Source organism: Labrus mixtus, chromosome 21 (genome assembly GCF_963584025.1).
Source record: "Labrus mixtus chromosome 21, fLabMix1.1, whole genome shotgun sequence".
Classification (NCBI taxonomy): domain Eukaryota; kingdom Metazoa; phylum Chordata; class Actinopteri; order Labriformes; family Labridae; genus Labrus; species Labrus mixtus.
Window position 1 is genome coordinate 22,100,755 of NC_083632.1, and position 144,179 is coordinate 22,244,933.

The following is a 144,179-nucleotide window of genomic DNA, read 5'->3' on the forward strand; positions in this document are numbered from 1 at the left end:
GTCATAAAACATAATATTGTATGGAGAGGTATCATATTACATCATGCCAGTTTTTCTATATGAGATACAGTATATGGTACAAACATATGCGGTCTGATGGGAGCTGCTATAGTGGAATATCAGTCCTGTATGTCTTCAATCTGGATCTCAAGATGTGTTTCAAAGAGTTTTAAAAGAGTTTTCATATTCCTCCTAGACTGTATATAACATGCACGTAGTGTCATTGATGTCACCCATTGGCTTCTGATAAGGCGTTATGAAGCCCAACATTAACGGTTGCTACATTGAAATTGCTGACTCCAACTAATCAAGAGTCAGACAAAAAGGTGGAGTTGAGGCAAGCTAAATTAATATATTAGTTGCTTACACACTCTTGTCATCTAGCTTGCATTTTTTTTGCTCTTCAGCATTGGCTTCATTGTTGAAGACAGAAGTCTACTGCTTGTAATAATAATAATAATAATAATAATAATAATAAACTTTATTTGTATAGCACCTTTCATACAAGTATTGCAGCTCAAAGTGCTTTACAGCAGAACAAGACATAAAAAGAGCATCACATAATATAATAACACGAAATGAAATTAATCAAAAAAATGGCATTAAATATTTGAAATTTGCATTAAAAAGGCATAAAATAGTATAAAATAGCAGTGAAACATAACCCTATAGATGCCTGTTCAAAATGCTAAGGTGAAGAAGAACGTTTTAAGCTTACTTTTAAAAATATTTAGTGAGCTAGCCTCCCTGATATCTAAAGGTAATGTGTTCCATATCTTTGGTGTGTAATTAGCAAAAGCTGCATCTCTGATTTTCTTTTGGCTGCTGCTGGTAACCTTCAGTCGGCCAGTAGAGGATGATGAAGGAGTGTCCTTGAGGGCACATAGTGGACAAGAGAGTTGGTCATGTAGCTCGGTCCTGTTCCATTTAGGGCTTTGTATACAAGGAGGAGGACCTTCAAATCTATTCTGAAAACTACTGGAAGCCAGTGCAGAGTGGCTAACACTTGACTAATGTGCTCTCTCCTTTTGGTTCCCGTTCATATCCTAGCTGCAGAGTTTTGAATGAGCTGAAGTTTATCTATGGTTCTTTTGGGGAGGCCAGTAAGGAGTGCATTACAATTGTATAACACATTAACTTTTAAAGTGTATAATCTCCCCTTCATAACAAAACAGATCGGTAGAGAAGCTAGTGTCAGTTGTTCCTCTGCTGTTGTGGACACTTGTTAGAAAATATATTCCTTTCACTGTAGACTGTTCTGTATCAATGCAACACATTCTTCAGTCTCTTTCTGGGACAGCTGATGCTGCATGTTGTCCGTCTTTTTCCAGTAAAAATGTGGTTTATGAACCAAAACCACAAATGTTAGAATTTTCTCATGTATTATTTATATTTTGATCTAAATTTAAACTTCTTCATCCGACCCCAGCCAGCAAAAGTTCCAGCGGGACAACATGGAGTTCATTGTCTTTGTCTCCCTGGGGTGTTCAAAAGTTCCCTTCATATTCTGCCAAAGTGCCAAGAAATAACCAAAGCATGAGTTCTCCTCACAGCGGGGCGAATGTAACAAATCTACATATTATTTGTATCAATTGTGCAGCATGTGTCTACATATATGTGCATATATTTCTGTGTTTACCAGTAGCCATGTTGATCATGTTTTATACTTGTAAAAGGTCATCAGAGCCCGGCATGAGTCCTGGCTGGATTTTACACACTGTCCTCCACAAGTGCTCAGAACATACTGGCTTCATAGCAACTCCCAGCTCCATGGCAACGGACGGCTGTGTCCTCGACATGCAGCGTGGCATTGGTGTGAGAGCGTGCTGTGTTTCATATTCATCCAATGTCCTGCTCTGTATGTTATGTTTACTAGCCTGGCTAATGCAGATTCATGTTCATCTGGTTTGCTTCCATGCAGACGGGTCTGCAGAGTGCAGCTGTTAGACTGGATTCTTTTTTCTTCCCCATCTCAATCGCCTTAAAACTGTTTCATCCACCTTATTGACCGAATTTACACAAAGGCAATTTTTCCTCTCACATCGCGCTCAGGGTTGGAAGCTCAAATGTTATTCTTATATAAAACTGCTGTGTTAGTTTCTACAAGTCATATCATTTTAGGGAATTTTATTGAAAGATTAGAGACACAAATGGCAATAAACAGAGACAATCCAGATGGAAATCTGTCTAGTTAAACAACAACACACATAATAACTAATTAGCTCCAGAAGAAGGCTATGATTAGCATGCAGCTGCTGATCTCTGATAACAGCAAGGAAGTGGCTGAAAGCTGGGGATGTTAGCAAGCAAGCGTAGCCTAATGTTAGCAAAGATATGGTGTAATGCAAACTTTACTGTTGGTAGTAATACTAAAGGAAATGTGAAATTCCAGACTGATGCAATCAAATCTATGAATTTCTTTCCATTAGCTGATGTAATGTTAGCTTAAAAACTTATAGGAAGTGGTTAAATGCTAATTTTACCTTAGGTCAAGCTGAAACAATGGTTGAAACCGCTTACTTTCATACTATTCTTACTAAATATGACCTCACATTGAATATGTTGTGCAATCCAGAATCATATCATGCAAATTTGTTTACCTGATTATGCCTGGATGTATACTAGATTGGCCAGGATTTTGAATTATGATACGGGATCACACTCATACTAAACTGCCCCCGAAAGTGTTGTGGCTCCCCAGACGGGGTCAGCCCTATGTTCCCACATTTCTATCCATGAGGTATTGATGCACTGCAAACTCTGGTTTGTGTCCAGTTGCTGTGCTTCATTCGACTGATCTGACCGGAAGCTAGTCAATGTGAGGCCTCTGTGCTACTTAGTTTAGTTTGTTTAAAAGGACAATGTGCACTTACATTAAATGTTTGTAATAAACAAAGAGATGGGAGCACCAGATTTAGCTAAAAGCTACATTCCATCTGTAGTCCATTGCTACTGGATAATAGGTTGGTGTAATTGGCTACACAATTGGGAGCAAGGGGGATAAAATCTGATACAAATTTATGAAAAAGGAAATGTGGGAACACAGGGCCTAATTTTGTAAGAAGATCTTAGAAATGTGGGAACATAGGCACGCTCCCAAGCTGCATAAGTACTGAACAGAGGTATTTTGTTATTGAATTGAATCTATGGACCAACAGCTGTGCTAGCTTATCCAAAGTAGCTCCAACCGGAAATATGTCATGTGACCCGTAGTTTAGTATTTTGCTTACAGCATACTAATGGTGTATTTAGAAAGCAGTATGCAGTGTTATTTGAGTATGTAGTAAGCAGTATGAGAGAAAATGGTTTTGGACACAGCCAATTAAAGGTTAAAGGTTTACATTTCTAGCTAATGCAATTTAAGCTAGGAACTTTCTTCCCATAGCTGATGCGGGAGCGTGCCTATGTTCCCACATTTCTAAGATTTCTTTTTTAAATTAGGCCCTGTGTTCCCACATTTCCTTTTTCATAAATTTGTATCAGATTTTATCCCCCTTTCTCCCAATTGTGTAGCCAATTACAACAACCTATTATCCAGTAGCAATGGACTACAGATGGAATGTAGCTTTTAGCTAAATCTGGTGCTCCCATCTCTTTGTTTATTACAAACATTTAATGTAAGTGCACATTGTCCTTTTAAACAAACTAAACTAAGTAGCACAGAGGCCTCACATTGACTAGCTTCCTGTCAGATCAGTTGAATGAAGCACAGCTACTGGACACAAACCAGAGTTTGCAGTGCATCAATACCTCTGGAAAGTCAGGTTGGCATAGAGAGAGGGTGCTCCTGGGATGCTTGGAGTCACTTTCCAGAAAAATCTTAGAAATGTGGGACCATAGGGCTGACCCCGCTGATGCAATGTTGGCTAGAAAACGTAATGCCAGCTAGGAAGTACATTTAATTATTACTGTTTTAAGTGTTGAAATAGAATTAAATACAAACAAATACAATACAAGGAAAAGTGAACATTCATAACCTAAATAATTAACTGATGTAGAGTCTGTTAGTAGGTGTAAAGTGAGAGGTTCAAAACTAATAACTGTTGTCCAACTGTAGCATATTATCAATTTTGTTATACCCTGTCCCACCAAATGTCTTTTTAGTTGCTCAATAACACATTACACAGAACTGGCAAAATAATAACAAGAGTCAGATTCCCTACATTTAAAGGACCACAACACAACAGTTTGATATGAACAGCATGAGCTTCACACGCTGGGCTGATTTCAGATAGAAATGGCCACCATGGGATAATGGTGAATTGAGCCCGTACAGAGGCAAGACAGAGAGATATGAGTACTGGGACTATTATGGAGCACTACAATAGCCAGTCCATTTATATTATCACACATTCAAATCAGGAACTCCATGCATCATTATTTTTGGAGGGGGGGGGGGCGGTAATGGAAGTGGACTGTATGTGAAATCTTTGTATTTCTAAGTCTGAAAAGGAGCTTCCAGTGACGCAAAATGGCGATTTTTGCGTCACTGCAAGCTGTTGCGGTTAGTGGTGTGAAACTACAATGCTAGTTCCTCTTATTTTCAACCACTGAAGCTACAGACCAATCACAGATCAGATGTTTGGTGAAGAAAACAACAGGAAACTTGGAGACAAATTGCAAATTACATTCCATGTGTGTTGTGTGGGCTTAGACTGGAGGGTTTTAGAGAAAAGGACTCTGTGGACAGCAGCAACTTCATTCAATTCTTTGTCCCCATGGTTCACACAGAGGCTGGTGTTGGCTTACAGTCTTGTGAGGGGTATTCACATTGAAACGCTAGGAACTTTAAAATAGTTAAAAGAAAAAATAAAATACTGAACTACTGAGTGAACTTACTGCCCTTTTGACTCAAGTTATCAGATACTGATTTGACTTCTTAAATCATCATTTAAAGCATCTTTAGTAGACAGCTGTACAGTGATTTACAGCTGGCTGTCAGTGCAATTATTCCCCTCATACAAGTGTGTCTTTTTTCTGAAAGTAAAGAGGGATAAAGAATGTCAGTATCAGCTGTCACTTTTCAAGAGTGACACTTTTCAGATGTGAAAAGGGCGGGACTAAGACCCGGGGGGGTTAAGGATCAGTTGCTCCCTAGATCTTTTTTGCAGAACACATTGGTACTTGGAGTCAAATAATAGAGGAGGTCAGATTGCTACTCTACTGCAGTTTGGTCGCTTTTAATTACTCCCTGTAAAATGTCTCTCTCAGGACGTTTTTCTTGAATCAAGTCAGGGCGGTTGAGTGGGTCTTTATTTCCATGATCACCATGATCTGTTTAGCGTAGGTGCCATACCTGATGCATGCTTTGATAAGGCAACCAGATGTTGACACTGTATACATTGGCATGTTGTACGCTCACCCTTTGAGCAGTGAGGCATTCACTTGCTAGATTATGTGACACAAAACAGAGGTTAATCCTGGATTAACTTTAGAAACAAAGTTCCAAATGTGCATACCAGGGTTGATAAATTTAGCCAAACAGTGGAAATGATCAGTTTTAATGTGAGCAATAACTAGCTTAGTTCATTTTAAGATTGATTTGAGTCTAGTAGCTTTAGGTCGTTTTAAGAAGGCTGCTTAGTTAAAGTCTTCATATGTGATTTTTCACACATAAATGTAATATAAATCAAGTATATCCTCTGAAAATAACTCTGTGAGTCATGACTGTCTACAATGGGTGTAACACCCGAGTCCCACTGTCTGTGATGTTTTCAGAGTTTTCAGAGTCCTATCTTCAGTTTGTTTACATCGTCAGGACAGCCGGCTGACTCCTCCCCTCATGTATAAAAGTTGTTTAATTGAGGGACTAGAGAAAAGAAGAATAACATACTGTACTCACTGCTTAACTGTGTTTCTAGATCACGCTCATTTCAGGTAAATTTACATGCAGTGTGAAGATACGAGCATAATAAAGATCGCTAGCATTAGCATGCTAACACAACAATGCAGCGCAAGATGTTTTGGTTTCATGCTGGTGCTCAAGGGCGACATCTGCTGGATCAAAAAATTGCATATAAAGCCTTTAACTGTTGCTATGGAAACGGCCCTTACGGCAGATACCAACAGACTATTTGTTTAGCAGAAAAAATATAGACATTTTAAATCAATGAAATCATCTCCAAATCAATATTTTGTGTGAAACTGTTGACTTTTAACTTGTCCATGTTCTAGCTTTCCCAGTTGGCCTGTGCAACATGAACAGTTTACTCCCCATGAGGAATGATGTCACTCTGATTGGAGGAGGCATTACCTCTCTTGGGGACAGAAACTCCAGGAAAGTGAGGAGATACACAGTGGGAGCTCAGTTCATCAATTAGAAGAGTTCAGCGGTGCCAGATTTGAGCAGGGAGTTGGCTAATAAAGTAGATCTGATGAAAGGTCGCACTTTGATGCAGAGATTTAAAAAAAAGAGAGACAGAGAGGAGATCCAGACGAAGTTGGTCTCTTGACACGGGTGTTGTTGAGAAAAAGGGGAGATATGTTGGAGGAGGGGGGTTCAAGGAAAGGAATCTTTTTTAAAAAGTCTGACCTGTTTCATGAACTCTCTAAAGGGATTATGGATTAAGAACGGCTTGTTGGACGCCAGAAGTTTGAACGATAAAGGCAGTGGAGCAAGGCATGAGAGTGGCTGTCACAAGAGTGCTCATGTGAGGGTGGGCCATGTGTCTGTAAGTGGGCTGTGAATCTCAAAATATTGTCCCTTCTGCATAAAAACAAATACTCTGCATTGAGCTAACCTAATTACAACACAGATATTTCATCCATTTATTCATCTGGTTCGCCTGGAAAAGCAATCTTGTAGGTTTGGAGTGCAACATTTTTCAAATCATTTTTTATAATACAAACGTTAGTTCAAACCAAGTTATTTGATTAGACAAGAGACACGACATGAGTATGGGGATACAGTGCAACAGCTTTTGGACCATGTGTATTACTTGTCTTCAGGTCTTCTTCTATATGCTAAACAAAGAAAGAGTGCAGAGCGTGTGTTGCAGTGTGTCCAGTTACAGAGAAGTTGTGGATCTGCAACCTCTATTTCTGATTACTGTGCTGATATTTATACAGCACACCTCTTGTGCAATATTTATTTAATAACAGACTTAAAGGGATACTTTACCCGTTGAAACATGAATCTGTATTGAAATTGGGTCATATATGTAGAAATGTGAAATAAATTGGCCGAGAAAAGACAGAAAGTGTCTTTTTGGCTCATGTTGATGAAAGACACCAAATCCCAGAATGCACAGCACCACAGGCCACCCCCACTAAGGTCCTCTAGTTCAGAATCAGAAATAATTTATTAATCCCAGAGGGAAATTCGATCGTTACAGATTCTCCATAATATACAGTATAGCAGTAGAAATATAGTAATAAAAACATTTACAGACATATTTACTTCAACACATAAGACTATTTCCTCAACTGATTCAGAGAATTGATCTTGGAAGTTCCTGGCAGAAAACAGACTCTATGTCTGTGTCCATAGGCAAACAGTGAGAGCACCAACACTACCAGTCCGCCCCAGCTCGAGCCAGCCCGGGCTCCTTGTCCTCACCGCCGCCGACAGGCAGGCCTTATGTCTCCGCTGCTGAGCTGGCAGCGGCTGGTGGTGGCAATATAGCCGTGAGACGGTTGCTGCAGACAGGCTGGTCTGGCGTCGCGGTGGCGTCGCGGTGGCCCCGGCGGCAAGCGGCCCCGTTGGCTAGCGGCCCCGGTGGCTAGCGGCTAGCAGCCAGCAGCGGCCCTGGTGACCACCGGCTGCAGCAGCCAAAACACAAGACCGGCCTGTCAGCAGCAGCCGTCCCGCGGCTATATTTATATTTTTTCGCCATTATCAGCTTTCTCCATAGAGCCTGTTAGCATAGCTTCCAAGCAATATGGGGGACGTTAAGTTTTGATTCTGGGAGTGAGGTCCCACCCACTGATCTGTGATTGGTCTGTAGCTTCAGTGGTCTAAAATAGTGTTGTAATTTCACACCGCTAACCGCAACAGCTTCCAGTGACACAAAAATCGTCATTTTGTGTCACTGGAAGCTCCTTTTCAGACTCAGAAATACAAAGATTTTACATCTCAGGGGAAAATGAGGGCGGGATGCACGACCATTCAAAAATACTACCAGGTTTCTAATGATACAAAGATTAATGCAAATGGGTGAAGTATCCCTTTAACAGAAACATTAATACCATGGAACAATTCAACTTTGTCTTGATATTTGTTAATGGAGCATTTTACTGAATTACATATAAATTACAAGAAATCGCATTGTATCATATCATGTATAGTATTTTGAACTACACTCTTTATTCTCTAAAAGAAAAGACAAGTAGTGAAGAGAATCTCTGTTTCTAATTTTATTGAACTGTTCATAAGAATTTGATTTAAATAACAAGGAACTAGGGAAGAATCATTGTTATAACTTAAATCAGGGAGATTTTAAAAAGGCATGACTAAAACTTTTCCAAAAACATAAAGACATTTAGTCTACCTACATGTTGCATACAACAGGAGCCACAGCATTTACGTTATTCTCGAAATGTTGTTTTCAGATTTTAACAATTGCAGTCTCTTTTCGTGGAGGACTTGACACGTGTAAACAGAACTTTGCATGCAAAATAGCGAAACAGACACGGGGAGGAGGTACAGGGTGAGAGATGGAGGTGCAGTGTGCAGTGTGTGAATGCACTTGTTTCAAATGGGTGTGGAGGGCAGAGAGGAAGGAAGGGAGCTCAGGGGAGGGCGGCAGAGAGAGAGTCAGAGGGAGGCAGACACCGACACCTTGCTCCAGTATAGCTCTGACGGCTCTCAATGGGGAGGTCTCTGTGAAGCGCAAAGCCTACCTGTCGGAGCTCATCGCTGCAGATTTATAGTGCCGGACCCACGCCGATCGTGGATCTGCTGGATAACCAAAAACATGTCTCCAAAACTTTTCCTCTGCGCTGTTTTGGCTTTGTGCCACTGGACTCAAACCTGCAGTGGATTTAATATCGATGAACGGTTTCCTGTGATCAAAGAAGGGCAAACCAAAGGGAGCTTATTCGGATTCTCAGTTGCTCTACATCATCAGACAGAGGGGACAGCACAGTATCTGTAAGTTACCAGCTTTGCATTTACGAGAAAATTTTCTAGTTCTTTTTTAATTTAGGGGTTAAAAAACAAGGTCTGCATTCAAACCGGCTGTAGCACCTGCCTTGGACCAGGAGGCGTTACGAAAAACAACACCATTTGATCCGCCTCAGAGACGCTCACTGCGTAAAACCCACGGTAAAGCTTTGGTTAGTACTGCGTGTTAACACCTGCAGATACTTTATGAACTTCCCCGAGTTGTTAAACGCATCCATTCGTATCACAAACTTCTATTTCGCTGCGTGTAGTTCCTCTCAAGGAAACCACCTGTTAAAAGTAACCGGAGAGGTTTGAACGTTTAATGCAGGCTTGTGTCTAAACGTGTGAAAAGCTGTTATAAACGAACGTTTATATGAACATTTCTTTTTTTAAATAAACTATGTCATCTATAAGCTACTTATGTCGTTCTGTAATTTGACTCTGCTCTAATTGATCAAAATGCATCATTTTGACAATTCCTAAAACATGTATCTATGTAGAGCTTGAAGCTTTCCAGGTGTGCCAGGTGAACACGAGTTCAATGCACATGAAGTGTTTAAAGGGTCATTACAGGTCATGGAAGAGTCAATAATATATATTTTTTAAATGTCACTTCAGATCAGTTTTTGTGTTCACAATTGTGACTTTGTAAATATCCAGAAACAATAATGCCTGCTTTGTCTTCTAATGCACAGAAAGCTGTAACATACTGTATCTCTATACTAACTATATCCTGAGGCTATGACTTCCAGCTAGCACGCAAGTATAGTGTTTCCCAATAAAAGAGTTTAGCAGCCTGTAACACCTGTGTATGTTTGTTATTACTGAGACATGAATGTTCATGTGGAGAAAATATGAACATTTAGGTTGGGCTAAATGCTTGTCAAGAATAGTTTTATTTTAAAGGAAAAGAAAGTGTGTGATGCATATTTCTTTTCCTGTCGGCTATAGCTTCCTTAATGAAGATCCTCAAACTGCATCATTGTTTAGTGTAGGATTTCCCTCGGCCAATTACAGCTGCCCCCCTCATCCTTCCACATCCTTGATCACACAGCGTGATCTTAACTCGCTGTTATCTGTGTCTTCGTTCTGCTTTGAAGCCCGATGCAGGAAGAACATTGTAAACCAGGGCCCACTTCCTCAGTGATGTCACCGCTGAAGTGTTTGAATGTTAAGTTTATCATCACGGCCTCAATGTAAAGTGCTGGATTTGTGTGCATCACAGAGATTTCTGCAGATGCACAGTAGATCTCAGTGTCCAGATGACACTTGATCAATGTGCCATCTTGGCCCCCGTCTCCAGAGAGATAGAGTCACCGTCCACAGACTGCAACCCTAGAAGGGGTCCACATGTCTGTGTTAATGATGTGGCCTGTATAGGGACAAGGAGGCTGTAAAAATGTTTATCAGTCTGAAGCTAGCTAAGAGGTTCTAGCTCACTTATTACACATCGCTATACGATTACATTGGAATATATCTTCAGCACTTAAATGAGATCCCATTTTGTCTTAAAGATGCACTTATACCAAAATACACATAGGCTACATACCATGGTCTGCAGAAATTTGGATGTGTACTTTACTATGTTGCTACAGCTAGCAGCTACATAGCTTATTTTAGCGTCACCAGGCATAGCTGAAATAAAAAACTATAAAAGGTAGTCCAATTTTCCGTTGCTTGACCTCGTCCAAGAAAAACAACTGTAAATGTCATGACGTTTTATGCTAGGTTTAACCCAAACAGCTGCTGGCGGTATCTTCATTGTTAAAAGTCAGACATAATAGTTGGACAAGAAAGAAAATAAGGGTTTTTGCATAGTATTCTTTTAACTTAAGTGAGAAATTCTATAACACACAAAGTTTTGTTTGTGTGTCTGTGGTTTTCTTCCTCAGTGTTGTATTGTGTTGTCCTCTTTGCTAGCTTAACATCAGGCTACAAACAAAGAAATCAAGAAATGATGTCAATGAGCAAGCGATTAAATAGGCTAGCAGATGAATCCTCATGGTGTACTTCGGACTATTTTTTTATATCAGTGAGAAACACTTCTTAATTTGTGGAAGTGAGACTCTTTCACCCTGAATGTGACCTGTGAATTCAAAGTAGAGTGAGCTCTCACACCTGAAACCAACATTTTACTTTCACAATGTATCACTGAAACAAAATATCACGGCTCATGAGAAAGATTGACACCTTTCTAACCCGTTTGTTTTGCTGTATCACAGCTGTCAAGTGGCCTATATCTGTGTAGCCTCGGCTGTGGAGTGAAGCCAGCCCTCCAGTGCTCAGTCCTAGCTGTGTGTACATACTCTCTAAAGACACATCACAATGTGCTGATGGTGTTTCCCCAATGTTTGACTTCAGTCCTGTCTGTTTCCTCTTGTGTTTGTCTAGCTTCTTTTGTGGCCCCTGGTCTGACTCCACCACACCACAGAGCTGTTTCTCGCCCTTGTTCCTCATTATTGGAGCAAAGCTAGAGCATGTACGTTTGAAAAAAGTTCAAGAATGAGGCATATGAACCCGTCGTGACTTGCACAAGTGGCCGTTCTTTGTGGATGAATGAGTCAAACAGAGTCCAGGATGAAAGTTGAATCGGAAGCTTTCCACTCCCTGTTCTGCAAATAAACGAGGGCAATAAAGTTTTTCCTTAGCGCGTTTGGTTGGACATCTAATAAGACTAAGACTAACATTTGGCACGTTTTAACTGAAGCCATTTTTAAAATGTCTTTCCAAATTAAGGTGGGGGGGATACATCTAATAAGGAGACCAGTAATGCCTTTTTAGGGAAGGGGCTCACCTGAATTATCTCACAGCTATACCTGAGGCCAATTTGTTCGGGGGTATTCACCTTCCTGCTCCCCTCCCTTGTCTCTGTGAATAACCCATTTAAAGACTCCCAGAGGTTTTTTTTTTCCCCCAAAGAGGGCTTTTTTTTTGTTCTCATTGGTAGCAGGGAGGAGGGAATGGGCAGTCAGCTGGCCACCTATTGGCTCTTCCAGTCCCCTGACTCCATGGTATGTGAGGAATGTATTCCCCTTCTCTGCACAGTCACAACCTGCCAGGTTTCAGGTTGAGACAAGACAGGAGGGGTGTGAATGATGTATGTGGAGGGACTATTATTGGGGAACACACACAAACCCTACAACACGTAAACATCATCCTTTAGCGGACTGAAGCTGCCTTAATTAAACAGATGGGAACCTCTGCGCCCTTAGAAGAAGTATTTAATTTCTGTGACTGATGAATATTTAATTAGAGTTTAAGTGCCTCTGTTTTTCCAGATCGACTCTGTCTGCCTGCAGCGGCCCGAGGCCATGAAAGTCAGCCATTTAATTTGACGGGGCCTTCCCCTCTGTGCTATGAGGTACACATTAAACAAGTCAACCTGCTGTAAGGTTTACAGACACAAACATGTTGAGTTTGAACATGCACAGACTCATTCTCACTTTTAAACTGTCTTGAGTTTGATATCATTTTCTTTTTGCAAAGTTAATGTAACTCTGCAGACATTAAGATCTTTGAATACCCGTCTTTTATTATTTAACGACCTCTAAAGTCTGTCTAATAAAGAAAATAATAAAGGAGTGTAAGACAAACATAATGTGTTAACCAAGTTCTGTTTACACATTTTGTTTGGGATGATCTGATTAAGCATTGTGCTCAATGGAATCATTTCAGTTACATTGAGAAATGTGTTATATTAGGATAAGCCCCTTGAGGTGTATCACCTCGTTTTCAAGGGGAGTCCCAAACAGATATTTACAAAGACACAGGTACAACACAACAATACAAACCCAAAACATAACACAGTACAGACGAAACAAACAAAGTAATACATACAACAAAAAACAACTGCAGCAACAACAACAAAACAAAACACAAAAAACAAAGGGACAACACAGAGAACAGATACAACAATAAGCTACAACCATTACACCTCTAGACTAGACACCTTAGAGGAGAGAGATTCAGTCTATACACAGAGAGAAATAAACAAACAGTGTTGACGTTACTGAAAACATACACAATCAGTTTGAAGATGAGAAAACAAAACATGTTTAAATAAGTGGAACGATGACGAGGAACAGAGATTTAAAGGTAACTTATTTCAATCAGAAGGAGCACAAAACATAAAAGCTTTGTTACCAACTTCCTTTGAAACAAAGGGAACTGTGAAGAGAGTCTGATCAGAACTTCTGAGAGAATAACTTGGTGTGTGAGGAACAAAAATGTTTTTTAACACAGTAAGGATAATTAAAGTTAAAACATTTGAAAACAAATTCAAAACCAATGATATTGACGTCTTGCATTGAGAGTGTGTCTAACATTGTGCAGTGATGTGTTAAAAAAAAGAACAACCTGCAGAGTCTATATTATAAACAACATTAAGGGGATGGAGATCAGTTTTAGATGCATTTTGGTAAACAATGTCAGCATAGTCAATAATTGGTAGTATGAGTTGTGAGACAAGTTTCTTTTTAACACTTAATGTGAAGCAATGTTTAGAGCGGTATAAAACACCAGCACTAAAATCTACTTTTTTTATGATATGGTCAATGTGTGTCTTAAAGGTAAGAGAAGAGTCGACATTGGAAGCAATTTGGAGCAGTTCTTTTTACAGCTGAAAAAAATACAACTAAGCCTGATATCTATATACTCCTCCTTTTTTTTACACTTTCTGTACACTTTCTGCAAAGCCATTTTTCTTTTCTTTTCATTAGCAGGACAGTATTATGTATTGGGTTTTTAGCTCTAAGTGTACACAAGTGCCATATATAAGAGGTCTCGTATGTAACACTTAAAACTGAAATTCTTGGTGTCATATAACTTAAGCTGGATGATTTAATGTGTAACACAGCCGACTGCAGTGCAGGCTGATGTAAATGATGCAGGTGGATCAGTCTGACTTGGCAGTGATCCAACATCCACCCCCCCCCCTCACAGAAATCTGCGTGGTCTTTGTCTCTGGAGATATCAGAGCACTAGTCACGCTCGAGTGAACCTCTTTCAGATAACAATGCTGCGTTGTCCGTTAGACCTTCATATATACATTACATGAGAGGAAGTTGTTTCTCATGTGTCCCAGTTAAAAGGAAGCATGGCAAATGTAATGTTGAGACATTTAATCTACATATTTGAAGTCAAGACGCTGAATTGCCATATGTGTATGAATGGATGAGTTAATACTGATGGACCCTTTACTCAGCAGCCTCTACCATCAGTGTGTGAATGTGTAGGTGTGACCTGTGGTGTAAAAAGCACTTTGAGCTGTCACAAGACTAGAAAAGCGCTACAAGCTCAGGTCCATTAACCATTTACTATTCTCTTACATAATTCTACTGTGCTTTCTTTTATTCAGTCACTACTCTGTGAAACCTGGCTGGAGGAAATGTTAATACATTCACTTTCGATCTGAAGGCTGTAAATGCCTTCCTCAGAATCCAGGTAGCTGCTGTGACACTGACAGTAACCATGAAGACGTATGGTAGTCAATCTTCTACCCGATGGGCTGCTTTACCTTAGTACTTTTTAGTTTATAGAGAAGCATCAATATTTAATACCAACTGTTTCATCACCAATTAAAAGCTCCCACAGTATAGGTTCAATGCAAAGTGAGCTACATGACATGAATTATTTTTATCAAATAAAAAAGATTAAAGAGAAAACATCATATTAGAACTCTTTGTGAAATACTTTTCTTTCGACAAACATGATAAGAGGAAGCAATGAAGAATACACAGCTCTTGATCCATGGAGCTCAAGTAAATTATTTATCAACCCATGTTGAAGTCATTAGTTGCAGCTCCATAACCCTTAGAAAGGGGCGTCTTAATTAAACTTGTACTCAAAAATAACCAAAAATCAACACGCTGGAAAAGTTTTCCAAATAGCAAACAGTGAAAAAATCAGCAAGTTATGGGTCAGTGTTAGGTTGTTTTTCATTCATTGGAGTCCAAGCCGAGCTGCTTCAACTGTACAACACCTCTCTGAAGTGCAAGTTTGTCCTCAGTGACAGGCCCTGATCTTTTATTGCCTGTGTCCAATCAGCTGCTAATGGCTTGAGTAGCATGTTGTGTAGCAGGAGGATGAATGATGGCTTCTAATAACACATTGAAATGGATCCCAGCGGGACCTCGTACCTCCTGCTGATCTGCATAAGGGACTTTCTCTATGGTGGGGCTTTCATTAGAAATACCTGCAGTGAGGTCTGTGTCTATGTTAACAAAAGTGTAAGAGATCCCTCTTTTCTCCCCCATCTTGCACAAATGCCCTTAAACAGCATGGAAAGGGAGCCTGTGTAGCCCGGCCTCCGGCTAATGAGGGCTACCTGGAGCTAGAAAAACTATATGCTTCAATAGCTTTCCCTCAAATTCCATTTTTCATCTTTGAAGCGGAGATGATCCTGAAGTATTGGTTTACACTTGGAATGTGGAAGTCAGTGTGTGCTGTTACATGTCCTCGACCATAACAAAATGTGCTGAAAGGAAGCTACAAAATGCATCTTTTAATGGAAGTTTTTTTTTTACATATTGGACAAATGTCTGTTGCAGGAGTGTTTTTTAAAAATGTTTTCCAGGCCTTTACAGGTAAAAACAGATGTTTCATACAAACACCTGTGCTGCTTTTATCAAAGCTGAGTAATATGTGAGAGAAAACTTGGCAACACAAAGGCATGCGAACAGTGTGTGACAGTGTATGCTCCGTTGTGGCTGTGAGGTAGTCCACCTGTAAACCACCATCAGCAGGCTCAACTCAAAAAGTCCTCATAGACGATCAGTGCTGACTTAAAAAGGCAACTGCAGTCACGATAAAGTTTTAAACTTTTATTAATAATACGGTAAAAGAGAAACTCTGATGAAAGCGTATGGCTGAAACACACACTTTTTTTTACTATAACTACTGAAGCACACACTCACACAACCCCTCTCCCCCTTTTACATGCAGCTGGGGTCAAAATGTTAATGGAAACAATGTTTGTGAAACTTTAGTCTCTTGTGAATTGTGCTGCAGCTGCAGGATTGGAGTTGGATGTATGGGATAGATGTGTGTATGCGGGTCACTGGGTGACATGTGTCCAAGCTCGATCCAGCTGTGTGAGTCTGTGCGTCTGTCTGGGGTTGGGGAGTTAGCAGACAAACCTGTAGCCAAAACAATGTTGTCCTTGTGAGACAAGGGTTTCACTGGTTGCTGTTAAAAAAGTGAGTTAGTTTATTATCAGGGGATGAGCCACCATGTTTAATTTGTCACACTGAGTCCAGATGAGTTTGCTCTCCTGTTACTGTTTCACTAAGAGCAGATGGTGGTCTTTAAACAGGATGTTTGTCCAGCTGAGGAACCCTGTTCGACCCGTGTCAGAGCACAGGTGCACACTGATGTTTTTCATTTTCTCTTAATTGTTCTATGCCGTTTCCTCTTTTGATCGACTTATAAGAAAGTATTTAAAGGCTCTAAGAAGCGATAGAAGAGATGCAAATAAGCACTTTTCTGACTGTGTCCGACCAGGTGTTATTGTGGGATTACAGTTTAAGCTCGAGGGACTTCTACTTGGTTTGCTTGGTGCACATGGTTCTCCACTAACTTCCTTTTAGTCATGCACGTCTTCTTGGTTAATAATTGACTCCCTTGACAGTTATACTGAATGATCCGTCTTAATATTTGTCATGTATTGAGGTCTTTTTTCTCTTGTAGGACTGTAGATGTAGACTGTAGGTCAGCTGTGTTCTGATGGGTTTTTGGGTTTAATGTTTTGGCTCAGGCTGTGTGATAGTCCCATCATATAGTCATCCTCTTATTATTGTACTCTTTCATAGAAATCCTCATACACATTATTATGAGAAAGCTTAAAGGGACAATATATAACTCTGACCCCTAGTGGTTAAAATGGGTGCAGTCCAAATCCACAACATTGGAGAGAGCTGTCTCCCCCCCTGCCCCCTCCTCCCTAGAGCTCAAGCAGGTTGCCATGTTGCGGACTCGGACGCTTCCATGTTTAACCCGCTCTGCATCAGTCTTAAAAAACCTTTCTGCGTTCTAACCTCTCTCCAACATTTATCCTAGTTTTACCACGTTTCTGATCGTGCATGAAGAGGCTTTTTAGGTCGGGTACAATCAGTTATTTCTGAACCAGTTGCTACCTGTCGGTTTGATAACTGGTCTCATATCTGGCAAACAGAGGGGCGTCCTAAACGGCTGTGTGGGGTCGCCCTAAAACCGTCAACCTTCTCTGGTCAAAACAAAAACAGATCATCCCGGACTGGAATCAAAACTTAGGAGATACTGGCTGCTGCATTGTTGTCCGAGAAACATGCACTTCAGCATAGCATGTTTCCTTAATGTCTCTCATGATAACGAGTACATTTCAGTTGTTTTTTCAAGATTTTAATTTATTTATCTCGGAATCTCGGGATAACAACACCGGTTCTCCAATGATAATTTCTCGCGATTTCAAGAAAACGACTGAAATGAATAACTCAGGATCTCAAGATCCAAAATATACTTGGGAAAACTGAGGTAAATAAAATGTATGGATACATGTCCTCTTTGGGCTTCCGTACATGACAACAAGCTCGCTTATTATAATTAGATTTTCATTGCCATTATTTGTGAGATCATTCATTGATGCCTAAGTTATCCTGAGATAACATGATAGTTAACCTGTAATGGCGATATATGAGTTTGAATCCTCCCAAATATTTAGAAAACATCAAGACTTTCATGTTAGCACATACAGGCAGCCTCTTGACAACTGTTGTATCTTTGGCTACAGTAAAATAAGATTGTCTGCTCTGATTACATATCTGGAGGAAACAAAAGCACACATTTACTGTATGTCTTAACTTAATATCCATGTATGAATCGTCTCTGGGCGATCCTTTAGAGTGTCGTGGAAGGGAGAAGTGTCCAAAGCGCACAGCTTATCCACAGGGGTACCTCAAGGGTCAGTGCTTGGTCCCCTTCTCTTCTCCATATACACAAGCTCACTTGGTTCAATAATCCCAGCTCTTTCATGAATACCTACTAACTTAATGATGCTGGTCTCCATATTATTGATGATGATGATGGTAATGACGATGGTTTTTGTTTGATAACGACGACTTATAAGATGGTTTCTATACTGATTAGAGCTCTCAAGAACTGCCGTCAATGTTGTGCTTTGCCTCTGGTCACACACGTTTGCTCTTACTGACATTGTTCCCTTTTTTCTAGATCCTTGCTTGTGTTGTATTTACTCTCTGATGTACGTCGCTTTGGATAAAAGCGTCTGCTAAGTGAATTGTAGAATTGTAGAATCCTACTATACAGTCCTGACTGTGAACTTGTTGGCTAAAATGTCACCATTTACAACGTCGGCAACAATTCAAGCAGACACTTTTCTTGTATGTTTGTCGAGGAAACGTCCTTGTTTTCTAAAGAGATTAATTAACCCTCGTCATGAGAAAACAAGCTTTTGTTATCTTGATAAAAAAGAAAAACATTTATTGTGATAAAGACAGGAAAGCATGGCCATTATCAGCGCCCTGTTGGCCTCCTGCTGTGAGGGCATGTGTGACTGACCGACACTTTGTTACTTTCAGTAGGTGGATCTATGAATGTTTGTCCAGTGAGGACTCATCTGTTAGTTATGTCCTGTACGTCAGAACGTTAATAACGAGGCGTGCTTACGGTGAATAGTCTGATAGCAATGTGTTTGCTCACCCAGACGTGCTGCTTGGAGAGATATTTCCTGAAAGTAGAAATACCTGGATTTATCTGAGAGCTAATACAAGTGAAACACACACACACACACTTATGATGGACCTGGACTAACACAACATTTCTATCAGATAACCCATCTTCTGAGTTCATTACATCATTACAGGAGCATAAAAAGATTTCAGCCCTGTGCTGCTCCTGTCCTGATCCTCAAATTGAGTCACTACTTTCAATATTATCTCCATTTATTGCTAAGTGGCTCTAAGTGGTGATATTTCCCTGGAATCAATTTGAGTTTTCTGTAGTGCAATAGCTCTATACCATCCTGCAGGAAAGGTTAATGAACATGTTTTGTAATCAGATTTAGGATTGGGGGGGTGGGGGGATTATTAGCACTCCCTTTTCTTGCCTCTACTTGATCGGCAATGTGTTGTCCTGCTATGTTCCACAGTTTAGATTTGGGAGTGTCAGTGAGATTCAGGTGTGTGTGCTGCGGTGTTGGATGTGACCGTGTTGTAAGCCTTCTTGAACCAGGTCAACTCTATTTAGCATGTTTTACTTTCTTTCCTCAGCGTGCAGACATATTGTACGACACAGAATGTAATTGAGTAGCTCTTCTCAGTCAGCCACATGCTCGATGTTTCCCAATCTACCCATCAGACAAATATCTGGGATCAACATCAGATTGGTGCATCACTGAACTAGCTCGGTTTATTTCCACAAATCCTCTCTCTCTGTAACCTTACCCAACAGCACCTTGTTACCAGGGGCAACGCTTACATGTGTCTACTTGCTTTCCAGTGGGTCTTATAACAGCAGACTGACGCGTCACAATTATAATTGCAGAAGAAGTCGACGTGTACTAGCTCATGATTTGGAGAAGTGAAACAGCTGGTGTATATCAATGTGTTGCATGCTGTTCAAAAGTTCTCTAAATAATCATTAAAATGATTGGTGTTATTTACATACTAAGTTGTTTTATGAGTGTCATTTTAAGAGAGATAGAAAAATGGACGCTCTAAAGTAGAGCACCGCCACAGTCCTGGATTTGTGTGTCATGTATAGTTTTCATATCGTCAGTTAATCTTGAAAGAGAAACACGGCTTACGGTGAAAAACAGGCCCTGAGGTTCTCTAACATGAAGCCGCAATGTTTTTTTTTTTCTTTGCCCTGAGGGCCACCCAGCTGCACCCTGTGACAAACAGGTTGTCTTAAAGTCTTATCTTGAGGGGTGGCCGACGTTTTCAAACACACAACGGCAGATATAATGGGGAAAGCACTGCGATACAGACAACTCCACCACAGAAAGAAGAAATAGAAAGTTCCCTTTTTTTTGCTTTATTTTTTTCACCTTTGTTACCCGCTCTCTATCGCTCACACAGTTTTAAATCGTTATCTGCAGCAGTGTAAAGATGTTAGTTATAGAACTATATTATGAACATCTCATGGCACCCCTGTTCAGACTGGGTTAGAAGTTAAAGATTAATAAAATTCTTTCAACCTTTTTTTTTGATCCCCCACTCATGCAACACTCTTAATGCTATGCACCAACTTGTCCAGATCGCAAACATTTATTCATTGCTTACCATGAAACCGTCCAAACATGTGCAGTCACATAATCCCACACATGTACTTTAGTTGAATACTTGAATTGTATTTGTATATATTTTCATTTCTTATGTATATATTTTCATTTCTATAAATTAATAAATGTATGGGTTATTAACTATGTAGGTATTTATAAATTGGTCAACATATTTGCAGAATTGTGTTAGTACTTGAAAATGTTTTTATTATGCATTTGTGAATCTCTGTAGAGATTTATAACTTGTATTGCACCAATACTATCTCCATCATTTTTCTCCCAGAAATGACATATATATTTCTGAACTCTTCTTATTTATTGTAACTCAAACTTTTATATTTTCTCTCCATTGACTTTATGTCAGTTTATCTCACTTATAAAGTACATATATGAGACACCTTTTCTTCTCTCCTGTAGATTTGTCTTGTCTTGTTGGTCTTGAGAAAGGCCTCTAAAAGGGTTTAGTCATATGTAATAAAGTGTGCTTTCAGCACAGGTGATGTTATTCTGAGTCAGAATCAGGTGGGAGGGTGTGTTAACTTATTAGTAACTACAAAGTGTGTTGCTGAATGAACTCAAATGGACCAGTACTAATTTAAATCTTCTTTCTGTCATGTGAGAAAAGAAGTGACCTCAGCACTCCTCTCTCCTCTGCGACCTTCACTCCCTCACTTTTCATTACCTCCTCCCTCTCCTCCTCTGTGCTGCTGTCAGTCTGGTGGGCAGTGATGATTAAATTGACCAGATAAGTTGACCTCTGTTTGTTTAACCAAACACCAACTGATAAAAATGTACAGTAGTCAGTCCAGCTCCCTTCTTAAAAAAAAAAAAGGGTTTTCTCTCTCTCCGGGAGTAGATAAAGCATCCACGCTCACTTTGTTGAGATGAGTTAGCTGCAGTAAATGTTTTGGTTTAGCCAGCCGTTCGGATCACTTGTTAGGCCGAGGGGGCGAATTTCAACATGTCCTCAGAGGAGGAATGCAGCTGCCAGTGGCCCCCTCCCTCCCTCCCTCCATCCCTCCCTCCCTCCCTCTCTCCCTCTGACAGACTGTTTATGAGGAGGTGATGAGCGGGGAGCGAGATAGAGGGAGAGCACACATTGTTGCAGTGGAAACAGGACGGGATATGAGGCGTGTTGTCAGGCCCGAGTCATTTCTGAGTGACTCAAGTTTTGGTGAATTTCATGCATTAGTTGAAAAGCCTTTTTTTTAATCCACTCAAACAAACTGGAAAACTAGAGTTAATACATTTGACGAAACAATTTTTTTTTTTACTGCTAATGTTTTGAGAGAGGTACTTTCCAGATAAGTGAGACGAAGGACTGGCTGCTGGTATTGTTTGGTCTACTCCATACTAGTGTTTGCCCAGGCATATTTGAACAGCAAGATTTTTCAATTGTTTTCACTGCAGGAGTCTGAAAAGTTCCATTTGGGAAATATGCTTATTCTCCTGTCTTGACAAGAGTCAGGGACACTTAATACGAAGCCCAAAGAGAAAAAAAATGGGATAACAGCAAGCCTGTCTGGATATAGGCAACAAAAGCTAGCTAGCAAGATACTTAAAAGAGACTTAAATAAATCTTAATTAAACTAATCATAATAATTATTATCTTAACTTAAATAAAAACATAAATGATTTTATATCTGCTTAATCCGTACAAAAACATCACTGAATAATAAGGTGTTATCTCTGCCGGCCTGTTTCCAGTTTATGCGCTTGCTTCATCTACATTAAACAGACAGAAAGTGGCATCAAACTAGATGAACCTCGTTTCCCAAATTTTTCCCAGGTTTTTGCAGTATTTATAACATAACGTATTACTTTTTTTAAGGTGAAAACATCCTCTATGGTCGTATAAAACATGTTGTCTCTGGATGTCAAACCTAGTGGCATCACTTTTCATTTTCCACAACAAACACATGTAGCTCTAAAACACGATGACATCACAGTGGGTGTGCTCACAAAGTTGGATTGGACTTGTACTTTTTCTCTGGTTTTGCTTCAACAGGCCTCCTCCAACAGCCGAGGTTACCCAATGTGTGATTAGCGCTAAACTCTGCGCCCTAATCCCTTTATGATTTTCTGTGTGAGCAAAGTTCACACAAACCAGCCTCGAAGTGTTTTATAACACTGTTGACCCCCTCTCTTTTCCTTTCTTGTTCTCAATGCTTTGATTCTGTGTGGGAATGTCTGACCTTGTGAGTCTGTGTTTTGAGACACTCTGTGCTGTTCACAGCTGAAAAACATTTGGTGTGGCCGTGACTACTGATTAAATGACTCTAGAAGTAGAAAGGCAAGACGCCCATGCAGAAAACAACCCTACGTTTTCATGTCTGGAAACAAACACTGTAGGGCCTCTACAGTCACAGTGGGACTATGTGGCCCTGATTCTTCATATATCTGTCAGTCCATGTAACCACTACAATCCTCTGTGGAATCTTAGATGCTGTTTACATTACTGAATGATTACCTGAACCAAGGCCTCTACATCCAAGTTCACTGGAAACTGCCGGCCCTCGGGGGCCATCTTGGCTCTTGCTTCTTGTCATCACTGGGGCAAGACAATTGATTCCTTGGGGATAATTGTACCTTTCCTTTTCATATAATGCTGACTGGAGGATGTCTGTTTATCATACTATAGATGAAGATATTCAATGTTGACCTAAATGGATTCATTCATTTATTGATTCATTTATTGGTTGATAAGTCAATCAAGGGAAATTATTCACCAAATAATTGATCAATGTTTTTTCATGATTTTTCAAGCAAAGATTGTTGAGAATTTAACCCCTCTGTTACAACTTATGCAGACTGGAGGATATCAGTATTTTCATGCGTGAGTTGAAAATGAAAATATTGTAGTTTGAGCTGCATTATCGAATGAATTAACGGATTTACCGATTAGTAGATGAAGCGGCTGCTTAGGTTGCTATGTTCGTTTCAACACATCTCATGCTCTAAGATTACAACTTTCGCTTCCACCAGCTTCAAATTGTAAATGGGTTAATTTAATCTAGCATCAGCCTCGGAAACAAACTCACATGACTGACTTCCTAGACAAAATCTCTGAGTCTGTTCATGTTCAGGTGATGCATCAAAGAGAGAATATTTTCGCCTGGACTCTTGAGATGCTCTCATGATTAGATTGTAAAAGTATGTATGGGGGCCTTTTGTCTTTGTGAGGGTGTGTATGAAAACAGACGTCTGTGATGGAGTGGTATAGAGCCTGGTACCCAGTTGCACATAACCTGTAAGGAATATACTGAAATACATTTTTCCCTGTTGGTATGGCTCATTCTTTTGTCATGATTTACCTAAAAGAAGAAAATAATCCAGCCTTAAATTAGAGGGTTGACTCGTGAGAGGAGTTTTAATTTGATGGCACAATGACTTTACTGCAAAGGTAAATTTTCTATGTCTGTATCCATTGTCTATGTCTCATATCAGTGCCTGTAAGGGAGGCAGCTGCTCCTTCACTTAAAAAGCCCACAAGCTACGCTAACTGCTTGACTCACCATTTTACACTTTCCACTGCTCTCCGCTGCCAGCAAAATGTCAGTGTTCAACCAGCATCTTGTGAAGACAAGTCTGAATGAACTCAAGTCTGAATGAAAAAAAAAAAAGGTTCAATTCTGCCCTTTGACTTCACTACTACATGCAATTGTGTCCCACCTACAGCGGGTCATGTGTCACACACACTGTAAACAAGACTGTCTGCACCTTCTGCCTACAAAGTGGAGCTAATAAATCTTGTGCTGACAGTAAATAGAGTGTCCAAGCACAGGGCCGTGCAGGGAGTAATCCCTCCACTTCAAAGTTGTGTGGTGGGTTTAAAGGTGCTGATGTAAGGGGTGGACAAAAAGATCAGGTCTGATCACTGCAAGGCTAGTGTGTGTGTGTGTGTGTGTGTGTGTGTGTGTGTGTGTGTGTGTGTGTGTGTGTGTGTGTGTGTGTGTGTGTGTGTGTGTGTGTGCGTGTGCATGTGCGTGTGTGTGTGCGCGTGGAGAGGGGGTTGTTTGGTGTCCAGACTTGTCACAGGTCACGCTCTGACTGCTCTCTGACCCTCTGACAGCATTAGCTGCAGTTTGGTTTGCTAGTAATTAAATCTCTTGACTGCCAAAACACCATTAGACAAATACTAAATTTTAACATAGAACAATTGTATTCAGTTGCCATATGTTGTAATACTCTTTACTATGTATCAAGAAAGAAAAAAGCCTAAAATGTGTGATGGAAAAACACTTTTTGACATTTAGCTAACGTTTTTTTAGCTGCTAGCACTTCACTGTTGCTGTTTCCTTATATAGGTCAGATGTGAATTTAACTCAAATCAGATCTTTGCCACTCTAAAACGGTACAGTAAGTGCTCACAATGAAAACCTGACAGTACATTATAGGCTGTTTCTGAAGCATTTCAGATACTGCCATGGGTATCAGAACAACTCTTAACTTTTCTGTATTTAGCTCGGAAAGATTATTGTAATCCTCTTCCTTTTTATGTTGCTGTTACTGTCTCTCTGTTGTAATGTCTAACGCCATGACTGAGCTGATATAATCTTATCATCCAATCTGTCTGTGCCTTTCTTTTTGTCTGTGTGTGTGTGTGTGTGTGTGTGTGTGTGTGTGTGTGTGTGTGTGTGTGTGTCTGTGTGTGTGTGTGTGTGTGTGTGTGTGTGTGTGTGTGTGTGTGTGTGTGTGTGTCTCAAGGCTTCTCATAGGAGCGCCCAAAGAGAAAGCCAATTCTCTACAAAATGTTGATGAAACTGGGGCCGTCTACTCCTGCCCCATCACAACGGACACCACTGACTGCACCCGAATGGACCTGGTCAGCACGAGTAAGTAACACTCAAGAATGACTATAGTTTTAACATTTAAAAAGGGAATGCAGGGGTTGCAGTATTATTTGTTTCTGTGGTTATTTGTCAGTGTGAACCTGAGATACACAGTAGTAATGGAATCTGCCTCCCAGCTGACTGACTGACTGACATAGTCTACATCTATGCTAGCTGTTCTATGTGGCTTCACATATGCAGTGGTGTATTGCGCTAATGCTAATGGACTCATGCTAACATGATGAGGCAGGAATTTGTTACAATGAAAAAAAAACGTAAAACTGTGTTAAACTGAAAAGTCTTAAGTTTTGTAGATTTGTCCCAAACTAGACTGGACAAAAAACGTTTCTTGCTTTTTGTTTCCCTAAAGTTGAATTTAAAACTTTGAAGAAGAAACATTGAAGTAGCGGAAAATGAGATATCCTTTCTGGAGGTTAAAGTCCAAAAAATATTCTCCATTTCCCATGAGTCATCCATCAGTATTTTCTGTTTGTTACACCTATTAAAGGAGAATTGACCACACTTGCGTAGATAACCTTTTTTCAAACTTGTAATTGAGGAAAAAAAAATCTGCCTCCCAAAAAAAGGAATAGCCAAACCATTTGTGACTGTTTAGGGTTACTTTCTAGGACTTAATAAGGACTTAGTAATACGTTACTCCAAAGCCACAGGCAGTTTCCCTTTAACAGATAGAACTTTTGAGAACTTGTAGCTAAGAGAGCAACTTGATGCTAAGCTAGCTAGCTTCCTCTTTATTCACAAGACAAAGCATGTGTGTGAAGCATTTTCTCACTAATCCCCTGCATGTCCTATAATACACTCCACCCACACATTGAGCTCCAGGATACAAAACTCTGAAAGTGCGTCCTTCCTTAATTCAAGGTTATTAACTGATAGACTTACTGCTTACTTACCTGCAGGTGAATAGGCCCTCCGGAGGCTAAACGTAAGACCTGTAATAAAAGGATTGCTCATTACTTTTGATGTTGAGGTTGGAGTGACTATAGCTTCAGTCACAGCACATATTTGTGGTTAATATTTGTCAGGGCTTGATGCAGCCTGAATGAGGCTTTACTGTTTGGGTTTGTTTCCCTGTGACTATAATAACTACCATTTGAAATGTTTTCTTCAAATTACATTTAAATCAAAAACTTAAAATGTTGAGTATAGCGATCTTTTTCTGTAGTGCACTTCATATAGTAACCTTTTTACCCCTTACATGTAACCTACAGCAAACCCCTCTGAGATGGTGGAGGGCATGTGGCTGGGTGTGACCGTGGCGAGTCAGAGAGACCAGCCGGGGGGACGCATGCTGGTGAGATGACATTCTGTTTTACTTTATTAGTTAGTGTCACAGGTGGCCTATTATTCTTATAGTAAGACAGAGGGGATGCAGGGTGTGATGAAAACATTTTATTTCTAATGTCACAGATGACAGAGTGTGCATGTCGCAATATTTATTACTTCATACTGTAACCGTATGCTTTCATTTCAAGTCATTACACACACACACACACACACACACACACACACACACACACACACACCAGAATGACACGTGCAGGTAGGAGAAGCCATGAAGATACGGTAGATGTGTGATCATAATTGTTTGGTACATTTTATTTTTGTTTTGAGAAATTAATTCATGTATGAGGACATATTCTCTAATATTCTATGACAGGACAAATAAAAATGTCTCTCTCTCTCTCTCTCTCTCTCTCTCTCTCTCTCTCTCTCTCTTTATACATATTTCATCCAATTAATTTTTTTTATTAATTGCACTAACGCAATATGAAGAAGATTTTTTATTTGATCTATATATTTTTCTATATCTTTCCAATTATTTCGGTTATTTTATGCTGAAATTTGCATTGTTGTACCTGGTTGCAGATTTTTTTAAAAGCTTGCAAAAGCAGAAAAAAGCCTCATCTTATGCCTGTGCCCATGCAACTTGCATTCATATAAAAATATTTTAAGGGCACTGATGGCTCAGCGGCCAAGTTGCGCACCCCATGTACAGAGACTTGCAGCTGCCATGAGCTTGAATCTGACATTAGCCATAGCTGCATGTCATCTCCCACTCTTGCTCCCAACCGTTCCTGTCCGTATTCAGCTGTCCTATACAATATAAGTAGAATATACCATTAAAATAACTTTAACTGGGGTGCTGGTGGCACAGTGGTTAGTGCACACGCCCCATGTATGGAGGCTGTAGTCCTCCAAGCAGGCGGCCAGGGTTCAAATCCGACCTGTGGCTCTTTTCCCGCATGTCATTCCACTCTCTCTCTCCCTGATTTCCGACTCTATCCACTGTCCTATCTCTACAATAAAGGCACAAAATGCCCAAAAGTAAATCATAAAAAAAAAAAAATTATTACTTTAATTGTGTTATACAGGAAGTGGCTATACTACTGTATGTCTACTAAGTGTTTTGCTATCTTAGCACTTTAAATGGCCTTGTTGCTGCAGTGTGCCATGTCAAGTGGAAAGAGGCACATATTTTTAATTCATAGTTGCTCTGTTTTAATCTCAGTTTGAATATATGTTTTGAATATATGTTTTTGATGAGCACATATTTTTGACACCTTGTTTTTTAGACCAATCATACTATCCATGACATCTTTGAATAAACTCTCTTCTCTGCTCTCCAGGCATGCGGGCATCGCTATGTAAAGATCGTCCTGAGCGGCAGAGAGGAGCAGCGGCGCATGATTGGAAAGTGCTACGTCAGGAGTAACGACCTGACGTTTGACCCCAACGACGAATGGCAAACTTACAGTTATGAGGTCTGCAACCCTGGCTTCGACCTGGAGCTGGAGGGGATGTGCAATATGGGCATCTCAGGAGGCATGACGGAGAGTGATGTCTACATCGGAGCTACGGGCAGCTACTTATGGCAAGGTGGGCACTGAAGGGTTTATGCTGGCTAAAAATCTATTGATTTTCATTTGAAGCAGAAATGAAACTGCGAGTCTCCTTAATGCTATTCGAACAGTGGGATTTTTTCTGTCTGAGAAACTTGTACGTGAAGGAGATGTGACGTTGTTATCTAATTCATCTTTTTATAAAGGAAATGTTCATGTAGCATGGAGGGATCCAGATCCAGCGAATGCCTGGGACTCTGCAGTCAAAGACTTTGGACAGTTAAATAGACGATACAGTTATATGGGTAAATATAAAGAGGTTTTTTTTGCATTATCATTGAAAAATCACTGAGGAACCAGAACAATTTAAATGATGTTTAGAAAAAGTGTCAAATTAAATTCCATCTGTGGTATCTCAAAGTTTTTTGTGTTAAATTTAAGAATGTACCATGACAATTTAACAACAACTCTGAATATTATCTCCTACAGGTTATTCAGTTGTAGAGGAGAAAAAGCTACTGAGTCATGACGATTACACAGTGGTTACAGGGTCTCCCAGGGATGAATCCAAGGGCTCTGTAGTGTTCGGGGAAAAAACTGACAATAGCATCAAGCCGGTGCTCATCATCCCGGGGGAACAAGTGGGCTCATACTTTGGGAGCAGCCTGGCTGTCACAGACCTCAACAATGACGAGTACGTTTGTGCACATCACAGTGAAAACTCATTATTTAACTTTTTCTTTTCTTATACTATGAGACCCTAGAAGATGCACTTGATTAGACTAATAGTAGGTTTCACAGAGACAAGGATTACATTTAGGAAGTATAACAAAGAAACGGGAGAGTAGAAGTGTTTTGTTCACATGTGTCAGTGGATTGTCTGTATCTGTTTCTTGTGCTTTGAGCTGCCTCACGCTTCAATGCTCTGTAATGCTATGTAGAGAATGCATGACATTGATGTATACACGAGCTCGGATGAAAACCTGTCCTTTCAGCAGCAGAGATAAGGTGTTCGCGATGACATCATGGTGAAATCATGTGTCTCCTTTAAAGCACCAGTGAACCCTTGTAGGATCTTAAAGACTTGTGTGTGCATGCATGTGTTTTTCCCTTTGCAGCTGGAATGACCTGATCGTTGGTGCCCCATTTTACTTTGACCGGATGAAGCATCAAGGAGGAGCTGTGTACATCTTCATGAATGAAAATGGATCTTTCCAGAAGACTGCCTCAGTGGTGCTGAAGGGTCAAACAGGTTCTGCATTTGGTTTTTCAGTGGCTGCCATTGGTGACGTCAACCAAGACGGATTCCAAGGTAAGTCTCTGAACACAAAGGCAAATCAAGTGCAAACCTTGTGTAAAAGTATAACCTTGTGTGCCAACACTACATTTGTTAAACCAACAAAAAAAAATATTTCTAAGAAATAATATTTATATTTATTTTAGATTTTTGATGTTTTCACTTCCGTGTTTGTGAAACACGTTGTAACTGGGTGTTTTAAAAGTGCTATACATTCAAAGTTGTATGGGAAATGGTTATGTGGGAACTTATGGTTATTAGTTATTGTATAAACTATGTACATGCCTTTATATTATCAAGTTGTTTTCTGTAGTCTAGCTGTTGTAGAAAGGAAGCGGTGGGTTCCTCTTTTTAAACTCTATGTGATTGTTTTGAATGCACTGTTGAAGGACACAAAATATGCTATGTTGTATTGTGAATTATTAGGGTTGAAGGTTGAATAAAATATGCTAATATTGGATATGTAGAGGGTCAAAAAGCTCCAGCAACACTTGTCGTTTACAGAACAACTAAATTAGACCATGGAGAAGTCTAATGAAGTTGTTCTTTAAACAACAAGAGTTGCATGAGCTTTTTTGACCTCTTCAAACTTTTTTCATTCTCCATGCACCTTGGAAGTTGGTGAAGTTGTTGCCAGAAACTTTACTCTGCCTCTACAATGTTGGACATGTACAAATCATTAACTAGTGCTATGCTGCCATCTAGAGGTAGACGTTTTTTGCAGCATGCCCTCTCATGTTGCCTTTATTTTTTTCACTCTACTGTTCACGTGTGCAGACCTTGCTATTGGAGCTCCGTTCCACGACACAGGAAAGGTCTACATATGGATGGGAAGCAAAAAGGGAATCTCAGAAGAGCCAAGCCAGGTAACATCTTTATTTTTTATCTTAACAAAATAAAAATTGAAAATTTGGCTTTGTTGAGATTTTTTTTTGACCATATTAAGTCAAAATAATGAGATAATAAGGTCATAATAATGAGATAAAAAGTCGAAATAAAGAGATAAAAAGTTGAAATTATGAGGTAAAGATCAAAATTTTCTCTTTGTTTATTGTGTCCCTTGCTCAAGTGGTTTATTCCGTGCTCCAGGGGCCTGTATGTACATTCATGTAGTCTTGAATGTAACCGAGATGCATCCTTGAATGTCATAATTATGACTTTATTATGTCATAATTTCGAATTATCTCATAAAAAATCTCAACAAAGCCAAGTTTTCATTTTTATATTTTTAACTGGCGGAAATAGGCTTCCATACAATCTTCATCTTATAGTGACTGCCCAGGTTTGTTATGTTGATCTCCCGTGTGCCATTGCTGCCCCCTGCAGGTGATTGAGGGTAAATCTGTTGGGAACGGAGGATTTAAGACCTTCGGCTACTCCCTCAATGGAGGGATGGACATGGATGACAATAGTTATCCTGACATCTTAGTCGGCTCACTGGACGACCGCATAGCCCTGCTCAGGTCAGCATAAAACTCTGCATTGTTGGGTGAAGACTTTTCCTCTTTGTTTTTGTTTGTTTTGCTTAAATTAAAAGTTACAACCAGTGCAAGTTGTGAAAATAGTCTTACAATCATTTTTGATGTTTACATTTTACTTCAAATGTTTCATTCATGCTTATGCAGTTTTCTATAACTTAGTTCTTAAGATTACAATGTTGTGTACTGAGACAAGTTTTCATCTTATCCACTGTGTTATAGAAGAAAGGATGGATGATGTTTTTGTACTAATTGCTGATGTCTCGTTGTAAAAAGTAGTTGTGGGACCTGTTTTTATCAGATGTAACCTTTTTAAAACCTGATTTCTCTTTCCATTTCTTTTTAGGGCTCGCCCAGTCATCCACTTAACTAGGGACTTCACTGTCGAGCCAAAGATTGTGGACCCCAATCAGTGTCCAAGAAGCAAACCATGGTGAGATGTCTTCCTCAGAATATCACATTCAGAAACTGCCATTTTCAGTTTTGTTTAGAAAAAAATACTTATTTTTCTTTGTGTTTTACAGCATCACAGTGACTCTGTGTATGTCTTTCACTTTGAGCAATGGAAACAAAGACTTCAAGAAAAACTTAAGTAGGACATATCTCCTTACTTCAAGAATTGATTTTTATTTTCATTTTAAAGGCATACCATGTCGTGTGTTTTTCAGCAAGAGTTTAAAAGCTGCAGAGCGCTGATTTTCTTCTGTGGAATTCTTGCACGGTCTATAACTGTTTTACTTTTAACTAAGTGCATGATCTCCCTGCAGTGCTTATAATAAGCTGTATGTGTTTTACTTTGTTAAGAGGTGAGGTACACAGTGGAGGCCGACGTGGAGAGAAGAAGTCCTCGCGTTAGTTTTGTGAACAACGACGGTGACACATATACAGATACACTGAGTGTGCCATCTTCAAAATCTAAGTGTCAGACGCTGAGCCTGTTCGTAGAGGTAAGGAGTCATATTACTATACCTTCTTGTGTGTGTGTGTGTGTGTGTGTGTGTGTGTGTGTGTGTGTGTGTGTGTGTTTGTGTGTTCTTGACAAACAAAATAATATTCCTTATGCATTCTTAATGGGGGATTTATTTACAGCTATAGATATTTAAAAAAAATTATTGTAAAGACTAATATAAGATTCTTGGATGACTCTACAGGCACCTGTGAGGGACAAACTTGAGCCAGTGGTATTTTCCCTCAACATGTCCTTGCATGAACAAAAACCAAAATCCACATCTTCCCTTGAGAACCTGGACTCCTTCCCAGCCCTAAGCCAGGAGCAGAAATTTTCTCAAAGAACGGAGGTATGTAGCTGTGCATAGTCTATATTCATAGGCTAACTATTGATAGCAAATATATGTATGACAGTTTGTAGTGAAAAGTATCATGTAATATTACGTTTCCAATTTCTCGCAGATTCACTTTCAGAAGGAGTGTGGCTCAGACAACCAGTGCAGCAGTAATCTACAACTGAAGGCCCAGTTTGTTGACAATGATGACAAGCCTTACCCCAGGTGAACTAAGTTCTCTTAATATTGAATTGATCTTTGCCCTGTAAGGTATTTAAACTGGCACTGAAGAACACTTTTAAATGAATGTCAGAAATATCTGATTTAAACAAGAAAAGTTCAACATTTTGGGAAATGTTTGTGTTCCAGCCAAAAGTTTTTTCTGGAAAATGTAGATCACACTCTCATTTCTTTGAATTAAATATTAAACTAGCTTCAGGGTAGCCTAGCTTAGCAGAAAGATTTAAAACCTCTGGAAACAGCTAGCCAGCTCTGTTTACCACACAGCATACTTTTTGACAGAGCTTGGCATCCTGTTTTCTTATTTTAATTTTTTTCAAGCTAACCGGATTGTTTACTGGTTGTAGCTTCATATTACCATTCAGACGTGAATGTTATTAACTGTCATCTGTCTGTCACCATGCAAAACTTTAACTAAGTATATTTGAGTAAACATGTCTCTACATTTCCTATTTCTAAAATGCTAACCTTACCTGTTAGCTTCATATTCAGCATACTGTCTCAAGTATGGTTTAATAACTATAACTAACTGGCTCCATTTGCCTGAGGACTGGCTACATGTCATTTGTTTTACATATTGTGAAATAAGTCCTAACATTTCTGACCTGTCAGGCTACATTTTCCCCTTATCTTAATGCTAAGCTAAGCTACTGTATCCCAGCTGTAGCTTCATACGTAGCGTACAGACATGAGAGGTGTTTGGTTTTGCATCTTAGTCTTTGCTAAGCAGTAAAAAAATGTCAAACTATTCCTTCAATACTGATATATAAAGTGTATTTTTGTAAGTTTTCATATTAATGTGTTACAACTGCAAATGTTTATCTTTTAGCATTAGCACGATGTCAAGCTTATATACTGAAACCAATGCAAATCCTTTTTTTAGTTTTAGCCAAGAAAATAAACGAGAATAAATAAGTTTGATAAAGATAAAGATAAAAAAGAATATATGGATAAATAACACATCTCGTCCATGTTTAGGCAGGGTAAATTACAGGTCCTTCAGTTTGATAGCAGCATAAAGATAATAAGACTGATGGTGGAAGTGTCCAACACTCCTGACGGAGGGAGGCTGGCTGAAGACGCACACCAGGCCATGATCAAAATCACCATCCCTGACGCACTCAGCTACTCAGGCGTCAGGTCTCCGGTACGTCCAGTAGAGGGCAGCAAATTACTGAGAATTGCTTTTTTTCACAAGTTGTCTTGCTTGGTGTTCAATCACAACTGCTTAAGAACTGTTATATTTTTTATTTTTCCCATTTACATATTTAGCTTTACATCCTTTGTTTTTCTTTCCCTCCACTCGTCCTTTTGTCTTTTTGCTGATTATGTGTTTTAGGAAATTGATGTACAATGTACTTTGGAAGGCACAGTTATTTGTGAGCTGGGGAATCCACTTAAAGGCAATGAAAAGGTAATTCAGGACACTTTATTTAAGTGGATTTTACCCCACAGGTCTTGGGCTTTTTTTTCCTCTTCTGAGATGTGTTTGACACTTTCCATCCTTTCAATCAGGTGTCACTCGTCCTCAAGTTTGAGACGTCAGGGATCAATCTGTATACACAGGAGATTGAGTCCCAGCTGCTTCTGTCCACGTAAGAGCTTAATACAGAAACATCAAAGTTATAATTTCACAATTAAAAGCCTGTGTGGCATATATAGCACAAAAGATGTCCCTGTAGGTAATGCTTACATTTGGTTTACAAGTTAAAGTTGCATTTTAATTGAGTTTTCATAAATGCTCTAACATAATTACAAAACAGCATACTGACACACATGTTGTAATATGTGTTGTTTCTACAGCCTCAGTCAACAGAGTGACCTGAAACCTGTGCCTGTAGGCCTGCTGATTGAAAACACCATCATCCCCTCCTTCTCCATGTGAGTCCATTATCTAACATATCCTGACCCACTGTACATACAGTAAAGAGGACAGAAATGTAATTTATGCCACCATTGTTAATGTCACATCCCGTTATCCGTCACCCTGACCAGAGTGAGATCTGTGGTGCAATCAGAGTTCGGCGGCACAGTGATGGGCGAGTCAGCCATGGTCAACACCAGTGACGTGGGCAGTCTGGTGGAGTTCACCTTTGACGTGAGTCACCTTCACCACTCCGACTACATTAGACCTCCAGGATTGTATATGGCATCTATAATATGTGTGGTGCTCACCCACATTTCCTTCACCACACCCTGTGTTTGAAGCCAAACTTTTTTTTCCTTCAGTTAGTTTAATATTGCGGGGGAAGGGACTGTTATGTGTGCCATGGTTTGTGGTGTATGCAAGACCAGGGGTGGATGCTATTTACGAAATACTGAGGCACAGACAAAGTGCTGACTGTTTTTTGTTTTTTTAACCATATTGTTTTTATCACACCATTTATTTAATTTCTTGTTTCTTCTTTTTTTACCACCAGGTGAACATGATGGGCCAGCGCCTGGGAGACATGGGGACCCTGGCAGTGGAGTTTGAGTGGCCCATAGAAGTCACCAACGGGAAGTGGCTGCTGTACCTGACCAAGATTGTTGTCAAAGGGGAATCGGAGGTGGAATGTAACCCTCCAGAAGTCGTAAACCCGCTTAATCTAACTGTAAGGCTCTTGCTCTCTTTTTTTAGACTTTGGTTTCTACAAAAGCCAGTTGAAATATAAGCTTTAAAATGAGCCTCTTTCCCCCAAATGGACAAATGTATGATCAGATACACCCTGAAACAGCAGAACTGTTACCTGTGAGGCCAAAATAGACAAAAAGATGCTGAAAGTGAACTTAGTTATAAAAAAAACAGAAGCAATACCAGTGATTCAGCCAGTGAAGAACCACATGAAAACATCCTGTATTTATATTCAGCCTTTGACCTTTGATACATGTCATGCCTTCTCATCTAATCTTTCCTATCTCTTTGTACTGTCAACAATGCAAAGATTTTTCTGTTCTCTTATTATTTATTCAGCCCACACACATACGCACATCAGAAAATGTCCCATTACTGTCTGAAAAGCCAAAATGAGGTTCCATAAAGAGAGGGTAACAGGCTTTCATGTAAAGACCTCTAGCCAAAAAAACATACACAGTGGTTTTATATCCATGCTAGTGACTCTGCGAGGCTACAGAAGGACAATGAGCTAAACTGCTAATGCCAGAATGCTACAATTCTTGCAATGATGTACACATGGTTTAACCCTCTAGAATCATTATGGACATTTTTGTTCATTTGGTCAAATGTTTCCTCTTCATCTGGCCATCATTTTGTCTGTGTTAGTGCATATGGAACCATTTTTTGTAAGAAAGTCTCCTGACAAATTTTGGAATGCACATTTTAATTTTTTAATAGATCAATAGAACATTGAGAAACATGTTTACTACCCTCTTAAGTCACTAAGGACAAAAATGTCCACTTACAAAAAACTGCTATAAAAATAGAACAGATTCATATTTTTGACTTTAGCCCTGCTCAAAACGATCAAATATTGAATAATTATCAGGAATGTAACTCTTTAAATGGCAGAATCATGTCACCAAACTGGCATTTAAAGGGTTAAATTCCTGATAATTATTCAATATTTTATATTTTTGAGCAGGGCTGGAGTTGTTTAAGACATTTATGCAAAAAAAGTAAAACTTTTTTTGTGTTTTTTTCTTAAATAACAACAGTGACATCAAGTAATCAAACTGGCATTTAAAGGGTTAAATTCCTAAAAAATGAATGGATGTTTGGTAGTTTTGAGCAGGGCTGGAGTTGTTTAAGAGATGTATGCAGAAAAAAGTAGAAAAAAATATCAATCTGTTCGGGTAGTAAATTAAACTGATGCCTGAGGATTAAACATTCCCTTATTTCCCAGAAAGCGTATTTGCTTGCAGTGATAAACATGATGATAACATTAGGGTAACATTTGGGAATAGTTGGACAAATAACACTTTCTAACCTAAACGACAGACCAACTGACAGAGACAACAGGCTATTGCAAACTTGAACTTGAATACTAATGCCTGTATGCTAACATGCCTGCAAATAACTAACCAAAGAAAGAGTCAAATTGAAATGCTAATGCATGAATGCTAACATGCTAACACAAAAGAAATGTGCGGTGGTAACATTTGCCAATTTGCACTTAGAAGGAAAAACCGTTGAGGTTAAAAGGTTAAGAGGATTTGAATGTCAGGTTTCCAGCAAAGTATGAAACAAATACATTATTAACACACTGACAGACCAACTGAACAGAAATGCCATCAATTTAAAAGCCGCAAACAAAATGTTCAAACAAATGTAAACATAACTGACAGACTGACTTACACACTGACGATTGAAACCTCTGAATTAAACGTTAATGCTAGCATGCTAATAGCTTACTAGCACTTCAAATGAAGAAATGCTGAGACATTTTGAGACATTACTATTTCAAATTGCGTTTCTCATGTCAGGACATTGTGACAGTAACTCACAGCTCAATATTCACACTTAAATGTAATATGGTAAATGGACTTGAGCTTATATAGCGCTTTTCTAGTCTTCCAACTACTCAAAGTGCTTTTACACTGCATGTCACACCCACCCATTCACACACTGATGGTAGTGATCACTATGTAGTATCATCCATCAGAAGTAACTAATCACATTCATACACCACCACTGAAGCAGCGGGAGCAATTTGGGGTTAAGTGTCTTGCCCATGGACACATCGGACATTTGGCCAGCTGGGGATCGAACCCTCGACCTTCTGGTTGAGAGGTGACGACTCTACCAATTGAGCCAGAGCTGCCCCTGTGTATAAATCAAGTATATCCTCTGAAAATAACTCTGTGAGTCATGACTGTCTACAATGGGTGTAACAACCGAGTCCCACTGTCTGTGATGCTTTCAGAGTTTTCAGAGTCCTATCTTCACTTTGTTTACATCGCCCGGACGGCCGGCTGACTCCTCCCCTCGTGTATAAAAGTTGTTTAACTGAGGGACTAGAGAAAAGAAGAATAACATACTGTACTCACTGCTTAACTGTGTTTCTAGATCACGCTCATTTCAGGTAAATTTACATGCAGTGTGAAGATATGAGCATAATAAAGATCACTAGCATTAGCATGCTAACACAACAATGCAGCGTGAGTTGTTTTGGTTTCATGCTGGTGCTCAAGGGCGACATCTACTGGATCAAAACATCACATATAAAGCCTTTAACTTTGTGTGTTTTCCCTTGTTAAATGTATTGTAATTCCTCCTGACACGAGAGGGAAGTGAAGCTGTCTGAGAAGTATGAGTAACTGTCAGTGGCAGAAAAAGATGTGTGAAAATCGTCTCAAAGCCAAACCACAGCTGTTCAGAAATACACTTACTTGGAAAAAACATCCATGATGTAGCCACACTCTAACCTCACAGAGCTCGAAATAGAAAAGTCACAATGCGTGCGATCTCGATTTAGACGGTAGAAATGAATGAAACTGCTATTCTGAGAAGAATTTGGTAATGTCTTTATCAAAACCAGTAATTACCACGAGCCCTCTGATGTCATGTCTCTGTCTCCTTCGCTTCCTTCTTTCATCCTCCCTTCTCTCTTTCTTGTCTTCCAGTTGTCAGAAAGGGAACGAAGGCGTATTAAACGGCAGATTGTGGTGGATGATGATTCAACGCAGCCGCATATTACAGAGCCACAGGCAGCCATCACACTACTCAGTCCTCGCAAAGAGACCTACCTGTTGGTAAGAAAAACTGTGTCAGAAGACCATCTGAGTTTGTTTTCAACATATTTTTATTAAAGTAAGTTCAAGACATACAGTGCAATTGGGATGCAGTCAACATTTTTCTTTTTTTCCCCAGAAACATTCAAAAACCCAGTATCACTTCTCCCTATAAACAACCCTCCCAGTCCAACAAATAGACCTCTTAGTTCAAAGACAAGAATAAAAGTGCAAGAGTGGGAAACTCACAAAAAATAAAATACAATAACTAAATAAAAATAAATAGATAAGCGTGAAAAAATAAAAGTACATTTGAGAAGAGTAGTATCAAAAAAATAATAATAATAATAATACAAAATGACTAGACAAACGAGGGGGGCTGGACAGGCACGAGAGGAAAGGATCGGTATCGGCAGGCGATGGTGTACTACTATAACACCTTGTCAGGTGAAAGTTTCTCAAAATATTGAAGCAGAGGTCTCCAGTGAATCAGAGCACCCTCTAAGAGAGAGACCATCTGAGTTTTGATGAGCGTATTCATATATCTGTACTATGTAGCACAGTAATAAATGAAGCAATTGCAGAGACTTTTTACTCCGAATCACAAATGTCAGCCTGCTGTTTGAGCCAATAGAAAAGTAAAAGGATGACAAGGGACAGAAAGATTCATCTTCTGGGGATGGTGTATATCTGTTCCACATGTCAGGGTCTGCTTTTTCAGATCTGCTTAGATATTATAGGCGGTAAGATCATTAATGACCCACACAGTCATCTCTACCAATAGTGTGGCCTGAACCAGTTTGCAACAACCTACTTTAACTCAGAATAAAACATTCTGAATGTGTGAGGCAGTGAATCTTCAGCTTTACTTTAAACTGTCTTTGTTTGGAGCCCTACACTCTCACCATATGCAGGCGGTGATGACACATTTTGCAAACCTTCTTTCTCCCTGTGTGTTGTAGGAATGCTCAATGGGAACAGCCAGATGTCTGACATTCACCTGTCCTCTGCTCAACATGACAGACTCAACGAAGATCTATGTCCGCTCCCGTTTGTGGAACGGCACTATGTTGGAGGTCAGCAAAGCAGCAACGAACACACACATGAACATGTGATTTTTTCACACTTAAATGTAATATAAATCAAGAACATCCTCTGAAAATAACTCTATGAGTCATGACTGTCTACAATGGGTGTAACACCTGAGTCCCACTGTCTGTGATGTTTTCAGAGTTTTCAGAGTCCTATCTTCACTTTGTTTACATCGCCCGGACGGCCGGCTGACTCCTCCCCTCGTGTATAAAAGTTGTTTAATTGAGGGACTAGAGAAAAGAAGAATAACATACTGTACTCACTGCTTAACTGTGTTTCTAGATCACGCTCATTTCAGGTAAATTTACATGCAGTGTGAAGATATGAGCATAATAAAGATCGCTAGCATTAGCATGCTAACACAACAATGCACCACGAGTTGTTTTGGTTTCATGCTGGTGCTCAAGGGCGACATCTACTGGATCAAAAAATCACATATAAAGCCTTTAAAGTAAACATGTCAAATAAAACAAATACACTTGACAGCATACACTCAATGCTTAGTTTTGTCAAGATTTGTACATGATATTCCTAAGTAGTGTCATACTTAACGATAGCATTTTGTCTCACATGTCTGTAGCTTGAATGTGGCCTCAGAGATACAAACGCAGGGCTGACATTTTTTGTCTTGCGAGTAAGCTAATACAGTTTTTTGTTTAATCCTGAAAATGTTTTGCGTGTGTGTATGTACTACAGGACTATCCCAATGCTCTGAGAGTGACGGTCAGAGGTCAAGCCACACTGAAGCTCATCACAGAAAAACCCACCCTAAGGATGGACAGTCAGACCAACGTGGTACATGATCATGACAATAATAAGGACAGAGATAAGTATAATCATGATGAAGAGGCTTTGACTAAACTGTGTGCATCTGTTGTAGTTTTCAGTAGAAATAGAACCTGTGGAGGGGGTGGAGGTGCCGTACGAGCTCCCACTATGGATCATTATCTCGGCAGCTGTGGCGGGAATTCTACTACTGGGAATAATCATTATTATACTGTGGAAGGTGAGACTGTCAATCATCACAGTACTGATTGCACAGACTGAAAACGGAATCTCGCCACATGTTTTTTTTATTTTCTTTATCACCCACACCAACCTCATTATCGCACCATCAGTCTTACCTTTGACTCACCCTCCTTCCTCCATGCACCCTCCTTCCTCCTTCCTCCTCCTCGCAGTGTGGCTTCTTCCAGCGTGCCAGCAGGAGGGAGATGTATGAGGCCAAGGCCCAGAAGGCTGAGATGAAGATCCAGCCCTCTGAGACAGAGAGGCTGACTGACGACTACTGAGGCCCCCCGTGGGTCCCCCCTACAGCACACACCAGTAGGGCTGATGGGTAAAAAACACCCCTTCAAGTGGACTCTCTTTAATTACAGCGCTCAGCTTGGGGGTGTAATTCAACCTGTTGAACACTTCTTCTCTTTTATGTCTGCTCTCATACCTAACACTGCTTCTTTCCCTGTTTCAGGCTAACAGGCTAACATGCATAGCATTTCTGATCTTTCTATAGTGTGGGTTTCTCTTCTACTTTACTTGATTTTCCTCCTCCTAAATCTTCCTCTCCATCAGTCATAAATCTCAGCTCTTCTCCCGTTTGAGAGTGTATCTTCTGTAATGTCGCCTCGTTCTCTGCTCTCTCTCGCTCTCTCTCTCTCTCTCTCTCGCTCTCTCTCTCTCTCTCTCTCTCGCTCTCTCTCTCTCTCCCTCTCTCTCTCTCTCTGTCTCTCTCTCTGTCTCTCTCTCTCTTTCCCTAGCTTGGATTCTTCAAGCGAGCCATCTACTACCGGATAATGCCAAAGCACCGCGGGGTGAGAATTTGCAAGGCTGAGCGCTACCAGCTCAATCTGGGATTCCAGCCTGAGGAGCCGCAGAAAAAGTATTGGATCACCAACTGGACAGAGATGCAGCGTTACTACTACTGAGGCCTTTACTGTGGACCGTTAACTGTCACGCTGGTTTGACGCGGGCCAAACACAGAACATTGAGGTCTGTTGGGGCCACATGGACTGCAGTGCATGAACCAACTCTGGATAGAGAATTTTTTTCTTTTTTTTTTTTACTATTAGTAGATTTCACCAACTTTTTCAGTGCAATACACTAAACATTTGCTTCAGAGATTGTAATTTGTAAAGTATTTTTAATGAACGCAGTCTTGTACAGTGGACCTGGGTTGCCTTAAAGACTAAAAGTTTTCTATCATGTTGCAGGCTTTTTATGTACCAAACTTTGTGTTTGTTTTTCCGAGTCCTCTGAGCAGAGTTGAGGTTTCTTTTTTTCCTCCATTTTCCTCTCTAATCAGAGAAAATGAGTCTTTTGTTACATTCCGTCATTGTGTATGTCTTGCCTTTCCTGTCCCCAGGCATCACTTTGTGGTCAGTGGTTGAAGTCTGTGTGAGGATTTTAGACCTACATCAGTCGCATTCAGGCTGCTTAGAATATGAGCAGCATCCATGGATGAACGAGCATCTTTATGTGAATGTCCATGGTATTGCACGGAGCTAGAAAAGGGACTTTGCATTTTTCACTATTTCCCTGATTTATGGGAATAAACACAAAGAGGTACAAAGAATAAAAAAGGTACTCATTGTTAAATGCTACATTTATTTAAGCCCCCTGCATTAAGATGAAAAGCAATAGCTTCTTTTCCACATGTAGAATTAGCTAACATGTCGATGAGGTACTGGGAGCACACTTCTTATTTATTACACTGTCATGTTTTATTACTGTAAAGAAACCATCTGGATATGTGTAAAAATATCAAATACAGGGAGTCACAACACTGGAGTAGAAAATACATGATACGTTTGTCTACACTATAGAAATGGACTTACAATGTAATTGTAAATATTGATATTTAGATTTGGCTCTTTAAATGACTTCTTATGTGATTTGTTGTTTAACTGTCCTGCAGCTTTTTATTTTTCATATGACACAGTTAGCCGACACTTGGATTGTTTCCAAGCACTCGTGGCCCTGCAGCTCTGAAACTAGACTGGACCAGGAGACAGTCTCTGATGGGACCACTGCACTCTGTGTTACCTAAGAGGCCAAAGGTTGTGACTGCGGCTCCTACAGAGACTCTGTAGACTCAGCGTGAAGAGGGGAAGGGGCTGAAGCTGATGCACACACTGTTTTCTGTGGTGGCTTTGTTCTTTACTGTGCAGTTTTCATTTGTTATTAAATAGTTTTTTAACAATCTTTGCAGTTGAATTGCTACAATCATTTTCTGTCGAACACAAAAGCAGAATACATGTTTAATGTCTTTATTGTAGAAATGCAGAGGATCCAACAAAAGATGCAAAATAAATCAAATATTCAAAGATTCTTGACACAATTAATGACTTTACAAACATTCATTTACAACATTTCCTCCCTAAACATTCAAATATTGCAAATAAATTACAAAAGTGTAATAATCTTTTGCATAGGCAAAAATAATTTGACTCAGAGTGTATACAATAAATATACAAGACTAGATAAGGAGGCAGACCAAAAAAAGAAGGGCAGATTGAATCAGATGTACAGTACACACAAACACTGATGTTCACATTGAAGTTGGCACTGGGTTAGCTACAGTTAGCTACAGTTAGCCGTCACCGTCCACTAGTCCTTATGCCTGAGCTCCGACATGGAAATGGACTTTTCAGGCTTTTTTGATTTCCTGTATTTGTAGGCCAAAAGGATGGTAGCCAACAAGAGGACAATGCCAATGACTAACAGGACCCACTGGCCCGCTACGGCAGCTGGGCTGTTCACACTCATACCCAGGAAGTCCACTTTAGTAGCTGGAGGTTCACCTGTACCTGTAGGGCAAACAAATACAAAACAAGTAAGATTACTGTTTTACACTTTTTCATTTTAAAAACAACTAAAACCTCTCAGAGGAAACGACACAAATGCTGCTTAAAGAAGAAATCACTGTTCCTACATGCTGAAATCTGCCAACTGCTGTTATTAGCTCATTTTCTGTTTTCACTTTTTTGTTTCTCAAGATGGACTTTGACAGGTCTGGAAATGCAGCTGGTGCAGCTTTGTAACTGGATGAAACTCAGGGATTTAATGCTTCTTAAGTGTGACACGCTCTTTGTTGAAACTCAACATTTCTGTGTTGTAAAACACCATGTGGTAGTTATCAAAACAGTGACATGCAGGGTGAACCTTATCCCTGTTTTACACAGCATAATCTACATGAAGTCACTTCCTTTGCATCATTCCATTGTATTCTTATTTCTCTCTTTGTTCTGCGCGGCAACGGCTGTGTTCTGTGTGTCCTACTATCTCTTTCTCTGCGTTGCTGAGAATCTCATCAATCTAATCTGTACGGATCCTTTCAGCAGGATCTCATCAGTAAAACAAGAGGAGCTGCAGATTGATTCCCCCCTCAGCCTCAGCAGAGCAGAAAAACAACATGAATGCCTCTGTGTGGAGACATTGCAACCGCTGTTTCTCTCCCGGGAAGGCGTTCAAAACACATTTGGCTTTGAGATTGGAAAACTAATTTCACACATTTTTCCTACGTACATGTGTGTACTTTTTTTTGTGTATCTACGGGGGTATGAAAGTGCTTGCTCTGTTCTGTTCACATGAGTGTGTTGGACATACCGGCACTTGAAGGTTTCCAGTCGTACTCGGGCCACCCGCGAACGTCGTTGTTCTTCTTGTTCTCCTCTTCAAGCCATTTAATGAGAGGCTGGAAATACTCCATGAGCGGCTTGGCGGTCATTTTGGGTTCGCCAGTGATCATGGCCATCGCCTCGGGCCAAGGTTTACTGAAGCCGAGCTTCATCACATCACTGTGTACAGGAGAGCAGGTCAGAGAGGAGGATCCAAACACACATGGATTTAACTGCACAGTTTTCCAGCTGCCTTCTTGGACAAACACTGAAATATTTTCTCTGACCTCAGTGAACTGACCTAGCCAAATAAAGCTTCAATTAAAAAAATGAGCTGTTGCATGTTTGCGATGTAATCATGTCTATTCTCTAAGGAACAAAAAAGTACAAAACTGAATAACACACTTTGAACTTCAGACTATTAAGAAGTATACTTCTTTTCACTTCCCAACCTCTATTTTTAAATACTTTAGATAAGTACATCACTTTTTTTCTGAATCTAAAACATTATTTACCAAAGCTTGCACATTATTTAAAGTTTTTTTCTTACATACTTGTCTTTGATTTTACCTCTTAATTGCCCTAACTTTGTGTCAGAGTAGTTCTTCTTGGGGATTCTGTGTTTGAGGTTTGTTTATCCTTGACTTAATGTGTACGAATGTCTTGCTTTGTTTTTTCCTCATTCTGTTTTATGCTCCCATTTGGATAATTCCTCTTTGTTCTTCTGTGACTTTGGCTACAAAGGTTTTCACAGGAACAATGCATGTAAAGCTTAGCAGTGCAATGAGAGTGAGTGCTGTCAGATGGGGCCCTCTTAGGGAGGTTTCGTACTGTGAAATGTGCACATTTGGAGCCACTGCTTGGGTTTAAAGTTTGGGGCCCATTATTGGCCTGGGGCCCCCCAAGCAGTTGCCAGCCCTGCCTGCTGACAAGCAGCTCGTCTGAACAGAATCAGTGGTGACATGAAGTTGTGTGTACTTACCCCATCAGCTTCCCTGCCTTCTGGGATTTGTAGATATCGCAGGTATGTAGAGGCCCTTGATGTTCAGCAGCTTTGCACAGAGCTTTGTGGAACTGAAACTGGATGATGAAGCTCACAAAGTACCTAATGGAAATTCATTAAGCTCTTTATTTCAAGGCTGAGCGAGCAGGAACAAGAAAAACAGTCAAAACGGACTCACATCAGTTGCTCATAATGGTGAATGATCATTTTTAAGCCATAAAGCACATTATGGCTGTGATGTGTTTTTATCTCTTCATGGGACATGGGAGTGTGTGAAGGCATTTATCTGTGCTTCTAAAGTATCAGTTCTCCTGTTTGTTCTGATGAATCATGAAGATTTACCTGACATAGGGAACATTAGCAGGGATGTGGAACTTTGCACCTGGGTCAAAGTCATCCTCAGTGCGGGTCACAGGTGGACACAGACCCTGGTACTTCATTCTGCAGTGCAACAACCAATAATAAACTAATGCCATCCTTTATTACACAGTAAATAACTTTATATGAAAAATCATTTTACATTTTCCAAAAAATGAGCGTTTAAAATGCAAGTGAACTTTACCTGAGGTTCCACCATTCTTTGTTGTACTCAGTTGAAGGGATGCGTCCGTCGAACACCTTCCACCTCCACTGATCCATCAGGTATCCGAAAGGCAGGAAGGCGATCTTGTCGAGAGCCATGCTCATCAGGAAGTTGATCTCGCTCTCTAGATGAACGTACAAAAACAGCGAAATCATGAGAAACTAGTTTTCATGTAACTAAACAGTACTGGTGGTCTCGACCCCCTCACCATGATTGTTTTCTACTTTGTCCAGGAGGCCGATGCTCTTCAGGTGTCCGGGCGTGGACACAGACAGGGCGAGCACATCGCCGATAGCCTCGTGGAAGCCGGGGTTTGCTCCATCGCGGAAAGACACGGGCTGGTCTTTGTACTGCAGGAAGTACTGGACGTGACCCATCTCGTGGTGCACCGTGATCAGGTCATCCATCGTCACCACAGTGCACTGTTTGATCCTTGAGGTACAGACATCATAACATATATTATATCATATCTTCCTGGCCTCCATGCACTTCATTTTACTGAAAATGTATTTTTTAAATCTTTTGTTGTTCAGGCAAACCGTCCATCAACGATAAATAAGAACAATACAAATCAAACATCTTGAAACTATTTCCTTTTTGATTTTCTCAACTTTACCCTGCAGGGATGACATTTACTTAGTGCTGTGTATTGAGAGGAAAGATGGTCTTCTCCATCAACAAGAGCACTATCACACCAACACTGTTAATGGTAAAGCATCCACAGGTAATTAGAACTGAATCAGGGAAGGCAAACTTCCAATGTTTTGACCAACAAAAAAATATAAAAGAATACAAAACCTTGATGTCTTTTAAAATTTGGCATTTCTTTACGATAGTTTCTGCATCGCTACTTTACTCATTCTCAAGTTTTGAAGTTCCTTCATAAAGTTTGTGCTAGGCCACATCACATCACGTCACTGCAGTTTGTTTTTTCTACCTGAAGTCCTTCCTGTTGTAGAAGTCCCATGCGGACGCGTGGCACACCACCTGGCGTCCGTCAGACGGCTTCTCCAGCATGGATTTGTCCCAGAACTCCTTTGGCATCGGCAGCAGACCCAGCGAGGTGAAGAAATTGTCGGATTCCTGGAACATTCTGGTGGCATTCCAGCCCTGAACAGAAAAAAACAGAGCAACAGTGAAGATGTGGATATATTTGCAAAGAAATACCGTGCAAATAGTTTTGAGGCGATGAAATACTTCATGTTTGGAAACAGCTACATTTTGAAAATGGATGATTGCACTTTAGTGTAAACACTAAGAAGAAGTTCTAAGAAGGATAAAACTCATTGAAAGTATTTATGAGCACACTTCATGTCAGTAATGAATGGCTGCTTTATTAAGTGCATCTAAAAGCGTCTATATTTATCCTTCAATATACAAACTGACCCTTGACCTCTAAAGCAGCATGGTGAGTGCTGGAAGAGTGCACGTGTATTTCTGTGTGCTGTGGTCTCTCTTATGTAACAGCATTCATGTGTTTATTCACCTGTGCTACCATGGCAGGAGTGGCATCAACCTGCGTAGCATGTGGGTAGGGCATGGCCAGATCCATTATGCCAGACCACGTCTGTGCCCACATGTTTCCTGAGTGGACAGAAGACAGATATCAAACATCCTATTTCTGGCTTCACAGAGCTCTTATCTGCCAGAGTTGGAGCGAGTGGGATTTGTGACTGTATGAAGCTGCCACTCGCCATCTCACGCTTGATGCTTCTGAAAGAAAATTAAATCCCACCTAAAATCCAAATACAACTGCAGTCAACGGCAGAATATTGATGTGGTATGCTTCCACATAAAAGAAGAGTTTGGTCTACTGTGTTTGAAACCTTTACATTCCTCAGTGGAATATTCACCGACTATTTTGACTGAGGAGACTTTAGCCTCAACCTCTCAAAAGGCAGCCATGATCAGAGTTAAAATATTTGCATACACACAGTATAGCTTCATGAAATAGAAAACTAAATGTTCTGCTTGTAACTCACCGAGCAGATGAGCAGGGATGGGTCCCTTCAAGTTGATATACTTGGAGCCGTACTTTTTGTACAGAGCCCTGCGGACATAGGCATGCACATTCAGATAGAGAGGCTCCAGCTCCTTCCACAGAGTCTCCAGGTCCTCCTCGAAGGTTGGAGTCTCATACAGGGAGCGCCAGAAAGCCCCATTATCAGTGTGACCTGCAGGCATTACCAGGGATGAAAATATTTATCGGTAAGGTGTACTTCCATCATTTCCAAATTCTCACTAAACAGATTTTTTTTGAATTTCAAAATATCCCCAATGGTTAGTTTAAGATTAAAAGAGGAAACTTGCAAACTACTTTTTAGTATTTAGATTTGCTATCTGTCAGGTAACATTTTTACCAATGCTAGCAAAAAGAGAAAGAATAGAACAACAACAAAAGATCTTGATTGAGATAAATGTAACCATTGTAATGTAATGTAATGTAATGCAGCTAGATAGTTTATTTGCTTAAACAAAAACACAAGAAACCAGGGGAAAGAGCTAACTTATCGTTGAGGTGACAACATCAATCAACACTGAAGTTTATCTGACAAACTATTTCTTAGCTTGAACCCTAAGCTAGCATCTGTAAATCACATTTTAGACTGCTGCGTCTTTATTCTCCAGGGGTGTTGGTAGGCAAATTGTGTTACTGCTCCTACCTCCTCCAGTCCACCTAACTTTGCAGAAGCAGTCGAGCTAAGAAAGAATCTAAAGATGGATTCAAAATCCAAGTCCTCAAGTTCATACCGTTGAGGGTGGCAGCTTTGTTGGCCAGTTCAACATATCTCTTGTAATCCTGGCGCAGAACTTTGCCGGCAGCATCTCTCCATCCTTTCCAGGCAAACAACAATTCATCGTAATCCCTGGACTCTGCCATGATCTTCTGGAGATCTGAAACCAGTAACAAAACAAGCAATTAATGGACTATTTTTCACAAGTTACAGAAACTGTATTATTAATGTCTTTGAACTAGGAGTGCCATATATTCTTTATCCTAAGCACGCTGCTGTATTCTAACCTGGATCCAGTGGATGGCACGTCCCATTTTCTCTGCAGACCACAGCCACACTGTACTTGGTCTCCATGTTGGATAGAAGATTGTTGTACTAAAAGGTAAAGGCATGCATCAAGTATTAGATCACTCTTAAACCATAAGCATTTCGTATTTGTTTAATGATGATGCCAGCTTTCTATGGGGTGCTCAGGTGGAGGGAAAATCATATGAACATGAACAAGTGACCCTTAAGGTCAAATTGAGTATTGCCCATGGTAACACTAAGTACATGTTTCTGAGCAGACAAGCTTTGAGTTTGCTGAAGTTCTGAGTGTGTCTGGCCCAAAAGGAGTCTTCTGCTTCATAACAACACGTACAGTTCTCAAAAGGCTAAACAAACAAGCACACAAGCAAACATATTCATGGCAGCCGGCACTTGTGAAATTGCTCCTCTCGAGTAGAAAAACAGGTTTAAAAACAAATCAAAAGTTTTTTCACCTCTTGTGTCCACAGAATGTTACAAACATTTTAAAATGTGTAGCTTTTCCAACACATTCATATTTGACTTGTAGGAATCTAAAAAACTAATTTATTTTAATTCTTCTAAAGTGATTAGCAGCTGAAACGACAGTGAAAATCTGGAGGGACATTTGATGACCTATTAGCTATTAGCGTAGCCACTTGTAAACATTGCGCCTAGCTAGGAACCTTACAATTTGAAAGTATTACAAGACCAGATTATTTAAAACCACTTCTTAGCAACTCTCTGGCTGACACTACTGTTAGCTAGGAAGTAGTTGAATGCTAGCATTAGCTGCTGTCTAATGCTATCTATTAAGTTATCAAGTAGGCTATGTTGTTTAACATCAAATTAGCTCATGTCCCTTTGGATTTATTAGTTATCCGTTGCCTTTCGTGTTGAGTAGCTGATCATCCTGGAAGCAGTGACATTTTTAGGGGTTGGCAGAATGTCTTGTGTTAGTATTGGAACACAGTCTGACATAACAGTATTGGAGCTCCCCACCCTGAGCTTAAGAGTTACATCGCAGCTGAGTTGCTCTTGGATATATACTGTTCATTTTTTAGATCTTACTTTGTGTATTCTGGGTGAGAGTCAATCCTGCAACAAACCACCAGTTCTCTCATTAGCAGTTTAATGTTAGCTGACCTAGTGCCAACTGGCGTACTTTAGCACAGTGGTTCTAGCCCCGGGAGTCAGGGCCAAACACCAACTTCCTCATGAACAATCACAAATTTCTGATGTTTTCCAACCAATCAGATTAATTTAGTAAACAGTTTGGACTTGTTTAAAAAGCGCTTCATAGAAATTTTGATCATTTTTTTCCAGGCTCACATTCATGTCCCACTGAAAACAGCTCTGTGTCTTATTGAAAGGGTCCCAACTCCTGACCCACCAGTTGAGAAACCCTGCTTTAACGTTTGCTAGAAAAATTGACTTTAAGAAGAAACAGATTTCCAGAATGTGGCTGAGCTTTCCAAATAACCTCCAAACTACAGTGCAAAAAATGTATAACTTACCAAGTGTATTTGTCTAATTTCTATTGAAAAATATCTCATTACACTATAAGCCACATTGTCCAGCACGCCCGGATAAAGGTCTAATTTCAAGAACTAAAAAGCAAAAAATAAGACTTGAATTGTTTGTAAAGCAAAATAAACTTGGTAGGTTTCTTAAAATGATATCGTTATTCAGTGCTTGCTGCACTCATTACAAACAATTTAGGCCTCTTTTGCTTTTGTGAAATAACGTGTTTATCTGGACTTGTCAGGTGAAAGTTGTTTATATCTAGTGTAATGACATATTTCTGACTAGAAATTAGACAAATACACATTGTGAGTTTAGAGTTTTTGTATTCATCTTTAGAGTATTGGTTTTTGGCATTCTTGCACTCACATTGAAGAACAACTGACAACTGTGATTTAATTCAACCAATGAACTATTTCTGCCTTCAGAGCAGCTCTGTTTTAAATAAACATTTGTCAGACTGAATCTTCTTCTTTCCTCATACCTCTTCCAGTTGTGCAGAGGGCAGTGCGGCCCTCTCGATGTCGCTGAGTTTCTTGACGATGCGTTTGACCGAGTTGTCCTGGAAGTCAGTGGTGTCGTACTGACGGGCCCTCTGTCCGTACTTCAGGGTGTGAGTTGACATCTCTAGGTTCTTCTCGAGCTAAGATGAGTAATGAAAAGGTTTACATTACTGTCTTTTTACATTGTGTGTCAGAGGAAGCCATGTGATTAGACGGATGGTCAAAAATCGGTACATAGGTAATAAGGTAGCCCTGCATAGATGAGTTAAAGAGTCACTTAATCAGTTATTGATTTGTAAACACATTTCGATTAGGCAATCACTTTAATGATTCCCTGACCTAATTCATAATATCAATGTAACATGACAAAATGCTTGACAGCGTTAAATCAAAGTAGATCTGTCCGGGTCTCACCATGGCCTGCTTATTGGCCTCGTTTATGTCCGTGTTGTACTTCCAGGAAGCCTCAGTGTAGGCGTTCCACACAACCTCAGCCGTGCTGTTGAACTCGTTCAGAAATGCCTTTGCATCAAGCTCATCTGTATTCTTGTCTGAGTAATAAAAAAAACACATCAGCTGAAATCAAGGAATGAAGGATATATTCGATAGATTATGAAGTCTGACAAAGACCATCGCACCTGGAATTCAAATGTGCAAACAGGCTGATTTGGATATAAAGAAAACAGTAATATCTGTGTGCATCCAGAGGAAGTCTTTAATCAGACTGCAAGACTGCAAAATAAAACAATTCACCTGATCTAGTTCTTTCTGCACAATTGTATAGATGTATCTCCAGTGTTTAACCTGTCTTCTCTTTTTTTCTCTCTTTTTAAAAAAAAAATTATTTTCTTTTCCTCTCAATTATCTTCAAATTTGTTTCTGTTTATTTTTTCTTGCTACTTCCCACTCAGCCACTCACTTTAATGCATTACACTGCCACACACACATTCACATGTTTCTTATACACTACCTCAACTTACTACTTGACTTTTATTATATCTACTTTAATTGTATTTGTCTTTGCTAATGTTTTGCGGACTTTGATTTTGTTTTGTTTATTTCTGTTTTGCCTGTTTTTGTTTATTTGCCGCTGCTTTAATTGTCATGTCTATGTGCACATTTTTGTTTTGTACTTGTTCACCTTATCACAATAAAATAAAATAAAATAATTAAAAATAATAACCTGTCTTCTCTTTCTAACATGCTTATTTATTCAAATGCAGAGGTGGCTCTAATGTTTTTTATTGTGCTTTTCTTTCATTTTCTGATTATTTTCAGGCTTATTGTATTTTCCCGTAATGTGTATTGATTTCATCCTTGTTATTCTGGTCTTAAGTTTTATTAATTTGAGCAAACAGCTTACCGATATCCTCAGGGTAGCCCTCAGGGATGGGTGGTACCCAGTTAAAGTCAGGCCATCCCAAGGTCTCCTTCACATTTTGCTTCACCAGCCACTGGATGATTGGGTCAAAGTATTTCATCAGTGAGTTGGCGTCCAACTTGTTGGTGCCAATGGTGTCATTGAGCACTTCAGGCCAAGGTTTGGAGGAGCCGGACTGGAGGATTTTCCTAGAGAATAGAAGATGAAGCCAATAGATCACCTTCACTGCTTCATCATATAAACCAGTATTCATGCCCTTTGTAAACAAATCACATACTCCAAAATGGCCCCTGCTTCTGCAGATCGGTAGATGTCACATGTGTGCAGAGGACCGGTGTGATTGGCTGCCTCGCACAGTTTTTCGTGAAGCTGGAATTGCAGGATGAAGCTGACGAAATACCTGCAGGGGGATGAATACATGCTTTGTCATCTCTTTTGTGAATTACATTTACACAACAAATTCAAATGTCAAAATGAAAAATTGTATCGTACTTTTTGGTCAGTTCTCACATCTTTAAGTTATCAAAACATCTGAGGTCAGAGGTTTTTCTTATGGAGCCTCCTGTCTTTGTTTCCTGTTATTATAGGGTTATCTTATTGTTAAAATCACATCCAGACCCTCTAATTCAGTCCAGGTTACAGCATGAAATACTGTAATTCCCAGCTCACCGGCCATTCTTGCATGGTCATACAATTTACATTATTCACTTATTTCCCTGGTGCATTAATACATGAATACAGGCACATGTGATATTGTGCTCTAAAATAGAACATGGGCAAGTTCTATGATAATATAAAACTGTATGTCTTTGTTCTGTAAGTTTTAACCAAGCATTGAAAAAGACATGTTGTGAAATAACTAGAAGTGATGTCTTTATCTCTTCTGTGTGTAGTACATGGTTTATTGGTGCTGGGACAGGATGCTACCTGATGTAAGGTGTGTTTCCAGGGATGTGGTATTTTGCCCCAGCATCAAAGTGCTCCTCTGAACGCCTGGTGGGTGCGCTGATGCCTTGATATTTTGTCCTTTAAAAGGAAATAAGAGACAGATTGAGAACATGGGTTACATAACACAGTCATGAGTTTTTGAGTTAATCAGCCTGGGTATGTGTGCTCTTTTTCCAGGAACTCATCAGATCACAAAAATACACTTCAGTATGAAAACCAGTGAGTATGACCCAACCTCAGTCTTCTGCCGTTACTACAGAGCAGCTGGACTTTATCTGTTGTTGCTCATTCTCACAAGGTTTCAGTGTATTTGTTCAGTTAGAAGAAGCTATAACGGCCTCATAAATATTTAAACAAAGTGACAATATGAAATAGTTAGCTAACAGTGATAAGTCTAAAAGAAGCTTCCACACAAAGCTGCAGGAACCTTAAGGATAACGTAGATTTCATTGTTTATCTGTTTTACTTATCATTAATATATTATTACATTGTTTTTGGCCAGAGCTTGAAAGGGTTTATTCACTGCAATTAGGTGTCACTTTCCGCTCTTCTCACACGCCACCCTTTAACTTCTTAACACTGCTGTCCAGCATTACACCACTGTCAACTTCTTCATAGGCAAATTAACCTCTGTTCACATTAGCCTCGAGGGACAGGGAAATCTATTTAGATTATATAATATATATAACATTTTTTTATTAAGTTATTGATATTTTCACAAGCCATTTGATAATCGTATCACAATGATATATTGCTATATCGATATCAATGTTTGTACCTGCTATAAACTACCTATCAATATCTAACAATGAACTGACAATGTTAGCTAGCTGTAGAACATTGTGGAGCACTGACTAGCTAGTATTAATCAAATGTTGGAAACAAAAATGGAGCCAACAAATCATGTGAATCTTAGACTTATATCCAATAATAATGTTCAAAAATGTATAGTGTGTAAATTAGTAAATGTACGTTGGCGCATCAACTTACATTCTAATATGTGAATTTTTGTTCACTACATGTTCCTTTGTGCACAAGTGCACAAAAAAAAATCCATTATCTCATGCGATTGATTTTCTCAACACGTCAAATAATTGACTATTGTAAGCTGATTAGTTTAGCTTAAAAAAGCTAGAAGCTAGAAAACAACTAGCTTAAACCCTATTTTGATGTCAAATTGCAGAAATCACAGATTGTTTTGCAGCTTGACACAGATAGCAAAAAATGAAGGCATTCAGCATAACGCTTGTGAGACAATGAAACCCTGTAAAAAAAAGTGATCATCAACTGCCGGCCTGTGGGCCACATCAGGCTCCCCAAAGCTAACCATTCGGGCCCCCAGAATATAAATTATTGTGGTTGATTAAACAATAAACATAAAAATAAAACCCAAGGCTGAAATACTTGAATAAGAAAGTACATTTTCCCTCTGATACCAACTTCTGAACATCGGGCTTGACAGCTGTCAGGCTTATGTCTAAGCATATTTTATAGTCCGGCCACCACAGTAGCCAAGTCAAGTAGTTGTAAGACCTCGCCCTGTCATGTTGTTTCACTATGTTATTTTTTTACAGATCAAACAACCAAGACATTAGCTATTTGTTTCCAATTGTGGTGCTTAAGTAAGCTAACCTGCTATTTGATGTTCCTTCATATTTACTTTAGAGACATGAGAGTGGTATCCATTTTTCCGATCTAACTCTCAGTAAGAAGTTTTAACACATTTTTCCTGAAAATTGTAACCTCCTCTTTTAAAATAACCCATAGCCTACCTGAGGTACCACCAGTCTGCGTTGTAGCGCTCTGGAGGTGTTCGTCCACTGAACACACCCCATCTCCACTGATCAATCAGGTAACCAAAGGGAAGGAAGGCTATCTTTTCCAGAGCCATCTTTAACAGGTAGTTGGTGTCAGTTTCTGGAGGAAGACAGGGTGTTCAACTCTTTTTAACATTTGAGGATGAATGATTCATCTTATTGCTTTTGTGTGAGGATATTTAGGTGGCATGTTGTCCATCTCCTTACCGATGTCAGAGGTCACGTTTTTCAGCAGATTAATGGTGTTCAGATGTTTTGGTGTGGAAACAGACAGAGACAAAACATCGCCAATAGCTTCATGGAAACCGGGGTTAGCTCCGCGACGGTAGCCCACGGGCTGGTCTTTATACTGCAGGTAATACTCGACGTGACCCATCTCATGGTGCACGGTGAAGAGCTGCTCCATCGTCACTGTGGTGCACTGCTTGATCCTTGGAGATAAAACAGCAATATCATTCATTAATGATTTTGTATCTTCAAGTTTAAACACCGACATTAGCAACTAGTGAGGTAAAAACACTCTAAATACAGTGCACACTAAAACTAATATGAGTTGAGTCATGCAGAATAACATATTTGTCATTAACCATGAAACTAAAGCTTTCCCTTTAAGGTTCAATTCACATTTTTAAATATAATATGTATTCATTGTATACACATAATAGCCAATAAACTTCCAATAAAACCAATTTAAAAAACCCTAGAAGTCATACACTGTTCATGCGATGCAATCAGCTATATACAGACTTTGTAAATCAGTGAACTTCTTGTGATGAAAGATACAACAGAAAACTCAAAATACTTGGTCTTTTTTGATTCTCTGATTTTTTGAAATGTTCAAAATCCAAAACAAAAACCGCAAACCAGGATTTTACATTTTTAGACACTTCAAATCCATTATTACCCCTTTACCTTTTCTGAAGATTATTTCCTTTCCACCCTCATAACTTTAGGTGTAACACTGTCTCTTTCAAATCTAAAGTAAATAAATGTTCATTCATTTTGCGATGAAGACAGTATAACTACACTTCACTTAATAGCCCACTTGTAATTGAATTAATGCATTTTACCTGAAGTCTTTGCGGTTGTAAAAGTCCCAGGCAGACGCGTGACACACAACCTCTCGACCTTCAGGTTTCACCAACATGGAGTTGTTCCAGAACTCCTCAGGCATCTCCTTCAAACCCAAAGAGGTGAAGAACTCCTCGGCCACACGAAACATGCGGTTGGCATCATAGCCCTGTCGAAGGGGAACAATCCCAGAGATCAGAAGTCAACTTTTTAGATAAAACTATATCACCTAAGAACTGAGTAATTTGATTTCTGAGATTTCTGATGTGTTTGGCTAACAATTTGTGCTAGCATGACCTGAAGTACGATTTTTCTTTCCATAGTCTTTCGCAACATACTCACTTGTTTGACCATTTCATCCGTCACGTCTATGTTAGGTTTGTCGGGAAATGGGATCATCATACCATAAATATTGTTCCAGGTCTGGGCCCACATATTTCCTGAGGGTGAGGAAGAAAACACACTTAAGCAACAATTCTTGTTATGAGATACTCTGCTCGGAGGCAGCGTAGGAAATGCCTCATTCACAGTAATGAGATCAGCCCACAGGAGTGATTAAATCTATGATCGCTTTCCAAGACTTTATGGCAAAGGCAGTTAATGTGAGGGGACGGTAAGAAAATCACTGGCATGGGTTGGGGGTATGTGGCAAGTTACATTCTGTAAGATTGTCGAACAAAATGTTCACCTTATGCATGAAAAAAAAAACACTGTGGTTTTATTTGTTGATATTTTCTTAAATACCATATCATTTATTACCTCCGCTTGTAAGGATGTTATAACTGTGGCACAGCAGCAAACAACAGATTCCATCACAGAAAATGTAAATTAAGCAGATTAAAATAAATCACTGAGCAATGACATAAAAAGTGAAAGCCATATCAGAGATTTAGGCTGGATGTTACTTTATGATGTCAACTAAAAATATCAAATCAATAAAATGCTTCTGTACCCAATTCTTTATTTATATTAAAAGATCAATTTATAATAAACTTTGAAGTAACCAATAGTTCTGTTGCATGTAATAATGCAGATTATAAAGAAGATGATTTTTGTACAGAATATAATAAAGGGATTCATGTTCTGAAAACTGACCTTTGAAAACCGATTTTCCTCTTAAGTAAAGACTTGAGGATCCGAGCCCGGCTTCCTCACTTCTTGTTAAAATGCCTCCACAGTGCGCGTCATCACAGATTTATTTTTTCATGACGTAACTCAACTTTGAGGTAACTTTGCAAGACAATTGGTTAGAAGACAATTGTTTGGCATTGAGAAACTACAGACCCTCTTTGCCTTCACATGTAAATCTCTGCAGCCTCTGTGAGACATAAAAACTAGATAACGTTATCTTCCTCAGAACAAACAGTTTTACCTACAGTCCCATCAGAAACATTTTTTTTTATAAGATTCATTTTTGGGATTTTTGTGCCTTCATTCGAGAGATAGGACAGTGGATAGAGTCATAAATCAGGGAGAGAGAGAGAGAGTAGGGAATGACATGCAGGAAAGGAGCCACAGGTTGGATTTGAACCTGGGCCGCCCGCTTGGAGGACCACAGCCTCCATACATGGGGCGCACGCACTAACCACTGATCCACCAGCGCCCCATCAGCAACAAATATTATCGGTTTAACCAACAGATTGTGTTTGCTCACAGCATAACAAACATTATGTTGTACCTAGCAGGTGAGCTGGAATAGGTCCTTTAAGGTTGATGTATTTTGGGCCGTACTGGTTGTAGAGCTGGCGGCGCACAAAGGCGTGCAGGTTCTGGTAGAGCGGTTCAATGGTTCTGTAGAGTCCCTCTAAATCCTGCTCGAAGGTCTCAGTCTCATACCAAGAGCGCCAGTCAGCTCCCGTGTCTGCAAATCCTAAACAGAAAAAACATGGCATGTTCTTTAGCATTTCTTTTAGCATTATAAACGTGCTGTTAAGGTCATGTGGAGTTTCTTACCATCAGCTTGAGATGCTTTGTTGCTGAGCTGCACAAACTTTGGGTAATACTTCTTCAGAGGAACACCTGACGCATTGTGCCAGCCCTCCCACGCGTACAGCAGCCTCTTGTAGCTCCTGGAGTTAGCCATGATTTCTGTGAGATCTTTTATAAAAAAACACAACACACCCTCAATCACTGTGAAAAGAGTGAAGGCCTCCCACTGTACCTAATCCCTTTCCCTAAAACAATTTTCAATTGGGTACATTTTATTTGTGATAGTAAATATTCTTACTTTGTTATTTTTACTGTATTTTATTTTAACTTTGTTTAATCTCTTAAGGTGAGGTTTAGAGATAAAGCCCTCATGGGTTTCTACCACACCTGCACATGTGTTTTATTTTTCTGTTTGACTCTTCTTTCAAAAAATGTGCAACTAAACTAATCAAGATGTATTGATGTTTTGATGACTTTATGCTCTCTTGACAGGATAAATCCAGAACGGGCACAAACAAGAGATTAGCTTTGAGTTACGGTGACTCCTTGATACTCTAACCCTCTTTTCAAACAACATTTATCTTCAAAATGGGAAATAAAGGTGAAGACAGAGGATGGCTTTAAGGGTGGAAAAGAGACTGTTTGTTGTTATAATGGCACCATGTTTTTGTGAAGAGATGAACCACACACTTTGAATGACCGTACTCCACCTTAGACTCAAAGAAACCAAACATCTACACCCTGACGGCAGTAAAATTAGCTTGCTTATGTTCAAGCATGATCATTTTAAATAGAAATAATAAATTTTTGCTCTCTGGTTGTACTCTGTATTTCTTCACAGGCGTTTCTCACAACTAGTTTTGGCAGTTGTTGCAAACAAAACACAGAGCCATTGTTCACAACAGCGTTGAAACACAAGCATGCTGTTTCTATAGCTTTTAACTCAACACTCATGGGCACATCCATTACACTTCCTTTGGAGAGCCCTCTGAAGTCATTTGCCCATCCTGTTTCTTTCCAAACTGATGATAAGATCTGAAGCACTTTTTTCTAAGCTTCCCGCCTCCACGTCGCTGTTTGTTTCATATTCCTCAGCGTTTCTCCTTTCCTGCTCTTTTTAAGTGACTCCTAAACATTTGTATGTGAGAGTTCATGCATTTTGAGGGCCTTCTGTTTGACTGGATGTACTCACGAGGTTCCAGGCTCCAGCTAACGTTTGGCTGTGGATGCACCTTGGCAGTGGAATAAATGTTGTCCATGGTGCTGAGAATGGTGTTATACTGGAAACAGAAACAGAGAAGTCTGTGATTTGTGCTCAGAAAATCCAAAAACATGAATACAAGTTTCCCAGTAGAAAATATAAGCAGTGACAAACCTCCTCTCTCTCATTCTGGGGAAGATTGGCAGCACCCAGGATCTTAATCTTCTCTATCAGTTTCTTGTCACTAGGAGTGAGAGTGTTCAGAATGGGCTCAGTGAAGACCTTGGCCTTTTCACCCCATGCTGAGGAGAAGGCCTGCTCATCAAGGGATGCTTGAACCTACAGAGCAGAGTAGGGGGAGGTCATTAATAATGATGAATTGATTCATTACTCTTAAATCTGACAGGAATATCTGCATTGGCTTCACTTTTGAAAGTCGGAGACTATGTCGACTTCTTATGTCCAGTCTCAGTCTCAATAAATGTTCTCTGCATTACTATAATATACTATTATATCTTAATATAACAACATTGTAAAGTCAAACTTGTAATGCCACCTGTACGTTGGTTTACTTTTCTTATAGCTGACCCAGGCAGTAGCCACTGAAAATGAAACTATTGCAGAGGTACAAAAAAAACTGCAGTTCCTCGATTGTCCACTTGAAGTTCGCTCCAAAAACCAGGGTATCCCCATTAGAGCCCATTGATAGACTGAAGCATTTTCACTGTTAACCAGCTTTAGCTAATCCCTCTCCTGACAGCTTTGTTACGTGTTTTTGGTCATAATTTGGAATATGCTTGATGAGCAAGACAAGTGAGATGTCTGTGTTTCAGCAACTAATTAAACCTGTCTCAATTCTACCGTTTTATGCCTGCTTCCTGATCGGCCCTGAAGTTAGGTCGAGTCAGCATTTCCCATATGCAATCATTAAGTTTCATAAAGCCTCTTCAGAAATCAATGGGAGACGTCATTGAGTCTACAGATGTTGTTGTTTTTTTTAAATCACAAAATTTAGGATAAGCCGTATGTGTGAATGCAAGTAGATGAAGTTCTACTGAAGTTCTCCCTCCAAAATTTTCTTGCCAGGTGAATTGTCTGCATGAAGTGGGGTTGAGCCATTGTAAGAAAGCTGCAGGAAATATTCAGGAAAACTCAAACAAACAAGTCAGAGGGGGTGATAACTTTTATATCACATATAAAGCACCTTCTCTCCCTCCCCTTCTCTCTTTCTCTCTATCGCTTCTTTCACTTCTTGTATCCTTTCTTAGGTATTTGATATAGTTTTGTAATGTATTTGCTGGTTGTAGTCTGATGTGTGTCTATTGATGTCTTAGTATTTTGCTGTCTTTATTTGTTTTATTTTTTTTACTGTATTTTGAAGTTGTTGTCCTGACCTTTGGCTGTTTGTTTTTTTTGTGCCTCATTTGTTATGTATATGTCACCAGTACTCTATTGCACCTAATAAAAAATAAAAAAAAAATAAAAAAAACTTTTATATCACTCAACCGCTGTGATCTCCATGCATGGAATGAAACTGCTTAATTATGTTTTCTATTTGCCGGTATGTTGTACTCCGCGATCTCATTTCAACGGGAGATTTCAGGAAGGTTTGTCTTCTGTCTGTTTTTAGACATTTTCAGGAGTGCGTGTGTGAAAGCGGCTTTTGTTCATGTTTTACACTGACTATAGGCCGTGAGCAGCAGAGCCTCATGATAGAGCTGCTAGCATGTCTGCACACTCTTGTTTTAAAATTGATATACCTATAACATGATCTGTTACCTGGTCTCTTCACTGACAGCTGAAACACCACATCTTTCCTCTGGGAACAATAAAAAGTAGCGAGGACAGGGCAGGGGATGATATATATAAAAAAATAAAGAAATGTCTTTGTCTCTTATACACATGCTTACATATGGCCTCAATGGGTGTCAGGAGATTTTCTTTATGGCACGCTGGAAGGTCATGGACACACTACACACCTTCAGTGTATAATAACAGCCCTGATAGAATGGATGGGGTCAGGGCTATGCTTGGAAATTGAATGGATAGTAGATGTGCTTCTCGTTGATTTGCTCCTATTTAAAATGACACATAATGTATGCTTACACTACTTTGTATCACCTGTACTGTAACTCAAATATTGTATTTGCCTGGGGAAAAATCTGTTTTATTGTTGCAACACTTTTATTTCTGTCATTTTGAGGTTAAAAATGCATCATCCTGATTGGTCAGACTTAAAAAAAAAAATAGACTGTATCTGGAGACACATTGAGCAACAATCTAGTGCACAGCTCACCAGTTGTTCATAACACATCCTGTAAAGTCTGACAGCACAGTAGCTTCCCTCCAGTTGTGTTTTCATTAAAGCCTTCCCTTATCTGTCTTTCTCACAGCCTTCACTGAAATAACAGGCTTTCTTGAGGGAAAGCAGGTGACAGCGAGTTGAAGTATTAACTCCGACCTTTGTGCTCTTCCTCTCAATCTCTGTCTTTTTCTCAATCGTGTTTTTTTTCCATGCCTGCCAACACTCAGATAATCACATTCTCCACCACAGAGAGACAGTAAAGATAAGACTTATTTTTTTCTGCTCATTATCTTGCCCTCTCTTTGTGTTACACAAGCTGCTATCAGTGTTACAATTTGTAAGGAGGCATGGTGTAGTTCTTCTGTCTTGGTAACAAAACGCTTCCAAAAATTGACTTTTGGTATTTCAAGTTCTCACACTTGTAATTACATGTTTCTCACACAGAAACTGGATTCCTGGATTGTGACACATGGAGGCAGTTGTCAATGTCAAAGGACATGAGTCATTAATATCCATCCACACCCATCCACCAAACAATTCAGGTTTAGAACAGTGTATTATTCTGATAGTTATTCTTCTATACTCTCCATGTTTAGATGTGAACCAATCACCCTCACCTCTGAGGCTGCAAAGGAGAAAGAGTGAGTATCTGTTGCCATGAGCAGAGTGCACGTTTTAATTTAATCCATTGTCTGAATGATTTGAACATCATCATTTAAGCATTTCTCTGTCAGGCTGGATCTCCCCGCTCCCCTCTTAACTGCCACATCAGATGCAGCTCAGAGCCCTGATCCACTTTGATCCCACCCAGGACAAAAAAATCAAACTCATACATGGCAGCTACAATCCTGCTTCATCCTTTCCGGGGAGCATAGCACATTCTGAAGCCTGACCCTGGCTGACACTGGTGTAGGGTGGAGGGGGGGCTACACCTGTTCAATTGTTGAGGATCGCCTGGATAGTGTACTGAAATCCCGTTGTGACAGCTGTCCAAGCACACATGGGGGGAAAAATACGAGCTCTGCACTCATGAATTTGAATATGACTGACGTAGTTTGTATGTTTGCAGAATCTATGAGCATGACTTTGTTGTCTTGCCTGAAGGAAGGTCACACCTCTGCAGTTTCATCAGCTCCTGCAGCATTTCACTTTCTGCCTGACTGTGCTTTTCTCCTGCTTTTATAGCTGGTATACTCTCGACCTTGTCTTTACTGACATGCAAATGCATTTCAAGCATACGTTGATATGAGACTGTCAAACCATGGCAGCCTTTTAAACTATCAAACTAACGTCCCATAGCCTGCAAAGGTGATGTGTAAAAGACTATAAGTGTGTGAAATACTGCATCCTGCAGCACCTCCTGCAGCACATACAGAAACTTCTTAAGCAGAAAATATAATGCAACAGACGGTTAAACCAACAGCCAACATAATAGTGCACAAGACCCCATAGAAATGTATTCAAAACTTGTAGACGTTTGCGCGGCAGGTGTCGGGATCTATTTTGGATTTCCAGTAAAACACAAGCTGAGTTGGCTGCGCTGGGAGGAAACTGAGCATGTCATTCTGGAGAGGGATGAATAGGGGTGATCTCCAAGTCAAGCAGGGCTCAGATCCTCAATTCACGACCCTGACCAGGCAGGAATTTGGACGAGAAGGTTCCAGCAAAGGAGCCAAATTTCATACCAGCGTGAGAGAACGAGATCAAGACTCCTACCTGAAGCTGTGAGTTGTGGTCGGTGATGTTGGTGTTGTAGTTCCAGCTGGCAGACACACTGAGGAATAACACCTGCTCTGCAGTGGTGTTGTAGTCGCTCAGGAACTTTAACGCACTCTCTTTGGTGTTTTCGTAGTTCCCTGGTATCCAGCTTTCCGGCAGAGCCACAGAGAGTCCAAACACTGGCACAAGCAGAACCGCAGTCCACACATACGTGTGCAAGCCGGTGCCCATGGTGAGCTTCCACCACAGACAGAGTGCAAGAAAAACCCTTTAAAAGAGGAATAGTTAGAAGCTAAAAATACACTTGCTCCGATGAAGTGAGAGTGCACCTTTCCCCTGGAGCTGTTGTCTCATGCGCTTCTTCAAGTCTCCCCCTCTCAGCCCTCCAAGCCTGCCTGCTGGTGAAATGCACAGGAGGCAAAGTGACCGTCTTTTAAGTACCAGTGTAACCCAGCCCACACTCCTCTGCTGCCTTCCCTCTCAACACTTTACAGCTCTGGACACATTCCCCCCCCCTCCTCTTCCCTTCTTTACTATCTCCTCTTCCTCTCCTGTATCTCTCTGTGTTTAATAGCCTGCCAGTCTTGCACTATGTATCTCTGATCAAATCCAACTTTCTCTGTCTGCAGCAGATCACAGATGAGAAGTGTCTGCCTGCCTGTGGAGAGGCAGATCCCCAGTAAGCAGCACTGGAGTGTTTGGGAGGGACTCCACATACTTTGCTCTCAGTTCCCTCCTTCAGCTTAGTGACAACGGAGGGAGGGAGGGAGGGGTGAAATAAAGGCAGAGGGAATGAAAGAGAGAGGGGATAAGGGGAATTAAACAGGAGGGGGGCTGACAGGATTGAAGGCTGACGGTTGAATAGGAGAGAGGAGATAAGCAAGGAGGAGTGAGATAGAGGCACAAAAACGATGTAAGGGGGCTCACACTGAATCAGCCTTTCTGCAGTGTGAAGAAAGAAAACTTCAATTAAACTATTACAAATGAAAACAGAAAATGTAATCATTCAGAGAGCTAATAACTTGTGCCTTATAAACGTGCAAATTACCCTTTGAGTCTACAAATATTCTGCCTTTTTTTAAGAATAAGAAGGTTCACATCTGGGAAAGAGTGGAAGGGTTTTCAATCTGTCTCCATTCTTGGCATCTTTATAGAGAAAATCCAAAGTGCATAGCATGTGATGAGCCTTATTTCATTGGCCAAGGTTACATCCTCTAGTGAAGAAGAAACACTTAAGTAAACATTGAGTACACACATTAAGCTTCACTGAATCCACTGAGCAAGCAGTTGGAATGAGTTTATGTAAGGTTAGAAAATAAAGTTCAAATATAATTAAGGTGTATTAAATCAACAAGTTAGACTCTCTATGAAGCAGGCAATACAGCATTTAATGAAAAAACCCAGAGGGGTTTTTTGGAAGATCTTCATTTTAGGAGGTCAGTGAAAAAACAGTCTGGAAAAGCATTATGATTGTTTATTTTGTAAAAGTAGATCATTAAGAAACTCACATTTTGATTTTTTGTAATTGAGCTCTCATTATAATTCAGTAGCAATTTAAGATGTGAACCTTCAGTCACTTTGTGTAGTAGTTTATCTTAGTGGAAGTGGAGTCTGTAATTTCCACGCGGAGGTAGCATTACCTATAAACAAACAATTCTTGAACTCTGCTAACTGCCAATTCTTTTAAATAATTATCCAACTGGAACTATATTTAGTTACTAATTATGAAGTCAATGCAATTTCGTTTGACCAGAAGAACATATTTTGATATATTCTTAAACAGTGGCGGTTCCAGACCACTTTTACTGAGGGGGCTAAACTGGGGCCAGTTGTTTTGTCAGAGGGGAATATTAAACCCAGGTCAAAAATAGACAAAGATGATCACTTTAAAATATATATAAATATTATGCCAAATAATAGCGCACATCATTAAATACCATGATTTATATTTGTTTCAGTAACAATATTTAATACTAGATTGTGAGTCTGGTTGTTGAGTCAAATACTGTGTATGTGTTTTGAGGGGGTCTCTTCCTTTTGGAGGGGTGGCCACAGGGGAGACCAAGCTCAGTGTTACAGGGGTACTGGCCCTTGTTGGCCCATGCCTAGAACCGCCCATGTTCTTAAAAACAAAACAAAGGTCAAAAGTGGCAATTTAATTGTCAACCAATTCTTCTTAAACTTTTTCAAAGGAGTAACCGAACAAGAGGGAACAGCCATATCAGCGATTTGCTATCTATGACTCTGTATCAGAAGATTTAGCATCTTGAACTCAGAGAGAGCGACAGAGTGGTGTGTGTGTGTGAACATTGGACATTGTTAATGCATCAATATGTGTCGTTTATGATAATAAAAACTGTGTTCAGAGAGGGTTAGTGTTGTGTTTCACTAGCCAAGCACATAAAAGACACCTTATATTCAGAATCCAGACAAAGATTCATTAGCTACACTTGTTTCATTTAACATCCCTTTGAAACTTTTGAATGCCATTTTCACATACTGTTTAAATTTACCAGAGAACGTGAATTATTACTGAAGGTGGTTACACTTTGAACAAGAATAAAAAAACAACCATTGTGAGTCCAACACAAAAAACACAAAACAGTACAGTGTGATACAGACACAGTCGCACACAACATACACACATGAAGGCTCTCAGCCACCCCTCCAACAGACCCACAGCACCCACACAAAACCATCAGAGGTAGATACATGTAATGACATATCATTCAATCAAGAAAACAAAAGTAACAAAAATGAATTGGCAACCAACAGCCGTATGACATTAAGGGAACAAGACGACATTATCATTAGAAGCTGAGTTTGGGTAAAGATGCTAATATAGGCATGACACATCTGCACCATCTGAATGTTTTAGACAAAAGCAAACAGGGTCACTGCTGATCTTTAAAGAGGACATATTATACCCTTTTTTCACCTTTTCAAACAGTCCCCTGTGGTCTAAATGAAACATCTGTGCTGTGCTTTGGTCAAAATATAACATGAATCAAGCACCAGAGGAGGTTTGTGACCCTGTATAAACCAGCTCTCTCAGAACGCTCCGTTTTGGTGTGTGTGTCTCTTTAAATGCAACGAGCCCCCCCTGAGTTTTCCCCATAGACATCACTCCTCTGTAGCGAGAATAAAAATGGCAGACGTGCATAAAAGTTTAGGTCTAGGCTGGGGGTGGAGTCCATCGGTGGAGATATTAGGGGAGGGGATTTTTTTTACCAGAATCCCACTGTGACATCACAAAATGAGAAAATTTGAAACAGAGCATTTTTCTCTGTGTTGTAAGACTTCTGCAGACCACAAACAAAGGACTGGATGGGTATATTTCACATTTTGTGGGTCAGTAGACACTCAGGTTACCCAGATAAATGTTAAAAAAAAACCTGTAAAAGTGGATTTTTCATAATATGTCTCCTTTAAGTCCCAAGGTGGAAATCATAAACAGCTTATAGTTTTTTTAGCACTTTAACATAACCAGGTTGTGTGTGTCTAAGCTGCTCAATGAGCTCTTTCAGAATGACTAACGAGGCCATAAAACATGATAATGTTCAAATGATACTGCACTGGAAAAGGATCATGAATCTTAACGGCTTTTAACAGGAGAGTTTGAAATTTGGATGGATTCCTTTTTCTCCAACAGTCAACAGGCTCTAAAATTAGATCATTTTTTAAAAAGTGAAACTCAAGGTTGCAGATCCTAATGGATCTTACATTTGGATTTGTTGGCAGTCTTGAGTCAATCAAGTCAATCGAGATCTTTATTAACCTTGATATTAACATGACTACAGTAATCAATACTAATGTCTTTATAATGTCCAATAAAACTCTTATCAACATGAATTATCTTTTTGAGGATTCATAACTGATACAATGTTTCCATTTGAAGTAGATAAAGTTGTTTCTGAAAACATGTGAGGGAAATGAACTCTTAAGAACTCATCTTGCAAATGACAGAGCATATTTACCAAATGGCAGCCATTTTTTACTCTTATGTGACTCTCTGGAAGGAAAAGACGAAGTCTATCAAATTGTTTTGCTAAAGTGTTGATGGTCTGAAAACCATATACGTAGGAAATCTGAGAATTTGTTATCATTCCATTGCTTCTGGGTTGATCAGCAGCTGAAAAGATGGTTAATAGCAAACACTGGCAGGATGTTGGGCCCTACTTTAACGTAAAAATACATATTTTATTACTTATAAAGTAGGCTATGTTACCACTTTCTAGCTAACCTTACTCAAAGTGAGGTTGAGGGTGTTAGCTAGCTTACCGTACTAAGGTTAAGTTTAGCTAGCGATATGTAAAATACGGTATATGGTGTTTAAAGGTACGGTTAGCTTGCTAACCCTTTAGTAAACTTTGACGTTAAGTAGTCATTCAAAGCTTCTTAACTAGCCTACATTGTGCTATACTTTTAAAGAGGAACATAAGCAAGGAAGTGGATGCTGTTCTGAACCAATTTTATTCTGTATGTTGAAATCCAGCTCAGTTCTCTCTGGGTTTTTCATTCCATTGTATTTTTAGTTGCTGGTCATTTAAAGCAATAACAATATTTGTCTCACATTCTCCCCATTTCAGAAGAAAATGGTCACCAATATAGGAGCCAATTTGTAACAATGTAAATATTGTAAATAATGACTACTTGAAACACAAGGTAGTAAAATAAGCAAATTATCAAAAAAGGTTGACTATGTTGTGGTGTTCAGGCTTATTTAGGCCTTGAGTGGTGTGCGTCAGTTAAAGGGAGTCATTGTCACCATAAAATGAGACAGGGATTGTTAAAACATGAGTGGTTTAACACCTTACTGTATACATGTCAATACAGACAACAGATATGTAACTATACTGGAGGTTTCTAAAAAGAGACATCAGGTTTCTTGAGATTGTCTCTCAACAATCTTGCTGATGTCTTTTGAAACGTGATTTCTGACATGTGAACAGTCTGCAGGTGTCTGGCTGTTCATTGACAGAATATACTCTCTGCACTGATAGAGTGTACTGTGATAAAGTGAGCAGTTGGTGGAGGGTGTGTGTCCTTACTCTCACAGATGATGATGTCAGGTCATGAGTGTGTCAAACCAGAAAAGAACAATGTATGTAAAGGATTAGTAAAAAATATCTGTACTGACAAAATACAATTCTATAAAATTATTTCATTCTGTGTTTCAAATCAAGTGAATGAAAAACTGATAAAAAGGCAGTGAGCGCCTAGTCTTATAATTAAGTTTGAGAACAGTGTGTGTGCGTGCGTGTGTGTGTGTGTGTGTGTGTCTGTGTGTTTTTTTCTTGACAATGTAGTTTCCCTGCCGTCTCCCACACAATAATTGATTTTGGCTTTACCTTTAATGGAAGTCTGTGAGGTGTGGAGAAGGTGTGGAGAAGCTGTGATTGCGAAAAACATCCAATCTTCAGCAGACACATCGTCGGGCCTGCATGCTGTGATACAGTTTGTTGTGTGTTTGTTTACTGTGGGATGTTAAATCTGTTTCAGACGACATGTTTATTCTCTTCATCAGAGGTGACATGCAGTAATTCTCCCCTGCTATTATTACAATTCTGATGATTCTGCTTTTATTGTGCATTTTGCATTTGTCCTCTTTCCCAATATCCAGAAAATATCTTGGCACTGATACAAACAATCAGCCGTTTAAACTCTGTAGTCAATATCAAGTTGTTAAATAGAAGAACTCTAATTGTCTCACCAAGTAAAATGCAAAGGCAGTCGATGCAGGCAGATTTAAATATCTAAATATTTGAAGAATTCTTCCCTTCAAGCTCATAAGAAATTAGATTCCCAAAATATTATCAATGTCTGGTGCACTGCGCATATTAAGTTCCCCTGAGGGGTTTCCTTCTTCCATTGAACACCCTTAAAACCTTTGACTCTTTCTCCTGTTCATTTTATTGACACTGATACAACTCAGCCCATCGTGATTCTTAATCAGACGTCAATTTAACCAATAAACTGTGTAGACTTTGAATTGGTATGTCAAGACAAAAGAAGATGTCTCATTTATATCAGAGCAATGTCAAGAAATGTCTTAATGCCATGGGTCTACCTTTGACTATCGGAGTCTGTGGTGTTTGAAGCCTGAGTTATCTCTGCTGTCCACTTATACATCAAGGGGAATGTTGTGAGTTGTTACTACTTTTAAATAAATAAGAACATCTCTTGATATTTCATATGAAAATATAATAATTTGTATTTGTTCTCCTTATATAACAGGCCAGTGAAGATAGACAGAGTGTTGGGACAACATGCACCAAAGTGCCGGCTGAAAAGTAATCCTGTATTTGTGAGACGAGTGCTCGATCAACTGAGCTAACGGCACCTCAATGATAACTTTTTTTATTGGAGAGGTCAACTTTTACGACTAGCATTCCCAGCTGGATTCACACGTGGAGCTAGGACTGCTGACTGTGTTGCATGTCACATTTTGATTTCAGTTTGGTGAACATTAAGCAGGAATGGGACAAACGACTGAGTCCTTTTTCCAAGGTGTCTATCTAGAAAAGATTTTCACAAAAATGACCTCCCAGTTCTGTCAGGATAAAAATGCATCCTCATGAACAATTCAGTTTACATTTGGAAGAATGATTAGATTACTTTTTGAGGATCAATGTCTTCTTATTTACAGTCTGAAGTCATTGAAAGGGCAGGAAGGTAAGCATGGATCTCACTCTATTTAGCTGCAGAGTAGTGTGGTGCACCACACATAGGCTACAGAACTGTTATCAGTACTTCACTATATGCAAACAATTCATTATTCTCTTACTTTACGTGTTTTAATTTGGTAGCTTTATTATTTCTTGATGTTACTTTGATATAATTGTGCTGATGGCTAAGTAACTAAAAGTCCAAATCAAGAATTCAAGTCATCCAAAATAACCTGTTATCAGTGGACAGAAATCCTGTTATAACAGACAACACACTGATAACAGCACACACTGCTGCAGAACTTTACTGCACCATATAAATCATATAATCAATCATCACATGGGACAAAAGCTTAGATTAACATCAAGGGAGAACTGAGGCATCGTGGGAACAAGTTCTTATAAAAAGATCATTGGTTAATTATTTAAAGCTAGATGGTGGATGGTGGAAAACACACCATAAATCAACGACAGAGGTGGGGTCACTGTGGTTAGAGTTCCAGAGGAACTGCCATGCAAACAGATTATATACTTTTATGAATTTGTTATTTTGAGCTAAATGCTTCCAACAACTGCTAATATCTGACCACTGAAAAGGCTAACATTCTCATGTAAAGCCCGTAATGTAGACTTGGTTATTTATTTGATTATACTTGCCAATATTTGCTAATTGCACAAGATTTTGATTAGTATTTGACATTTTGAATTCCCCCCAGGATCACTAAAGTATTGATTGATCTATTGTTATTAATGAGTTAGGAGTCAATATGTTGCAATGCAGACTAAAGTTAAAATGCCTGCAGAAAGTTTTCTTCACTAAGGTGTTGGGAAATGTCATTGTTTATCACAAATACAAATCGTTGGAGGCCAATAGAAAAAAATCCATTAATATCTGTACAACAAAAGAAAACTGTGGCAAGCCGTTCAGGAAATTAATATATTGAATGGAACTTTGAATATATTGAATGCAACTTTGAATATATGGAATGGAACTTTGAATATATTGAATGCAACTTTGAATATATTGAATGAAACTTTGAATATATGGAATGAAACTTTGAATATATGGAATGAAACTTTGAATATATTGAATGAAACTTTGAATATATGGAATGAAACTTTGAATATATTGAATGAAACTTTGAATATATGGAATGAAACTTTGAATATATGGAATGGAACTTTGAATATATGGAATGGAACTTTGAATATATGGAATGAAACTTTGAATATATGGAATGAAACTTTGAATATATGGAATGGAACTTTGAATATATGGAATGGAACTTTGAATATATGGAATGGAACTTTTAATATATGGAATGGAAGTTTGTAGTGTTAAGCAGTTAAAGTGTTCCCATAATTGAACTATGATCTTCAAGGTGACACATTCTACATTCCAAATTATTCATATCATTTTGAGTACAAACAGCTGCTTCAAAAAAGTTTTGACGTTCAACAAAGTATTGGTATATTTCAGCTGATGTCATTTTGCAAAACCAGCATATTCAGCATGGTGTCTTTTCGATGACAACAATGAAACTGGTGGATTTAGAGAATTGAAATCAGCTTCAATTCCATATATTCAGACTTCATTCAATATATTCAGAGTTTCATTCAATATATATTCAGACTTCATTCAATATATTCAAAGTTTCATTCAATATATTCAAACTTGATTCAATATATTCAAAGTTTCATTCAATATATTCAGACTTCATTATATTCAAAGTTTCATTCAATATATTCAAAGTTTCATTCAATATATTAATTTCCTGAACGGCTTGCCATAGCAAACAAAACAGTCAATGTATATAAAATCTGTTTCTGACTCAACGGGGGCTGTCATTGTAGTTCAAGAGTCACCTTGAGTCTAAGGAGTCAAATTTCATTGCAATCCATCCAATTGTTCCTACTTCTCCTCTTATTTCCTGGCATCTCTATGGTGTTTTCAATTTTAGACATAAGACATAAAAAGCCCAAAAATATATTCATTGTTAAAAACTATGGACACATAAGGACAGTCCCTAAGCTGTTATGATTAGTTAGTTTCATTTTGTCATTTCTATCTTTGTGTTTCTCTGTTTCCTGTATATTTTTCTGTTCATATTCCTGAGATTAGTTTTCAGTGTTTCCTGTTTTATTTTGTAATTTCATGTCTTTGTTTCTTCCTGCCTCTCCATTTCGATTGCCTTGATTGTTTTCACCTGTGTCTGATTACTCCAGTGTCTATTCAGTCCCACTGTGGTTCCCTTCTGAGTCAGTTCATAAATCCACACCCGTTGTTCATTGTGGATTTTATATCTTACCTCCCTGTGTTTCCATTTTTCTATTTCTCCTTTTTGCCCTTGTTTTTTCTTCTGTGGCATTTCTGTTGGGAGTTCAGTTTGCGTTTGATGGACTTTCACGTGGAACTTGAAGACGTAAACGTTTGCTTTTTTTTGTTGTTTAAATTAAATCATAAAAATAACATTGTTCTGTTTAGCTTGCACTCGGATCCTGTTCCTCTTTATTTAAACCTCGTGACAAAAGCATGTAAACAGTCAACTATCTCTTCGTCAGACATATTTTATCATCTGATAGTCATGTATCAAAGCTGCCCTCTATCAAAATGTGATGGCTTTATTGTTGGTCACATGGGTCAATATGGTAAGTGCCAGTTTGTGTAAAGTGTGGTGATAAACTGACACCTGGCAGAGTGTGCACTCCTCACATCATATGTGTTGTAATGTACTCCACTGAAAACATCTAGACATCTGGCTAACACTTATGCTACGCCATAAGTACACACCATAGACTGTAAAAATAATACACACACACAATCACAGATGTTGATTGATGTGTATACCGGATATCCTGAACCACAGTCTATAATACACTTTGCATTTTTATTATAACTTTGTTCTTCCTAAAACATCAACCAGACATGCAAATTTAATTAGAATAGAATAAACTATATAAATGGAATTACTTTATTGATCCTAAACTGGGAAATTGTGGCGTTACAGCAGCAGGTTGTCCAAACACACAATATGAGCAAAAACACAATATTAGCTAATTTAAACACAATATAATATTAAATACAAAGTAAATAAGCACTAAAAATATCAAAACTAAGAAAGGGGAATATATACAACCAGGATTTAACTCAGCATTACTAGTCGGTAAATATATTCAAGGGAGCCCTCTAATACTTCTGTATTACTTGGTGTCTGTTGCACCACTCTAATATTCATCACAAAGGCCTAGTCACCCTCAATGCAGGATACAACTATTATCAGCTCAATAACAGACTTTAATGGGAAAGGCACCTTTTCCCCCTTGACTGCACTGCCCTCTAGTGGATTATGTAGGTAACACAAGTAGTTCATGAGACATTTTAAACACCCAGTATGTTATGTATATTTAATAATATATGTTATATTCTAACTTATTTTAAAATGACTTGTGATAACATATAACGTACACAATACCCCCTTAAAGAAACAGATGTTACGCCCTGCCCTCACGACCAGCTGCTCTGACAGAGAAAATGTTTCCCCTGAGGTTAATTCCGCGTTCCCCACCGACCAAACCCCTCTCCGCCTCGACTGACTGACTGCCAAAAAAACCTTTAGCATCCTCCTCGGACAGCCTAAGTAGATGTTTAAAGGGCAAAATGGGAGAAATGACGGAGCAAAAGAAGTTTACTGAAGTTATTAATCAGATATTTCAAGAGGCGCCTGCTGCAAGGAATGGTCTCGTTGATAATTACAGCAACCTCCTTAAAGTGGCGGATTACTGCGAGAACAATTACTTTCAGGTAAGTCATATTTGAAAATATATAGCCTATATATATAATTTTTTAAACACCAATGACATCACATGTAAAGGACAATTAATTTAATTGTTCTATGACCTCATTTAACCACATTTGGGATGTAACGAAGTACATTTTGACTTCTTAAGTAGGCTAGGCTACATAAATGCATATTTTAAGGAACTTAATGAGAGTATTATAACCGTGCTTTTTGTTACCCGTTGGCCTACTTATATGCTTTATATTACATTTCATATGGATATGGTGCCATTAATAAGAATAAGCTCTTGTGAAACTTTTTAGCTTTTTAGTCTAATTTATGTGACAAACTCTCAAGTTCAAAATGTACATCTTACACCTTTATAATGTGAAGTAGGCCTATACAATTGTAACTCTGCAACATTAGCCTTTTAATAGGCCTACTAATAGCCTTTATTATTATTCCATATTATTCAAATATCGTTAGTATTTTGAAAAATGATAGGCTCCATTTCCTTTTTTTCTTTGGAAATGTCTGATAGGCTATTATAGCTTTGAACGAAGTATGTAAGTTGTACTGTTTGTATACTTTGCTATTATTACTTTTTTATAACCAAAATTGGAATTGTTTTTCCTTATCTTATTTTAAAACATTTTTTTTTATCCTGTTAAAAAAACCTGCAGGCAGATGATCCCACCAAGGCTATGGAAGAGGCCAAAGCATTAGTTGCCCAATCTCTGGCCAGTGTGACATATCAGATCAACAGCCTGGCCTGCACCCTGCTGAGGCTGCTGGACTCTCAGGCCATGCAGGTCAAAGATGTGGAGTCCTCTGTTAACATGCTGTCGCTGGTGAGGAGCACCTTTCACCTGAATCACAGCTGAGATCTGCACAAGAAAGTGATGGGGTGGTGGTAGTATCTGGTATCCTTAGACGTATTTCATCAAGTCCTTTCTGTAGGCAATAGGCTAAACATTGTGTTTCTGGTTGTCGATAAACAATAATCATTTAAAATCCTAAACTTTTGTGTTTACATAAAAAAACCCACTATTTTGTTTTCCATCTATGTTTGTACATTTTACTTTTTTCTATTGCATTGGTGAACTGCATTTGTCTTAGCAAAAAAACGGTGTGACCTGCAGATTTAAAAATATCAAGACTATTGATGTTGTGTTTCTTCAAGTACAAACCTGGTTCTTTATTTGGTTACAAAGAAGCGTGCAAGTCGGTGTGTTCATTTCTCCTGCAGGTCACTTGTTGTGCCTCAAGCTGTAGTCTGTTTTGGTTTCTAGGCTCTTTTTTGCTTTGTTGCTGCCACATCTTTGAGAGATATTCTCTGATGGAAACAAGGAATTGAAAATGGATTGCTTCTGTATTACATTGTTCTCTGATCCAGGCTGCAGCGATCCACTTTGAGAAGGTTGCCAGGAGAGAGATCGGTACTTTTACTACTCCCAAAACCAAGAGTTGTTCCAAGCTTTTGACCCCACCAACCTCAGGCAAGGAGCCAATGAAAAGCTATCAAAGAGTGCCCATTTCATATTCCATCCTGGACCCCGTTGGACACTGTTTTATGGTAAACTGGATGCTTCATTTAAGACAGAGTACACATAGTTGGCATTATTACCAATAAATAAAAGAGGTACAGAAAATGTGAGAGTGACATCCACCATTGCTGACTGCTGGATAGAGATCTTCTATGTTTTTTAACATTTATTTATTTCTACCCACAGTTCACCGAGCAGACGTCCAGAAAGAGAGCAGATACCACAGAGAGCATACAAAGCACATCCGACTTCCCTGTGTATGTAGACAAACTCCAACTTTACTCTTTTTTTATGATAAACAAAAAATAAACAATTACTTTGCTCCAGTGTGCAAATCTTTCAACGAGGAAGGTCTTGCTGCCCAAAATTCACCTGCAATCCCATAACAAAGTAAATTTAGGATAAGATCTTGTTTATGTCTCAAATATGTCTCAGAGACAAAAAAATGAGCACTAGTCAGGACCACAAAGAGCTTTTGTTGTCTCAAAACAGTGAGCCCTGTGTGAGGTCTCTTATATTTATTACAGTTGTCTCATATCAAGATCTTATCTAGAAGAATAAATGAGACTACAGCAAGCTCTCAAATTTGGCTCAATATGATCAAAACTATAGAAAACAGATAAGTGGTATCTAATATCGCCACTTTGCCTTAATAAGACTAAGAGCAGTTTATTCATGGGATGGCCAAGATACATGTTTTTTCGTTTACATGCAGTCTGTGCAATATGGAGAACTAAACGTTAATTTCACACAATTCAAATCGTTTATAAAACATTCCCACAGAGTGGAAACTTTCAGTCATTTAAACCACTTAAACAACAGAAAGGCAATGGCTCATTTAAGAAAAAACGCTGTACTCTGCGCTGCAGGAGACACATTTGTTAACAGAGCTGTCAATCATGACATCAAATAACTAATTAAAAGGACAATTCTCAGAAAAATGATGACTTGAACACAAAATGGCATGACAATATCTAACTATAACAATGAAACCGGGTCTCATAAAACTTGATCAGTCATGCATCTTGCTTTCAAAGTTTTGACCCATGTCCTATCTGTGAACACAGAGGAGGCAGGGTTCATACTGCAGCTAGATGCCGGGGGCTGGGGGCATAATTTTGGCTTTGACATGGGTATCCATTCTTTATTCAGTCGGAACATCCTGAACACCAGCAGCTGTATGATTTAGAGTACAAACTGGTTCAAACTTGGTTTTCTTTTGTTCTTCCAGATCCACTTTAGGCATCGCTGTGCCTCCACCATCAGTCCCCACCTTGCAAACCGTCTCCAACCCCACCAACGACAGCCTGCCTCCCCCACCCCCTTCTTCCGACTGGGACCCCAATATGCCTTCACCCACGTGTTTACCCCCACCCCCTCCGCCACAGCCAAACTCTCCCTCAAATGGCATGTACCCACCTCCACCACCTCCTCCAGCTGTAGCAGGGGGCGCCGCTCTACCTCCTCCTGCTCCACCTCCTCCTTCTTTCACAGGAGGTGCTGGTCTTCCTCCTCCACCTCCCCCACCAGCCCAACTTTTTTCAGGAGCTGCTCCACCCCCTCAAATGGGCAACTCTGCTTATGTGCCACCCGCCCCTCCACCTCCTCCATTTTAGTTCACTTTGGTGGAGCATGATATTTCTTTCCTTCAGAATTGTTTTTGTATAAAGTGCAGTTAACATTGAGTTCATTGTGCTTAGACACATGCAGGGTTTAACCATTAGATGCATGCGTGAAATGTCATGTGATGCATTTTCAGACCTTTTGTGAGAGGTTGAATAAAAGCTAAAAAAAGTGCGTAGTGGTCTAACCTTGAACTGTTTCATCCATGTTGGATTGCACAATCTGAGCTTCAAGTGAGAGAAAATCCTCCTCAAAGAGAAACATTTTGGCAGCAGGAATTCCTCCAACGTGTTTCAACAAATCCTTGTCTGCATTCCTCAGACTCAAGCTGACTCTTGTGTTTCCCTGGTATCCTCGTTTTTTTCCTGCAAAGTCATCGCCCTTCTTTATTATGTGTTTCATTACAATGTTTCTTAATCAGCTATTGGCTCTTATTTCAGAACTGTAGGTCAGTCTGCCAGTGTCAGTGGGAATAACGTCTTTACGTCACCTCCCCGAGCTCCGCTACTTTAAACAGTCCAATGAGGCTATAAAAATGTCCATTTCATGTCAACACTCTGACCTGCAGTTCATGGCTTGTACTTGAAGGTAAGCTTTAGTTCAGCATTAAAATCTATCTAAAGATATTTTCTTTTCTGGTTTATATTTGACTGTTCAGTTAGGACTGTCGCTAGAATAACAACTGTTGATGTTTATTTAAAAAAAAAGAAGTTGCTTAAGCTATACAGCTGTAACTTCGAACTGTTGTGTTGTGTAAAAAGAAAGTCGAGATCGAGTGCATACAAAATCTGATCTGTGATACTACTTTGATTGTGCAGCTTACACTCATGCATTTAGTATTTTAGCTTCAGAGACATTCCCTTTAATGGGTGTGTTTTAAGGACTTGCGAGGTTATGAGCTACCTTTGCACTTCCCATGTAAGACTGTATTGCAAAACAAAACATAAAATAGCAAACAGTAAAATATAATCACAATCTTAATGTTGAAGATAAGGTCAGTCCATTTTTTCATTTTCTCTAGGTGTTAAACCTGACAGAAGAAACATTACCATGGGCTTTTATTTTCCTGTGTTTGAGTAAGTAATCATTGTAGGTCATTTTGATCACTGCATACCTCACTGTATACATGATGAGCTGTGCTTTGTTTCAGGATCCCCCTGTTGGTTTTTGGTATCGTTTTATGGATTTTATGTTGCTATTTTGCAAACCAACGAAGAGAAGCTGAAGGCTGGCCCCTGAGGACGACAATTTCTCCATCTGTTTACATCATTCCTTTTTATGAACAGCGGGGGGACGAGGAAGTAATGGACATATATGAATCATATGTTCAACCTCCTTACAGAGATCCTCCCATATACTGCTCAAGAAGCGTGACTCCACCTCCTCCATACTGGGTACAGCACAGCTGTAGTCACATTCATAAAAAGATACTGTGTTAGTTAACAGAATTAAATTTATACTTTTCTCTTCTCTAGCTTGAAAGAACATCTTATCTGGACTCCACAGCCTCATACACAGACCCTCCAGCTTACTCAGAGCACCAGTGATCCTCCTCCTCTTCCTCCTCTGTTTTTAAATGGCATTTAGTCCGACAAGACTGAACTTTTCCCCAGTGAAGATCTGAGGAATCCAAAGGACTTTTTTAAACCGGTCTACAAATTCAGATTGTGCATGGGGGAAAACATTGCATTGTGTTAAAATAAAAATTGTGCTTCAAATCTTTTTTGTTTGTTTGTACACCACTAGAACAAACACTACAAAAGTGGTCTTAAGATGGACCCCTGATGAATACCATTGTTAATGGTTTTCCTGCCCGTATTGTTTACTTAAAAAGAAAAATGCATGATGTCATTAAAATGAGACTAAAAACAAAACACACAGCACACCTTTCAGTCCTGTGTCTTTAAAAAAGACAGTAATGCTATAAAAGCTCTTCAAGTTGTGTTCCTCCCCAAGTGACACATTATCCTTTGATAGCAACCTACAGGTCAGTTTCTGAAGAGTTTTGATTCTTAAACAAAGGTAAGAGCTAATCCCAATGTACTATAATAATAAAAGTGATCTTCTTAATTATTTGCTATAAGGGTAAAGTATATTAGAACTGTATGATTAAACCTTTTATTGTTGTAAAGAGCGACAGATTTATAGGATGAAGGTCCACTGTCAGTTGTTAAACATGGTGTAAAGTCAAACAGGCTGTTGTAGAACTTCTTAGCTTCTGATGTGTAATTTAAACTTTGTATATGAGTGTTTAAAGTTCATTATACTCAATTGTGTGTATCTAAAAAAAACATTGTTAATGAAACACTGCAGGGTCAATTTAGGTTACAACCCTGTGATTGCACATTTAGCACTCTTAGTCTCATAAACACGTCATCATTGTTCACTCGGTTAGTGGAAGTACATTTCTTAATTTCAAAGTTATTGTCTGCGACACTTAATGTACTGTATGTCTCTTTTCTCCTCTCACAGTTATGTCAGTAGGTTGACATATTTCCAGCCATGAGTGTGGTAGTCAATATCTTTCAGTATTTGTAAGTAGTCAAGTTAACAAATTTTCCTTTAAGAAGAAAAATTGTTCTATAAAGAAATAATGGTCAAGTCTTAATTGATGGACATGTGTGTCTAGATTACCGGTCTTGGCGGTGTCCATAGCTGTGGTTCTTCTTTGTTTCTATCTGCACGCAAAGAAGAAAAGAGCAGCATATGATGTCACAATAGCAACAAGGCAAGATGACACATCTTCAGTAGTGCATTCAATATCTTTGTCTGATGATCACCCAGAAGAGGACAGACATTACAACAGATTCCCCCCTCGGTACAGCACCGTGGATCACCCTCCTCCATACTCACTGGTATGTGTGCCCTAAAAACAGTCACTCACTACAAAAGACTGTTAAGATAGATCTAAACTTACATTTAAACAACCAGCTATTGAAACAGAGCTTCTTTAAAAAGATAAAATATTTGGACAGTCTCAAAAAATAGTTCTGGCAGAGCAATCTTCAGGTTTAATAAGTGGATGATACTCAAATCAATATTTTTTATTCCTATTGAAAAAGTCTTTAATACATTACATATGAGCTGTTTGATGGATACTCTGACATTTTGGGGAATTTGCTTTCTTTTCTTGAATTATAGGAGAAGATTTGATACTCATGTCAGCGTAGGCCTACTAAATATGAAGCTAAAGCTAAAAGCCACTTAAGTTAGCTAAACATGAAGACTGACCACAGGCAAACTGCTAGATTTGTTTGGTCAAAAGAGATAGAGAGTCAAGAATCAACTAGCGTAGCAAAAGTTCCCTCGTCAACTTGTCAACTTGTTATATTTCGATGAAATCTGTACAAACTGCGCCTGGAACCACAGGGAGACGGCTAAACTAGCTCTGTCCACAGTGCATTGCTAAAGCTAACAAATGTATAGGCTACATGTATTTTTGTTATCTATACACAAACCAGTGAAAAATTTTCAGGTTTTACATAATGCCATTTGCCAGACTAGTTCTTGGCCTCTTTTAGCCTTGGGGTGACCTTGTCTTGCTGTTTTGTGTCTTTGTGCTAGGCTAAATGTTTGCTAGAAGTAGTTTTATATTCACCGTACAGCACAAATTGTATTGAAGCGTATATGACAAAATAGCTATGTTTTTCAAAAGTGAATATTTATTGGGTTTTTTTTAGTCTTGAGATAAAGCCAAAGGTGTGTTTGTCTGTTATTATAAGGTTTTAAGATTGTTTCACAGTGTAAAACACTGTCATTTCTACAGTTTTCCGCCATGTTACTGCAGGCTAATTTTATCTCAACTTCCTGCAGTTCGACCCCAAGCTAACCAGCGTTTGGCCAGGAGGCCCACCACCTGCCTACGAGATGTATCCGATAACGCTGCCTCTGGCACCTCATCACTGGATGCATCAACCTCCATCATCCTCCTCACCCAGCACCCACAACCACCCACACCCGCGGAGGCTACACCAGGGACCTTCAGGCTCCACATAATTTTAAGACTCGCCTTGTGTTTTATTTTCTGTATAAAAAGATAGTATTATAATTTATTTCATATAATGTTGTAATTTTAACTTGTGAAATAATTTGTATTAATATTAACAGTAGACAGTGAAGCAATGTTCTCAACATTTTCAATTTTAATACATTTTTTTTGTGAGCATCAAACTACAGTGTAGCTGTTCAACTTCATCTAACTCAGCGGCTGCATCTTCAAAGCACCAGGTATTTCTATGTTAGGCTATATTCTCTTTATTACAATACGGTACGTACAAGTTGAGGGAACATAGAGTTAAAAATTAAAGAAGTTACCAGTGTTTGTATATTTCTATGAAGGAACAGTGATGGAGTTTTTCCTTGGCTTTCAATCTATGTTAAGGCAAAAGTAAGTCTGAACTTGAAGCCACTGATAAATATTTTACATCCAAAAATGACAAAAAAAACACTTTTATCACTGGTCCAACCTGTATTAAAACAGAATATGCTTTCATTATACAATCAGTGCATACTGCAGGCTGCTACTGCTTTTTTTATTGTTTTCCTTTGAGAGTTTAAATGTTCTCAGTGCTACAAACACAACTTCAAAAGAACCAAGTGGGCAGCCATACGACATTTTGATCCATTCAATTGATCCTCTCGATGTCCAACTAACAACACCAGCAAAAAGACATCAAATAATCAACATAAAAATGGAACAAAAACAAATTTTAAACTTCAAGATGAATGCAAAACATTAGTTTTCCACTGCTCTCATTGTGTTGCGTTATTTTCCGATTCATTCGATTGTGTGTGCGTACATGTATTGCATCATGTATATGTTTCAGTTCAAAATTATCTATTGCTGTTCAGTTTTGAAATAAGTGGAGACATACAAGATAAAGCACATACAATCATACTGTATGATTAAATGGTAAAATAGAGGATTTGATACAAATAGGACATTTGGTTTCTTCCTTTTAACCTACCAGTCAAATGTAAACATTACACTACATAAAGTAGGAAAGGCTAAAAAGTTTAATATGCTTTAAAGACAACCTTCATAGAGCACTGTTACCTGCCAAATATATTCTTTTCTTTTCTAAGTCTACGTTCACATTATTAGAACTTACACACGCTCACTCACACTTTTGCACTAAACCTCAGAATGGACTCTGAATCCTTCTCAACACATATCTATAAAATAATTTCAAAATAAAATACAAGCTCAACAGAGGAACACTAAGTTTGTACAAAAACGCTCTACATGAGGCTGGTCATTTGCACTGAATCATGACTCTCGGCCTTTCACTACAGACGTCCACGGACATTAACTGCATGGAGAAAGCCCCTCTGGAGCTACCAGTATTTAATCGTCCACCTTAACTGTGACCCTTTTTGTCGACTCTTAGAACACCCAGCTGACAGGCACCCACTGCTGCTCCGTCAACAGTTTGTCCAGCGCCAAACGAAGGCTTCTGAATGCTGCCTCAAGGCCGTCGTTTACGATGCACAGGTCAAAGTAATGTCCATAAGCCCGCTTAATGCGCTCGCTCTCGTCCACTGTCCGCTTAAGTTCAGAGTCCTGTGGAGAGACAGAGGAGCACGATTGTGATTCAATTTAGGTGGCTTCAAATGCAATAAGAAGAAAATGACCTGGATGGAAGAACCGAGTCAACACTGATCTCAAATGAGTTTGTATCATTTAAACAGAAGAAATGCAACTTTCTTGTTCGTGTTCTTTTATGCTGAGTAAATCAAACACATTACATTACTAATGAGCTTAATGTGAAACTGTTTGGTGGATTCTTAAAGCAGTACTGACATTGGAAGCCTGTTCACACTTGTTTTTTCCATCTTAAGTATTTCTCCGTTAAATTCTATCATTGTTACTTAAATGCTACAATGTTACATTTTTTAAATAATCTCATAGCTATAATTCATTGCTTTTCTTAACACTCAGAAGGGGGGGGGGGGGGGGTCGTCTCTACATGTTGCAAAAAGTGTATGAGAAAATTGCCCTGCTTCTCACTTTCTTTTCCAATACAGTTAAATAAGTTACTGATGGACTGATTTAGAGTAAGGAGGGGATTAATAGAGGATACTTCAGGGCATGGCATTTTTGTAATTGACTGGATGCCTGCAGGGAGACCGGGTTATAAAGGTGAAGGCAAAGTAGAACTGCTCGATTAATCGCAATTTCATTGTTAAGCTTATAACACATGGCAAAGTGACTTCTTTGCAACACATTAAAACATTTTTTGTATGAAAGCCATGCATTCTTATCTAGCCTGTGTACATTTAATAATTGGACAGAGGTCTGGCTATGATGGCCATGCATCACACTACTCTGATGCATCCACAAAAAGCTTCAGCTAGCTATCTGCTACGCTCTGATTTTTTGCTGCCAATTTAGTTGTAAAAAAACATTTGGGATTTATTTTGGATTCAGAAGAAACATGTTTCGAAACAGGTTCTCTGTAAAACATGAACAATAGCAGATAAATAATAATAATAATACATTTGATTTATATAGCACTTTTCTAAATACTCAAAGACGCTTTGACAGGAAACAACAAAAAGCAAAGCAAAAGCTAAGAGAACAATACAACATAGAAGTAATGTTGAGGGAAGAGGATGAGAGTCAGTGATGAAGAGGTGCGTTTTGAGGGATTTCTTGAAGGAAGTGAGTGTGGGGGAGTTTCTGATGTTTTTAGAGAGTTCCAGAGGGTGGGAGCTGCAATGGAGAAGGCCCTGTCCCCCCAGGACCGAAATGTATTTTAAATGTAGAAACAATGTGAAAGCTAATATAATCTCTAATATATAATATAATTATTTTTAAAACAAAGAAGTTTATATCCACCCTCTCATCAAAATCAAAACACTAACCCTGTTTGATTAAACTTTTAAACAAGCACTAAACCAGAAAGCCAGCAATACTTCATGTTAAATAAAACTGACTGTCAGACGTTTGGCAGAAAACTGTGTTTATGCCCAAGTCTATTTTTCACTGTTAAGAAATTGATAGCAAAACGGCCATGTAACACACACTCACCGTTAACTGTTTGGTGACCACTCCTGACTCAATAGCTGACCTATTCATAGCTTTGAGAACCTCAAAATCTGGAGCTTCAATGAACACAACATAGGGCAGGAACTCCGACGTCCTCAGCACTTTGAGAGCCTGCAGAAGAAAAAAAACACTGTGTTGAGACATTTTAAAATCACCGCATCACTGAGCTGCAAGAAATGCAAATGTAGGAAAACCAGCATATAATTATAAAACTGAGAATGTGATTAAAATGCAACTGCAGTATCTCCCTCTGAAAACTGTATCAAGCTAATGTGTGTAAATAAGATTAGCTGAGTGTTTCCAGCGTGTAATGTAGATCATTAAGAGATCCTTTTTTGATAAATATTGATGATGTGCTCTGCCTGGTAATACTTGAGCAGCATCTAGCTCGGCATAATTGGTTAGAAATGTGAATTCTTGAACTTGAGTCATTTGAATTGGAAAAAGGTGAGAAATAACAGATCCAAAGTTAGGAGGAAAAGGGGGCACGATATGTAGGAGAGGGAAAATGAAAGAACGTCATTCACATATGAGCTTCCTATACCTGTGGGTTAACATCCAGGATGCAGATCTTTCCTGTTTCTATCACCTCGTGTATGGAATTGATCTTAGTGCCGTACAGATTACCGTCGTACTCCCCGTGCTCCAAGAAACGAGCATTTTTTATGTCGCACTCCATTTCGCTGCGGGTCATGAAGGAGTACATCTGGCCGTCCCGCTCATCTACCTTTGGTTTTCTGGAGGTGACTGAAGGGTGAAAACAGGCACGTTTAAATCAATTCAACAGTTTAAACACAGAAGGGTAAAATATGACACAGATGGATTTGGTATAAGAGTGTGTAGTAATCATGGATTGCTGCACTCACAGGGGATGGTGGTTCCATATCTCTGGGAATCCGACACCAGCAGCTTGTTTTTCAGACTTCGACGACCAACACCCTGCGCACCAATCAGAACGAGCGTCTTCCTCCTGAAGGGCGGGACTTTGGCGACCTCTTCGTATATCCTCAACTCGTGCCGATCAAATTCTGGTCAGAGAATAACCATTGAAGTGATGAGAATTGAATGAACATTTAGTTTGAAAGCAAAAGAATGTGACGTTGTGTGGTGTGTTTTTGGTTACCTGCATTCTTGGTCGTCAAATACATCATCTTTTTCTTCTTCTTGCCCCCCATTCCTGCACAAAGAGGACCTGAGATGGACAAAAAACACACACTAAAAGGATAAAAAAAAAAATCTCCAACCTTGGCGCATGTCTCTGCCAGCCACTTCAACAAAGCCTGTGTTCAAACCATACACTAAGAAGGTGAAGTGTCTCTGAAAGCACTGCCAGGTCATAAATCCAACATCTTAAGACGGTTATAGGGAGGCAGCACCACTAGGGGACACTGTGCACCAACACTGCAATGTGCAACCAAGTCTGCTGCTAAAAAAACACCTGTGACTAGACAATCTGCTCTGAGGGAGAATATTGTCTTTGCACAAACATGAAGGCGATCCTGGAAGCAAAGATGAGCTAAGTTATCTATTTCATGTCTGATTAAACTCTTCAAGTTGGCTCAACAAGAATTGTTGCAGCCAGGTCACTAAATGCTAAGTATTTCTCTGATTAATATCTGAATTCAATTTTTGGACCTCCAGAATCATCCAATAATAAGCCGTTCATTTATGTATTCAAATCATGCTCTCTGTTTATGTGTAAGACATGGCAGCAGACAGATGTGTCCTCCACAGGCTTCAAGGGCAGAACATTTGTGCCGTCACCTTCCTCTCCTCCTGAAGTGAAGGGCATGCAGCCCTGATTCACCATCTGTTTCGCTGCTCCTGAGGAACCAGATATATCTAGCAGAAAACAGCCTCTTATTCACTCATAAGAGTAGAGATGATTATTGATCAGGGGTCTTAGCAGTTTGTAAATGGCAGCCCCTGTAGCTTCATAACCAGCAGATTGGATCTGGGCGCCTGAGTCATGCAGTTCCTCATTACTAGCTCTTGGGCGCTCACTGACAGACTATAGAGGGGAAGGGGAAGGGGGGGGGGGATGCTTGTATGATATGGAGAGGAACAGATGTTGTCTTTGTGAGGTGAGGAGCCTGTGTTGAATCTGCATAATGAGAGGTGCTGCTGCTGAGTGTGTACCTGTAGTCGCAAGCTCCAGATCTCTCTTCACAAACGCTTTCCTCTTCTCCTCCAGCAGCTGGCTCGGTATGAGACCTGCACTGCCGCCCTCTATGTGACAGGCCTGTGAGGGGGAAACATGCACACACACAGAAGGATGAGCCAACATGACAAAGACCTTCAAAAAATGTTGAATATGTTTCGAGTATGTGCTGGAGGGTGAGCACACCTGCCACCAGTTGAGGTCCTCTTGGTTGAAAATCTGCAGAATGTTGCCGCTGTTGAAGCTCAGCCCTGCTTCCTTACAGGGAATCAGGTTATCATGGGATGGATCGTAGTCAAAGTGACACTTTACAAAGGCCTAAAGGAAAAAAAGACATGGGAAGAAGGGAAAATGTTGGTTACATTTCGGACAAATATGCATTAAGTTGAAGAAACAGCCTGGGAATGTGTACCTATGCTGCCTGGGGCTGTGGTGTATGAAAAGTACAGGGTTATTGATGGATGGGGCGAGTAAATGTCAGTCACTACAGAACAACCTTGAAATACTTAAATATAAAAAAATATAAAATATAAAAAAGAGAGAGAGAGAAAGAGAGAGAGAGAGAGAGAGAAAGTGAGAGAGATGGCCAAAATGTGTAGTCATGGCAACTATCCCCTTCCCCCTACTGACGCTCATTCTTGCATGGACGTAAAAAAAAGACTGCATGTTTGTGTGTGTGGAAACAACACACACACACACACACACACACACACACACACACACACACACACACACACACACACACACACACACACACACACACACACACACACACACACACACACACACACACACACACACACACACACACACACACACACACACACACACACACACACACACACACACACACACACACACACACACACACACACACACACACACACACACACACACACACACACACACACACACACACACACACACACACACACACACACACACACACACACACACACACACACACACACACACACACACACACACACACACACACACACACACACACACACACACAGAAGGACAAGAGTTTATTTCACTATATCCTCCTCCATATGCTGCAGTTACCCATGGGAAACAGACTGAATAGATCACCTCAAAGAGAGAGAGAGAGAGAGAGAGCGAGAGAGAGAAAGAGAGAAAGAGAACACTTTGACAGTAGTTGGCACAATATGGCTGAATGCAAAGAGGCAGGAGGGAAGTGAGAGGAAGAGTGGACGGAGGAGAAGGGGGGGAGCTAGATTGCATCCTCTCCCTTGCAATTTCACCTCTGTCACTCACCCCCCCCCCCCCCCCCCCCCCCCCCTTTTGAGTGACAGCATCTTTCCCCCATCTTACCTCCCTCTCCCCCCTACGCACATGTGCACACAAAAACACATGGCAGCTTAACCACAACAGTTGCTGGTGTTGCTAAGAAAATAAAAATGTTTACCTAGATCTAAATATATTATATTGTTTGAGTTGAAGAATAAGTCTAGACATCTAGACACGGGGCGGCTGGGGCTCAATTTGTGAATTCAGTCGTCTCTCAACCAGAGAGTCGGGGGTTCGATCCCCAGCTCCTGCAGCCACATGTCCAATGTGTTCTTTGGCAAGAGACTTAACCCCAAGTTGCTCCTTCTGCTTCGCTGACGGCGTATGAATGTGTATTAATGGGTGATGATCAATTGACATAGCAGCCTCTGCCATCAGGGTGTGAATGGGTGACATGTGGCGTAAAAGTGTTTTGAGTAGTCCATTTACCAATTACATTATAAGGTTGAGAGGCGATTTTTTATTATTGTTTTAGAGTTGTTCCAATTACAATGCACTTGGCCAGCACACTAATCTATATATCTGACAGTCTTGGCCAAAGGGAGCTGTCAGAGCAGAGTTTAGTCAGCATGCGATGACCAGACTGGAGGATTCACATTCAGAGAAAAACTTTAGAGAACAGCTCTTCTCACCACAACTCCTCCTAAGTACAATCTCCACCTACACAACTCTTTACAGCGTCAACACAACTGAATCATTCTTTAAGTTCTTTGACAGACACACACTACTCAGTGTATAAGCAGACACTTTGATATCTGGAGTCGACGCCACAGAAAATGAAAACACTTGAACTCTGGTCGCACAAAGCAGAAGGTCTCGGGACAATTTAGCCGGCGTCTTTAAAAAATGTTAGAAAGAGCTGTGACTCACTCCTCTCGGTGAATAACCAGTAGATATGGAAGGATATACAGTTTTTAACATGCATGCAATTTTAGAGTATTCCTGCCAGATTGGCAGTAAGTATTTTCTTAGTGGGAAGAAATACTGGAAATTTGATTTATTCTGCCCAAATGTAGTTTAAGTTTTCTTCTGACCTCTTATTTGAATTCAAAATAATACTGTAGCAGGGCTCTGTAAGACTATACACATTGGTGCTCTGAGATTAATGCTAATAGTAGTATAATTACGTGCCCACAATGACAATACTTACTTTTTTTTTTCAGGTGTAGTGTTTTTTTTTCTTGCATCTCAGTTAATTTTTCCAATTGAACTTGTTTTTTTGTATCATCTTTTTTAACCCTCTGGACTCTATCCTGGCCATTTGTGGCCACTTCACTTTCTTTTTTTCAACCATTTTAGCTGTGTTAATGCATTTGGGCTGAAATTTCTCAATTTCTGATTTTTTAATTTTCAAATTCAGCACTTTAAATATATCAAAAATATATTGTATACATCAAATACTACCTCTTGGCTCTATCGTGGCCATTTTGGCCCATTGACACCCATTCAAACCACATGTTTTCATTCCTTGTTATTTACAGTATAAAATAATACAATTTTGGTAAAATGGCTTTTATTATAAACTCAACACTTGGAAATTGTAGTTTTTAATGTTTTTTTACCAGATTATGTTATTTATTCATTTTTGGCCAAGGGAGCAATTTCATGTAATATTCTTAGTTTCCAGTAGGGGCGTATGATGGCTTACTGCACTCCAATGGAGCAAATTAATTACACAATTTTGATGTAGGTGTGATCATAAGGATGTCAGTTAATGATTTGTGTCTGTGCATGAAAAAAAAAATGTGAGTGCGCAGCACAAATATGTAGTAGCAAGATAGAGTTAAATAAATGATGATGTATTTCTGTTGATGCAGGTTATTGAGCTTTGAGTTTCTCAGGCACACTTGGCTTTGATGCATATGTTGAAAGCACCTTTAGCTTTTTTCTTTTCATAAAAAATGCCACACACATCTACACAATAGCCCTTACACACCCAAATATCTACTCTCCAAAATAAAAAAAGATCACAGGACATGTTGCAGAGGTCAAAGGTTCAGCTGCAGGGGAAACGAAAACAAACTCTGGCACTGTTTATAAACCTGTCCTGGAGTTCATGCAGGTGCAGTCAATACTAATTCTATAAGTAAGCCTAACAGCTCCCAGATCATTTTGGCTCTGGCAAGATGGCAAGAAGGTCATATTCACTGCTTCAAGCACTTGACTATGTGACACGCTTGGAGAGCGAACATGGGGAGAAATCCTCTGCACTAGAAGAAGAGTCATCTTCTACCCAAGATGGATGAAGGTATTCATGTGCTACGTGACATGTACGATAAGTAATGGGTTGTGTCCCAAATCACTCACTCATCCCCTACTCCCTACTCACTATATGTAGTGGATAATATATATATATATATATATATATATATATATATTTATATTTATATTTATTATATAATGCACTTATTTAGCAAACATTCAAAGCATTTCGGACACTAGTCACTCACCAGCCGTTAACTGTGACATCATTGTTGTCGCACAAATAACTGGTGTAGCTTAGCATAGCTGTGAATTCAACCACTAGCTCCAGCTGTGGAGAGTGTGTCTGCAAGGACCACTCTACAGTGGTTTGCATATCCTGCCGCTCTTGAGAATGCACACACACACGCACGCATGTACACATAAATACTCATTGAAACACACTTTTAAAAAAATCAACTGTTGATAGTTGAAAATAATCTTATGTGGCATTTTGTAAAAATAAAGAAAATGTTTTTCGCCTCTAACACGCCAAGTGGGAGTTTTTGTCTTTTTAGTCACTGCTCAAAAGAAGTAATAATGCAAAATATATATATATATATAATTGTTGTCACTGTTACTGGTACTGACCTGCAATGATCATTAAAAAAAAAAAAATTGACTTTCATGTTCAGGATTGATGCCAATTAAAAAAATGTAAGCAGTGTATTTTCAGTATATAGTGTTTGTATAGAATTTTGGGAATGTAAACAAAAGGTGGCCATTTTTGGCCACGAACAAGCTGAGAGGGTTTTTTAAATGTTTTTCTGTCACTGCACAAAAAAGTAATAGTGCATAAAAATCAATGATACTGCTAATTATTGACATATATTTAGCTGTAATGTTGGTTAAAAATTATCAGGTAGCATGTATTATTTGGTAAAAAATTTGATTTTACACTTTTCTCCCTTTATACATCATTAGCATATTGTGATCTAACAGGCATTTAAAGGGTTAAAATTCTGAATTTGAATGAAATTTTGGTTTTCATGACAAGGACTGAAGCAAATAAAAAAAATCAAGTGGTGAAAGTGGACAAATCCTTTAATAAAAAATATTTTTATAGCATTTTGCAAATGTGAACAAGAGGTGGCCACTTTTGGCCACGAACAAGCTGAGAGGGAGTTTTTATGTTTTTCTGTCACTGCACAAAAAATAAAAATGCATTGAAATCACTGTTACTGTTAATAAGTTACATATCTCAGACTGTGCTACTATATATATATATATATATATATATTTAAGAAATACCAGTAGCATTGAGAATATATAAAATTGTCAATGTTGAGGTTGTTTTTCAACAGGTGCATTCTGCAAACAAACTGGCATTTGAAGGGTTAAAAATGAAAAAGTAATGGATATTTTATACTTTATGACAAGCACTGATGTTAGTTAAAAACATTATGCAGTAAAAGTAGCAAAAAACAAACAAAATCTGAAAGGGTAGTAAAAAGGAACAAAGCATGAGGGTTAAAGTGATTTTTACACATTTTATAGTATTTGTTTTTTATCCTTACCCCCCTTTGATTGTATGACCTGCCTGATTGATCTGGCTGACTTAGTGAAGCACTTTGCAACTTGAATTTTAAATAGTACTGTATAAATAAAGGTTGGATTATTTCATTTCAAAGCTTTATTGTCATTTAGTTGTACATACAACAGTAGTGCAAGCAAAATGAGAGCGCGTTTCTCATCATCAGGATCCAAAAAAACAAAAAAAAAAAAAAACAAGACAATTAAAATACACACACACAAACACACGCACACACCTACATCCCATTGTTCTCCGTGTAAAATGTCCATAACAGCCTGTGAATGAGGTGCTAGTGACTATAATCCCTGAGATATTTCAAATTTTAAACTATAACTAAGGCTAAGTCTGAAGTGCAGCAGTGTGCATGAACCAGATCAGCAATCTAACAGTTTGTGGTAGCTGTTGATCAACATAAGTAACTGACAAGTTCATTGATCATTTTTTACCTGATAATGCTGCTGGAAGGAATCATGCTGACCAAAAAAGTAAAAAATTATGTTAGCGAGGATTTCCACCACTACACTGCAACTAATCAACTTGTCCTGAGTTAACATTCCTCTGGCCTTAGCGTTAGGGGTTTGTCTGTTTTTTTAAGACTACATATACTTCGGCATCTCAGTTGGATGCAAAGATGAAACCGTTGTAGAGGTCAGCAGCGACTGTTGGTTAACACATGATAAAGGAAAACAGCAGGTGTCAGATCATAGTTGATGTTAGAGCGGGGGGTCACAACTCACACTTTCAACTTTAACAAGCTCAGTTTATCAGCAAACTGTGTAAAATATGCTTCAAATATGTTTCCGTATGCCAATAAGCCAAGCACATAAACCCACTCTACATCCCTTTCTTGTAGATGATGTTCCAGTATATTTCTGTTTGGTGTAATGAATTCATTTGGCACGGCTCCTTCGGGGCTCTAGTGTTCCTCTTCTCTGCTGCTGAGACTGATCCGTCTCAAAGCCCCGCGCCGCCTCACACTGCTCTCGCTGTACATACTGCATCTACTGGTGTGCTCAATCCTCCCATCACGCTGAAAAGATAACCCTCACTGTAAACTGGGTCACATTTTCAGTGTGACCGGCCTCCTGTGGCTCTTAGAAAGCTGGTGTTCATTAGCTGGTACAACCCAGGGAGATCCATCACGACACCAAGAGTTGTTGTTTTGTTTTTTTACAGCGGTGATAAAACACTACTCTCCAACATATTGATCTCCAACAAACGTATAATCTTTCTAATGTGAGTTTTCAACGATGACAGACAAAGACTACATCAAAAACACCTCAGTCAAACTGGTGGTGTCATGAGCTGTTTGTGGAGTCACTCCTTTTATCTCTTGTTGGAGAAGACTTCCATTATTGATCCATTATGTATGAGCCTAAAATGACTCTGCATTTGGATAAGTGACAAAACGGTAATGTTGGTATTTCAGCCAAGCAGCCAATGTCATCTACAAAGTCCCTCAGTAGAACGAGACATAAGATTCTTGGCACAGCAGACAAGGTTACAGACATGTGAGGGATGCAAGGGAGTACACGGAGTGCTACTTACTTTAACTGATTAAATGACAGCGTCCTTTCAAAGTAATCAGAAAGTTTGTTCAATATTTACCTACCATCAGTGTGTGAATGTGTAGGTGTGACATGAAGTGTAAAAGCGCTTTGAGTAGTCGGGAGACTAGAAAAGCGCTCAATATAAGCTCAAATCCATTTACCTGTCTCGGTGTGTGTGGCTCCTGATAGCTGGGCAGGATCTTCAGCACCACGCTGCCACTCGCCTCCTTCAACATCTCCTGGAGCACTTTGGGGTCGTTGCCCACCTCCTTGCCGTTCACCTCCTTGATGATGTCACCGACGTGGAGCAGACCCTGCTGGTCGATCATGCCGCCGTGGAGGATCCTGGCGATCACCAGCTCGCCGCTCTCTACTCGAAACGTCACTCCCTGTACACACACACTCAGATTCAGTGTAATATTAACAGCAAACCAAAAAAATAAGTTACGACATTAACGCAGAGTCCTCCACTGCTCACTAGTTCAATAATAATAATATTAATAACTTTATTTATATAGCACCTTTTAAAAACACAGGTTTACAAAGTGCTTTGACAAAGAGCTAAAACAAAAACAAGAACAAACTAAACCAAACACAGAAGAACATAAACAACAGCAAGAACAGCAATAAGAAGGTAAGAGCAGTCAAAGAAATAGAAACAAGTGAATCAATTATCAAAAAAAACAATAATATTAAGAAAAATAAAAAGTATATATAAATATAAAACATAAAAAGACAAAGTAAGTAACATACAAAATGACCAAGTTAAAACATAAGAGGAGTTAAGATAAGAGCATAAATAAAAAGACAGCAAGAAGTAAAAGAAGATAAAAACAGTAAAACTAAAAAAAATAGAATAGTAGCTGCAGAATGCAGAAGTATTTAGTACTAGAAGCTCACTGCAAATAAAAATCCAGCAGGATATTTTGGAGATATTCATGTCTAGATAAAGATGAACTTGTGGCAGTGGCTTTACATATGAAGTGAATGAACAACCATGACTTCACCCTGTGCAGTAAAGATCATTTGTTCTTTTTTTGCTGTTGTAATCTTGTTTTTTGATCCAGAAAAGAAGAGGATGGGCACGTATTGTTGCTTTTGATAGTTGTCACAGGTAGCCTCGACCTAAAGCATTTTGTCCATAAACCATAATTTACAGTTTGAAAATAATGCTTTAATGAAGATGGTTTTAATCTTTTATTTGAGAAAAAAATCACATTAAGAAAATTAGTTAAAATAACTAAATATAAATGGGATTTAAAAATGAATGAAATGAAAATAAAAATAACTCATTTTCAATAAAAAAAATCCTCCAGTTAGAATCACACCTGGTGGTCATTAGTTACATTTCCCCTTTGGCTTTATCATGTCTTTATTATCTAAATAGGCTACTCTCACTTACAGTCTGTATGTGTTGTTGCTTTTTTTCTCCCATTTTGTCTCTCTTCTATTCTTCACCCCTGATCAAACTTGGATCTTGTGACAGCAGTCACTTTCTTGAGGTGGTCAGCAGACCCACAGTTACGAGTCAGAAAGCCCACTGGAGGGCTATGAATAACTAAACAGGCGGCTGGCAGAGTTTGTGGACAGAAAGTGAGAAAATAGATCACCTGGCAAGTGTATCACTGAGTCCTCTTTATTCAAGAACATGTCGGATAAATCAAACTCAATGTGTGCTACACTGCAGCATAAATGTGACTTGTTTCTTTTTTAACGATGCCGTAGAAAGATCTCATTATACAGAGAGTCCTCTCAGCTCCAAAACACAACACATACTTTTTATTGTTGAGTTTTTATCTCAACACTGTACAGGAGGGCTCTATTCTGCCACAGTGATTACAGTGTCTTTGTGGAGCAGACTCACCAGGTGCTCGCCAGACACTTTTCTTATTCCCACCATCCTGACTGCGTCTGGAGGAACAGGCTGGTTGTTGAGGGCTGCATCCATGAAGGAACAGGGGCTGGGGGGAGGAGTCTCGTAGTTTTTGGATGCCACAGAGTCATGGGTCTCGAGGAGGGACTGTGAGAAAAGGAAGAGGGTGATAAAAACACTTCCATAAAAATGAGAAATCTCTTTTTTCTCCTTTGACTCTTCTTCTCTTTCTTTAAATTTAATTTAATTCTTTCATTTTATATAACTAATTTGTTTGTTTGCCCTTCCTAAAGATGTTAAATATCGTAGAGATAGGGAAGAAAACCTTGATGGAGGGAAAAATTTATGAATTTATGTAACACAGATCCAAGCTACCTCAGTTTGACTTCACGCTACTTTAAACAACTGTAATACATTTGTAAGTGTATGGTAAGTGCTATTTTTAGACTTTCAACATCACTGGGGAGACACAAACTTTTTAACACCACACCACTTATAAAAATGTAAAATATTGTCATCCTTATGTTGAATATAAAATATGTGTATTGTATGTTAAGACATGATGACAATAAAAAGTAATAAAAAAGAAAAAAAGAAAAAAAAAGAAGAGAAATCAGCTTTTCTCCCACTACGACCACCTACAGGAGATAATCATGCCACACTGCACTAAACAGGTGCACATGGACTGAAACATAATCTTCTGTAGCTCCAAAATCGATGGAATCCATGCTTGGACAACATGCATCATTAAGCATGAACGTCCCTTTGAAAAGTAATCAAAGGTTTTTTTAGCCTGAGTGCATTTTAATCAAGGTTACAGCCTGCTGTGAGATGTAAGACCTGCTGCTCTACATACCTGGAAGTGAGGCTCCTTCAAGATGCGGACCAGCTCGTCGGCCGCCTGGCTGCTCAGTGCGAGCGGGCTGAGCTCCTTCAGGATGTCCTGGACCAGCTCTACATTGTTCTCCCTCACCGCCTCCAGCTTGGGCTCCTCAAACTGCTCATGGGCCTGGAATATAATTAATATGAAACTAGATGTTGCCTGCACTTAGAAATCTTTCCCCGCAAAAGATTCCAAAACCAAGATAACCAAGAGAAAATTAACTTCAATTTTTTTTTTTACTCCAGGACTTTTTGGTGTGCTGCTGCTGAACATCAATATTTCAAGGGGGATTTATTTTTTACTGTCTCCTCCTCTGCCAGAGTTTCATGGTTATGGAACATGAATCCCACCTTTTTGGTCCAGGGCACAAATATTAGAAAAATAAAAAACATGTTCTTTTTCATCAGGTGCTTTTTGGATGATCCAGGACGATGGATCTGTAGGATTCAATTGTGATGTTTCTGTTAAATGTAGCGATAAAACTAGGAATAAAACACATTATTGCAAATCAACTCAAACGTCTAATTTGATATTGCATGATAATTAAGCAAGTACAAAGTAAAACATGCATTCTTTATAAACCCTTTAAATGAAATTCTACATAGCCTCATTATGTAATCATGCATATTTTATGTTTTAAACTAGCACTACTTGATACTGCAACCCGAGCACGCTTGTATTTTAACTTTCCCCATTGTCAGGCAATTCCATGGAGGATTCCTCTGGTGGGACTTGTCTGGCAGCCACAGTGTGTGTTTGCAGGAAGACAGGAAGAGTCCCCATCGAGGGACAGGATACAACAACACACATACACACAAACAGATATTAACAAGCGCCTGCATGTACAGAGTGTTGCACACAAACCATCAAATGTAGCTAAGTCTGCATAGGGACACGAGCACAGCAGACAAATCTGCACAGGACTAAACCAAGGACAGGGAGCTCTTTGCTCTTTCCTGTTCAGTGATACGGCAGCAGGTTTTTGCTTATTTGCTGTTTTGGCAGAATTCTGTGTAACCTGATGGAGCGAGCTGTCACAGCCTGGCGCTGATACAACATGCCTGCATGAACACTGAGCAATATGATTACAGTTATTTTAGAGCCATGGTGGACATAATGAATAACATTTTTGAGGACACATGTTTGTTTTGACATCCCTTTGGAAGAAAACATGAATAAGATAAGCACGTTTTTGTACTGTGCTCTAGCATTGTGCCATACTAGGTATATTTTTGTTGATGTTAAGTTAAGACAGGATGATCTAGTCTTTTGTCCTACAGGGACATTTGTTTTGGGTTCCAAGCTGCATCACACAAAGCACTTACTAAAAATATCACAATGCATATGCACAAAAAAAAATACACATTTATTAACATGCAGAAAATCCCATACTGAGTTTAAGACAGTATTTCCTTTAGAAAAAATAAGATGATCTCAAGCTTTCAAAAGAGAAGAAAAAAAAACAGACCATCTGAACAGTTGGTTGATACTCAGAAAGTAATGTCTAAATCCCTGATAATATTTCTTATAAAAAAGTTATACGTATCACCAGTCTTGACCGAATTCTGTGGCTCTACAAATTCCCTTTCCACAGTGATTATGTGACATAATCATATGCTACAGCTCCAATATAAAAGAACCAACTTATTAATAAATTAGTTGAATTGTTACTCCAATGTGGGTTCTAAATGCTACTTTAGATCAAGACAAGCTTTTATGCGATATTTCTGTTTCCACACTTTCAGCTAAATGTCAGTAGATGACATAAATAAAGGGGGGATAATTAGAGGATTTGGCCGCTTGTCACATAATAGCTAAAATGTTTTGCAGAGGCTGTTTTGTAATGCAACAGAATTCATTGTTCGGTGGGCCTCATGGCACTATTTTACTAAGTCAACGGGGTCACATTAAAGAATGAATAGAGATAATGTGATGGCTTAGTCATAAGGTTAGAACTAAAAAGCGTCATGATTTGATGTCTAAGAGCAACAGATGGTTTATTTAGCTGTTGTAAATGCCTCGATCGACCTAATTGCTCAGTTAAATATAGAGCAAAACATCAAGTCAGAGCTGGAAATGAGGAAGCTGTTGTCAATTTCTGCTCATTGTGGGCCTTAATCATGATTCATATTCATTATAGAATTAATGGCTGGGCTGAATGCATCATTCATAAGGGAGTGTGCTGCAATCATCACAGTTCGCTGAAGTATCCACTGTATGTATACACATGTGGACCCTTTGCTCTGTCCTGTTAATGTTCTCTTTCCTTTCTCAGTAAATACCATGTGAAGCGTATGTAGATCCATCTTGGGGTCACGAGAGGCTATCATCTTGGACATCCTTTGCACATCCTTCAGCGAGGAGGATTTACTCTGCGCTTGCATCCGCAGATCTCTTATGAGAGCTCTCATCAATAAACTGGTACCACCAAGAGCTCCCTCAGACAAACTAACTCATACATAGGAAATCAATCCGTCTGTAGCAAAAAAGAAACCAAGAGCAGGATAAGAAATGTGGGAAGAAGCTCCGTGTTCTGAAATATTGGAGGCCTTTGAAGCAGTACTCCCTGCTGCTCCCTCTGGATAGTCCATCTCCACATTTCCTGAACAGAACAGCCTCTGAATTAAAGAACCAGTCTGCACAGCTTTTTACCCCCCAGCCTTTGCCACAGTCCGAGAAGCTGCTTGCAGAGTAATGCATCTCCATGGACAAAAAGAAACCTTCCAGCCACAGCACCCACCTCAGTGCAGCTCTACTAACACTAACAGTGCACAGTGAATGTTAGAGAGACATGTGGTAATCCATACTAATGACTCTTGACAGCATAGAAGAAAAGGAGGAATCTCAGGATATGACTTCCATGTTTCTTTATTTATTTATCTGGCATACTTTTGCAGAGCACAGCAAAGGACCTTTTCCTACTCTTGCACGATTTGAAAAGGTTTGTGTAATATTGCTCTTGGCAAGAAGAAGTGGAAGTGGAAGACTTCGGCAACAGAAAAGAACACGAAACACAGTGGGATGAAACTCTAAAAAGACTTTCTGTCACTACTGAACTATTTCACTCTTCTTCCTTCACTTTGCCATGGCAAAACCAGTTTTCTTCATGTGAGCACGGAGAACTTGTGGGATTTTGTTACATACAGTAAGGTCGACTTTGTAGAAGGACTAGAAAGTTTTATGTACAAACTTGCTTCTATGCAGAAGAGTTGCAAACAAAAAAATAGTCTTAATTTTCTTATGTATCTAACAAAATGAAATAGGACCCAGAATTGATCCTTGTGGAACACCTTTTGTTTCATGGTAAAAACCATTGAATGGATTTTCCTAGCTTTTTTCAGCTTGGACACACTAATATTTATCAGTAAACCAAATAGCATTAGCAAGCAACGAAGTCGAATCAAATACTACAGAGATGTAAAAAACCAAAGATATAAAACAAACAGACTACAGTTTAAAGTTTAAAGTTTCAACATGAAACCAAATTTACTGTAGGTCTGCTGTCAACCCGTTTGTGTGAAAACGCTTTTGAGAGGAAGACAAGTACCACCTTGGTCTGAGTTTTGTTGGAATAAAGCCTAAGAATTACCTCGCTATTTTTTTTCTGTCTAAGATGAGTTTTAATTCAGTTTCTAAGCAACTGCCCAACAGAAATTTAAAAAAAATCAACTTGATTTGAGAAAGTATTTAGTTCACTGATAAAGCAACTGTGCAAAAAAGACAAATGCATGTCTGTCAAGTGTAGTAGTATGGGAACCCTTTTAATCCCTCTGGACTGTTGTTATACAAGTGCTTTAGCTGTGTTATTGATTTTTACAGGATTTAACTACAAAAGGCAGCAAGTGCCATATTTCCTCTACTATAACACAACATAATGTGGAACCAAAAGTAGGACTGCTATCAAACAGGAATTGACTGAAAGCTGTGGTCCCATTTCACTCTGTGCTCTTGTATTTCAGATTTTAAAATGGACAATCACAGATTTTATATATTCTTTAGACGACAATATAGTAACTTCGAATAGTACAAATCTGTCGTTGAACAATTTGATTTGATTCAATTCAGAGGCCTATAATTGAAATAAGAAAATATCACAAGCACATTTAATACAGGCAGTTCATGTTTCATATAATACGCTTCAGTGTTTCCCCTACCATTATATTGGGGGGGCGGCCCCTTATTTTTTAAGATTTTTTGGGGGGCTTTTTGTGCCATTATTGTAGAGATATGATAGTGGATAGAGTCAGAAATCAGGGAAAGAAGTCATTTAAGGAAACCTTTCCAATAGAAAAGGACAGCTGTCATTAAAAGTAACACATGAACACCAAGATTCCTTCAAGTGTTTGTGTCGTCGTGTCGGCATGTCAGCTTGTCCCCACCCCCCCAACGCTGTAAACCTAGGGGAAACACTGCACTTATTCTTATTAAATATATGTTATAAACAATGGTTGAATTCATTCCTTGATTTTTCATCGATCAGACGGGCTTATGAAGCTACTGCACTTGTCAGTTTGTCAAGAAATGTTGAGGGTACTGTGCTGCTCACTGTCTGCTGTTTCAATCTTTTGCTGTGATTGGCAGAAGAGATGTTGTGTTGCCTTGTTAAAATGACTGACAGCTGGGAAACAGAGGACATGTTTACATTCTCTAAAAGAAAGATGGATTTTCTTTGTAGTTCAGCCTTATGTTATATGCCAACTGCAAGGCAAAATACATAGAGGTCATTTTTGGTTTCAAAGTGAAAGACCTTCCCACTGTTTTTAGTGACCCAAACTCTAAACAAGATCATTTTACCATCCAATAAACTGTGTTAATCCATTTAACCTTTGCAGTCTAATTCTCAGAGTTCGAGGGGATACCCACAGTGATTTGTACAACTAACCACAGCAGCCTTATGTTCTGCTTAACTTGTATCAATAATATGTCCATCATTGTATACCATGACTGGCTTTGTAATAGGTATCAGGTATCAGAATCAAAATCAGAAATACTATATAAATCCCAGAGTGGAGAGTAGAGCGTAGAGGCAACTGTTTGACCTCTTTTGTCCTCTTTTGTCCTCAACAAGTTTGAACTTTAAAACAAAATGCCCATGTTTCCATTTCAACATTCTGCCGCAGAAAAAAGTTTCTAAACTTTCACAAAATGTCTCGAAGCCTTTAAAATCAGTACTGCCAGGCGTACATACAGCCAGTGATGTGCAGCACAGAGGGGAGTTCCTATTTGACCCTTTTATATTTAGACGGGTTTTTGTCAATGCATCACATAAAAACAGTTATATATATCCAATGTTCTCAGCTTATGAGGTAACAACAAATCAAGACTATAAACATGATAATGTGCTTGATGAATTTATGCTGTCTTTCTAGGATAATTATTGTAAGCTGAAATCTGAATCTAAAATGTAATAATGGCTCTGAATATTAAGTTTCAATCTGCTACATCATTAAAATAAGATTTCTCATAACATGCAAATTCCTGGATAGATAGTTAGGCATAACATATCATTGTCAATGTGGGAAATAGCCCAAATGAGGAAAATGCAAATGAGGGAATTCAATCACATTTTTAAGTAACAACAACTGTCCACATGTTTTACAAAGTTTTAAGAAAATACATGCAAAATGTAAATTTGCATGGTTATAATATCCTTAGTCAAACTTAAATACTGTGTGTTGTGGTGTAATTGTGATTTGGTTTGATTTAAGTTTAAGTCTTTTCTTATCGACTTATCCATTAGTGTGTCCATCCCCTGACAGTCCAATTAAAAGCAGTCCTTCATTGCATGTCACACACACACATATGATAATCCTCACATATTAAATATGCAGTGTAAAGTTGTTCTCACCACTGGGCTCTCCATGATGCCTTTGAGGAAGATGAGGTCCAGGTCGTTGGCTGTCGTGGAGCTTGTGCTGTCACTCAGTGTGTCCAAGGCCTGATGCATGGCTGTACACACACACACACACACACACACACACACACACACACACACACACACACACACACACACACACACAGAAGGACAAGAGTTTATTTCACTATATCCTCCTCCATATGCTGAATAGATCACCTCAAAGAGAGAGAGAGAGAGAGAGAGAGCGAGAGAGAGAAAGAGAGAAAGAGAACACTTTGACAGTAGTTGGCACAATATGGCTGAATGCAAAGAGGCAGGAGGGAAGTGAGAGGAAGAGTGGACGGAGGAGAAGGGGGGGAGCTAGATTGCATCCTCTCCCTTGCAATTTCACCTCTGTCACTCACCCCCCCCCCCCCCCCCCCCCCCCCCTTTTGAGTGACAGCATCTTTCCCCCATCTTACCTCCCTCTCCCCCCTACGCACATGTGCACACAAAAACACATGGCAGCTTAACCACAACAGTTGCTGGTGTTGCTAAGAAAATAAAAATGTTTACCTAGATCTAAATATATTATATTGTTTGAGTTGAAGAATAAGTCTAGACATCTAGACACGGGGCGGCTGGGGCTCAGTTTGTGAATTCAGTCGTCTCTCAACCAGAGAGTCGGGGGTTCGATCCCCAGCTCCTGCAGCCACATGTCCAATGTGTTCTTTGGCAAGAGACTTAACCCCAAGTTGCTCCTTCTGCTTCGCTGACGGCGTATGAATGTGTATTAATGGGTGATGATCAATTGACATAGCAGCCTCTGCCATCAGGGTGTGAATGGGTGACATGTGGCGTAAAAGTGTTTTGAGTAGTCCATTTACCAATTACATTATAAGGTTGAGAGGCGATTTTTTATTATTGTTTTAGAGTTGTTCCAATTACAATGCACTTGGCCAGTACACTAATCTATATATCTGACTCGGTATCAGGGAAGGAAAAATACGGATCAGAATATCTTCAGTTCATGATGCCTCAAAGACATGACTCAACAGGACTACATATCAAACAGCTGATGCAAAGTGATGTCAGCAATTTTGATGAAGAACAGGGAGGGTTCATTCTAGTAATAAAACCATCTCCAATGACGCTGAATATGACTCATTAAGATATCACCTACCAGCAGGCATAAATCACAGCAGCAGACGTGACTGTCAGAGGAGAGGGCATTTTTTACTCAAAGGGAACATTTGTCTGCTGTAATTCACTCAACAAGCCTTTGTTTCCAAAGCTAAAAATACAACACTGGCTTTTAATTTTCACAAGCAGATTGGTGCTCCATCAAGTATCCATCGTGCACAACACACGTCACAGTTCTCACTTCCTAATAAGGGCATAACAGAGCATTAAGACGTAATTGGTCCAATAAGAGGGCAGATAATTCATTTTGTGACAGAAGATTGTGTGTTTCTTTCTAATAATATACTAATATTAAACTGGAGGGAAACCTGAAAGAACTCTGCATATACACAGGATTTGCATTCCCTATACTTTAACAGTTATAAAAACACTGTTGTGTTTGTCTTATCCTTTGCATTCCATTCAGCTGAGCATTACTGTAAGAGCCAAGTTATACTTATAAATAATGAGTCTCATGTGCATGAAATTGGTCCAGTCCCAGTGTTAAAGTTAGCCATGCATTCAGGGTGACCAATTGCTCATGAGCCAATATTTAATAAGAGTTCATAGTCATGCTAGCAGCTCCTTGAAGTCATTCTAAATTACAGCAGTGATTTTAGCTAAATGCAAACATATTTTCTAAGTAAATGTTTATAACTACCAGGATAATAGTTTTAATTTGGTTCAACCTAACCTAGATTCTCACATTTTATGTAATTTTAGACCTATCTCCAGACTTTCTTTTTATCCAAAATCCTGGAAAAATTTATGAACCTACAAATTAATTAAGTAAACTTGGACTGCGCAATTGTAATACTTTTTCATTTTAGTGCCACCTTTGGCAGGGTCAACCCCAACCTGCTTATCACCAGGCTTGAACATTGGGTAGAAATTTTGGGGGGCGAGCTCTAAATCTGTTCAAGTCATACTTGGAAAACAGAAGTTTAATAGTAAGTCCAGAAAAATATATGCTCCCCCTTTGTCTGCCCTTACCAGTGGGGTTCCTCAGGGCTCAGTTCTATTGCCCCTTCTGTTTTCTTTGAACATGCTGCCACTGGGTGCTCTTATAAGGAATCGTGACATATCTTTACATTGTTTTGCAGATGACATACAAATACATCTCCCACTCAAAAGCAATAACCAACAGTCCTTTCAAACCCTACTCAACTACTTCAAAGAAAAGCTTCTTAAAAGTTAATGAACAAAAAACTGAGGTGAATGTTTCAAGAATCTGTCTGCAGTATGTGTAAAACACTGCTGCCAGATTTCTGATCAGGTACATGCAAACAGGAATGCATCAACCCTGTACTCGCATCCCTCCACTGGCTCCCTATTGATTTTAGAATTAATTTTAAATGTTATCACTTGTTGTTGATATTCTATAATGCCGTTGAAACACAGGTAATGACACTGATGAAAAGTGTGATATTGTTGCTGTGTAATAATGAGTTTGTGTTTCAGCAGCAGTTGGTGTGTGTTTCAGGTGTTTAAGATGCTGTCAGACTATTTTGTGCTTCAATTCCTCAGCAGATGGAGCTCTTTTCTGTTAGGATGCTAAAAGAGAAGTAATGAGGTAATAGATATTTTCCGACTGAACGGAAAACTATTTTGGTCTTCTTTTATGGTGTTTAAGATGTATTAGTAAATCATGAAGACAAGAATCTATCCTCCTCTTCGCTTCAATACGGAGAAAAAGATTAAAAAAGACAGAGAGAAAGGCCAGGGGAAGATGACCACGATGATTACAGTCCTTCCGCCTTCTGTCTGAATGATTTGATAAGTAAATCAAATAAATAATTACACAAATCTTCCGCAGTGAAGTCTTGTCTTCTATTTTCCCTTGAACAGCAGCTCTGCTCCAGCAGGAGAGTTGCCAGATTTGAGCCTGGCAGAGAATATCAGAGCAGCAGGCTCGGCTTACAGGTCCTGCATAATTCTCTTTAATCACTGCAACTGTACACCGGTGTTGTTGCCACATCGGCACTTTTCCCAATGTTAGTTTGTCTGTACTTGTAGACTTGATTTTTTTTTTTTTTTTTTACTTTTCTCATAGCTTCAACACTTTTCTCTCACTACTTTCTTATCACATTGTAATACTATTTATAAACACTTAAAGTACAACTATCCCCTTTCTCCTTTTGCTATAGCCCAAATCGGATCTTTCAATCCTTATAAAACTTAAAGGTGCCCACAACGCATCAGGAAAAAAAGGAACTGCCTTGACGCACACTTGGATGTTCTCTGATATGGTCGTTGCCTGGAAGTAACAGGGGGATCATGAAAGGTGAAAAAAGGAACAGGAGAACAATGGCCATTTTTCCATCATCGAGTGTGCCTGGGGTCCTTTATTATTCATGTGGATTATTAAAGATCCTACTTGTCCTCCTCTTTGGATCTTTCTGCCCTTCTTCTCCCATCTTTTAGAGATAAATAGTTTTGCGTCCTGCGTTTTCACTTGAAAACAGGAAGAGTCCTGCAGGTCAAAAGGTCACATAGGAGGTAATCTCCATTTTCAGATTCAGAGGTCTGGATTGTAGTATGAGAAGTTTTCCTATTTGTTTGTAGTCCGAGTCGTATTGACCAATCAAGTATCAGCAGCCTTGGTTTATGCAGGCAAAACAGTCTCTATGCAAAACAAAGCAGGTGGAGAGCCATCCACTGTAATGACATCCCTGTGATCTAAAAACAGATTTTCTGCATGCAAGTGATGCTAACAATCCATTCTACATAACAAATGTCAACTGGAGCGAGCAATCTGACATTGAAGTCAATCTGCTTTTAAATCTCTTGACTCCCTGAAATGCATCAGAAATTATCAACCTGACCTCCATTCAACAACCAAGCATTTAAAACTGGTCTTGTTCTCCCATCTTAAGGACAGACCTGGAAAAGCTTGCATTTTTACTTTTTACAAATCTGCATCATGATGTTATTTTGGCAAACTTAAGACCTGTTTAATTAAAGTAAATCAGAAGGAAACAGTTTTTTCCTCCTCATACCCCTGAAGTAAGCCAGAGGGAAGCCTCTACCTGACATACTTTTCATGGTAAAGCCGAGACTCACCAGAAAAGACAGCTTTTACTTCAGGGGATTTAATAAACCAAGACATGACTGTTATTTCACATTTCTGGAGAGGTGAATTTTGCTTTTACTTTTTATCTGAACACAGTCACTTCTCAATTTGCCAATAGGACTTGTTCAGCGCATGGAAAAGGAAGTCATTTAACACTTACTGCTTGCTGAACGGAAAAGACAGAGAAGTTGGGACATCTTTCCCATGAGGCATGGCTGATTGGTTCCTAGATAGCCCAGGATGAGGTCTGAAGTTCAGTTTCAGGTATAGTGTATATTTTATTTGTTACATATCTAATTCTATTTTGGAAATATATTTCATTTTTCATGGGGTATTTTATCCTTCCTCTATAAACAGCAATACTGCAAAGCCAGGATCGAACATCTTTTTATTTTTTTAATTAACAGAACTGGTAGTTTTTCTGCTCATGTCTCATATCAGCTTCAAAGTTACATGAAGACATTTGCGTAATAACAAAGTCCTCTGAGCCGCTACAGGTGAGAACTCATGCGAAAGTCATTTCTCGCTCCAGTGATTCTAAATCCTCTATACAGCACACGGAAACTTGATACCATTAGAGGACTCCATTTAGCAGATGAGGGTTTAAGAGGACAAAAAAAAGGGCAAAGAAATACTGATCTAGCTGCTGTACATGGTCGTCATGTGCTCTACAGAAACCTACTCGTTCAGGGAAATTCAATATGTGGGGGTTTAAGAGGAGAGCTCCAGAAAGGACAATCCCAGTAGAGCAGATCCCAGTTCTCCAGAGACTGAGACCGTGCACCCAAGACTTAACAAGTTCAAACAATAACTGAGATTTAAGGAAATCTGATTCATTTTGGCTTCATACCTCTCAGTGAGAAACCCTTCAGGTAAAATCTTATCTTGGCATTTAGCTAATACAAATTAGCAGTAATAACACACTGTGTTGGCCTCTTACATCACCTCTCAACAAAGAGTACAAAAATAACAGCTTCCTTTCCATTATGGCAGCAAAGGACATGTTCTCACAATTTGAAACTCCAATTAAGGATGCTTTTGTCTCTGAAAGTTTCATCTTGCCCTCTAAGGAGAGTAACAATTAAACTCAATGACACAGAGGCAGACAAACAATCTGGGCTGCTTTTGATTGTGGCCGATGCTAAGCAGTGGGACGTGAACCTCTTAGACTGAAGGTTGTCCGGTTGCCACGGAGCAGCGATTAGGGACATGGAGAAGAGGGAGACGAGGGAGCCGAGGGAGGCATGTGGGGGATGTGTTTTCATTTGTACATTCACCCTGGGTTTTAAGCACAGGGGAGTACATTCAAGCTAACTCTTTCTACTTCAAGTAGCTGGAAGAAGAAATCTATTTAGGGAAAAAAATCTTTAGATAAACAAATAATCTTAAACACAGACACAGGTTAACCTAAAAGATTCATTCAAGTAAAATAAACATATATGGTCATAGGTCATTTGCAGGATATAAACTAGCACATAAGTTGTTGTTTGTTTTGGTTTTCACAAAGTCCAGAAGTCAGTCTCAGCAGCTGCTAGCTGTGTCTGAATATGACACCCTGAGAGCAGAGAGACTGAACCGAAACAATAATGTTACATTTTGAAAACTTCCTGCTTAGCTACTTGAAGTTAAGAAGATCTGCAGATTCAGGTGATCATTCTCTGAAGCTTGGCCACTACCAAGTCATTTTTTCACAAGTATGAATAAGTATTTTCTCATTTGATACATCTAAAGTATAGCTTTATTTAAAAAAGAAGTCATATCCAATTTAGTAGGTAATAGATTTATTTTCTTCCTACAATAAAACTCACAGCTGATGCAACCATTGAGAGTTGTTGACTCCTCTTTCCCCTGCAGTGCACTGTGTGCTCGGCTCGTCTCATGCAATGATGATCTAGAATCTTTGACAATAAACTTGTAGTTTGCAAGTCAGACGCTGTCTGGAAACTCACTTTCATGCTATTTTAAAATGGACTGCCTTTATTCTTGTTGATGTGCTTAGTCACTCTGACAATCTTTCTTGTATGCTCTGAGAAATAAATCACATCCATCCTCTAATTTTGACCTTAATCATCATTTCATAACACACTACATTTGATTTCAATCAACTGACACATTCTGAAAGACAGTTTGAGTATTTATTAACTGAAACATCTGTGGTGTCAAACTGACTCGGGAGTCTAAATCAGTTTCTGTTGTTTACAATGATCAGTGAACATTTCTTTGAAAAGAATCATGCAGAAAAGTGTTTTGCCAGTCTCTGAATACTCTTGGCTGAATCTTGCTTCACGTTTTTTAGCCTCTCCCCTCTGGACGGAGGCTTTTAGTCCCAAGGTGTAGAACAAAGAGGAACAAAAACAGCTTTGTTCCTGCTGCTGTCAGTGCACGGAACAAGCTGTAGCCATGTTAGCACAAACACCTTATTTATTTATTTATGGCCAAAACTTATTTGTACCCTGCCTGGAGATATCATTTATTTGTGTTTTTAAATCGATCTTATCGGTGGAGACTTCTTTCTCACCTATGCCCTGATTGGTGGAGCCTTGAGCTGGGCGATATAACCTTAAATCAACATCACGATTAATTGAACATTTGATCTCGATTACGATTAATGAACAATTATTTTGTTTTTGTTTTTTGCCCTCATAGTTCACTGACATGGTCTCTACTGTAGATGTGCTCAACTATTAAAGCTGGGTTATTTTTTCTAATGAGAGTGCATATCTGATGAACTATTTTGTGGTTATTTATTGAATATTTTTGAACTGAAGTCAAAGCATCGCTTGAAATGAAAACGACACATTTGAGTTTTAAAGTAGAAATTAACTTCTCTAAAACAGTAGAAAATAAATAACTTGCATTTCATAAAAACTGTTTTTCCAGTGTTAAGATTTGACTTTTTTTTTTGTTCGGTGTCGTCTTCCCTAAAGACAAAATGTATCCAAACGATAGACATTGCTTCCATGTCACGGATTGGATGTGTCATCACGTGACTGTCCTGAAAATAATTGAAATAATCGACATGGGCAAGATTACGTCTATGGAAGCGACTAGTGATCAGAATTCAAATGAGAAAGCTGTTTTGAAAATGAAAATGCACTGACAGAAATAATTTCTAAGTTTCAGAATATGGGTGTATTATTTGACTCAAAAATAAAATGATGATTAATTTGTCTAATTCGCATTTTAGTTTTCCACTTCAAAAATGCACATTCTTTGACTAAATTAAAATGAGGAAGAAAATTACATTTGCTTTTTCATTTTCAAAAAGGCCATATACGTCAATTAGAGGTTCTGAATGTTTCAATTAATTTTCGATTCATTTCCCAGCCCTACTTGAGTGCTTCTATCACTTCTTATCCTTTTTAATTATAGAATGTTTTAGGTTTTTATCACGTCTCCTTCTCTCTAATGTGTTGTTCATTGTTCTATTTGTCTTGTGTTCTGTGTGTCATGATGGATGTCGATCTTGCTGGCTGCAAACAAATCATCCTACAGGTAGAAATAAAGTAACCCGAACCTGAACCTGATGTCACACGTCTCTGAATTATAATGTTTCCCAACAAACAAATAGTATGAATATTTTCAGGAGTACCCTATCTGGTTTGTGTTTCTTCAACTAAACACATCTGATCCTGGAAAATGGACTCAAAATTCACTGTGTTGTCTGGATTCCACTTTAAATAACATAGAATGTCAGAAGCAGTTAATCAAGGTGCATGCAATGTTTAAGGTCAATGTGAAGCTTTTCAGTGTGTTCACTCTGCAGTACTAACAGCTGCTTTGCACTGTGAAAACACAAACAGCTTTCAGGGCAGTCTTCTCATCAAACACTCATTGGTATTCTCATTGTTTGGTGGTCACGCTGTTGGAAGTTACCACCACCTTATTTCACTGCTGCACTATTAAAATGACAGAAAGGAACATGTTGAAAACTATTTCAGATTGCGAAAGTCACCTCTATGTAATAAAATACTCTCGGGCGTTGACAGACTTTATTAAACACTTTAAGGTTGCTGTTAGATTTGATTTGGCTCCCTGCTCTCCAGCAAAATATAATTACTATCAATCCCTCAGGTAGAGGAACATGAACGTCTGAGACAGTGTTGGAGATAATACTGGAAGGAGGAAAATCCCTTGTGTACGCCAGAACTGAAAAATCATTTATAACTGAGTCGTGTTGTTAAGTTGATCTTATTGTGTGGTTAATTTTTCCATTTTGATGGCCTTTGCAGCTTGTAAGCGGTCAGTTAACGGAAAGAACACGAGTTAACACAAGACTGTGAACATAGCTCTGCTTGATGTTAGCTGGACTCAATATAACTGACATTGTTCCAAAGAACATCACTGAAATAATGAGCAGGCTCATCCTGACAAGTGAACATTGTGTGAAGCATGTGTGGGCAGGTCCACTGTGTACTGTGCTCGTGTGGTCAATCTGTGTGTGTGTGTGTGTGTGTGTGTGTGTGTGTGTGTGTGTGTGTGTGTGAGCTCACTATCATCGGTATAGACTTGCCTTCAATCAAACAGCGTTCCCCATCTAGGTAGTATAATTATAGACAGCAGAAAACTGCATTTTTTATATCTATTGGACAGAGGCAAGTATTGAGAATACAGTAACTAAGGAAAGACCATATTTTAAATGTTATGGTCCTGTATAGACCCACAGGTGTTTCCACTTGTGGCTTGTGAATCTTCTGCTCAGGTTAAGGATTGTTGTAGCTAATCAGAAAGCAGCTTTTAATTCTTAATAGCCTAAATAAACTGCATTCTTAGAGGGATGTTTTTCTTAAAGTTACAGATGCAAACACATGTTCCTAATTCCAATGTATTGGTATCGATCTGTTAAACACATATCAATTCATTGGCACTTCAATAGTTTTTCCATAAAGTGGGGGTTATCACCACTGTCAGAAACACCAGATTTTTTATACATCTGGAATCAAACTTAAAAGCTAGGATTAACTGTTTTTCTGACTTGGTTGCTCAGATTTATGGCCCAAAGGATAAGGAAGAATCTTCTCCAAAATATACAGTATAGCAGTAGAAATAAAGTAATAAAAACATATTTACTTCAACACATAAGACTATTTCCTCAACTGATTCCGAGATTTCTTCCAGAATTGATCTTGGAAATTCCTGGCAGAAAACAGACTCTATGTCTGTGTCCATAGACAAACAGTGAGAGCACCAACACTACCAGTCCGCCCCAGCTCGAGCCGGCCCTGGCTCCTCGTCCTCACCGCCGCCGACAAGCAGGCCTTATGTCTTGGCTGCTGAGCTGGCAGCGGCCGGCGGCGGCCAGCAATATAGCAATATAGCCGCAAGACGGTTGCTGCCGACATGCCGGTCTTGTGTCGCGGCGGCCCCAGCGCCCGGCGGCCGGCGATGCCTGGCGGCCCCTGGCACCCGGCGGTGGCCCCAGCGGCCAGAGGCCACAGCAGCCAGAACACAAGACCGGCTTGTCAGCAGCAGCCGTCTCGCCGCTATATTTATATTTTTTTGCCATTATCAGCTTTCTCCATAGAGCCTGTTAGCATAGCTTCAAAGCAATATGGGGGACGTTAAGTTTTGATTCTGGGAGTGAGGTCCCACCCACTGATCTGTGATTGGTCTGTAGCTTCGGTGGTCGAAAATATGAGGAACTAGTGTTGTAGTTTCACACCACTAACCGCAACAGCTTCCAGTGACACAAAAATGGAAGCTCCTTTTCAGACTTAGAAATACAAAAATTTCCCATCTCAGGGGAAAATGAGGGCGGGATGCACGACCATTCAAAAATACTACCAGGTTTCTAATGATACAAAGATTAATGCAAATGGGTGACGTATCCCTTTAAGGAAACATGCCATGTTCAAGTGCATGGACTTCTCCTTCCAAGGTTTGATTCCGGTCCCAAATGGTCTGTAATTGTTTTGACCAGAGAAGTTGGGCGGTTTTAGGGCACCCCCACAGAGCCGTTTTGGATGCCCCCTGGTTTGCCCGGCAAACAGCAAACAGACAGGTGTTGCAGTGATGGAAGCGGGCAAGTGAACTGGTTCAGATATAACTTATTCTACCCGACCTAAAAAGCCTCAGCATTTTATTAATAAGCTCCACGAGGTCAAAACCCAGAAAGGTTTCAAGACTTATGCAGAGCTGGCTAAAACACTTGACTCGCGAGGAGGGGGCGGGGGGGGAGACAGTTCCCTCTGTTTTGAATTTAGACAGCAGTATGTAACAGGGTTATATGTTGCTTCTTTAATGGTTATGATAGTACTTTAAAATAAAGACAAAGTAAAGGTCCAAAAGGTGATGGAGTCTGAGTCTTTGTTTAAAATCAATGGTAAATGCTTTATAGCTCTGAGGTTCATGTTAGCTAGCATGCTACTACTGAAAGAAAACCAGCAGGTGCGATCTCACCTCCAGTTCTCTCGAGACAAAAATACCCATGGGCCATGTTGTGTCTCCAGAAACATTTTCTCATCAAGATTTGTTAGACCTTCTGGGGTTTTGAGAACGTTATCACCAAACATTTTCAGAATGTTATTGCCAAACGTTTTCAGAACGTTATCACCAAACATTTTCAGAACATTATCGCCCAAACGTTTTCAGAAAGTTATCGCCAAACATTTTCAGAACGTTATCACCAAACGTTTTCAGAACGTTATCGCCAAACGTTTTCAGAACGTTATCAGAACCACCTTAATTTTTCTTTGTTGACTTTCATTGACAAACTTCATGCAGCGCGTGGCAGGGCAACGACAGTGAGTGCTGTCAGATGGGGCCCCCTTAGGGAGGTTTCCTACTGCCATTTATAACTTTGCACATTTTGGGCCACTGCTTTGGTTTAAGTTTGTGAGCTCTCAGGGGCCCTATACTGGTCTGGGGCCCCAAGCAGTTGCCTGCCTTGCCTGTCGAAACATTTTCTCATCAAGACTTAAACCTTAGCTGGGTTTTTTTGCTCTACAAAGAACTGCTGCAGGTCTTAGTGAGTCTCAGATCTGCTACCTGTGAGATCACGAGTTCACTTGATGCAGTACCTGCCACTGGCAAACGTTCATCTAAATAATGTGCTGCAGTGAATGATGGACCATTATTTTATATCTTACCATGATGGCATTTCTGAGATTAGAGAGAAATAATATCTGTGAGGTCTCTCCTTGTGCATTATGCAGCCTGATTTCTAAATCAGTTTGGAGTTTAAAGCCCCTGTAGTCAGAACCGGGCCTAATAAGTTCAATAAAGCTAACAGCAGTGTGAGAGTGAGTGCCAATCAACTACAGAGTGTACACACCCACACAGCCCTCAGAGAAACATTACAGCCAAAATAAGTTAAAAACACTACTGTTGATGTGGGTGTTTAATTATCGCGAAACCTAAAAGATACCACAACTCCTGAACCTGTTGATCATTCGCTTTCTCTTTTTTGATTTGATTATGTAGTGGTTTGAGTCCCATTATTCTTAACGTCTCAATGTACTATGTACAAGAACTTTTTAAAGGACAAATACTGCACATAAAGAGATGTTTTTATTATTTCCTGCATATTTAATCGAGAAACAGCTACTGTATCCATAATTTAACGTCTTCTTCAAATAAACTGTCAAGGCTATCAGTTGTTATGGTGAAATCATGGCATAGCCCTTTAAATTGTAAAAGAGGCCGTTAATAGTTAATATGATTTCAGTTTCTTTATTTTATTATCTGTTTAGCTTTACAAGATTTCAAATCAAAATCAATTACATCCTACTTAAATTTGCCAAAGTTGAAAGTTACAACAGTGTCCATGACTGTCTCCTACTATGGAAACATTTCCAGAAAAAAAAAACTGTGACTCCCCTGACCTACTCTCTCTTTGGTAGCCAATCAGAGAGATGCCATTTAAGCCACCACAGAGCCATGGTGATGCTCGTTCCAAAGTGGCATAACATGGATGCGGGCTGGATCCCCTTATTAGCCGGCTGAAGGTCACGGCTGGAGACGATACTTGTGATATTTGTTGACATTTTGCAAATGGACAGCGGCTCCAATTACATACCCCACAGATTGTTTTTTTGCAAGAGAAATTTTCATGCGAGTTTTTTTTAGGTGTAAACTAACAAGCAAAAGTTGATCATCTTTGCGGCAAAATATTTTTAACTTTGACTAGTATGTGTATTTTCCCTGCAGCAGTTAATGAAAAAGCAAACAATGTATGGGCATGGTGTGATAGGAATACAATAATTGCAAGTGTCGTCGCATTATCTGAGACCCTCAGCCGAACTGAATTAAATTGTCCCATTCTGTTGAAACCTGGCGATTATCTTTGACAGCGTAATCCAACCAACACGCTCCACTCAATGATCCATCATCTGTGTTTGAACACTGCTTCATTAGTCCAGAATATCCTCTGATAGTGAGAGGGGAGTGTGTGTATAGAGAGAGAGAGAGAGGTGAAAGTGAGAGTTATTTGAAGGTTGTGAGTCTGACACTTCCAAAGCATGCTGCCTCTAATCTGAACACTGTTGCATATGAATGACCCCCTACCTACTCCCCATGAATGCACAATGCACAGGAGGTCTCTCTATTGTTATCCTCCCCTCTCTCTCTCTCTCTCTCTCTCTCACACATGAACTGCTAGTCGGGATGCAAAGGCTTTGACAGAAAATGTGATTCATCATGGCTGTCACCCATGTCTTGTCAGGCTACATTACACAGCAGCAGCTATCTCACAACATGCTGCACTACATGCAGGAGACAGTCAATGATGTAATGATTCTTCTAACGCTGACTTAGACAACAAGACAACATCAAATAGGTGCACACGAGTGTATAGCGGTGGTACATAAATAGATATGGACTCACTCTCAGAAGATATTACTATGTAGTATGCAACCACATGTAATATTAATGAACTTCCATGAAATATGGATAGGATGTATGGTGCTCCCCACTCCACGCTGTTATAGCACATTATCCCAAGATTATCCCCGAACTACAAATACTTCCTTTTACACAGGATGTTTCAAACCTAATGCATTCAAATGTTTTGCTTTCTTTACTATATTTAAGTGCATTCTTCTCAGTTTAAGCTAAAGATGTTTTGTTGTAAATTATAAAAACAAAAAATGTGGCATGTTTTTATTACACTTTCCCATCTTTATTCCTCACTTTCTACCCATCTGCCTGAGATTCCTGCAGATCACACGCTTGCCCAGGGACCTAATCTGTCTCTGCTCATCTTCATCACACTCTAGAGGTTTGGACCAGCGCGTCAGGAGCAGGTGCAATGCGAATTTATAAACGCCAACTAGCCCCTCAACCTGCTGTCGGCGTGTGCACAAGCATACTGGCACCTGTTCATTTTGCAAAAAAAAAAAACAACACACAGACGAAGAACTCATCTGCATCCCTCACACACCCAGCAGGGAGGTACTTGTGTTTCTTACCTTTTCCCCCCAGCTTGATTTCCAGGCCCTCCAGGGAGTTGGTCGAGTCACCCTCCTCCAGGGAAAGTCTTCTAAACAAGCTGCCCGCCATGGTAAATAGCACCTCTCTACAGTAACACACCCAGTACTGTATCTGAAGGAGACTGAGGGACCTCCCTTTTCTCTCTCCCTGATTCCCTCCTCTTACTGCCAAAGCAGCTCCTCGCTCTCTCTCCTCCCTCTTCACCTGCTCTTGACGTGAATGTGTATAAGCTCTGCCTGGCTGAGTGTCTCCTCCTCGCGCATGAATGAATGGAGATGAGAGAGGGCGGTGTGTGCATGAGCAAAGGAAAGGTGGGGGAGTTGAGTGTAGGGGGGGAAAGAGGGAGGGAAGTATGATGCTCTCACTAGGAGGAGGGAGGAGAGGAGGCATGGTGTTTTTTTTTCCTTTGGGCTTTCCCTGCAGGGGTTAAGTCGGGGAAGGAGCAGCAGAAGGTTGGCTTGTTGGAAGAAGGATTGGTCAAGGAAGAGGTGCAATAGGAGCTGACAAATAGAAGTGATGACCTCCTATTAGTGATGTCACAGACACAGGCACAAACCCTGGCAGCCTAGCTATGGATGTGAAGTGTGCTATTTAGTAGGGATGGGAATACAGTAATCCCTGTACTCGATTACTCGAATTACCTAATGAATGAGTACTCGAGTACCCGCAGATTATTATTTTTTAACCGTAAACAAAAAAAGGGTCCGTCAGAATTGTAGACTTTATGCCTGTAAAATTACATAAACATCCAATATTTAAACATAAATATAAGTAAATAACCAACAACAGAAAGCGATTTCAATTTCAACGATGTCGCTAACAACGACGTGTGCTAACAGGGTTAGCAAATAACATGATGTGAGACTTCCTGTTTTCTCCTTGTGCTTTAAGCGCATGTGGTTAAGCATCAAACTAGTATTTCTATGGTATCCAAGTTTAATGCCTATATCTTGCACTGCACATTAATTTCATCGTTTCTGTTGAAGTACTTCCAGAAATCACATCGCAGGTGTAGCAGACAGTTCTGTTTTTGTTGTGCTTTTGCTTTCGGTGTAATAATATGTTCCTAGAGAGTTGCCGTAGCAGCTGTAAAACAGTTGTTTTTTCTGAAATCTGGCTCGGTGTGTACTAAAGCTGAAGCCGTGGCCGGAGAAGTCATACGTTTGTAACCCGTTAATTATTTTCCTACCCTAGTATATTCAGTTAGGGCGAAAACAAAAAGCTGGGTCACACATGTTACGCTGTATGAGTTCAAGTTTTGTAGCCAAAAGCAGGGCTTGCACAGGTGCGCGAGTAACGAAATGTTACTCGAATGATGAGGTCAATGGCGAGTACTTGAGTACTCGTACCCATCCCTACTATTTAGATGTTTATGTTTGTGTTCTCGTTTATAAAATCAAACAGAATTGTTTATATGACTTCCTTTCCTAATAAGAGGAGAATATCTGTGTGTTCAGAATCAAACCTGACCCTTCTCCAACCCTGCACAAAAATAGCCTGAAATGCTGCTTTATACATTTGGAAAAAGGACATGAATAGATTTGGCAAAACAATTTACTGTGTTTTACAAAAAATGCCAGTCATCCAGCCTCGACCCCTCGGCTAGTGTACAAATCAACCCTGACTGACAGTCCATTACGAAAAAGAAACTCCACACACATTTTAACTCTCCCAGGAACTGCTTTTTCTCCCTCTATTCTGCAGCTGCCTGATGCAATATATGACAAGACCATAAAATACTATTAAGCTTTTGAGTTCTGGATCTGGACGTCTATTAACAAATACACTGAGGCTCTTAATTTCCCAGACATCTGGCCAAGGCTTTTCAATCTTTTATTAGTCTGGATTGAGCGCTTGCAGCTATGAGAGAGGAGGAAATGCATGGAAGGATGGCTGTGTGCCATTGTTGAGTTTAATGCTGGCACCTTTTTTTTGTTGGCATTCACACTAGGAAATGTAATTTCTGCTGCTGTCACAGTGCTACATGTTTAACTTTGATAGAAGTGCCAAGTTATACATACAAAAACGCTGAGTGATAAAAAGCCAGCAAAAGAGAGCATCAATCTGAGGCCAAATTTGATCTGGATTCAAGAAATAATGTGGAAACTTTTTCACAAGGGTATAAAATATTTGTTGTTATTTTAAGGCAAAAATAGTAATACTTTGATTGTGGGATTAGTCTTTTGGCCTGTGGTCTAGTTTTTAAATATGCTGCTTTGTTTGGAGCGGTTACCATTATTTAGAGTTATTGCACTGCAGTCTGTTTGTGTTTTAGTCTGAGTATTACCAAACAGTCAGGAGAATAATAACCTGATCAAAATGTGATCAATTTCATAGAAAACAATCAGCCTTTAAATAAATAGGCATAAATGTGTAAACAAATGTACAATAACAATCTTAATGCAAAGCAGGGCTGCATAGTGTTTACAGTTTGATCAATACCGTGAAATGGACAATTGCAATAAACACCGCAAAAGTCAAAACATTTTCTAACAGAGAAAAATATATATTCTATGTTAAAAATCAATGCTCTCTCCCTCTGCATGTAGTCATTTTCACTTTTACACGGCCAGATGATATTTACGTTTGACACAAATGTTGATGCAGTCAGCTAGCTATCTGCTACCTTCAGGCCACCTTTACAGAAAAACTATCCACTGAAAACATCAGTTATTGTTTGTGTTTCAAAAAAGTTAAGGGTCAGACGACGTTTTCGAACCTTTTGATAACAACGGCCGTCCACACGGATCCTCAAAATAGGCTAAATACGCTGAAGTGTACATGCCAGGCCAGTAGTTGGCAATGTGACTCTGAAATGAAACAGGAAATATTCTTCTTTCTCCAGAGCTGTGACGGGTAAACATACAAAAATGGCTAATGTCTAATCACCTTTAGTCTCTGCTGATCAAAGTGATGGTGCATTGTTAAACTCAATAGAGCGCCACAGGAATGAGTCCTAAAACCAGGAAGTAAGTTAGCATTTGAGCGCCATGGGGTCTATCGTCTAAAAGTCAACGGGGATTTTGAACGGGTTTGTGGTTAGACGCCTGAAATAAGGTCTGTGGTTAACACAAGCTAAAGAGATGTTGGTGTTTTGTTAGACCACATAAACTACGTTAGGTAATACCCACACTTGTGAATTTTGAAGTTTTTAGGCGTCTTTAAAAAGGCGGTTGCTAACAAGTGGCTAAATGAGACTACAGTGTTTGTCAGGGACATTAAACGTCATCACGCCGGACACAGAGGCCGGGAACTCTCTCACTAGTCGGAGATGTCTCCTGTAGGTTTAATCTTTAGGTTAAGGTGAATATTATGTTAGTAAACTATTTATTAAACTACGTGGATTAGTTTATCAGAGATCGTCTGAAGCATAACGCTAGTGACGTCACAATCATCCGACCGTGGTGTAGTTAGCTTTAGCATAACGTTAGCTTTTTACTTCTGTCGGCCGCATTAACACTTCAAACATCATAAAAATGATCTTCATCTGTGAAGATTATCCTGCTGAACAAAACGCCTACGCTTCAGAAACGTGTGTTTAACACAGAGATTATTTTCTGCAATGATCCAAAATCCAATGAAAACATCCCATAGGAGAATTCTCATTAGACCCCATGGAGATGCTACTTCCGGGTTGGCCTACAAAAATACGTCATATGGTTTGTTAGAGCGAGGAGCACAAACAGAACTGAAGAGTCCACCATTGCTGTTGTTGTGCACCTACTCGTGCATGGCTGTTGACTTTAAAGTGTGACACATTTCTCTGTATTGTTCAATATGTGCAGGGAGAAATGCTTCATTGGAGAAGAGCTTACTTTGATCAAAAAGAATAGAGCATGTTTTTCGTCTCATCCCAGAAGTGTCAGATTTCTGCCCCTTGTAGCCTTTATCCAAACTTTTCCACATTGGTTGCAATAAAGGTTGTCGATTTCTTATCCATTGTGGTCAGTTTATTTCTCATTTGTAAATGAGAAATTCTTCCAAATACAAGACTTTACATGCTTTCTCTTTGTGTTGTAAAAAAAAACAACTTCCTTTTGTTGATTCTATAATTGTAAGCACAAGCTATAAAAGGGTTCAGGACCTGCAGGATTATTTATTTTTTTGACTGCCCGCTCCCGCCCGCAGCAACGGTAAAACCGCCTGCACCTTGTGAGGTTTTTGTTAAGTCCTCTGGGATCAGCACCCAGCGCAGCCCTCGAGTTACAACCAATGCAAGACACTGAAATGGGTGATTATCATCATTGATTGTTCATCAATCAATAATTAGACACTTACTTAATACTTACAATGTGTACGCATGTGCTCATGTGCATTGGTTAAAGCAGCCACTAGTGCATATTTATCGTGCATGTGTGTCGAGTGGAGGGGCTGTAGATACTACAAGAGCTACTCCTCGGAGGCATGACTGATCCGGGGCTGGAGTTTTAGCGCTCCATTAGCCAGCTCATTAAGTCACATTAGAACTCTGGAGATGAGATACATGTCCTGAGCGCTGGAGTAACCACGGGCTGCTTACTCCTCTTTCTCTGGATATCTCTCTCTCAGTCAGTGACACACTTGTAGGGGGGAGTTGTAGTTGGACCGTGCCACTTACCAGAGTCAGAGCTGGATGTTGCCACGGGCATTTTAAAATTTGGGTTCCTCTCAGAATCCTCCACACAACTTGTTAGGTGAACTGCAATAAAAGAGAGACAAGAGAGACATGTTAAAAAAACACTGATGAAGTATTAATTGGTTGTATGAAAGCTAGATTCCTTGCCTGTCAGTCAACTGAGGGAGTGAAAAGGAGGTAGAGGGCAGAAGCTCTTAAAAAAGTACCATAAAAAGCCCAATTTTTCACAAACGTTTTTCACATTTGATGTTTTAAAAGCTTTTTATAGATTGAATAGCTCTTATCTATGTTGCCATGTTGAGTTTCTTCAAGTTCAAACAAACAGGGATCAGTGGAAGTCTAAATCCGGCTTTGACAAAGAAAACAAATCTGTTTCTGTCATCATCTCAGTCAATGGGCTTACATAAGTCTTCCTAAGTTGTCTAAACAAGCTCCCACACACAACAACAACTGCTATCTAACTTTGTTAATGTCTATGAATAGAACAGTTGGTTGCTCCAGTAACACAGCCAAACAGTTTTAGCCGCCACGTCCGAGGGGAAATACTATTAGCAACAGTTGGAAAGATTGAGTGAGCTGGGTGAGTGAGTGGGCAGGGGAGCTAACATTAGCTTAGTGAGGATCTCTTTAGTTTCTAATTGATCCGTTTAAAAACAGGCAGAGAGGAAAAGCGACATGTAGCACAGACAGAAGCAACGAGACTGAGTGTGTGTTTTTTCCAAGATGTTACACCTGGCTACGCAGGTGACGTGGAGTTTGTACATGTGATGAATAGCAAATAGGGATTTGGGACGGGTGTGGTGAAAAGGAAACGCCATCAGCAGACAAACAGAATGGAAATAAAAGTAAAAACAAAGAAGGATCTGCCTGTGTGGTGAGGGTCAGAGCAAGAGAGATATTTAGGAGGAGTGAGAAAGAGAGAGAAAGAGAGAGAGGAAGAGGAGGAGGAGGAGGAGGAGGAGGAGTGGGAGAAAGAGAGAGAGTGAGAGGAAGAGGAGGAGTGGGAGAGAGAGAGAAAGAGAGAGAGAGGAAGAGGAGGAGTGGGAGAGAGAGAGAGAGAGGAAGAGGAGGAGTGGGAGAAAGAGGAAGAGAGAGAGAGGAAGAGGAGGAGTGGGAGAGAGAGAGAGAGGAAGAGGAGGAGTGGGAGAAAGAGAAAGAGAAAGAGAGGAGGAGGAGTGGGAGAGAGAGAGAAAGAGAAAGAGAGAGAGAGAAAGAGAGAGATGAGGATGAGGAGTGGGAGAAAGAGAAAGAGAGGAGGAGGAGGAGTGGGAGAGAGAGAGAAAGAAAGAGAGAGAGAGAAAGAGAGAGAGAGGAGGATGAGGAGTGGGAGAGAGAGAGAAAGAGAGAGAGAGGAGGAAGAGGAGTGGGAGAAAGAGAGAGAGAGAGAGCGGAAGAGGAGGAGTGGGAGAAAGAGAGAGAGAGAGAGAGGAAGAGGAGGAGTGGGAGAAAGAGAGAGAGAGGAAGAGGAGGAGGAGGAGTGGGAGAGAGAGAGAAAGAGAAAGAGAGAGAGAGAGAAAGAGAGAGATGAGGATGAGGAGTGGGAGAAAGAGAAAGAGAGGAGGAGGAGGAGTGGGAGAGAGAGAGAAAGAAAGAGAGAGAGAGAAAGAGAGAGAGAGGAGGATGAGGAGTGGGAGAGAGAGAGAAAGAGAGAGAGAGGAGGAAGAGGAGTGGGAGAAAGAGAGAGAGAGAGAGAGGAAGAGGAGGAGTGGGAGAAAGAGAGAGAGAGGAAGAGGAGGAGGAGGAGTGGGAGAGAGAGAGAAAGAGAGAGAGGAAGAGGAGGAGTGGGAGAGAGAAAGCAATGACAAAAAATGAGAGACAAGAGTGAGAAAGAGGAGAGAAATAGAAGGGAGAATGGAGGAAAGAGAAAGAAAAGGGGAAACAGAGAGAATAGAGAGGGAGAATGACAGAGAGATATGGAGAAAGGGATCTGGTGAAAAGAGAGAGGAGAGAAAGGGAGAGGGAGAGAGAGTGAGAAGGAGCGAGTAAGGAGATTAAAAAAAACAATGGTGTTGAAGAAAGCACCGCAGCTGATGAGGGAGAGACACTGGTGTCCAAGGATGCTAATTCATGGTTGCCATGACAATAGCTATCCATCGTGGAACCAGTGTGGAGGCTAAACCCAGCAATGTCATCACAGGGTCACTGCGTGTGTGAATATATGCAAAATAAAAATCCTATTGAGGTCTCATCCTCATTGATCAGATTGGGGTGATGAAGCATCTTCCCACAATGTTCCAGCACTGAAGGAATTACACTAACTGGCCACAGGGGGTGCCATCACTAACCGTTTACTAGACAGGTTCATTTTTATTTTTTAAAGGATTCTTTTGGGCTTTTTATTACTTAATTTAGAGATAGGCCAGTGGAGAGAGTCAGAAATCGGGCAGAGCGAGAGTGGGCAATGACATGCTGGAAAAGAGCAACAGATCAGATTCAAACCTGGGCCGCCCGCTTCTGGGGATTATGGCCTCCATACATGAGGCCATGCACTAACCACTATGCTACCTCTGCCCCAACAGGTACATTTTAAGTGTCTGGCTTACATCTATATCAGTATTACTTCAACTACCTGAACGCATTTATCACATTTCTCTAATACAACTAATAAACTAATCATTTTAATTTGGACAATGAGCTGACTTTGATCAGAAAAGGATATTCTCTCTCTCACTTGCTTATTTCTTCTATAGCCTCTCTGTTGTTCATGAAACACAAATACAAAGATGTTGTTGTTGTTGTTATTGTTGTTGTGCATTTCCTGATTAGAAGTCAAAATGTTTGCAAATTAAACTTGTCCATAGCTCTGCATGTCTGCTGTTATGGCCTCTCATAAACAAAGTGTTCTACTGAGAAGGGCATGTTTCAATTATTATTTGGGCTGTCACAGTTCCCCGAGTCCTTGATTCAGAATGTACTGTGAATTAAAGAGATATAATAATCCCCCAACATTAAAGTTAAAATGCAAATAAAAAAGCCAGATTTTTGGTTTAAAGGAAGAATGTGCAACTTTGATCAGTAAACTTAGGTCTGGGAATCTTTGGGTGTCTCACGATTCGATTCAGAATCGATTTTCGATCCAAAACGATTCTGGATTCATGATTCAAAGTCTTTTTATGAATTAGTCGATACTTCAGGATCTACTCCAGTCATCTGTGAGACTGGCTGAATTTCTTGTTGCTCTATTTGGCATTCTACCTAGTTAAAGAGCTAGCCTTAGCATTTACCAGGGAGTGACTGATAAGCCAAAAAAATAACATTTTAATAAAAAATAATAATCGATTTTTGGAAATTATGAATCGATTTTAAATCTTAGAAGAGAAGAATCTCGATTTCTAAATAAATCTATTTTATTGCCCACCTCTAGTTATGCAGTACAGTATGTCATTCTTCTTTTCTCTAGTCCCTCACTCAAACACATTTTATACGCATTTAGCTGGCCGGCCACCCCGTCCACGTGAAGACGATGTAAATACAGCTCAGACAGCGGAACTCGCCAGCACACTCACTGTAGACAGTCATGACTCAGAGAGATATACTGGATTTCTACTATATTTATGTTTAAAATGTCACACATTCAAGGATACAATAAATGTAGAAATCCATTAATAAAATTAGAACGTAAAATATGTCAACGACAGAACACAGACAGTCGTGATAGGGCGGTACAAGTTAACTGCAGATTCAAAGATGTTAAGCAGAATGAGGCCAGGTGCACATATGATTGATTGATTGATTTAATTTATTTTCGTTTCATGCACACAAAGTGCCCAACACTCATGGGCTTATAAGACACCAAAGAATTCAGTTGCAGTGGTTCATATTTACAAATCATAACATTACAAAGTTGCCGGCTCCTGTCGGCTTTACAAACAAAATCTGCTATAACAAAGGTTCCTTTTTTAAAACACAACTCAAGTTTTTCATAATCGTCTAGCCAAAAGAAATCAACATAAATTGAAGACATTTTTTTAAAAAGAACATCCCTGATGTCAGCGTACATCGGGCAGTAAAACAAAAAGTGAATCTCGTTTTCAATTTCTCCTAACTCACACAACAAACAAACTCAGTCTTCCTTCCTATACATGCTTCTCAGTTATGGCTGAAAGCATGGCCTCTTTTCTGTTCATCAAAAGCCCTGAGCATTGTAAACACATATTCTTGTTAAGAGTTTCTAAGGCATAAGCCCTGCTGCATACTAGTCTCCCTAACCATGCAAACAGCTCAGTAGTAATGTTGTCTTTTTCAGAATAAGGGCCAACACTGGGAGTCTTTTTAATAAACAGACATTAATGTTGCATTATGGAGTCTCACAGGGGTAAAATGTTGCCACACCGGTGACTTCAGGGAAGCAGAAAGTTTTTCCACTTCAATTGGACTTGTTTCTGTTGTTTCCCCTTTATCTCCGACTCCAGCTGTGAACATGAGCTTACCAGCTGGTAAGCTACACTGTGTCATCTTTGAAGTTGTATTCTCCTTTTCTTTGGATGTGCATAAACAGGCAGTGATATGTAATGGAAGAAACACTGATCCTACTTTGGATTTAAATGGTTAATACACACTCAGAGTTTGGGCTGAAGTGCATCTACTCTGGGATTTCAACTGATTAGCAAGTTTAGCTAATAGGTTATTAGGCATACTCAAGAAGCAGCCATGACACCTTTTGTGACAGATTTGAAGCAGAGGACTGCTCTCCAGTAGGCCATGAACATGACCGTCCAGAGCCATGTCAGTTTGAACCGTAAACACAGGCAGCGGGTGCTTAGACAGCTGATGTCGAGGATAGGGAGGGGCAGGGGAGGATGGGGGGACATCTCTGAACAGTTTGATAAAAAAAATCTGGCATTACATACGTCACCTGCCTCTAGATCAGCCAATAGAAAAATGATCAGTAACTGCTTTTCAACCTGTAGAGGGCAGCCGCTGTGCATATTTCTACCACAATATAGAGAATATAAATACTCTGTACTCAAATGTCAAGATTTGGATCCAATATTGATCAACAACAACACTTAATACACATTCACATGCACAGTTTCCAGATGAAAAAAAGTGGTCCAGAGTTTAGTTACTCTGTAAATGTTGAGATTGAATGCTTCTTTTGATCAACATTCAGTTACCACTTAGCATTATACAACAATACTTGTTTTGTTTGTTTGTTTTTTTGGTACATTGTTATGTCTGCTCCATGTCTGTCCTGCATGATATACATGTTTTATATTAACCAAATGCTGCTTTATGTGTATCCTGCATGGTTTATGTATTTTGTCCTGTGGCTGCTTATACCTGTCTGCTTAATTACTGTCATGATATTTCTATTTTTGTAGCTTTTAGCGATGTTTGATTTTGGTTTTTTTAGGGAGCCTTTTCTAAAATCTGGCCAGGGACAACAGATGAAAATGAGCCTTTTGGCTAACTCTGGAATATTTACAGAAATGTTTATTAATATGCAATGTCCCTGTAAAATAAAATAAAAATTTAAAAAAATAAACAAGCTTTGAGCTTTGCAAAAACCTGGCTTATGGTTGATATATTTTTGTGAATATCGCCCATTGTTTTTGTTCTTCTATATTTAACGTGCACTCGGGTCCTTATGTAATTGATCCATTTCTTCTAACCCACAGACCTGTCACGTTGTTTTAGAAATAATACTACCTGAACTCACAATCCAAGTGCTACACATTTCAAGTTTCTTCCTCTTCTCATTTTGGCTGAGTGTAGGCGGCTTCTAATGGATTAGAGGTTAATTATTGTTCATTTGTCTTCACTTTTATTTTCATTAAAAAATGGTTTCATTTCTCTTTTGTTGATCATCTTTCTGGTGTGTGTGTGTGTGTGTGTGTGTGTGTGTGTGTGTGTGTGTGTGTGTGTGTGTGTGTGTGTGTGTGTGTGTGTGTGTGTGTGTGTGTGTGTGTGTGTGTGAATATAGAATGTCTAAATGTGAAAAATGCACCTTTGTTGAACTCGGATCTCGACGGATCACTATCCCTAATACCCGCATACCATTCCCTCTGGCTTATCTGTGTGATCCCGTGTTTCCACTGCAAAATGACAGAGCTTGTTAAAAGTGTTCTGTGACCACACGGCCACTAAGAAGTCAAAGCCGATTGTTGCAGAGCCCGGCTGTGCTTGAGCTGGGCTGACACAGCAGGGGGCTGGGGGGCTGGGGTTAGAGGAGTGTTCACACTGCCATTTTCCCTTCTTCTTTCTCTATGTCCCTGATGGGGAATAATTGGCCCCAGATGTAATGATGGTGTAGTCGTGGCTGGTGGCATTTCCCTGGTAATTGGTGGCATTTCTTGCTGAACAGCCTCCAAGTCCAGCAACATGTAATCAATCCCTTCAATCAAGGATTACAAAGATTTCCAAGTGAAGTTGATATGAAATGTATGTAAGTGAAACTTAATTGAGTAAAAATAAAGTATATTTTTCTCCTCCTGTCAGATGCTACAGTGCTATGTTGTGTATGTCCCTGCTCTCTGAGTGATGCTCCATCTCTCCATTTGTCAACACATTGACACACAAACATACACACTCACACACAAAACTCTTCATCTTCATGTTGCAGGAAAAGAGCAGCTCAATAGCACAGCTGCTATGATATCACATTAGCAGACCTGCTATCATCTCTTCACTGTCAAAAAGAGGCCAGCTGTATGTGTGTGTGTGTGTGTGTGTGTGTGTGTGTGTGTGTGTGTGTGTGTGTTTTTCATCAATGCGCACACATCTTAAATTAAATACTTCCTGACCTTTTCTCAGAGAAACAGTGTAAATTTAAATTCTACATTTACCAGTAATGAAAGCAAAGATTAAGGCTTTGGTGACCTGAGATCAAGGAATTAAGTGCTATGGTCAAATTGTTTTCTTTTCCATGAGATTGGAAGATCTATTATTTTACTTTATGATGGCGTTTCATTTGGGTTTGTAATGGATCTGCTCTGAATTTCTTTCTGCTTTTTCTTTGAGTTTTGTTTCTGCCAGTGAGCAAGTCCATAGCATCACACACAAAACCACTCTGTTGGTTTTTAATTATCCTATCTCACTTATTTCTTAATTAGAAATGATCCAAAGCAGCTGATGAATGTGTTCACTTTCCGTCGGGCTATTTCAAAGAGGTACACGTGAAATCTACAATTGCCGATAGAAGCTGCATCTTAAGATGCGATTTATATTTATCTTCCAGCTCCCCTTCCAGCTCCCTCTGACACGAGCAGTGACCCAGGTGTTTGTATGCCAAGTGTAAAACGCCCTGAGCTGTCCCCACAGTGAGGCTGCATTAAAGCCTGTGAACATGCACACACACACACACCCCTGCACACGCACACACACTTACACACACACGCACCAACGACCAAACAAGTCTTAATCCACACATGCAGGCTGGCGTCAGGCCTAAAAATAACCCTGCGCTCCCACAGGTTCAGCTCCTCTCATTACTTGACAAGGGAAAACTGTCGTATCCAAGACAACCATGAGCAGCTCTTTGCCTTTTTCCCCGGCGCTTCGCCATGGCAACAAGGGAAAATGCGTAAAATAATAATAAGTTGGAGCTAAAATTGGGTCTATTAAAAAGGTCTGAGCTTCATGTCAATACAGAGCTGCTCTTTTTCTGAGGGGTCAGAAATGTTGTTTTTCATCTTTATATAAATGTTTTTTTATTTGTTCCTCTAAAAAAATGTAAACTAATAGTATAATTGAAGTCAAACCCACAAGTTAAAATTAAACACACAAGTGGTGATTTTACAAAGGAATATATTTCTTAAATACCTCTGAAGTAACAATGTGTTATATGATATCTCCTGCTCGCTTACAAAACAGCGACTAAAACGTCTCCTCCTTACTTTAACTCTCTCATCCAGGTCTACACTCCCTCCCCCCCACTACGCTCTGCCAATAAAAGGTGTCTGATCCAACCTTCACAACAGGGTCCTAAGTCTCTGACTAGACTCTTCTCCTCTGTTGCCCCCCGGTGGTGGAATGAACTTCCAAACTCCATGTGATCTGCAGAGTCCCTCTGCACCTTTAAGAAAAAGCTAAAGACCCAGCTCTTTCATGAATACCTACTAACTTAATGATGCTGGTCTCCATATTATTGATGATGATGATGGTAGTGACGATGGTTTTTGTTTGATAACGACGACTTATAAGATGGTTTCTATACTGATTAGAGCTCTCAAGAACTGCCCTCAATGTTGTGCTTTGCCTCTGGTCACTTCCTGTCAGCACCTGTGTGTCCAATCAGACTCAAAGCTGATCGTTTGCTCTTACTGACATTGTTCCCTTTTTTTCTAGATCATTACTTGTGTTGTACTTACTCTCTGATGTACGTCGCTTTGGATAAAAGAGTCTGCTAAGTGAATTGTAGAATCTGCTTAAAGTAGGATTAAATAACCTTTGAAAACGGGTAAAGATGAGGCTCTTTTAAAGGAAGAAACACAATCCTGTCAGGATTTACACTATTCTTACTTGAGAGTCTCACTTCATGAAGAGTTTGTTTTGTATGTCTGCCCTGGAGAGTCTTCTCGAGAGCACCAGCATGTTTATGATGTCAAACTAAAAGATACTAAACTCTTTCTCAACAGACACTATTAAAGGAGTCCATTCAATCTCACCTCTGGGGTTCACATCAACACCAAGATGAAAACAAAATGCATGGAGGTCTTTTGAAGGAGAGGATTAATTAAAGTGCAGTTTGGTTGAATGATGAGGAGAATAAGAGGTGTGTCATGTTGCCTGCATGGACTATGTGCTACTACTAAAGTAAGGACGTGCAGATTGGGCACAATTTGAGCGAAACCCCCTGTGAGTTTTTAACTGAAATTAATACTGATGCCTCTATATGGCGTTCAAAAGCAGATTAGATCATCAGTGAGACGATTACTTTTATGTAGGTATTTCATATGCCTGTCCCCTGCTGCAGGGTAGTCTAAGATGAGGTGATGAACACTGTGCCACCAAAACAGCCTTTTGAAAATGATTTCAACTGAGTTGCATTTTAGACAATTAAAATAAACAGTAATGTGATTAAATGTGTCACTTAACACAACTTATCTAAAGGACAAGATTGGCAAAGAGACAAACTTCATCCACACAGGGGAACTTAAATTGACATAACATGAAAGTTCCTCCCAGGAGCTTTAACGTGCGGTTTTCTTCACTAACCATTACCTTAAGCCTGGCTCTCACTGTGCAATTTCCCCCCGATTGTATAAAAGTCGGGGTGGCATGTGAGCTCACACTGTATGACTGAATCATTTACGACGCCCGACCAGACCTTGAGATTGACGTGCTCACACTGTACGACCTGATTGTCGGGCACGGCCGGAGAGCTCTCACTGTACGAGTGAAATCGAGACGGAGCGTTGACAGTTGTTAATAAAGTTTCATTTGAAAAAAACAAAGGACGGCAGTTGGTGAAAGAGAAGGAAGTGGAAGTTGTTGTAGGATATAGAAAAGTTAATACAATCGTATCAAGTATCATCATGTTTCAGAAAAGTGCTGCACTGATGATCTGTACAGAAAAGTAAAAAAAAAAACACCCCGGGTTGCGTCCTGCCGCTGGTCACCATGACTACAGTCCTCCCTTGTCTCTTGTGATTATATTGTAATCACACCGGACCCTTTCATGACATAAACGTCAAGATTTTAAATTCTATATATCAAACATGTTTGAAATAAATCAGGGTGTCCCCGACGATCGCCGGGCAGATCGGGGACGTTAAGATTGGATCTTTGTACCGCTCACACTACAAGATAATCTGAACAGAGAATCGGGTCGGGAGACACCCTGAGATTGTCGGGAAGGAAGAATCGGAGCTCAAATCGGCCCGATTATCCTGCAGTGTGAGCCAGGCTTAACAGACTGTGGACTCCGTAGTCACTACAATTATATGATTGAATCAGAGATTCTCACAAGGTTAGAAATCACATTTTAAGTTCATCTTCTCCTTTGTTACAGAAAAACTAATTCCTTTAACTCTTCCTCCAAAACAGCATTATGACACAACACTTTCCATTTTTAACAGATACCACCTGATGCTTTCTTTTCCCTCAGCTGATGGGGTCTGTAATTAGCGTAATAAGAATTAAATGTCACCTACATACCACTGAGAGGCTAAAGAACTCGGGTGAGCACTGAGAGCCAACCGCAGGGGTCCTATGCGATCACCCCCCTGCTGGGATTTCATTAACGATGTCCACTTTTCTTAAGGAGCAGCTATAATGGTATAACCAAAGCATATGTCACTGTAGCTAGATGAGCGTATTACCCACAGACAGCAATCCTTGTTGCCAAACTCCAGATTCTAAATTATGTAAACAAGTGTGTTAAGTTGTAATGCAGCCACAGAGATCAGACATCAGAGTGTTATCGATCGTGTTATTCAAGAATTGCATAACGGTGAGTGTTTTTTATTAAAATGGCATTAGATGAGAAAAAGTGTCACCAAACACCAGGAGTCTATCTTAACACATTCTAACTAATGATGTGTAAAGACAAAATCTGGAAAGCAATGAAGGCTCTTTCCTCTGATGACAGTACAGTGTAAATTGTACTGATGATTGAACTGCATTACAGGATCAGTAAGGTCTGTATCTTTTTGAAAATCTCCAACGACTTGAAATCATTTTCTCATCTTTATGAAAGAGGCAGGCATGTCACATGAACATGTCTGAATAATAACCAGGCCAACAGTTTAATGTCCTCATCTATTACAGTTGTAGCTCAGCTCCCTTTGAGTGTAGCTGTTCAAAGAACCAATCGTACCTCTTTTAAAATATCTAAGTTATTGTAGGGCTGGGCGATATGACACAATAATATTTTTCACATCAGTTGATACCATAGTTATTTTAATAAATGTCAAATCGTTATTTCTTTCAAATTTAAAGGCAGGTTTTTGCTCCTGAGTGAAAGTTGAAGAAACCAGATGGTTAATACTTAATATTCTTTATTGTCAGAACATGACCAACTACACTTGAAGGTAAACATTTCACCATCATGAGCTCAGTGCACGCTGCTGGAAAACGCTGATAATGGCCCAGTGCTTGCTAAGGGTCCACTAACACTTGTTTGGGACGTTTGGTCATTTCTTGCTTTCAGTGTGATATAACGGGTGACACTGTTTGAAATGGTGGAAAAGGTTTGTGGTGTTGCCCGTCTCAGCTGTCATTTCTTCTGCACAGTTTACAGAGCACGCTTCTCTGTTTTTTGTTGGACTGTAGATAGCCAAAAAATCTCCAAACTACTGAAGTTGAGTGGCCTTTCATGTCATGATGTTTTCTACATGCTTTCTACATCAATGCAATTTACAGTGAAAGATGAGCACAAGTTTTGCAGGTATTTGAAATAACTGAACTTCCAACCTGATGTTGACAGTGTGTGAAGACTGGGTATCATCAAAGTGATTACAATTCATCCTATGGTGACCAAGAATGTCTGTACAACACGTTGTGCTAACAAGAGTATTGAGATTGTTGACTTAATGCATCAACATTTTGATTTTGGGTCAGAATTCATGACATGAAGTGAGAAGGCTTTTTCCTCAGAACATGTATTTCTAAACATAACTTCATTGCATAATGTAAATATCACATTTCCCTATTAAAATAGAATGTAGTTTTCATTTAAAGGCTTTATATGTGATTTTTTGATCCAGCAGATATCGCCCTTGAGCACCAGCATGAAACCAAAACAACTTGCGCTGCATTGTTGTGTTAGCATGCTAATGCTAGTGATCTTTATTATGCTCGTATCTTCACACTGCATGTAAATTTACCTGAAATGAGCGTGATCTAGAAACACAGTTAAGCAGTGAGTACAGTATGTTATTCTTCTTTTCTCTAGTCCCTCAATTAAACAACTTTTATACATGAGGGGAGGAGTCAGCCGGCCGTCCGGGCGATGTAAACAAACTGAAGATAGGACTCTGAAAACTCTGAAAACATCACAGACAGTGGGACTCGGGTGTTACACCCATTGTAGACAGTCATGACTCACAGAGTTATTTTCAGAGGATATACTTGATTTATATTATATTTAAGTGTGAAAAATCACATATTAAGCCTTTAAATGCTTCATCCTTTATAAATGGAGATCTGAGCCTGGATGGAAGAGGTGGCAGGTGGCAGAGTAAATAAGCATTTCACTAACACCACACAGGTTAAAAGATGGTGGAGCGATATGCGATTCTGCAGATTAATGTCACTGTGGAATCGAGCGTGGCTGGGTTATACTTCTCTCTCTGCCAGCTACAGTTGAGCACACATACTCTATGATAAGGTAATTAACTCAGAGTGTCAAAGTAGCCGAACTGTACAGTGCCATGGTGACGTGTTCTTAGAGTGTTTTGTATGTCAAATTAAATAACCAGGTTGCCCTCCGAGTTTTTTTATTTAAAAAGATCGGTGTGAAGTTCAGGGATCACAACAGGAAGAGCTCCTTGATTTTTTTCTGAATGTGTGAAAAAAATAAAAGAATTTGTTTGAATTCAATGTCAAGTGTGCAAGACTCTGAGGTTTAGCATGTCATGGTCACTGATTCACACTGCTGGCTTTTTGTTCTGATTTGATCCTATTGAATGTCAAAATGTACTTAAATCTTTCTGATAAAATAAAGTGTAAAGGACTTTTTTTTATTTAACAGACCAGCTTTAAGTTAAAGTTTTAAAACATTTTATTGCTGAAACATTGATGATGTTTCCATTTAGGTATAGAACAGAACCTGCCGATCTTGTAGTACATCCCAAACACGGTCCAAAGCAGGGAGATTTATTGTGAAATATTTTCTTTCAAAACACACAGTGAATTTGTTCTAATCCAGTCAAAGCCCCTGAATTAGATCTACTGTTAATGCATCTTTCATATGAAATCCAACTGTTGGATTTTTCAAGAGATGGGACCGATCCGATCTTATATGGGTATCAGGTCCAATATTGACGTAATTTACGAATCAGACATCTGACTCACAGTGCTAATCAACGTCACAGATCACAAAAAAATAGTTGGAAGTCGGGCACCTAATTCTTTTCCGAGTTTCCGAGTTGTTGTTCAGACTTTTACAACTCAGAAACTCGCTTTTCCGATGTGTCCGACACCACATGAATGCACAAACAGGAGTGATGTCTACTGGGAAAACGCAGGGGGCGGTCATTACATTTAAAGAGACACACACACACCAAAACGGAGCGTTCTGAGAGAGCTGGTTTATACAGGGTCACAAACCTCCTCTGGTGCTTGATTCATGTTATATTTTGACCAAAGCACAGCACAGATGTTTCATTTAGACCACAGGGGACTGTTTGAAAAGGAGGAGAAGAGGGATAATATGTCCACTTTAACAGATCATTATAAAGACTGTTGGTTTATATATTAATAAGTCGTTAAAAGTGACTCAATAGATTTCGTACCAATTAAATAAGCCTCTAATTGCCGTCTTTGCAGTGGCTTGTTGTTGAGATCTGAAGTGGTTGTTCTGTAGTTTAATGCTTCCTGATTAGTGAAACATAAATACTAAATCTCTTACAAAGACTTAAAATGCAATTAATCCTTTCTTTCTGGCAAAGATAAATGTATTACTTCTTCTAAAGTAAGCAAAGCACGTTTCCAATAGGCAGAGAAGATAATAGGTAATAGTTGTGTTAACAAATTGATGAGCTTATGCTGAACGTGGCTTAAACTGATGGTACAAACAGATGATCTATCAATATGTACACATTAGGTCCTCCGATTTCTCCTTTAAGTGATTGTGTTTTGATCTGGGCTGGATTTTAAAAGTCTCACTTTGAGGCACAGTGATACTTCGTTGCCACCATTGGAAGCAAAGTAAGACATAAGAAACAAAGTATAGAGCCGGACATATAACAGGAGAGCACATTATGTCAATTCTAAAACACTGACGACAGTGTCTATTAATTTCTGGGAGAATTAGGTAGCATTCTCCTTATTTATCAACCTATATCCTATGAGGGACAAAAAATGACTAAAGTATAAATAAATAAATAAATAAATACTGGGAGAAATGCATACAATAATGTATAAATAAATAAATAAATGCATCAATAAATATATATATATAAATAAATGCAAGTGTATTTATTACTTATTTATTGATGTATTGTTTTCAGCATTTATATATTTATTTATATATTTATTGATGCATTTATTTAATTAATGATTTATTTATACATTATTGTATGCATTTCTCCCAACATTTATTTACTTATTAATTTATTTATACTTTAGTCATTTTTTGTCCCTCATAATATCCTGCACGTCAGACACTTTTTTGCACCTACACCTACCTCTATTGGTCCGCACGCGCTCAAACGTCTTTTTGTTGTGCGCATGCGCATCGGCTATGAACAGGTGCATGACGTCTGTCCAGTAGTTGTTATTAACATAACAGTGCACTGTTTTTTTTTAGAATTATTTCCCCCTCTCTCAAATTCAATACACACCACAGCACACAGTGTGAAGGAGCTAGGCTGTTTTCAGCTGTTCACATCGTACAGGTGCAAATAGCCCAAGGTTAATTAGGCTATCTTAAAAAATGCTCGTGGGTACTGATTGAGGTTGATATGACGTCAGAAGGCACGCGTTATTAAAGACTAGAAAATGCGTGTCAAGCGACATTGATCAGGGCAGTTAGACTTTATCTCCATAGAGACCTGATAAATTCACAGGACACAAGAAAAAACATGATACTACTGTGTGTGTGCATAAACATCCACCTGGCGAGAGGCGAAGGTGGACTATGGTCTATCTCTGATATGCCTTTTCTTGAGAAACCCCGTTAATGTCATTCATCGAACTACACTGAAAACCATTTTTATCTTGTGGTTAAATATCCTACAACCAAAGGTCGAAGCACTCACCTGTCCGGTCACCTTTATCTGGATGTCTTCTCGGTGTGAGAAAGCAGAAAATATGTTTGTGAGATATCTCCAGCGGGTCTTTCTCCTGGTTGTTGAAGCACAGCAGGTCTGGTTTTTAATCTGTGCAGGCACTTTCACTACACCGACGGCAACCCACACAAGCTGCTATCTTTAACGAGACCTCACCTTAAACGGCTCGCCTGCTCTCACAAATAGCTCCATCGATTAAAAGCCAATTGGCCGATCTGTTACGCGCTTATCCGGTCTCCCTAAGGATTACCGGGAGGGTTATTGTGATGACAATAGCGTCTCTCGATGTAGTACCCCGGTTTGAAGTTGAAGCGTGTCCGCTACCGTCGACATAAACCTCCCTGACAAGAGCAGCAGTTACAGACACTCACTAAACCAAGCCTGATGGTGATATAGTGACATCTAGTGGCAGCAGAGGGGAATGCAGTCAATTCATTCTATTATAAAATAAACATACCAAATCAAGTTTGAATATTTAATACTTTTATTACATTCAAAGTATTTATTGTAAAGTGATTGATTTTGATATAAAGTATTTACATTGTTGGCCAAAGAAAAAATAGGTTTACTTAGAGGGGAATACACACAGACAGATCAGAGGTGTGCATGCACATAAAATAATCAAGTATGGAGAGTCTCAATTTCCAGTACAGGTTGTCTTGTTGATTAGCGAAGTGAAGGATCTTGGAGGAGGGCAGTTGGGTTAGAGTAAACATTGGGCTCATTTACCACTGATCACCGTAGTCTGAGCTTTAGAATAAGAGAAAAAAGCATGTTAATGGAAAAAATGGAAATGTACACTTATATCTTAAAATGTCATATGAGACGCCAGCTCTGACAGATCTCTTTTCGACCATTGTGTTGATGACATAATCAATACACTGTTTGAATCTGCAGCGAGATAAAATGTTAATCAATATGCACTTGGAAGAGGGAAATTATATTAGCAAGGAGCTCTGGATGAGCGTCATAAAAAGCAATAAAATCCCTTTATAGAAAGGCTTACAGCAATAACACAATATGAGAATATATGGAAACATTATGAGCAGAACTGCGTGGTAGATTACGCAAATGATTGGGTATCAGACCTTGTTATGGAGTTTGATGTTATTTAATTAAATATCTACATTTTCTCCCAAAATATGTAACTATAATCAATATAAAAATAAGGACTAGATTTCCCTTTTAGATACTAGAAATGTTCTCTTTAAAGATACAACTTCGTTCGGTGACAACAGACACACATGAAAGCTTTTAAATCTTGCAAGATATGTTCTCTCTGGGTGTTCAGTTGGAACAGTTAGTGCTCTAGTTTTCTTCGTTATTTTGGTGGGTTTTCTGCTTGAAAAAAGGTTAGAAACCCAGTGTGATCAAACCAGACATGTTCTCTCTCACCTCGGTTCAGCGTCCTGGTTTGAATCACCTCCAAACAGCAGCCATGCCATTGCCTGCTCAGGGGCGGACCTCTTTCCATACCTGCAGAAAATAAAACAAAAAAAAAAGGTAAGTTAATATTAGTTGGAGATTCACATTCATGTGGAACTGGTCTCTTCTCCAGCCAGCCATCATGTGATTCACTAAGAGCTCTGTTGATGTGACCCCGTCAGCCCTGCTAAGAATTTCAACAATTGTACACTTTTTTTTTTTTTTTCAGTCATCCAGTTTTGAAGAAGGTGAGTAAGCTGCACACACCCTGCTGAGCTTTTATTAGCAGTCTTCTCTCTCTTCTGGCTCTACGCTCCAATCACAAATCAGCAGAGCAATTATGTGAGAGAAAAGGAGTGTTTTCAAGTTCACATCTCAAGGTCCAGCCAGGCAAACACATTGAGCTCCTCAGACTTTGTCTTTCCAAGCGTCTTTACAAAAATCAATGCCTGGGCACTGAAGAGTAAACCTGCCTTTGTTTGAGGGGTTACACTGGGAGTCATTTGAGTGTAATGGCAGATCCAGAGTTTTAATTACAGAAAAGAGTTTAACCTGATCTTCTATGACAGGAAAACTGTACACCCTCCAGTTTGTTGACCTGAACTGCCACTGATTTCACGATACTATAAATGCTTTTTAAGGACAATTTCTAAATCCTTATAGATATCTTCTGTGCTGCATTTTCTTAGCCCTTACTGTATATGTTTCCACAAAACCTGCTTTCATTTAAGTATTGAAGCTAGAAAAAGAAGACATTAGGATTTTAGAGACAAAAGTATATTTATAAGAGGATTTCAAGATGCAACAAAAACATTACATGCTTCTAACTGGTCTCCATTTAATAAACTCACCTGAGTAAAAATGCCCTTATAGGTGAGGTCTGGAACCCCCATGTGGCTTTACTTGCTAACTTGTCCTTGAGTTGCAGACTTAATCCCTCACATCAAGGAGAGGGAGACTGACTGTGTGACCCACTGCACAGCTTCAGTTAGTTGTCCTTTTTCACTTCTCAGGGTGACTTAAATGTTGACTGGAAATTTAAGATTTCTGAAAATCTTCTCATGGCCATGAGGAGTTCAAAACTTACCAAACAGTGTTCAATACACTCTATTGATGTGCCCTTTGGAGCAGTAGTCCATGCATTATTTATTTGTGGGCTGTACCTTCTAGTAGAATATAAGCAACACTGTGAAGATGAAGACTTTGTCAATGATTGTCAATGATTGTGAGATCTTGGTCAGCATGGGTCAACAATGGTCTGCACTTTGTCAGCCATGTGTGTTGTGTTTCTATGTTGTCTGACCATGGCTGAATAAATCTAAGATGATCCACAGTCTGTTTCACGATTTCATCATTGTTCATCTACTACAGGAATAACCCCCACCTAACAGTGGCGTCAACGAACAGTCGACAGAGATCACTTCAGACCCAGGAAGAAGTGTTTCTTGTTAAAAGACCTGTTGGGGACTATTTCTATAGGATTTGGACAATTTAATATTATTGGATATATATGAGTACTGTAGTTGAAATAAATCACACAGTGTTGTATTTCTGGACTTTATGAAATTTAAAATCGATAATTAATGTTATTGTTATGTTGTCTATGTTTCACATGGTAATACTAACAAACTCATTAGAGGACTTTCTGCCTGTGACAGAGTTTATCTTTGGGGCTAGGATATCAATGTGCTATTTGTGAAATTCTATGAGGACATAGAATTACCTGCAATTTGAACACTGGCATGGCTGCAGAGGTTAGCGTGTAACCTCGGTGTTAAATGTATTATTAAATCAGGGGATTTAGATGCAGCTAATACTTAGCTGTAGGGGTAGGCTTGCAGAATAAATGCATAGAAACCCTTTGTAAAATTGTATCAATTAATTATAGAATGATAGCAGCTGATGATTTTTTATGGAAAAAGGAATGTATGGAAATATGGATTTTTATGGAAAAAGGAATGTATGGAAATATGGATTTTTATGGAAAAAGTATCGATACAGAAATATATGGAAGAATATAAGGAATAAAGAAGAGTCATTTATAGCAACTTGCTAACTGAATCAAAGGCAACTGCAGGCAGAGCGTTTCAGGGACGTAGTGTTGGCTAATGGAAAAAGAATAATGAAGAAAATGACTGAAATATGCCTAATATGTGTTTCTGGTCAACTGTCTTGTTTTGTTTTGTCTAAAAGTCTCGAGCAATTGTCATTTTATTTTCCTACTGTCCAGAAAATTAAATTTATATGACTAAATTTGACAAATTCATAGAAATTTTTCAAAGAAAATGTATTCAACAGACTTGTTTTATCTTACGGTTTATACAAGGGTGCACTATATTTACTAATTTGTTGTGTGTGCATGGAACTAATGAAGTTATTGTTAAATGATAAAATAAATAAAAATAGGAAAATAATAAACTCTTAAACAATAGGTAAAAGAACTAACCATAAAAGTGATAACATGGGTACCACATTTCTAACTTTTAGCAGATTCATCTGTTAATAAAATTGATCTAAGAGAGTAGATTCAGAGCAGATTAAGTTTTATAATATAGAACTTTATTTGACTTGTTTAGCAGCATGGACTGATAATCACTATCCCATAGAAGGTAGCTTTAACAAACAGACATTGGACTAAGGTCCATAGTTTTAATAAATAACACTTCAGCATGTGATCTTTTGTGGGATAGAGACTACATGTTATCTGTGTTTAAAGCATGGGATTTCAGTGACTTTATAACATAAACAAAGGATAGAAAGAAATATAGAACCAATATATATAAACTAATTCTACAGTTTTGTCATAATGCACAACATGTCAGTAAACTAAGACATGTTAAACCCAAACATAGCTGTTAATGCATGACAAGCTGATATTATGACATACTGTATATGACAAGCTGTTTGTATACTCTGCAATGACTGACACAGAGTCAAAGGCAGATACCTTTAATCATAATGTTTCTCCTACAATGGTTTATCTTTTTACTCAGACAGTATTAGAAATCAAAGCCTAGAGGATGGAATGTGTTATTGCATGGTTAGCAATGACAAGGTTTTAAATCTTTAGAAAGATTAGGACTTGTTTTAATTGATCAAATATGCTAAGTATTTACTCTGTTTTGTTTCTGAGTGCTCTAAGCAGGTGGTAGATTCCATTCCACTAGCCGAGACCACTGTGCATTCATTCCAACCGGGTGGCCACTTCCTAGTTTGCAACTCGAAACCAATAGAAAGCAAACTACACTATGAAACAGCCACATGAATGCTTCAAGTAATCAGAACTAGTCAAGATTAAAGGACAACTGCAATAGATACTGTACAGTACATGCATCGAGAGTCTATGTGGCACCACAAACATTAGACACAACAACATCACATAACCACAATCTGAACGAGTAAGATATCGACAGACTGATCTTTGTAAGATTAAGAATGAGAAGCTTTCTAACATGTTTCTTTATAAAGATATGTGGAGCAATACAACTGTATTTGATTTGATTTTTCTTTTCTGATCCTACAGAAACAATCTGATGGTAAAGGGACACAGCAATACTCAAAAGCCATACTTGAAATGGACATGTAAGATTATCCCAGTCTACTTAGTATTCATATTTTTACATTGATAGAATAATTATTTTAGAATAAGTTGATACAACAGATTTTCGTACAGTGGATCGATTGGTAGAAGGTGGAGACGTCCACTTCCTATCATATCGTCCAATAGGAGATTTAAGATAACGAGCCACCTTAGACTAACGCATTTTAGGCAAAACGAACTCCACATTTCAATTATTTTTAATTATTAATAATTACTTTATTTAATATGATGAACAAGCATACTCAGACTTTCAACCAGTGGTGATATAAGCTACACAAACACAAACAAAATAAAGAAGCTTCTATTAGTTTGTGTGACTTATGGTATCACTCAATGAAAAGCTGACTCAGACATCATTCTATGCCTGTTCTACTTTTTATAGTCAATTCTTCTTACTAAAGTCTAGCTTCTTATCAAAAACATGAAATGTTGCTAATGTTCAAGAGTGAAATTGAATTAAAAACCAAATAATTCAAATCAATTTAACCAGATTTAAAAGGAGGAGTTGGTCTTGTTTCAATCTGCTTACTTCTATTCTAAGGTGATTATTTTTAATTAATTTCAAATGGCAGTAAAGTTTTTTCTAGGACACATTATTGCAATTTGAGATCCATCTGAGCCTTTAACCTACCGGACAACAGCAGGCACGGGTACAAACTCCCGCCAAATGCCAAATGCCAAATGGCATAAAAAAATCTGACGTCGGACTTTCTACTGCACTCATTGCGATGAGTACTTGGAACACCCAGAGACCAAGGCCAGGTCTAGCACAACGTGATACAGAAAGCTGTATACATAAACATCAGCAGGGATGTACCCCGCGGAGAAAGTTCCCAAGTCAGATCCGAACTACATATTGCCTGTGAGACAACAGCAACTACAGCTGTGACAAATGGTTAATGAGCTCGGTGATCCAAATAAATCCAAATTCCATTTTTTTTCTAGTTAACAAAAGTTTTCAAATTTCTTAGATTTGATTATATTGATTTTACCGTCGCAAATCATACCACTCTTGCTCAGTAACTTCATTCATAATATTTGTTTGCCTACTGTTTCAATTTTTTAAATTATACATAATTTATCTTTACTTTTGAAACATTTATTAGTAGTTACAGTTAAACTCCATAATTAATTAAATTCAATTAACTACATTGGGCAAATTCAGAAATGATATATGCATTAAAGTTAATCGCGATGCGAGAAATAGTGCAGATTATAATACTTTAAAAATCTTTGGACCATTTTTGGGATTTTCCTAAATTTTGAATGTACCTCTCTTTACTAACATGATGATAGTTTCTAGTTTTATGTGGTTATTTTTTTATGCATTGATTCTAAGATCTATCAACTCAGTAACTCATTTTACTGTTCAAAACCTGTAGTAGTTCAAAAAAGTACTACCACATTTTTACATGGAATCTTAAAGATTTCTCAATTTTTTTGTTTGAATAAAAAAAAGATTTCTCCTGTTTTCTTTTGGGTAGACAGGAAAGTCAGAATTGCGTTTATTTTAAACATTAGGTGAGATTTCTTTAATTTCTAGTTAGCAGAGATTTTGGAGCACCCTGAAGTCATTGCTTCAATTCTATTGATTATCTTTCTAAAATACATATCTGCTAAAACATTTTATCTATTGTTATAAAAAATAGCAAAAATAAAAATCAGAATAAAAAACAGAAAAATAAGATGAATTAAAAAGTGCGGGATGTGATATAAAGTATTTGATTTTGGTTTGATTTTACAGAATGTTTTAGATATCATTAAATACATTAAGTCTTGATTAATTAAACATCTTCAAATGTTCTGTAAATTCACCACTGACAATATCTTTAGATTTCATTCTTTGAAACTGAACATGATCTGAGTTTCCAAATAGAACATTAAAGGTTTTCTACCTTTTCTGCTAAGTTTTGGTATCTTGTAAGCAAGTGTGTGACCTATGATCTTTATCTATATTTTCTAACCACCCCTAAAACATTTTGATGTTATGTGGACAGTATTAAAACACACCTCAAACGGGGAAACTGTTAGTACGTATTTTCATGAATTCATTCATCTTGATAATTTTGTGGATATATCTTTAAATTGTGTAAACCATCTCAGAGTAATTCTTATTTTAGGTTTGTGAAGCTGTAATACATAGTGTTAGAGACCTCATAACAGCAGAGTTATATTTGGTTTGAAGTGTCTGTTGTGAGCTGAAAAGGAAATGTGACTCTGAGACTGAAGAAATGTATATGTCTGATATTTAAGAATCAATATGATATCTTCTTTCTAGCCTTTTAGAGATGAACCGAAGCAGCCAGGAATTTGTGGGCTGTACCTTCTAGTAGAATATAATCAACACTGTGAAGATGAAGACTTTGTCAATGATTGTCAATGATTGTGAGATCTTGGTCAGCATGGGTCAGCGATGGTCTGCACTTTGCCAGCCATGTGTGTTGTGTTTCTATGTTGTCTGACCATGGCTGAATAAATCTAAGATGATCCACAGTCTGTTTCACGATTTAATCATTGTTCATCTACTACAGAAACAACCCCCACCTAACAGTGCATGGTTACAAAAAAAAGAAGAAGCAAATTAGAAGTAAGGTTCAATATCCCTGCATTACCTCTGTCTGGTGATGAGGTTGACATAGTGTCTGACAGCTGCGTGGTATTTGGCCCAGTCCTCCGGAGACGCGTTGTTGCCCGGACTCTCCGGTTTGGGAGGATAAGCGTCCGCAAAGCTGCTCAGACACACGAGCAGGCAGAGCACCAGCGCTGCGAACATCATCCACGATCTCAGTAGGTTGGCCATCTAAGGACAATGACACAGACCAGGATGAAAGTTTGAGTCTACAAACATTTCTTAAAGCTAAAATACTACATTTGTGATGTTTTCCGTTCTATTTCACTTTTAGGCTACCCCAATAAACAAAACGCTCTTATCTAACTCCTCACATGGAAACACATTCCTGGATATAAAGTTAATGAGAAAATCACGTACAGATGATACGTTATAAATCAAGGCAGGCTGCATTCAAGTAAAATAAATGAAAAGTAGTACGACTTACTTTTTTTGACAGTTGTGTCGTGATGTGGTTTTGTGTAGTCACCCCGGCAGTCTCACTGCTCTCCTCTGGCTCATCACAGTTATATAGTGTCCGACACATGGGCTACCTGATGCGCACTGAGCAACACTTAACCACACCCCTCACTCCAGTGGAGGGGGGGGGGGGGGGGGGGGGGGCACCTTTAATCTAAAATACATATGTAAATAAACAGTCAGCTAGAAATAGTTCCGTTTCAATATTTGACAAAACTCCGGGAGTTGATTTTGGTGCAGATGCAAAACAAATGACGCAGATATCACTTTTTTTTAGTGTAGTCAGTTGTTGTTTTTTTGTCGTAGTTAAGATGCATTGAAGCTTAAACTTGCTGATTTATAAACTTACCTCTTATACACGATGTATAACTTGTTGCACATCAACATTGCATATTGAAAAGATGGGAAGAAGAAGAAACCTGCTGCATTGTCTTTGGTGGCTTTTCAGCACCAGGAACAGCGACAGGAGCCCATAAAATAGTCCATGCTATGTTTTATGGTTTCAAATCAGATAGGTTAAAGGCAACAGAAGCTGCAGCCCAGTAAGCACCATGGCTGCACCTGTAAATCTGACGGTTTACTCGCTTATTCTATATAAATTTGGCTCTTGTTAATATATTTTCTACCAATATGCTATTTGATGATCACAGAGCAGCAACTGAAACTTTGATGCCAAAAAGATGTACAAAGTGAAAATTGCATTAGCATAAGAATTGAAAAGCACAAGGTGTTTATAAAAGCAAATAAAGAAAAGTCCTGTACTCAGCCTTTAGAAGTGCCCAACCCCAGAACATTTAAATGACTCAAAATAGACTAACAACATACCAAAGATGAAAAAAAAAATACATCCGAATGGAAACAATGGCTGCACAAATATTCAAAATAGAGGTGGAGACTACTAAGAATTTATTTCAAATATAAATCACAGTCTGAGGATGCACTCAATCTCCATGGGTATTGCATTGTGTGAAGAATATTACAACATGGCCAGCTATCTATTTTGAGAATAAACGGCCAAAATAGAAAGCTTGTCCGGCATGCATGACGTTATTTTGGGAATTTATTTCCCAGAAGATACTTTAAGATTTAATATTAGCTTGAATATTAAATAGCTTGAATATATGTTTCTGGAGTGACTTCAAAAATTATGTGACTTGAGGTTGACTATCTTGGTATGAAATGGTATTGCTAAATTTTTACACAAACATAAATGTTAAGTAAACCTGAAATGCAGATTCACGTGGCAGTGATTCCACAACAAGAGGTAAGAGGTAAATGAACTTGTTGGGGGGTCTTTTAATTAATCTGGGTGAATCTTCTGCACTGCATGGAGACCCGTTTAATCAGTCTCACCTGATTGTTTTATTGACTTCAATCTAATCTGTGTTCTGATAGTTCAATAAACACACCCAGATAAGGTAGATATCGGTTTGTGCAGCAACCAGAGTTTTACAACCTTACTCTAAAGAATAAAAAGAAGCAGCGGACACATTTGAATCAGTGTAATATGATGATTGTATATTATCAAGGGATGATGTAGGATAACTTGTCTGACCATTAGCCCTGTCACCTTTGGTCCTCTATGCTCTCACCACTCCTGCATCTATTATTCAGATGGTGATGAAGCCATTAATATGATGTAGAGGTCATAGGCTGAAGCACCCACAGATCAATAATGCCATTGTGTCTTACATATTCACTGCAGTAATTCTCTTACACTGAATTCAACGATTGAGGTGTTGCTGGACCAAATATCATTTGATCCCCAGATACTTATCACCACAGAGACTTTTAGGGTCTGTGTGACGCTGGGTTGATATGAGTACACACTCACTTAGAGACATTGTGTTAGCAAACTGCTTTTAGTTCTCGAGTGCTGAAGCTGAGTTTACTGTTATTTTATGACCCGTGCAGTGGCTCCTGTTTATCTTGGATCTTCATGGTCTGCAGTCCACTTCATGAAGCCTGAAGTTGATTCTAATCCACCAGTCCAGGTGCAGTGATCTACTTTTAGTGTGTGTGTGTGTGTGTGTGTGTGTGTGTGTGTGTGTG

The 144,179-nt window shown here is 39.2% G+C and overlaps 5 protein-coding genes across 9 annotated transcripts; 2 read left to right on the forward strand and 3 right to left on the reverse strand.

The window, feature by feature from the left end:
* Positions 1 to 8,681: 8,681 nt before the first annotated feature.
* Positions 8,682 to 42,338, forward strand: itga3b (integrin, alpha 3b). Of its 2 annotated transcripts, none has more exons than XM_061028372.1 (26): positions 8,682 to 9,091; positions 25,089 to 25,216; positions 26,446 to 26,528; positions 27,865 to 28,114; positions 28,284 to 28,382; positions 28,567 to 28,771; positions 29,196 to 29,389; positions 30,152 to 30,240; positions 30,701 to 30,837; positions 31,199 to 31,285; positions 31,377 to 31,444; positions 31,657 to 31,799; positions 32,004 to 32,150; positions 32,263 to 32,360; positions 33,354 to 33,522; positions 33,715 to 33,789; positions 33,891 to 33,970; positions 34,179 to 34,256; positions 34,371 to 34,473; positions 34,796 to 34,969; positions 37,938 to 38,066; positions 39,008 to 39,121; positions 39,834 to 39,932; positions 40,018 to 40,143; positions 40,319 to 40,476; positions 40,895 to 42,338. In XM_061028372.1, the coding sequence occupies exons 1-25, from the start codon at positions 8,682 to 8,684 to the stop codon at positions 40,427 to 40,429; spliced, it is 3,396 nt and encodes a 1,131-aa protein (XP_060884355.1). In that variant the 3' UTR covers positions 40,430 to 40,476; positions 40,895 to 42,338. The 2 variants fall into 2 exon arrangements, with proteins under 2 accessions (XP_060884355.1, XP_060884356.1); XM_061028373.1 differs by having other exon boundaries at positions 40,319 to 40,463.
* A 51-nt stretch (positions 42,339 to 42,389) lies between these two features.
* On the reverse strand, positions 42,390 to 63,416 carry ace (angiotensin I converting enzyme (peptidyl-dipeptidase A) 1). The gene is made up of 25 exons (XM_061028371.1): positions 62,755 to 63,416; positions 58,908 to 59,072; positions 58,725 to 58,812; positions 57,557 to 57,700; positions 57,282 to 57,473; positions 55,946 to 56,043; positions 55,603 to 55,772; positions 54,740 to 54,963; positions 54,488 to 54,632; positions 52,695 to 52,793; positions 52,045 to 52,167; positions 51,750 to 51,955; positions 50,801 to 50,937; positions 50,368 to 50,526; positions 48,362 to 48,449; positions 48,091 to 48,234; positions 47,322 to 47,513; positions 46,826 to 46,923; positions 46,277 to 46,449; positions 45,548 to 45,771; positions 45,319 to 45,463; positions 45,099 to 45,197; positions 44,736 to 44,858; positions 43,743 to 43,933; positions 42,390 to 42,943 (listed from the first exon to the last, which is right to left on the reverse strand). Exons 1-25 carry the CDS (start codon positions 62,986 to 62,988, stop codon positions 42,744 to 42,746), a joined length of 3,861 nt encoding a protein of 1,286 aa, XP_060884354.1. The 5' UTR covers positions 62,989 to 63,416; the 3' UTR covers positions 42,390 to 42,743.
* A 9,457-nt stretch (positions 63,417 to 72,873) lies between these two features.
* Positions 72,874 to 78,092, forward strand: LOC132955248 (abl interactor 1-like). Of its 3 annotated transcripts, none has more exons than XM_061028016.1 (8): positions 72,874 to 73,227; positions 73,888 to 74,055; positions 74,601 to 74,780; positions 74,938 to 75,008; positions 75,983 to 76,962; positions 77,396 to 77,450; positions 77,525 to 77,768; positions 77,850 to 78,092. In XM_061028016.1, exons 1-5 carry the CDS (start codon positions 73,084 to 73,086, stop codon positions 76,365 to 76,367), a joined length of 948 nt encoding a protein of 315 aa, XP_060883999.1. In that variant the 5' UTR covers positions 72,874 to 73,083; the 3' UTR covers positions 76,368 to 76,962; positions 77,396 to 77,450; positions 77,525 to 77,768; positions 77,850 to 78,092. The 3 variants fall into 3 exon arrangements, with proteins under 3 accessions (XP_060883999.1, XP_060884000.1, XP_060884001.1); XM_061028017.1 differs by having other exon boundaries at positions 77,717 to 77,768; XM_061028018.1 differs by lacking the exon at positions 77,525 to 77,768.
* Positions 78,093 to 80,498: 2,406 nt separating this feature from the next.
* On the reverse strand, positions 80,499 to 134,360 carry mpp2b (MAGUK p55 scaffold protein 2b). Of its 2 annotated transcripts, XM_061028015.1 has the most exons (13): positions 133,984 to 134,360; positions 119,099 to 119,179; positions 100,830 to 100,930; positions 94,955 to 95,107; positions 94,090 to 94,245; positions 92,387 to 92,614; positions 85,773 to 85,904; positions 85,565 to 85,667; positions 84,549 to 84,617; positions 84,292 to 84,453; positions 83,970 to 84,172; positions 83,408 to 83,536; positions 80,499 to 81,937 (listed from the first exon to the last, which is right to left on the reverse strand). In XM_061028015.1, exons 2-13 carry the CDS (start codon positions 119,127 to 119,129, stop codon positions 81,761 to 81,763), a joined length of 1,644 nt encoding a protein of 547 aa, XP_060883998.1. In that variant the 5' UTR covers positions 119,130 to 119,179; positions 133,984 to 134,360; the 3' UTR covers positions 80,499 to 81,760. The 2 variants fall into 2 exon arrangements, with proteins under 2 accessions (XP_060883998.1, XP_060883997.1); XM_061028014.1 differs by lacking the exons at positions 119,099 to 119,179; positions 133,984 to 134,360 and adding an exon at positions 114,480 to 114,753.
* Positions 134,361 to 134,479: 119 nt separating this feature from the next.
* LOC132955529 (peptide Y) lies at positions 134,480 to 142,246 on the reverse strand. The gene is made up of 4 exons (XM_061028403.1): positions 142,096 to 142,246; positions 141,652 to 141,839; positions 135,409 to 135,489; positions 134,480 to 134,763 (listed from the first exon to the last, which is right to left on the reverse strand). Exons 1-4 carry the CDS (start codon positions 142,192 to 142,194, stop codon positions 134,739 to 134,741), a joined length of 393 nt encoding a protein of 130 aa, XP_060884386.1. The 5' UTR covers positions 142,195 to 142,246; the 3' UTR covers positions 134,480 to 134,738.
* Positions 142,247 to 144,179: the final 1,933 nt, after the last annotated feature.

Bases quoted from the DNA above. Each gene is read 5' to 3' on its own strand.
- itga3b (XM_061028372.1), top strand. From the start codon at position 8,682: ATGCACTTGTTTCAAATGGGTGTGGAGGGCAGAGAGGAAGGAAGGGAG. The intron at 31,800-32,003 runs GTAAGGAGTCAT...ATGACTCTACAG, and splicing joins CGCTGAGCCTGTTCGTAGAG to GCACCTGTGAGGGACAAACT. The intron at 33,523-33,714 runs GTACGTCCAGTA...TATGTGTTTTAG, and splicing joins ACTCAGGCGTCAGGTCTCCG to GAAATTGATGTACAATGTAC.
- LOC132955248 (XM_061028016.1), top strand. From the start codon at position 73,084: ATGGGAGAAATGACGGAGCAAAAGAAGTTTACTGAAGTTATTAATCAG. The intron at 74,056-74,600 runs GTGAGGAGCACC...TCTCTGATCCAG, and splicing joins CTGTTAACATGCTGTCGCTG to GCTGCAGCGATCCACTTTGA. The intron at 75,009-75,982 runs GTATGTAGACAA...TTGTTCTTCCAG, and splicing joins AGCACATCCGACTTCCCTGT to ATCCACTTTAGGCATCGCTG.
- LOC132955529 (XM_061028403.1), bottom strand. From the start codon at position 142,194: ATGTGTCGGACACTATATAACTGTGATGAGCCAGAGGAGAGCAGTGAG. The intron at 141,840-142,095 runs GTAAGTCGTACT...CATTGTCCTTAG, and splicing joins CGACACAACTGTCAAAAAAA to ATGGCCAACCTACTGAGATC. The intron at 134,764-135,408 runs GTGAGAGAGAAC...CTTATTCTAAAG, and splicing joins AACCAGGACGCTGAACCGAG to CTCAGACTACGGTGATCAGT.
- mpp2b (XM_061028014.1), bottom strand. From the start codon at position 114,570: ATGGCGGGCAGCTTGTTTAGAAGACTTTCCCTGGAGGAGGGTGACTCG. The intron at 94,246-94,954 runs GTATGTAGAGCA...CTTTTCTCACAG, and splicing joins TGAAGGAGCCTCACTTCCAG to TCCCTCCTCGAGACCCATGA. The intron at 84,454-84,548 runs GTAACCAAAAAC...TTCTCTGACCAG, and splicing joins TTTGACGACCAAGAATGCAG to AATTTGATCGGCACGAGTTG.
- ace (XM_061028371.1), bottom strand. From the start codon at position 62,988: ATGGGCACCGGCTTGCACACGTATGTGTGGACTGCGGTTCTGCTTGTG. The intron at 50,527-50,800 runs GTGAGACCCGGA...TACTCATCTTAG, and splicing joins AGGCCAATAAGCAGGCCATG to CTCGAGAAGAACCTAGAGAT. The intron at 45,198-45,318 runs GTAAAGTTCACT...GTTGCACTGCAG, and splicing joins AAAGAATGGTGGAACCTCAG to AATGAAGTACCAGGGTCTGT.